This window comes from Phyllobates terribilis, unplaced genomic scaffold (genome assembly GCF_046119375.1).
Source record: "Phyllobates terribilis strain yellow unplaced genomic scaffold, ASM4611937v1 Scaffold_4__5_contigs__length_816908805, whole genome shotgun sequence".
Taxonomy (NCBI): Eukaryota; Metazoa; Chordata; class Amphibia; order Anura; family Dendrobatidae; genus Phyllobates; species Phyllobates terribilis.
The window spans coordinates 163,994,280-164,138,458 of record NW_027362764.1 but is presented as its reverse complement, the minus strand read 5'-3'; positions in this window follow the sequence as shown (position 1 = coordinate 164,138,458).

Sequence of the window (144,179 nt, the reverse complement as noted above, 5' to 3'; positions counted from 1 at the left end):
TCAATCTATCAAAATATAAAAATATCTAAACCATAAAGAAATGCCGTAAAAAGCAATCAATATGCCATATGTATCCCAAAATGATGTCAATTAAAACATCAGCTTAGGAAGAATAAAAAAAGCCCTCACACAGCACCAACAATGCAAAAAGAAAAAAGTTATAGATCTCAGAAAATGATGACACAAACCTAATTTTTTTTTTCTTTACAAGCTTCAGATTTTTTTTAGCATTAAAATCATAACAAACTGGACAAGTTTGGCATCGCCGTCATTGTAATGACTTGGAGAATCATGCTGCCAGGTAATTTTTACCACATAATAATAATCTTTTTATTTATATAGCGCCAACATATTCCACAGCGCTTTACAATTCAGACAGATTATCGGCACACACAAATTCATAAAAAACAAAACTCAAAAAATTATGTAGGAAATGTGCTTTTTACCACACTTGGAAGGTTTTTCCCAGTTTCCAGCATATTGTATGGAAAAATGAATGACATAATTCGGAACTACAACTTTCTTGCAAAAAACAAACTTAGGTTGATGGAAGAATAAAAAAGTTCTGGCTCTTGGAACAAGAAGAAGAAAAACGGAAAGAGGAAAAATTTACTTGTCCTTATGTGATTAAGAGGGAGGCAAAAACTTTGTAAAATGTCATATTAAAAAAATGGACTTCTTTCTTCTTTCAATCTAAAAATTATCAATTCAGATACATGTTAAGGAATAACTTCATTTTTAGGGAATAATCCTTTAAAGTAAACAAGTTTACCGGAAATAAATGACAACACTATTTTTTACATGGGCTTTATGTACAGTACAGACCAAAAGTTTGGACACACCTTCTCATTCAAATATTTTTCTGTATTTTCATGACTATGAAAATTGTACATTAACACTGACGGCATCAAAACTATGAATTAACACATGTGGAATTATATACTTAACAAAAAAGTGTGAAACAACTGAAAATATGTCTTATATTCTAGGTTCTTCGAAGTAGCCACCTTTTGCTTTGATGATTGCTTTGCACACTCTTGGCATTCTCTTGATGAGCTTCACGGTGGGAACCAGGCATGTAGAGTCCATCCGTTCACCTTTTCTGCGTCGCACGAAGACACGACTGTTGGAACCAAAGATCTCAAATTTGGACTCATCAGACCAAAGCACAGATTTCCACTGGTCTAATGTCCATTCCTTGTGTTCTTTAGCCCAAACAAGTCTCTTCTGCTTGTTGCCTGTCCTTAGCGGTGGTTTCCTAGCAGCTAATTTACCATGAAGGCCTGCTGCACAAAGTCTCCTCTTAACAGTTGTTGTAGAGATGTGTCTGCTGCTAGAACTCTGTGTGGCATTGACCTGGTCTCTAATCTGAGCTGCTGTTAACTTGCGATTTCTGAGGCTGGTGACTTGGATAAACTTATCCTCAGAAGCAGAGGTGACTCTTGGTCTTCCTTTCCTGGGGCGGTCCTCATGTGAGCCAGTTTCTTTGTAGCGCTTGATGGTTTTTGCAACTGCACTTGGGGACACTTTCAAAGTTTTCCCAATTTTTCGGACTGACTGACCTTCATTCCTTAAAGTAATGATGGCCACTCGTTTTTCTTTACTTAGCTACTTTTTTCTTGCCATAATACAAATTCCAAAAGTCTATTCAGTAGGACTATCAGTTGTGTATCCACCAGACTTCTGCACAACACAATTGATGGTCCCAACCCCATTTATAAGGCAAGAAATCCCACTTATTAAACCTGACAGGGCACACCTGTGAAGTGAAAACCATTTCAGGTGACTACCTCTTGAAGCTCATCAAGAGAATGCCAAGAATGTGCAAAGCAATCATCAAAGCAGAAGGTGGCTACTTTGAAGAACCTAGAATATAAGACATATTTTCAGTTGTTTCATACTTTTTTGTTAACTATATAATTCCACATGTGTTAATCATAGTTTTGATGCCTTCAGTGTGAATGTACAATTTTGATAGTCATGAAAATACAGAAAAATCTTTAAATGAGAAGGTTTGTCCAAACTTTTGATCTGTACTGTAGGTCAACAACAAGTTTATTAAAAAAGCAATCAGAGAAAAAGTTTTAACTACAGCGAAAACGCTGGAAGGCATCAAGAAGTCGTTTGGAAACCAAGCAGCTGTATTGAAGAGTTGCACGGATCGATAGGTGAGTATGTGCTGTTTTGATATCACACCCGTAACAGATATTAAAAAGGGTGAAAATCCCCTTTAATAAAAAAATATGCAGTACATATTAAGTTTGATTGTTTGCCTCATGTACAAAGTAAAAAAATAAAAGAACATTAGTACAACATAAAATGGGAGAAGGCAACAAAAAACTATCAGATAGTGGACTGGTTTCCTTCAGCTGATTAACAGGGGGTAAAGGCATGTTAAACAACAGCAGAAAGGGTGGTCAAACAAGTTTGCAAAGAACCAAGAGAAAGTTTTGATTTACATTTCATTTGCCAAAAAATGAATGAAAAGAATATGCTCTTCTGGATCAAAAGCGGCTTAATTATAGTATGATGAACAAAGAATAGGACGGAGGTTTTGCAGAAGATCATTTACTATCTAAGTAAAGGCATTTTGGGTAAATGAACTGTTTCAAACCACTCAGCAGATGGCCCATAACCGATAACAATTAAGATCATTGATGATGTGATAAAACAGTGCAACAGTGGTAAGGTAATGTCTATCACAAAGAAGATGAATTACTGTCAGTAAAGAAGTACAGAGATTCAATAAAGCCAAGTTAAAAGATATGAAGAAAATGTGCCACGAAACATTCTGCAGCAGCTTCCTTTCTAATACAATTTTAATAATCTTGTAACATGCATGTACATGTCTTATAACACTTTATATTGAAATTTAAATTTAAGTCAGTTTATACATAACTAATAAATTAATTAACAACGATAATAGGCAGCCTCTCTAAAATCTAAAACTGCAGGAACCACACTGTAACTGAAAACTGCAGCAGCCATGTATCGCTGCTGCTTTCCACTGTTTCCCTGCAGAATCGCTTAATCTCTTAGGGAAACAGCTGTTTCATGTGGAAGACCGCACAACCGATCATACTGAACCCATAGATTTTCGGAAGAAACAGCTGAGTTAAAGGGTTTTTTCTCAAAAAAAAAAGTTCATTTTAATCAATAGATCTTAGAATAATAATAATTTCCACAATTGTATGTGTTTAAATAAAATGTTCCTGTGCTGAGATAATCTTATAAATGTGCCCCTGCTGTGTACTGTGTAATGGCTGTGTCTGACTGTACAGGAACATGGTCTGATCATACCACAGCTCCTGGGCAGGGGGGACGCAAAAGAGTATACAGACATTACAGCATTGGGATCATAACCGATTCTTTCTGTGAGGTAAAACATTTCCCTGTCTATTTTCAAACAATGTTTTACTTCAAAGAAAAAAATATTTGCCGTCCCCTGCTATAATATCTGTATACTCTTTTGCATCCTCCCCTGCCCAGGAGATGTGGTATGATCAGACCATGTTCCTGCACGGTCAGACACAGCCATTACACAGTACACAGCAGGGGCACATTTATAAGATTATCTCAGCACAGGAACATTTTATTTAATAACATCCAATTGTGGAAATTATTATTATTTCAAGATCTATTGAGTAAAAGGAACTTTTGTTCATGGGAAAACCCCTTTAAGTCATTATGCAGGGAAACATTTGTAAGACCACAGCGGCGCAGGGCTGGTGAGGTTTTAAGCTTAAGTGTGACTGCAGTGTGTGAACGCAGCTTAAATGTTCTCACTAAGTACTACACAAATAGAAATGTGACTTTAGGAATTGGGGTTTAACAGGATTGTCTCATTAAAATAACCACTTTGTAAATGGAAACTGGCTCAATCAATCTTCATCTGATCGCCATAAGCCAGGTTCTAATATCCCAAGAGATCAGGATATATCCTCAGGGACAGCCAAATTGTGTTTACAGTGGATATATACTATGACGACAGTAAATCAAGTGAATAGCTCATCATGTTATATGCAGAGAAGTTAGGACTGCCAATACAAAAACTGTTCTTTTAAAGTGTCTGTTCTCTCTGCCTTATTTAGGAGGGAACCGAGTGAGGGAACACTTACTAGAAAGCAGTATGGAGCACGTCTTACAGCAGTACTGAGCAGTATAGCTGTGAATTCAGCACTGGCCTGAGATACATACTTCCTAGAAGAGAGGAAGGTAGAAGAGAAGATATAGAGAAAGAATTTGAGAAAGGAGCATATTTATTTAATCAGTTGTATTTCTTGTGTTTGCTTGTACTATTGATTTATGCAAAGTTTGTTGAAACGACAGTGACCATTTTTCTGTGAGATTGACTAAATTGGTGCATTTTAATGCTTAATGTTTTTTTTTTCCGGAAAATCCCTTTGCCCTGATTGTAATTTGTTTAAAAAAAATAATCTGCCTTTACTCACTCTTCCCAGGTACAGCATTCAGTCTCTGCTACTGCTCTTGGTGTTTGAAATTGTTTGCAGGACTGATGTCCTTTCGACAACGCTGCAGCTAATCAGAAAGCTCAACAGCACTGAGTGGCTTGTGTCATGAAATCAAGCAGTGCCGCTGAGCTCAGTTATTATCTACAGCGCTGTCGTGACGTCAAGGCTGCAGATAATAACAGACACAGATAGCAGGACCTTGGAAGGGTGAGAAAAACACAGTGGTCATTTTTAGAACAAACTGCAACCAGGGGAGAGGGCTTTTCCGAAACTGGACAACCTCTTTAAAGCAGGACATATTAACTTACTATGTACTTAACTCTAGAACTTGCACATAGCAAGTTTAAAGGATACTTGAATTAGGATAGGCCATCAATGTGTAATTGGTATGATGCTACCCCTGAGTTCCCCACTTATCTGCATAAAGTGAGTGCTGCAACCCCTTGATTGCACTGAGGTTGGCCCCCATTGATCCAACATTGATAGCCTATTCTAAGAGGACACAAAAACTGTTATTATAACCAGTTAGTTAACAGTTGTTCTTTGTGGTCATATCCTCCTATTCTATTATTAAATGAAGTCTGTTTCTATTGTACATCATACATTTCTACTTATAAATACAGTATGAATACAAACAGGGCCAGACTGGGACAAAAATTCAGCTCTGGAATTTGAGGGTACACAGGCTCATTTGTCACGTGGTGTAATATCTTTGTACACTTATAGGATACAAGAAGTGAGGTAAGTACAAGACTATGTGATTACAATGTGTTTTTTTCTGCTGAAAATCTGCTGCTAACTTTTCTCTGGCAATAAAACAGCTGCGTAAAAAACGCACGTATTGCGTGTCACTTCTTTCAGCGTTTTTCTAATCACTGAAAATACACAGCAAACTAAAAAGAAACAATTGAGAACAGTGAATTCTGTTTTTTCATACACTTTGCTGGTACTGCTAGACGCAGCTGAAAATTGACATAAAAATCTGTTGCAAAATACGCAGCAAACCACAATGTGTGTGTTACCCTAACACGACTATAAAACAGCTGCGTCCAGTATTACTGCTCAGTCCTACTTAGTGCTCTTAGTTGCAGGGCCTGGCAAAGTAGCTATTTTAGATACTGAGCCGGGTCTCATAGATAATGACGAGGATGCTGCGCTCTCCGTAGTGCTAGAGCCTCTTCATATAGCTGCTGGGCAGGAATGCAAAGAGTCAGATACCCACCGAACTGATATTGGTGACTGATTCTACAGATAGGCGATCAGTTTCAAGTCCTTGATCATCACTTTAAAGACCAGAGTAATTTAATAAAATAGAATGATTGAATGCATCTAAACCACCCCAGAAAACAATAAAATCTTTATTATATACAGTTATAAAAAAATGTTAAGTGCAATAAAAATTAAAGCACCACTCTAGTGTTTTTTTTTAAATTTTACCACTAGAGCGATCACAGTAATCTAAGCTCCTTCACCCTGGTCTTATGTTCACCAGCTGCCGTCTTCATCTGTTCTCAGCGCCGCTCCATTCGGTCTTTAGCAAATGGTGACCTGCTGGATCGCCACACTATTTGCTGGGTGAGCCGGAGGTCACTTCTCAATCTAAGTCTATGAGAGCCAGTACGAGGCCAGAATGAGGCCCTAATAGATTTACATTGAGAGTTTGTGATGACTCGCCCCCTGGGCCTAGTGTGGACGTGTGTGGGATACCCGGAGCCGGGTCTCTGGGGGTTGTAGAATCCGTGGCGGTGACCCGGTCCCGTGGCTCAGGGTGGTCAGGCCGATAGCGGTATTTTGTGGGGGTTTTAGGTTAATTGTCTGACTACACCACCCATGGATTGCGGTCAGCGAGGACCGCCGCTGCAAGGCAGACCGCTGGGGCTGATGGTGTGTGCAGCTGAGGTAGTGTGACTCCCCACGGGAAGAGTGGAGCCCCAGGGCAGTATAGTTGATGGTGAGGGTGATAGTGCACGGGAGTCCCAGCACTAGTAGTGCTGGTGCGGCGATGAAGCAGGAACGACTCAGAGTCTTTGCAGTGCAGTTCAGGGTCTTTACTGGTGATATTAAGGCAGACCCACCCGGGAGTACTGGCTAACATAAGGGGCCTGGTCAGTCTGCGAGCAAACCGGAGTTCCCCTGGCCAGGTGGAGTTGTAGGCCTCTCCGTCTATCTGCACTCTTTCTAGCTACCTTGCTGTAAGCGGGTAGAAGTAGCCCACGTCCCTGAGTATACCGTGTGGTGCTCACCTGTATGGCTGGTGACTTGGGGCCTTCTGTTAGCCTCTGCTCCTGGATGGCGGTGCTGGTCCCTTCCTTGTGACTGAGCCTCCGGGCTTCTATGGCCAGAGGACCTGGAATCCCCTGCCGGCTGGTTTCTGCTGCTGGGTGAATATCAGTCCCCACAGCCTCGGACTCCTGTGTCTGGTTCCTAGATTCTTCTGTCAGGGCGAGCTATATCTCTGCTTAGCTTCCAGCCCCTGGTCTTCTGCTCCTAGCTCCTACAGAGCTCCTGCTGTTTCTTTCCCTGTGTCTGGAACTGACTCCAGGCTCTGACTCTCTAATCCGGCCCCAGACCCAGTTTATAAGGGCAGATTCCTCCCCTCCCAGGTCTGGGCAGGAAGTGTTGCATGCTTAAGGGCTCCTGACCAGAGAAACCTCCCACTTGCTCTCAGACGTAATATTTCTATTACTGTGGTAACCAGACTCCTGAGGTGCCACATTCCCCCCTAGTAAATTTTAGTACTCCGGGACTAAACACATTTTTAAGAAAACACAAATACAGGGTATAACAATAATACAACAACATATGTACAAGAAGCTTTAGTCTTTAGAGGTCACGGCGTGTCTGTAACCGGGTGTCCATATCACCCAACAAGGTGAAGTCTTGGCACAGAGTAGGGGACCTGTCCAAAGCAAACCCCAAGCGTTGGCCCTGGGCGTGGCTGCAAGGCTGAGGCTAGCTACTTTGGGCCACAAGGAGGCCACGCCAGACAGGTTTTCTCTTCCGCGGCCATCTTCGCAAGAGGCACCGAGGTGCAACTATCTACAATGTAGTTCCGGTTACTCAGCGTCCATAACCTGTCAGTCCAAATAAACCTGAAGGGCAACTAGAGAAACATAATTAGTAACCAGGTAACAAAAACATAAACCTTTTTCAACATTGGCAATTTACAAGCAAATTCACATTACATTTTAGATTCTCCAGCGAGTGGGCATTTGTCCTCTAGTGCTCCTGGTGGACCTACGTAACCCACTATCTGGTTCTGCACTACAGGGTGTAGGAGGTGTTACGGGTAGGTCTGGCAACTTTCTGCGTACTCTTTGGCTTACTAGGGGCACGGTAGGCTCACTACTAGCAGAGGGTTGATTCTCCTGGGCTGCTGGTATGGATTCTTCTGCCTCCTGGGCCGGCTGCTCTTCTGACACTACCTGTTCTTCTGTAGGCCCTTGAGGGGCTGGCTGGAGAAAGGTGAGGATGGTTACACGACTGCGTTGTTGATTTGAGTCCAGGACCGGGGAAAGTCTCCGAGTACGGTACTGATCATTTCTTCCCTTTTCTCTGCGGGTTGAGGGTTCTCTTGATCTTCATCAGGGCTTTGCAGCTGCTCGGGACACTTTTTCAGGTGGTCTCTGGAAACAATGGCTGTGGTCTCTCCTCCATCCTTACTGATTATACAGACTTTGGGATTATCATGACTTGAAGGCAGTACGGTGTACGGGTCCTTCTCCCACTGGTCGTCCAACTTGTGGAGCCGCCTTTTTCTCTTCAAGACCTGCTCTCCAGGTACCAGGGGAACCGCGGGAGCATGCTGGTTATAAGTCTTCTCTTGCCTTTCTCTTGCTTGAGACAGACTCTGCTTGACGCTCTCCTGTACTTTCCGATACTGCTGCTGCCGTTCTGTATCCCAGTCTGCCTCTGGCGAGGTGTCCTCAGGTGTCAGGACTCCCATATCCAGGTCAATAGGCAGCTTACCAGGTCTTGCTCTCATTAGGTAAGCCGGGGTACAGTTGGTGGAACCTACGGGGATGTGATTATTCAAGTCCACCAGATCAGGCAGTTTTTTAGGCCACAGACTGCGTTCTTCCAGGGGCAACGTTTTTAGCAAGTCTATCACCACCTGGTTCATTTTCTCACATAGTCCGTTGGTCTGAGGGTGATAGGGCGTTGTTCTTATCTTCCTGCAGCCATACAGATTGCAGAACTCTTGGAAGACCTCCGCTTCGAAGGCTGGTCCTTGGTCCGTCAGCACTTGCTCCGGATACCCGTGTGGACGGCAGAAGTGCTGCTGGAAGGCTCTAGCTGCTGTTTGAGCCGTTAAGTCCTTGACAGGGACCACCACCAGGAACCGGGAGTAGTGATCTACGATGGTGAGGGCGTAGACGTACCCAGATTTGCTTGGAGCCAGTTTCACATGGTCCAGAGCTACCAGTTCCAGTGGCTGTCTGGTGATGATGGGCTGCAGGGGAGTCTTCTGGCTGGCACGGTCCTTCCTTCTTAGGTTGCATGGGCCACAGTCTCTGCACCACCTCTCGATGGCTCCTCTCATGCCTACCCAGTAGAACCGTCCACGCAACAGGAACTCCAGCTTCTTCCATCCGAAGTGTCCTGCTCCGTCATGGTATGCCTTTAGAACCATAGCCGCGTCTCGTCTTGGGACCACTACCTTCCAGGTCAGCTCATGTGTTCTAGAGTTGACCATTCTCCGGCACAGCTTCTCCTTGTAAAGAAACAGTCTACTTTTTTCCTTCCACAGTTGCTTGGTCTCCTCCGGAGCGTCTGGGTCAAGACAGACATCAGCCTGTGTCAGCATTTCCTTCACCAGACGGACTGCGGGATCACTGTCTTGTGTCTCTGCCCAGCTATAGTGGGATAAGGGACTGAACGTGGCAGAGCGCCTGTCCCTTACACGGTGGGAATACAGGGTAATCCCATGATGGTGGAACGCAGGAAGTTTGACTTCTTCCAGTTCTTCTGGATCTTCCCCTACGTCCGGTAAGTTTGGCATTCTGGACAGGGCATCCGCGTTGGCATTTGAGCGTCCCGCCCGGTATTTGATGGTGAATTCATAGTTGGACAGGCGGGCCATCCATCTCTGCTCCAGGGCACCAAGTCTTGTAGTGTCCAGGTGTGTCAGCGGGTTGTTATCCGTGTACACAGTGAACTTGGAAGAGGCAAGATAATGCTTGAAACGTTCGGTCACTGCCCACACCACTGCCAGGAACTCTAGCTTGAATGAGCTATAATTCTCAGGGTTTCTCTCTGTGGGCCTTAGTTTTCGGCTGGCATAAGCGATTACCCGTTCTTTCCCCTGCTGGATCTGGGACAGTACGGCTCCTTGCCCGATGTTGCTCACGTCCGTGTGGAGGATAAAGGGCTGGCTGTAGTCAGGATACGCCAGGATTTCATCCCCCATGAGGGCCATCTTCAGCTGGCAGAAGGACTCCTCTTCCAGCTTTTCCCACCTGAAGGGCGGCTTCTGGTTTTTGGCCTTCCTGGATTGACCTATCAGGAGGTCCTGCATAGGAGCTGCCATTTTGGTGAAACCGGAAATGAATCTTTGGTAGTAGCCTACCAACCTGAGAAACTGCCGCACTTCCTTTATGCTGGAGGGTCTTGGCCAGTCTTTAATCACGGTGATCTTATCGGGGTCGGGAGCCACTCCGTCAGCACTCACCACGTGTCCCAGGTACTGCACCTTTGGTTTCAGCAGGTGACACTTGGATGGTTTCACCTTTAGGCCGTAGCTTGCCAGGGCGTCAAACACTTCTGCCAGGTGTTTCAGATGGTCCTCGTAGGTTTTGGAATAAACGATGATATCGTCCAGGTATAACAGGACCGTCTCGAAATTCCGGTGTCCCAGACAGCATTCCATCAACCGCTGGAAGGTTCCTGGTGCGTTGCAGAGCCCGAACGGCATACAGTTGAATTCGCTGAGACCCATCGGGGTGGTGAATGCAGTCTTCTCCTTGTCTGCCTCTGCTACAGGAACCTGCCAGTACCCACTAGTAAGATCCAAAGTGGAGAAGAAGTTAGCAGATTTTAAAGCAGCAAAAGATTCTTCTATTCTAGGTAACGGGTACGCATCTTTGTGTTAGAACCTTGCTCTTAGGTTTTTTCCTTTGCTGGTCACATGACCTTGTTGGCCTATTTAATCCTGCTCCGCCCTTCTGGCTTTGCTGGACTTCATTGTATAACTACTTTCTAGCTAGCCTGTGCTCTGTATCTAACTCTGTTAGTTTGCTTGGTCTACGGACCTCTATGTTCTATGTATTTTGTTTGTTCGTCTGTCTGCTACTATTTCTGTTAGGAGGTGTCCCATTTTCCTCCCAGTCCTTAGTACTTGTAGGGATTCCTTCCCCACATCTATAGGTCTCCGTACAGACTAGCTTAGGACTTTAGCAGGTCTGATCGCAGGATTAGGTCCCCTGTTACATCGTAGGGATAAAGCTGAGTTCTATCGTAGGGACAGATCTCCTCTCTTTCCTTAGCTCTGGTAGCAGAACATAACAGTAACTCCAGCCTGCAAATTCTCTAAGGAAAGATTTTTCTGTTCCATCATGGTGTCGGTTCAGGATTTGGCTCATCGCCTGCAGGGACTCTCTCTGGAGGTGGCCGAGCTCCGTCAGCACGTGAGTAACTGTCCTGGAGCACATTTCTTGGAGCCTAAGGTATGTTTGCCTGATTTATTTTTTGGTGAACACCGAGAATTTTTTTCATTTAAAAATGCTTGCTTATTGTATTTTCGTTTGAGACCCAAGTCCTCTGGGGATGAATCCCAGCGCATAGGGTTCATAATGTCACTTTTGCGCAAAGAGCCTCAGGAGTGGGCCTTTTCTTTGCAACCTAGTGATACATGCTTCAGATCAGTGGATAGTTTTTTTTCTGCTTTGGGGCTATTATATGATGATCCTGACCGTGTCGCATCAGCTGAGACTGAGTTAAGACGTTTGAGACAGGGATCAGGTAATGTGGAAAAATATTGTACTCATTTCCGTCGATGGTCTACTCAAACAGGGTGGAACGATTCTGCTCTGAAAAGTCTATTTCTTGCTGGGCTCAATGAAAGGGTTAAAGACCTGCTAATTGCTTATCCTACACCTGAAGATTTGCAACAGGCTATGCAATTAGCTATACGGGTGGATAGGAGACTGCGTGCAAGGGTTAATGAGAGCAAATCCTCTGCTATGTCAGTTTCTGGTTATGAGAATGTGTGTACTAACAGTGGTGAACCGATGGAGATTGGATCGGTGGCACCTCGCTCTCAAGAAAAAGACCGTAGATTTTTTGAAGGCTTGTGTTTCTATTGCGGAAAATCTGGTCATTTGATTAAAGGCTGTGAGCTTCGTATGAAGAAAGAAAAAAAAATGGTCAGTCATGCCCGTATTGCCTGTTTAAATTCCAAGGGTGTATTTTTAGCTGCTTCCACGATTGCTCAGGAAAAATTAATGGAATTTCGGGTGTTTGTCGATTGTGGGTCTACTCTGAATGTAATTGATGGGGGATTCTTGGAAAGACTCAATTTAAAACCCGAACCTTTATCATCCCCCATTGCTGTGGTTTCTGTGGATGGTTCCCCTTTGAAGAATATTACTCTCAAGGTCTGTGAATTTCCTCTCACTATTAATGGAGAAATTGGATTTGGTAGTTTTGAATAACTTGCCTTCTCCAGTAATATTGGGATTGCCCTGGTTAAAATTTCACAATCCTGTACTGGATTGGTCTACCAGTGAAATTAAATCCTGGAGCCATAAATGTTATGACAAGTGTTGTAACGGGCGTATTGCAGCTTTGGATAGGGGAGAATTGCCTGTTCCTATTCAGGATTTTTGGAGAGTTTCTTCTGAGAAGGAATCGCAGGTTTTGCCTCCCCATAGAGACTATGATTGTTCTATTGAATTTGTCCCTGGAGCGACTCTTCCTAAAATTCGTTTATTTAACCTTACTATTCCTGAGAGGAAGGCTTTGGAGGAATACATACAGACAAGTTTGGCCGCCGGTCACATTAGGCCTTCTAAGTCTCCTGTGGCGGTTGGATTTTTTTTTGTAAAAAAAAAGGACGGCGGTTTACGTCCTTGTCTGGATTTTCGTGAGATTAACAAAATTACTGTACGCAATCCTTACCCACTGCCATTGATTCCTGATTTATTTAACCAGTTAATGGGGGCCAAGTGGTTCTCTAAAATTGACCTTAAGGGGGCATACAATCTGTTGCGCATGAAGGAGGGTGACGAATGGAAGACTGCTTTTAACACTCCTGTGGGTCATTTTGAGAATCTGGTTATGCTTTTTGGTCTTACTAATGCTCCTGCATTTTTTCAGAATCTTATTAATGACATCCTTAGACCTTTGATCGGCAAAAATGTGGTTGTGTATTTGGATGACATTTTGATTTATTCGCCGGATCTGGAGTCTCATTGGCGGAGCGTACGTGAGGTATTACAGTTGTTAATGGACAATTCGCTTTTTGCTAAGCTGGAGAAATGTGAGTTCGCTGTACAGAGAATTAGTTTTTTGGGTTACATTATCTCCAGCGAAGGTTTTGAGATGGACCCGGTTAAAGTTCAAGCTGTACAGGAATGGCCTAGGCCTATTGGTTTGAAATCGATACAGAGGTTTTTAGGTTTCGCCAATTATTACAGAAAATTCATAAAAAATTTTTCTAGTATTGTCAAACCTCTGACCGATCTCACCAGGAAAGGTGCTGATGCGGTTCAGTGGTCTTCTGAGGCTATTGAAGCTTTTGTGTATCTCAAGGAGAGGTTCACCTCTGCTCCCATCCTTATGCAGCCTGATGTGACTAAGCCGTTTTTGGTTGAGGTTGATGCTTCCTCTGTGGGGGTTGGCGCAGTATTGTCTCAGGATAACGGGGATGGATTAAATCCCTGTGCCTTTTTTTCAAAAAAAATTTCGGAGACTGAACTGAATTACGATATTGGTAATCGGGAATTATTGGCTATTAAACTCGCATTTGAGCACTGGCGCCACTTCTTGGAAGGTGCGGAATTTCCCGTTCAGGTTCTTACGGATCATAAAAATCTGATATATCTTGATGCTGCCAAGCGCCTGAATGCCCGTCAGGCTAGGTGGGCACTGTTTTTCTCGCGGTTTAATTTCTCCGTTACTTACATCCCTGGTACTAAGAATGTTAAGGCGGATGCCTTGTCTCGCAGTTTTTCTCCCATAGTCGGTGCTGAGAAAGAGGAGAACATTTTACAAGAAGGTGTTGTGATAGCTGCTTTGGACTCCGTTTTGGAAGATGAGATTCTTAAAGCACAGGAGAATGCCCCATCTAACACTCCTCATGGGAGGTTGTTTGTGCCTGGGACCTTTAGGAGAGATTTGTTTGTTGAGTGTCACGAATCTTGGTTGGCAGGTCATCCCGGAATCTCTGAGACCAAGAGACTGGTGGGTCGCAGTTTTTGGTGGCCTGGATGGCAGAAGAAAGTCATTAAGTGGGTGCGTCAATGTACTATATGTGCTAGATCTAAGTCCTCACATACTCCTGCTGCGGGGTTGCTTTGTCCTTTGGAGGTTCCCAGTGCTCCTTGGACACATTTGGCTATGGACTTTATAACTGACCTTCCCCCCTCTGAGGGTTTTACTGTCATCTGGGTGGTCGTGGACCGTTTTAGCAAGATGTGTCACTTGGTTCCCTTCGTCAAACTGCCCTGCGCTAAAACTCTCGCTAAGGCCTTTGTCAAGGAAATTGTCAGACTTCATGGCGTTCCTACTGACATTGTTTCTGATAGGGGTCCTCAGTTCGTGGCTCGTTTTTGGCGTGCCTTTTGTGACAGGTTGGGAGTTCATTTGTCGTTCTCATCCGGATATCATCCTGAATCTAATGGCCAGACAGAAAGGAAAAACCAGGATGTTGAGCAGTTCTTGCGTTGTTTTGTGGCAGACAATCAAGAGGGGTGGTCTGAGTTTCTGCCACTTGCTGAATTTGCTCTGAACAATCATACATCTTCTTCTGCTGGTTGTTCGCCTTTTTTTTGTTGTTCTGGGAGACATCCGTCGTTTGGGTCGTTCTCCAAGTTGGGATCTGCCGTGCCTGAGGAGGAGAATTTTTCCGGTGATTTGGAGAGAGTTTGGACGGATGTGCGTGGTAATCTTCAGGAGGCCAACAGAAAATCTAAAGACTACTTTGATAGGAAACGACAGGAGGTTTTGTTCGCTGTTGGTGACATGGTTTATTTGTCCTCTAGGAATCTGCAGTTGAGGATTCCTTCTAAGAAATTGGGTCCCAAGTTTGTAGGGCCCTTTAAGGTGCTTCAGGTTGTCAACCAATCTGCTGTTAGGTTGGAGGTTCCTACCTCCTGGAGAATTAATCCGGTATTTCATGTCTCTCTGTTAAAAAAAGCGGTTGTGTCGGATGGTGACGCCTCTGCCTCTGTTCCTCCGGTGGTGGAGGACGGGGAATATGAAATTTCTCGCATCCTTAACTCTAGACGGTATAGAGGTAGTTTGCAGTATCTTGTGGCCTGGAAAGGTTTCGGACCCGAGGATAACTCTTGGGTGAGGTCAGATGATGTTTCCGCGTCCAGACTTATCAGAGCGTTTCACAGGAGATTTCCTGATAAGCCTGGTCCTAGGGGATCCGGAGGATCCTCTTAGAAGGGGGGGTACTGTTAGAACCTTGCTCTTAGGTTTTTTCCTTTGCTGGTCACATGACCTTGTTGGCCTATTTAATCCTGCTCCGCCCTTCTGGCTTTGCTGGACTTCATTGTATAACTACTTTCTAGCTAGCCTGTGCTCTGTATCTAACTCTGTTAGTTTGCTTGGTCTACGGACCTCTATGTTCTATATATTTTGTTTGTTCGTCTGTCTGCTACTATTTCTGTTAGGAGGTGTCCCATTTTCCTCCCAGTCCTTAGTACTTGTAGGGATTCCTTCCCCACATCTATAGGTCTCCGTACAGACTAGCTTAGGACTTTAGCAGGTCTGATCGCAGGATCAGGTCCCCTGTTACATCGTAGGGATAAAGCTGAGTTCTATCGTAGGGACAGATCTCCTCTCTTTCCTTAGCTCTGGTAGCAGAACATAACACTTTGTGTGTGATACGGATGACCTTTCTGTAGTCTACACACATTCTCATTGTGTTGTCCTTCTTTTTCACTAGAACTAGTGGAGCTGCCCAGGGGCTACCGCTGTCCCTGATTACCCCAGCCTACTTCATGTCCCGCAACATCCCCTTTGCATGCTGATAGTGTGCAGGGGGTACAGGTCGGTATCTTTCCTTTATGGGTGGATGGTCTCCTGTGGGGATGTGATGCTCTACCTCCTTTACTCGCCCGAAGTCTAGCGGGTGTTTACTAAAGACTCTTTCGTACTCCTGAACCACCCGGTAGACTCCCTGTTTCTTGTGTGAGGGAGTGGAGTCAGTACCCAAATGCAGTTGCTGACACCAGTCCTCCATTTGTTTCTTAGAGCCGTTACCTTCCTCTGGTTGAGATGGAGGCAAGGGTTCTACGGCCTTTACAGAATTTTGGTTTATGGTAAACAATTTGGCTAGCGTGGCATACCAGGGCAGGTGTACTTCTCTCTCCCCGATATTTACGATGCGGACAGGTACCCTCCCATGGCGTACATCGACCACTCCCCGTGCTGTCAAAATGGTGGGCCTACTGTCTGATTAGACGGGCTCTACCATTGCTTGGTAGTCTCTACCTCTTAGACCAATAGCTGCCCGGCACCATATCATCATCTCACTTTTCGGGGGCATGGCAATAGGGAATGGGTCACACATTCTCACGCTACCAATCTCACCACCAGATAATTCCACCTGTTGCCGTTTCATCAGTGCCCAGATTTCTTTTTGGAGGACACGCTGCTGGCTGGAACTGGCGTTCTTGGCAACCTGCTGTAAAATGAGAATTTCCTCTGCAAGACAATTTTCAATCACGTTAGTTCCCAAGGTTATTCTAGGGTGACTCTCATGACTGTCAATGTCCACAATAATCAGTCCTTGTGCCGCCAGTTCGACCTTACCGACCTTAATGGTCACCTCTTTGAACCCCACCTGCGGCACGGGCTGACCATTGCTGGCAATGATACTCAGGTCGTCATCTGGGTAGCGGGTTATGTCCGAGTCATTCCAGTACCGCTTAAAGAGCACGTACGGGAAGGTAGTCACCTGTGACCCAGTGTCTAGTAGGGCATTCATAGGAATGCCATCCAGTACCACAGGCAAGACCGGACGCCCCCCTATGTATTTATCACGCCAGTTCGATGGGCCTGATGATCTTATGCCTGGGGGTTGGCCCTCTACCCCAGGTTGTGCCCGTTTAAATGACAGTACCTTGCCATATGTCCGGGTTGATTGCCGCAGCGGCAGATGGGTTGTCCGTCCTCATTGTATCTGTTGCTGGGTCTTCCTCTGGACGATGGGATCCTCCTCTGTCGGTGCCACAGGACATCCTCCGGACTGGTGGCCAGCTTGATCCTTCCTGGAGGAGAGACCTGTAAAGACTGCACAGTTCAGGTTAGCGCGGCTATGCTTTTAGTTAGCTCTTGGACCTGATGGTACAGGTCTGTAGCCGGGTTGTTGTCCAAAGCCTGCGCACCAGCTCCTACAGGCTCTGCAGACAAGGGCGCCGCCTCTTGATGATAGGTAATAGCAGGGCACCGGTGGGTTACAGCACTACCCGGTGCCGGTTCTCGGAGCACCCGGATGGCCCTGTCCTTGAACTTTGCAAAGTCTAAACCAGGGTTCTGCAAGGCCATTGCACGCAACTGGGTTCGGTGGGCGTTGGACAGCAGACCCTCAATGAATTGCTCAGTTAACAGTTCATCTGCATTCCGCACACTGTCAGGGTCTGCCTGTTTAATGGCTCCCAGGGCCTCTTGCAAATTCAAAGCATAGTCTCTTATACTGTCTTGGGCCCGCTGCTTGCACCCATAAAATCTCATTTTAATCTCGGCTGAGGTGCGGGTATCAAAAGTGTCTCTCAGACGGGTTAAGATCTCTTTTACAGTCTCCTTGTCCCTGACTGACCAGGACTTTACTTCACGTTGGGCTGCCCCGGTTAGCTGGCCTACCAATATGCTCACTTTTTGTCCCTCTGTCAGGGGGTACACCTTTAACAGGCTGTACAGTCTCTCTTTAAAGTTGCTTAGGGTATGCGACTCCCCTGAGTACTGGGGCAGCAAGGCCGCTCCGGGGATATAGGGCATTGTAAATGGCATTACTGCGGCAGCGGCCGCGCTGGTGGTTGAGGGTCCCTCCGTGTTCGTCATCTTCCTCCCCCCTAGTTAAGTGTGGCCTACCTTCTGTGGTTTCATCTCCGTAGGCCGCAGCTCCGCAGATGATCGTCAGGGTGGAGGACCTTGCGTCGCGCTCTGGTGATGTCAGCGTCGCTCCCTCTCCTTCCAGGACCTTGCGCAGCGTCGGTACGTGGGGCGGAGCTTCGGGTCTCGCGCGCTTTCGGCATCCACGCCCCCCTCTTCTTCCCGTGCGGCGTCCTGAAGATGGCGTCCGATGGCGGGAAAACGACTGCGGATGGCGGGAAAACAGCTGCGGATGGCGAGAAACTTCTGAAGATGGTGGGAGACGACTGAAGATGGCGGGAAACGGCTCCTGATGGCGGGATAACAGCTGCGGATGGCGGGAACCGACTGAAGATGGCGGGAAACGGCTCCGGATGGCGGGGATCTTCACCACGGCAGGTATGATAGTCTTTTGAAGGCGCGCAGTACCCGATGGTTGCAGGCACGAAATCCTGCCGACTACGCCAAAGCTGACTCGCCCCCTGGGCCTAGTGTGGACGTGTGTGGGATACCCGGAGCCGGGTCTCTGGGGGTTGTAGAATCCGTGGCGGTGACCCGGTCCCGTGGCTCAGGTGGTCAGGCTGATGGCGGTATTTTGTGGGGGTTTTAGGTTAATTGTCCGACTACGCCACCCGTGGATTGCGGTCAGCGCGGACCACCGCTGCAAGGCAGACCGCTGGGGCTGATGGTGTGTGCAGCTGAGGTAGTGTGACTCCCCACGGGAAGAGTGGAGCCCCAGGGCAGTGTAGTTGATGGTGAGGGTGATAGTGCACGGGAGTCCCAGCACTAGTAGTGCTGGTGCGGCGATGAAGCAGGAACGACTCAGAGTCTTTGCAGTGCAGTTCAGGGTCTTTACTGGTGATATTAAGGCAGACCCTCCCGGGAGTAGTGGCTAACATAAGGGGCCTGGTCAGTCTGCGAGCAAACAGGAGTTCCCCTGGCCAGGTGGAGTTGTAGGCCTCCCCGTCTATCTGCACTCTTTCTGGCTACCTTGCTGTAAGCGGGTAGAAGTAGCCCACGTCCCTGAGTATACCGTGTGGTGCTCACCCGTATGGCTGGTGACTTGGGGCCTTCTGTTAGCCTCCGCTCCTGGATGGCAGTGCTGGTCCCTTCCTTGTGACTGAGCCTCCGGGCTTCTATGGCCAGAGGACCTGGAATCCCCTGCCGGCTGGTTTCTGCTGCTGGGTGAATATCAGTCCCCACAGCCTCGGACTCCTGTGTCCGGTTCCTAGATTCTTCTGTCAGGGCGAGCTATATCTCTGCTTAGCTTCCAGCCCCTGGTCTTCTGCTCCTAGCTCCTACAGAGCTCCTGCTGTTTCTTTCCCTGTGTCTGGAACTGACTCCAGGCTCTGACTCTCTAATCCCGCCCCAGACCCAGTTTATAAGAGCAGATTCCTCCCCTCCCAGGTCTGGGCAGGAAGTGTTGCATGCTTAAGGGCTCCTGACCAGAGAAACCTCCCACTTGTTCTCAGACGTAATATTTCTATTACTGTGGTAACCAGACCCCTGGGGTGCCACAGTGACCACTATCTCTGACTTATGATCAGTCAAAAGTTGCGGTTACAAGAAGGCGCTGCAGGAACGGAGAGGTGCTGGAAAGAGCTGAAGATGGCGTCTGGTAAGTATAAGACTAAGAGCAGGGGACTTAGATTAGTGGCTCAATTCCAGCGCTGAAATAAAAGAAACAACAGAGAAGTGCTTTAATGCAGCTTACAAATATACACTGCTCAAAAAAATAAAGGGAACACTCAAATAACACATCCTAGATCTGAATGAAAGAAATATTCTCATTGAATACTTTGTTCCGTACAAAGTTGAATGTGCTGACAACAAAATCACACAAAAATCATCAATGAAAATCAAATTTATTAACCAATGGAGGCCTGGATTTGGAGTCACCCCCAAAATTAAAGTGGAAAAACACACTACAGGCTGATCCAACTTTGATGTAATGTCCTTAAAACAAGTCAAAATGAGGCTCAGTATTGTGTGTGGCCTCCACGTGCCTGTATGATCTCCCTACAACGCCTGGGCATGCTCCTGATGAGGTTGCGGATGGTCTCCTGTGGGTTCTCCTCCCAGATCTGGACTAAAGCATCCGCCAACTCCTGGACAGTCTGTGGTGCAACGTGACGTTGGTGGATGGAGCGAGACATGATGTCCCAGATGTGCTCAATCAGATTCAGGTCTTGGGATTGGGCGGGCCAGTCAATGCCTTCATCTTGCAGGAACTGCTGACACACTCCAGCCACATGAGGTCTGGCATTGTTCTGCATTAGGAGGAACCCAGGGCTAACCGCACCAGCATATGGTCTCACAAAGGGTCTGAGGATCTCAACTCGGTACCTAATGGCAGTCAGGCTACCTCTGGCGAGCACATGGAGGGCTGTGCGGTACTCCAAAGAAATGCCACCCCACACCATTACTGACCCACTGCCAAACCGGTCATGCTGAAGGATGTTGCAGGCAGCAAATCACTCTCCACGGTGTCTCCAGAGTCTGTCACGTCTGTCACATGTGACCAGTGTGAACCTGCTTTCATCTGTGAAGAGCACAGGGCACCAGTGGCGACTTTGCCAATCCTGGTGTTCTCTGGCAAATGCCAAGCGTCCTGCACAGTGTTGGGCTGTGAGTAGTGATGAGCGAGCATGCTCGCTACTGCTCGGTGCTCGTCCGAGCATCTCACTGCTCGAGATGCTCGGCGCTCGCCGAGTATTTCCGGGGTTGCTCGGTGGGAGCTCGGGTCCCCTCCCTGCATGTTTGGCCCTCTTCAGAGCGCCAATCAACATGCAGGGATTGCCTGCCACTCACTGTAATGCCATAGCCATGTTGGTTATGGCATTACAGTGATTGGCTGGCTGCACAGCGTCATCAGGTCTATATCAGACGTGGCGCCGCCATGTTCATCACAGTCACTCCGGAATCAGACAGTGTAGGGAGAGGTGCTGCTGCGTCAGGGAGAGATTTGCTTGTGTATTAAGTAGTGTAGGGAGAAAAACCGTACATTACACTTATCCATCTTAACAAACAGTCCTTTTGAGGACTAACTAATCCATCTGCAGAGATATCAGGCAGGCAGTGTAAATAGGCAGGCAGGGTATATAGCAGACTGCAGTGCATATAGCACAAGAGGCTCCATTCCAATTCTGCCTTCTGCTGCTGTTAGATATTTCTATACAAAGGCCCAGGTCTCAGGGGCCAGGAATACTTTTCTTTGGATCTTAATCCTCATTATTTGCTTAAAAAGCAATCCAGAGAACACTGCTTTTCTGCGCCATTTGCTTGTTGGCACTGCAGAATATAGCCAGGTCCTTTCCATATTACAGCGCTAGAAATCCAGCTATTTAAAACTGTGTTTTCTCCGTCAAACGGATCACATATACGTTGTCAGAAAATGCTGCCATTTCAGGCCTCCATTAAAAATTTCCTTTAGTGTGTCAGTGAAGCAATTCACCGCAGTTTGCTGTTCAAACTACTTACCTACAGGCCAGGTATTTAAAACTGTGTTTTCTCCGTCACACGGATCACATATACGTTGTCAGAAAATGCTGACATTTCTGGCCTCCATTAAAAATTTCCTTTAGTGTGTCAGTGAAGCAATTCACAGCAGTTTGCTGTTCAAACTACTTATCTGCAGGCCAGGTATTTAAAGCTCTGTTTTCTCCGTCACACGGATCACATATAAGTTCGCTCCAAACTCAGTCATTTGTAGTGAGCGTGGAAGATACTGTCCTCCGTTTAAAATGGGCAAGGCACGTGGCAAGGGATGGGGAACTGGACGTGATGGTAATGGTGCATGCAGAGGCCGAGGACAAGGCCGTGGGCAAGCTGAAATTGTGCCACAACAAACACCCACATCTTCTCGCCTGACCTTCCTGTCCCAATTCCTAGGGGACCGCAGCACACCACTATTGAGCCCAGAGCAGTGTCAAAAGGTTGTTGGTTGGATAGCGGATAATGCTACCAGTCACTTAGCCACCACCACCACCCTGTCTTCCACACGGTCAAGTCTCAGTAGCCGTGAGTCTGGACCACATATTCCTCACCCTGATCCTCCTTCCTCCCACCATGCCGAGTGCCCAGAGACAACTGATCCCAAACTTGGACACTCTGAAGAGCTGTTCACTTTTCCATTTATAGATTCGGGCCTCTCGCCCGGTCCACTTGAAGCGGGGCAAGAGGAGATCGCGTGTAGCGATGCCCAAATATTTGAGCAGCCACGGTCACACGAAGGCGACAGTGGGAAAGTGTCACAAGACGTGGACGATGATGATACACAATTGCCAGAAAGTCAGGAGGAGGAACAGGGTGCGGAGGTGGAAGACGAGTTGGTGGATGATATAGTAACTGACCCAACCTGGCAGGAGGACATGCAGAGCGAGGACAGCAGCACACAGGGGGAGGGAGGCAAAGCACCCCAACAGGCAGGAAGAAGCAGTGTGGTGGCCACAGACAGAAGGCAGGCAACCGTTCCCCGTAACACCAACATGAAGGAAGTTGCCAGTACAACTGTTAGGTCTTCCCGAGTCTGGTTGATTTTTAAAGACTCTGCCGATAACCCCAAAAAGGCTATTTGCACCACCTGCCAGGCCAGCATCAGCAGGGGTGGCAAAACGACTAGCCTAACCACCACCAGCAAGATCAGGCACATGGCAGCAAAGCACCCGACTTTGTGGGCTGAACCCCAGGGTCCAGGAACAGCGTCTGTAGATGGCACCATTGCTTCTTTAGCTCTTGTGCATGTGTAGCTACAGAGGTATTGCATCTCACCCAGAGGTGCGATATCTCACTTCCAGGTAAGGATGGAGTGTGGCTCAGGACCCGAACACCCACATGCACTACACTACATTTCCGGGGGGCAGGGCGACAATGCTCCCAAGAGTGAGCACAACTGTCCCTGTCCCTGGCTGTGGAGTGGGGGGAGGGAACACCTAGAAAGGGGGAACCCGGTAGTGTGTGTGTGGGGAGAGTAGATCCAGGGTGCACTGAAGGAGGAGTATATAAGGTGATCACCATCTTAGGAGTTCAGTTCAGTCAGAGAGAGATGAAGACAGGGAGCAGGGGCTCTGTATGAGCTCTGCTCCGCGGGCAGGCCAAGTCACAAGGCCTGGGCCTGGAGGAGAAGAAGAGAGAGGAGAGGAGCGGAGGAGGCTCCAGGAGTGGAGTGAAGGGACCCCAGGGGTGCGGACCGGCCAGTCGCCACCGTACGCCCGCCGCTACCAGAGTAGGGGGGTCAGGCCAAGAAAGGGAACCGGATCCCTCATCTAGTGGAGGAGAGCAACTACCCTCAGCTAGTAACCATAGGCTGTGGCATTGCACGTGTCACGGCCCCTCACTACACCCATTAGGAAGGCACCATATAGGGCCCAGGGAAACGGAACATACAATTGCCCGCCAAGGCCTGAGGCAGCTGGACAGAAACGTGGTCAATTGTGGGGTACTACGGGCCAGAGAAAGGACACACGAAGGGGGTCCTGAAAAGCATTCCAAAGGTACCTGGGAGTTGGCCAAGCCCCTCACCTGGTGAGTGCAGTATGACGTGGGCAGCCATTACCTGCAGAAGTGGCTTGGAGTGTAAAACTGTGAGTAAAGACCCTGGACTGCATTACTGGACTCTGAGTCATTACTGTTGCTCCCGCTCACCATCACCCCCATCATCTGCACTCACTGCCCTGAGGCTATACTCCTCCCGTGGGGAGTTATACTACCTTCTGCTGCGCACACAACATCAGCCTCAGTGGTCTGCCCCGCAGCGGCGGTTCTCAGTAACCGCCATCCACGGGTGGCGTAGTCAGACATTTAAACATTGAAAACCAAATAAACAGATCTGCCACTGGTTTGACCACCCTGAGCCACGGGACCGGGTCGCCACCACAGAGACTTCAACCCCCAGAATTACACAGAGATCCGGCTCCGGGTATTCCCCCACACACGGCCCAGGGGGCGCGTCACATGCAAGCCAATCCCCTGTTCATGGTGCATGCGAAGATGCCTCCTGCCCTGCACCTGTTGTTGCGCACTCTCAAGTAGCAGCATCAGGAAGCACGCCATGTCCTTGTCCCAGCGCAGCGTTCACTTGTCCATACCCCAGTCCTTAGAACGCAAGCGCAAATATGCAGCCAATGCCCCACAGGCCCACTACTAAATTCTCACATTTCACGACTGCTTGAGCTCGAAATGTTGCCTTTTAGGCTCGTGGAGACAGAAGCATTCCACAACCTGATGGCAGCGTCTGTCCCTCGGTACTCGGTCTCCAGCCGCCACAATTTCTCCCGGTGTGCCATCCCCGCATTACACAAGCACGTGTCCCAAAACATTAGCCGTGCCCTCAACAACGCAGTTACCGGGAAAGTCCACCTAACCACGGACCCGTGGACAAGTGCTTGTGGGCAGGGACGGTTCATCTCGCTAACGGCACACTGGGTTAACATAGTGGAAGTTGGACTCATTGCATACCCTGTGGCCACCTCACTGTGGCCCTGCTCTATGTGTCTTTAAATTCTTAGTGGGGTTTTTCCTAAAATTGGTCAGCCGTTGGACTCACTGCATACCCTTTAACTGTATAGCAGACACTCTCCTTTCTAATGGGAACATGTCGTACTTGTTACTGTGGCCCTGCTCTGTGTGTTTTTAAATTCTTCGTGGGGTTTTTCCTAAAATTGGTCAGCCGTTGGACTCACTGCATACCCTATAACTGTATAGCAGACCCTCTCCTTTCTAATGGGAACATGTCGTACTTGTTACTGTGGCCCTGCTCTATGTGTCTTTAAATTCTTAGTGTGGTTTTTCCTAAAATTGGTCAGCCGTTGGACTCACTGCATACCCTATAACTGAATAGCAGACACTCTCCTTTCTAAATGGAATTTGTCGTTACTGTGGCCCTGCTCTATGTGTCTTTAAATTCTTAGTGGGGTTTTATCCTAAAATTGGTCAGCCGTTGGACTCACTGTATACCTATAACTGTATAACAGACCCTCTCCTTTCTAATGGAAACATGTCATACTTGCTACTTTGGCCCTGCTCTGTGTGTCTTTAAATTCTAAGTGGGGTTTTTCCTAAAATTGGTCAGCTGTTGGACTCACTGCATACCCTATAACTGCATAGCAGACTCTCTCCTTTCCAAATGGAATTTGTCGTTACTGTGGCCCTGCTCTATGTGTCTTTAAATTCTTAGTGGGGTTTTTCCTAAAATTGGTCAGCCATTTGACTCACTGCATACCCTATAACTTTATAGCAGACTCTCTCCTTTCTAAATGGAATTTGTCATTACTGTGGCCCTACTCTATGTGTCTTTAAATTCTTAGTAGGGTTTTTCCTAAAATTGGTCAGCCGTTGGACTCACTGCATACCCTATAACTGTATAGCAGACCCTCTCCTTTCTAATGTGAATATGTCGTACTAGTTACTGTGGCCCTGCTCTGTGTGTCTTTAAATTCTTAGTGGGGTTTTTCCTAAAATTGGTCAGCCGTTGGACTCACTGCATACCCTATAACTGTATAGCAGACTCTCTCCTTTCTAAATGGAATTTGCCGTTATTGTGGCCCTGCTCTATGCATCTTTAAATTCTTAGTGGGGTTTTTCCTAAAATCGATTAGCCGTTGGACTCACTGCATACCCTATAACTGTATAGCAGACCCTCTCCTTTCTAATGTGAATATGTCGTATTTGTTACTTTGGCCCTGCTCTGTGTGTCTTTAAATTCTTAGTGGGTCTTTTCCTAAAATTGGTCAGCCGTTGGACTCACTGCATACCCTATAACTGTATAGCAGACCCTCTCCTTTCTAATGGGAACATGTCGTACTTGTTTCTGTGGCCCTGCTCTGTGTGTCTTTAAATTCTTAGTGGGTCTTTTCCTAAAATTGGTCAGCCGTTGGACTCACTGCATACCCTATAACTGTATAGCAGACTCTCTCCTTTCTAAATGGAATTTGTCGTTAATGTGGCCCTGCTCTATGTGTCTTTAAATTCTTCGTGGGGTTTATCCTAAAATTGGTCAGCCGTTGGACTCACTGCATACCTGTCGCGGGTGTGTCGCCACGAAGATCGTCACGAGTACACAGCCTGACTTCTCGCAGCTGACTTGTTGGTGCTTTGTGTTTTTCGGCAGTGAGGGAGTTAATTCTCTTTCTCTCTGTGCTAGACGAGGTCCAGCCTCGCCCAGCTGCAATCAATACTGCTGTAGTGAGACTCCTTCAAATGCCTGCTGGTCTGTTTGGGAAGTGTCGGTGAAAGCATTTCATTCAGACTAACAGAGCGGATCGTGGCGTTTGGAGTTTCTGAGATAAGTGTATTTGGAGTGTTTTTTCCCTTCCTCGCTTTATCATTTATCTCCTTTCCCGTTGGTGTTCCCTCTGTTGTAGTTGTGTAGTTGTTGTATGCAAGGTGGTTTTGGTTTTTCCCTTGTACTGTCTCGTTCGTCTAAGTACTGTGTGTGGGCATTTTATTACTTGTCCCCTTTTGTTGTGATCGGGGTCCTTCTCAGGACTAGATTACTTAGGTGCAGGGATCCTCAGGAGGTAGGGGTTACGCTGGCGGCCTGGACCTCTGTACCTTTAACAGTACCTCCAGGTTGAGGGACTAGTCAGGGCCCCAGCTTAGGGTCAGCTTAGGCCCCCTACCTCCAGTATACAGAGACAGCGTGACAATACCCTATAACTGTATAGCAGACTCTCTCCTTTCTAAATGGAATTTGTCGTTACTGTGGCCCTGCTCTCTGTGTCTTTAAATTCTAAGTTGGGTTTTTCCTAAAATTGGTCAGTCGTTGGTCTCACTGCATATCATATAACTGTATAGCAGACTCTCTCCTTTCTTATGGGAACATGTCATACCTTGTTACTGTGGCCCTACTCTATGTGTCTTTAAATTTTTAGTGGGGTTTTTCCTAAAATTGGTCAGCTGTTGGACTCACTGCATACCCTATAACTACATAGCAGACCCTCTCCTTTCCAAATGGAATTTGTCGTTACTGTGGCCCTGCTCTCTGTGTCTTTAAATTCTTAGTGGGGTTTTTCCTAAAATTGGTTAGCCGTTGGATTCACTGCATACCATATAACTGTATAGCAGACTCTCTCCTTTCTAAATGGAATTTGTCATTACTGTGGCCCTGCTCTGTGTCTTTAAATTCTTAGTGGGGTTTTTCCTAAAATTAGTCAGCCGTTGGACTCACTGCATACCCTATAACTGTATAGAAGACTCTCTCCTTTCTAAATGGAATTTATCATTACTGTGGCCCTGCTCTATGTGTCTTTAAATTCTTAGTGGGGTTTTTCCTAAAATTGGTCAGCCGTTGGACTCACTGCATACCCTATAACTGTATAGCAGACACTCTCCTTTCTAAATGGAATTTGTCTTTACTGTGGCCCTGCTCTATGTGTCTTTAAAATCTTAGAGGGGTTTTTCCTAAAATTGGTCAACCGTTGGACTCACTGCATACCCTATAACTGTATAGCAGACCCTCTCCTTTCTAATGGGAACATGTCGTACTTGTTACTGTGGTCCTGCTGTATGTGTCTTTAAATTCTTAGTGGGATTTTTCCTAAAATTGGTCAGCCGTTGGACTCACTGCTTACCCTATAACTGTATAGCAGACTCTCTCCTTTCTAAATGGAATTTGTCGTTACTGTGGCCCTGCTGTATGTGTCTTTAAATTCTTAGTGGGGTGTTTCCTAAAATTGGTCTGCCATTGGACTCACTGCATACCCTATAACTGTATAGCAGACTCTCTCCTTTCTAAATGGAATTTGTCATTACTGTGGCCCTGCTCTGTGTGTCTTTAAATTCTTAGTGGGGTTTTTCCTAAAATTGGTCAGCCGTTGGACTCACTGCATACCCTATAACTGTATAGCAGACTCTCTCCTTTCTAAATGGAATTTGTCGTTACTATGGCCCTGCTGTATGTGTCTTTAAATTCTTAGTGGGGTGTTTCCTAAAATTGGTCAGCCTTTGAACTCACTGCATACCCTATAACTGTATAGCAGACCCTCTCCTTTCTAATGGGAACATGTCGCACTGGTTACTGTGGCACTGCTCTGTGAGTCTTTAAATTCTTAGTGGGGTTTTTCCTAAAATTGGTCAGCCGTTGGATTCACTGCATACCCTGTAACTGTATAGCAGACTCTCTCCTTTCTAAATGGAATTTGTTGTTACTGTGGCCCTGCTCTATGTGTCTTTAAATTCTTAGTGGGGTTTTTCCTAAAATTGTTCAGCCTTTGGACTCACTGCATACCCTATAACTGTATAGCAGACCCTCTCCTTTCTAATGGGAACATGTCGTACTTGTTACTGTGGCACTGCTCTGTGTGTCTTTAAATTCTTAGTGGGGTTTTTCCTAAAATTGGTCAGTCGTTGGACTCACTGCATACCCTGTAACTCTATAGCAGACTCTCTCCTTTCTAAATGGAATTTGTCATTACTATCGCCCTGCTCTATGTGTCCTTAATTTCTTAGTGGGATTTTTCCTAAAATTAGTCAGTTGTTGGACTCACTGCATACCCTATAACTGTATAGCAGACTCTCTCCTTTCTAATGGGAACATATCATACCTTGTTACTGTGTCCCTGCTCTATGTGTATTTAAATTCTTAGTGGGGTTTTTCCTAAAATTGGTCAGCCGTTACACTCACTGCATACCCTACAACTGTATAGCAGACTCTCTCCTTTCTAAATGGAATTTGTCGTTACTGTGGCCCTGCTCTATGTGTCTTTAAATTCTTAGTGGGGTTTTTCCTAAAATTAGTCAGCCGTTGGACTCACTGCATACCCTATAACTGTATAGCAGACCCTCTCCTTTCTAATGGGAACATGTCGTACTTGTTACTGTGGCCCTGCTCTGTGTGTCTTTAAATTCTTAGTGGGGTTTTTCCTAAAATTGGTCAGCCGTTGGACTCACTGCATACCCTATAACTGTATAGCAGACTCTACTTTCTAAATGGAATTTGTCGTTACTGTGGGCCTGCTCTGTGTGTCTTTAAATTCTTAGTGGGGTTTTTCACAAATTTTGGCAGCCCTTGCAATCACAGCATGGGCATTACCACTATAGGAGACCCGCTTCATTATAATGGGAACATTTTTTTACTAAGACCCTCCTCTATGTCTCTTCAAAGGGGTATTGGGTTGCGTCCAAATTTTTGGCAGCCCTTGCAGTCACTGCATACGCCATAATAGTATAGGAGACCCACTTGTTAATAATGGGAACAACAAAGCATAGCCGGCTGATGGCTCTTTAACAATAGCGAGGGACGACTGCTGGCCTTTTAAGAATAGTAAGGGCCATCTGATGTCCCTATAAAAATAGGTTTTATGACTTTCAGAGTCCCTCCATCCTAAATAAAACAGGATGTGTCTGATGATGTGTCACGCACCACATTGCCAGATAAGGTTGTAAAGTGTTAAAATGACATTTCACGGTGAATGCATTTGTCTTAAAAAGTAACGTAAAAAAACAAAACAATAGGATCTTTCTTTAGTATAGACAACAGCGTCACCAATTTAACCTCATTGTAATCACATTGTTCAGCTCCTGCACCTCCTCCTCCATCTCTGAAATGACCACATCAGTCACAAGCTGACAGCACTGCAGCACTGCCTTGGCCAAGCGGCAACAGGCTGTGCTGAAGATAACATGCTTAATGCTTAATTGTCAAACCGCCCAGCGCTGCAGAGTTGTTGAAAGCTGTAACACAGCAGCCTGATCTGTGGCTCTCACCGCTGAACATACAGCCAGGCATGGTCGTGTGTGACAATGGGCGGAACCTGGTGACGGAGAAATAACAGCCGGAGTAGATACGGTTTCCCTCTATGCCAGTCCTTTCACCGAGCTAAATACAACTCTCAGCAAAAAAAGCTGTGTACTGGCTCCGTACCGTCCCTGGCCACATTCACCTGTCCACGTGCTTGTGGGTAGGCGGTCCTTCCCAGTAAGTGCACTGGGGAGGGCACAGGTAATGTTGCGGGACCCGTGCTTGTGGAAGGCGGAGACAATACCAGGAGAAATAGTAGTGGCTGGGGCCGAGTATGGACACCTGGCCGCCGCCGGCATGAGGTTGTGAAAAGCTTCTGCCTCCACAAGCCTAAAAGGCCATATTTCAAGTGCAAGCAGCTGCCCAGAAATCTGGCAGTTTAGTGTTGCGGCCTGTGGGTGGGTGGCTGGCTGCATTCTTGCGCTTGCATTCCAAGTAACAGAAAACTAAGCAGATGGTTGCCTCTATCATCATCATGGCCTCACCTCGGCACTATGTACTCTCCTTAAGGAGAAGCCAGGGCCCACCAGGGGAGTCTCCGGTTCTCTGGTGGGTCTGTCCAACCCTGCCGAGAAGCAGCCCTGGCTAAGAAAAGTGTGGGGGAAGGTTCCCGGACACTCTATGGCTGCTTTTTTAATGTGGATCGGACATGCTTATGCATGTTATTTCTTAAACCGCATTGCAGATCAGGCCATTGTCCAACTCTGTATTCATGAAATTAAATGCGCAAAGAAAGATGTTTGTGTGTCAAAGCACCACCGACAAGTGCGAGTTGATGTTGGACGGGCTGCCATTGCTTCTGCAACAAGCTGCATTAGAGGACTTCCTGGGAGAAATGACACCCAGGGTAGATACGGTTTCCCTCTATGCCAGTCCTTTCACCGAGCTAAATACAACTCTCAGCAAAAAAAAGCTGTGGACTGGCTCCGTACCGTCCCTGGCCACATTCACCTGTCCACAAGTTTGTGGTTAGGCGGTCCTTCCCAGTAAGTGCACTGGGGAGTGCAAGGGTAATGTTGTGGGACCTGTGCTTGTGTAAGGCGGAGTCGATACCGGGAAAAATAGTGGCAGCAGGGGACCAAGTTTGGACACCCGGCCGCCGCCGGCATGAGGTTTTGAAAAGCTTCCGCCTCCACGAGCCTAAAAGGCCACATTTCAAGTGCAAGCAGCTGTCAAAAATTTGGCAGTATAGTATTGCAGCCTGTGGGTGGGTGGGTGGCTGGCTGCATACTTGCGCTTGCATTCCATGCAATGGGGTAGGGAAAACTGAATGCTGCACTGGGACAAGGACGTGGACGGTGATTGTTGAAGTCTGCAATGACAGGTGCATGGCGGGAGGCATCTTCGCATGCGCCAAGGATCACTTATGATGGGCACACTTTTAGACAGTGACCTGGGAGTCAGAAATGCTTCCAGAGGTCTTCCCTATGCTGTTCCCGTGTCTTTTCAGCACTGTATGCATGTGTCTGATGATGTGTCACACACCACATGGCCAGATAAGGTTGTAAAATGTTAAAATGACATTTTCCAGTGAATGCATTTGTCTTTGTTGAAAGCAATGCAAAAGTGCAAAAACGCATCAAAAATAGTACGTTTGAACATAGCCCAAGGTGTGGAGGAGTATTTTTGGTTTTAGTTATTTATTTTGCCTTATATACAAGTCATTACCCTGGAAAGGATGTTCCTTAATATATTTCCCAGGAAAATCCATTTTGTTTTTGTTTTTGTATCTTTTATTGTGAATCCGTAAAAGTGGCGTAATACTCTGACAACGTTGTTGACAGCAGTGACCTGCCTCTATCGGCCCCGGCCTAGCGTGGAGCCCACTGCCCCACTGCAGCTCCCAGCCTATAGACTGTGCAGCGGACCCCCACACTGGCCTGCCACGACCCGGTGCCCCACAACTGCCCACACCGCAGCCAAGACCATCTGGTCCTTACTAGAGATGAGCGGTGTTCGACTAGAACTGTTCGCCAATCTCAAATTCGAGCTGTTTTGGGCGGTGTTCGAGTTGTTCGACGAACCCGAACGATTTGCAAAAAATTCGGCTGTTCGAGGTTATGTTCGATAACTGTTCGTGCACCAAAAGCGTGTCCTGCATGTCTGGCGCTATTTAGAGCACCAATCATGCAGGGATTGTCTGCCACTCACTGTAATGCCACAGCCATGGTGGTTGTGGCATTACAGTGATTGCCCAAATCGATGGGAACAGTGCCAACAGTGAAACATGAAAAGCCGGCAATTCAGCAGCGGCATACACCGGTACCCGACAATTTAGAACCGAAAGAATAGAGCTTCACACATAGATTAGATAGATATAAACATGTCAGCCACATATATACGAAGTACAGTGAAAGTGCTGCTTACTTTTCTTGTCATTTAGCGTAAAGGATTTATCAAAAAAAATAATAGTGTTTTCATGCACCGTCTCTTTAAAAAAGCCGGCCGGCAATTCAGCAGCGGTACCCGACAATTTATAACAGACAGAATAGAGCTTCACACATAGATTAGATAGATAGAAACATGTCAGCCACATATATACGAAGTACAGTGACAGTGTTGCTTACTGTACTTGTCATTTAGCGTAAAGGATTTATCAAAAAAAATAATAGTGTTTTCATGCACCGTCTCTTTAAAAAAGCCGGCCGGCAATTCAGCAGCGGTACCCGACAATTTCTAACAGACAGAATAGAGCTTCACACATAGATTAGATAGATAGAAACATGTCAGTCACATATATATGAAGTACAGTGATAGTGTTGGTTACTGTACTTGTCATTTAGTATTAAAATAAAGGATTTATTATTAAAAAAATTGGCGTGGGGTTCCCCTTAATTTTAGGCTCTAGCGGAGGTTAAGCAGACGGCTGGGGCAGATGTTTGAAGCCTGGGAAGGGGGTAATACCCACGGAGCTTCCCAGGCTACTAATATCAGCCCCCAGCTGAATACATAGCCTTTACTAGCTATTAAAATGGGGGACCCCCCAAAAAAAATGACGTGGGGTCCCCCCTAATTTAATAGCTAGCAAAGGCTAGGCAGACAGCTGGGGGCTGATATTAATAGCCCAGGAAGGGAGCCATGAATATTGGCCCCCTCCCAGGCTAGAAACACCAGCCGTCAGCCGCCCCAGAAATGGCGCATTCATAGGATGCGCCAATTCTGGCACTTAGCCTCGCTCTTCCACGCTGCCCTGGTGCGGTGGCAGGGGGTAATAGGGTTGGGGTTGATGTCAGCTTATAATGCCAGCTGACATCAAGCCCAGGTTAGTAATGGAGAGGCGTCTATAAGACACCCCCATTACTAACCCCATAGTCAAAGTTAAAAAAAACACAAACACCCAGAATAAAGTACTTTAATTGAAATAAAGACACAATCCTTTATTGTTCTAAATTAAACCATACTTACCGTCACGCCCATTCCAGCTGAAGCCAGCGATCTCCTGCAATAAAAGAAAAATAACAAAGCAACCTCATCCTTACCTTTCCATGGTTCCCACGACAGCTTCAGCTCTGCTACATCGAGATGACAGGCTGGACCGCAGCAGAACGCTGCCATCCAGCCTCTCATCCCGCAGACACTGAGAAGCGCAGGCTTGCTTGCGCTGCTCAGCGTCTCTCTGTGACGACATACAGATGAGCCGAGTTCATGTCCAATGAACTCGGCTCACCTCATGCACGTCACTGACAGCGTGGGAAAATTCTCACGCTGAAGCGGTGAGTGCAGGAGAATTCTCCCACGCTGTCAGTGACGTGCATAAGGTGAGCTCATGTCCAATGAACTCAGCTCACCTCCTGCACGTCACTGACAGCGTGGGAGAATTCTCCTGCACTCAGCGCTTCAGCGTGAGAATTCTCCCACGCTGAAGCGCTGAGTGCAGGAGAATTTTCCCACGCTGTCAGTGACGTGCATAAGGTGAGCTCATGTCCAATGAACTCAGCTCACCTCCTGCACGTCACTGACAGCGTGGGAGAATTCTCCTGCACTCAGCGCTTCAGTGTGAGAATTCTCCCACGCTGAAGCGCTGAGTGCAGGAGAATTTTCCCACGCTGTCAGTGACGTGCATGAGGTGAGCCGAGTTCATTGGACATTAACTCGGCTCATCTGGATGCCCTCACAGAGAGACACTGTGGAGCGCAAGCAAGCCTGCGCTTCTCAGTGTCTGCGGGATGACAGGCTGGATGGCAGCGTTCTGCTGCGGTCCAGCCTGTCATCTCGATGTAGCAGAGCTGAAGCTGTCATGGGAACCATGGAAAGGTAAGGATGATGTTGCTTTATTATTTTTCTTTTATTTCAGGAGATCGTTGGCTTCAGCTGGAATGGGCGTGATGGTAAGTATGGTTTAATTTAGAACAATAAAGAATTGTGTGTTTATTTCAATTAAAGGACTTTTTTCTGGGTGTTGTGTTTTTTTTAAATACTTTACTAGAAATTCATGGTGGTCATGTCTAATATTGGCGTGACCCCATGAATTTCGGGCTTAGGGCCAGCTGATAATGCCAAGCTGGCCCTAACCCCTTTATTACCCAGTGAGCCACCGCATCAGGGCCCTGGATGAGTTGGGTACAGCGCCAGAAGATGGCGCTTCTATGAACGCGCCATTTTCCGGGGTGGCTGCGGACTGCAATTTGCAGCGGGGGTGGCCCAGAAAGCTTGGGCCTCCCTGCGCTGCGGATTCCAGCCCCCAGCTGCCTAGTTGTACCTGGCTGGACACAAAAACAGGGCGAAGCCCCACGTCAATTTTCTTTAAATTATTTCATGAAATAATTAAGAAAAAAAGGGCTTCCCTATATTGTTGTGTCCGGCCAGGTACAAATAGGCAGCTGGTGGTTGGGGGCAGCCCGTTCCTGCCTGCTGTACCTGGCTGGACACAAATATAGTGCGAAGCCCCACGTCAATTTTTTTTAAATTATTTCATGAATTTCCTGAAATAATTTAAAAAAATTGAAGTGGGGCTTCGCACTATATTTGTGTCCAGCCAGGTACAGCAGGCAGGAACGGGCTGCCCCCATCCACCAGCTGCCTATTTGTACCTGGCCGGACACAACAATATAGGGAAGCCCTTTTTTTCTTAATTATTTCATGAATTTCATGAAATAATTAAAAAAAATTGAAGTGGGGCTTCGCACTATATTTGTGTCCAGCCAGGTACAGCAGGCAGGAACGGGCTGCCCCCATCCACCAGCTGCCTATTTGTACCTGGCCGGACACAACAATATAGGGAAGCCCTTTTTTTCTTAATTATTTCATGAATTTCATGAAATAATTAAAAAAAATTGAAGTGGGGCTTCGCACTATATTTGTGTCCAGCCAGGTACAGCAGGCAGGAACGGGCTGCCCCCAACCACCAGCTGCCTATTTGTACCTGGCCGGACACAACAATATAGGGAAGGCCTTTTTATCTTAATTATTTCATGAATTTCATGAAATAATTAAAAAAAAAGTACGTGGGGCTTCGCCCTATTTTTGTGTCCAGCCAGGTACAACTAGGCAGCTGGGGGCTGGAATCTGCAGCGCAGGGAGGCCCAAGCTTTCTGGGCCCCCCCCGCTACAAATTGCAGTCCGCAGCCACCCCGGAAAATGGCGCGTTCATAGAAGCGCCATCTTCTGGCGCTGTACCCAACTCATCCAGGGCCCTGGTGCGGTGGCTCACTGGGTAATAAAGGGGTTAGGGCCAGCTTGGTATTATCAGCTGGCCCCAAGCCCAAAATTCATGGGGTCACGCCAGTATTAGACATGACCGCCATGAATTTCTAGTAAAGTATTTAAAAAAAACACAACACCCAGAATAAAGTCCTTTAATTGAAATAAAGACACAATTCTTTATTGTTCTAAATTAAACCATACTTACCATCACACCCATTCCAGCTGAAGCCAACGATCTCCTGCAATAAAAGAAAAATAATAAACCAACCTCATCCTTACCTTTCCATGGTTCCCACGACAGCTTCAGCTCTGCTACATCGAGATGACTGGCTGGACCGCAGCAGAACGCTGCCATCCAGTCTGTCATCCCGCAGACACTGAGAAGCGCAGGCATGCTTGCGCTCCTCACTGTCTCGCTGTGACGGCATCCAGATGAGCCGAGGTCATGTCCAATGAACTCGGCTCACCTCATGCACGTCACTGACAGCGTGGGAAAATTCTCACGCTGAAGTGCTGAGTGCAGGAGAATTCTCCCACGCTGTCAGTGATGTGCATGAGGTGAGCTCATGTCCAATGAACTCAGCTCACCTCCTGCACGTCACTGACAGCGTGGGAAAATTCTCCTGCAATCAGCGCTTCAGCGTGAGAATTTTCCCACGCTGTCAGTGACGTGCATGAGGTGAGCCAAGTTCATTGGACATGAACTCGGCTCATCTGGATGTCGTCACAGAGAGACGCTGAGCAGCGCAAGCAAGCCTGCGCTTCTCAGTGTCTGCGGGATGACAGGCTGGATGGCAGCGTTCTGCTGCGGTCCAGCCTGTCATCTCGATGTAGCAGAGCTGAAGCTGTCGTGGGAACCATGGAAAGGTAAGGATGAGGTTGCTTTATTGTTTTTCTTTTATTGCAGGAGATCGTTGGCTTCAGCTGGAATGGGCGTGATGGTAAGTATGGTTTAATTTAGAACAATAAAGGATTGTGTCTTTATTTCAATTAAAGGACTTTATTCTGGGTGTTTGTGTTTTTTTTAACTTTGACTATGGGGTTAGTAATGGGGGTGTCTTATAGACGCCTCTCCATTACTAACCTGGGCTTGATGTCAGCTGGCATTATAAGCTGACATCAACCCCAACCCTATTACCCCCTGCCACCGCACCAGGGCAGCGTGGAAGAGCGAGGCTAAGTGCCAGAATTGGCGCATCCTATGAATGCGCCATTTCTGGGGCGGCTGACGGCTGGTGTTTCTAGCCTGGGAGGGGGCCAATATTCATGGCTCCCTTCCTGGGCTATTAATATCAGCCCCCAGCTGTCTGCCTAGCCTTTGCTAGCTATTAAATTAGGGGGGACCCCACGTCATTTTTTTTGGGGGGCCCCCATTTTAATAGCTAGTAAAGGCTATGTATTCAGCTGGGGGCTGATATTAGTAGCCTGGGAAGCTCCGTGGGTATTACCCCCTTCCCATGCTTCAAACATCTGCCCCAGCCGTCTGCTTAACCTCCGCTAGAGCCTAAAATTAAGGGGAACCCCACGCCAATTTTTTTAATAATAAATCCTTTAATTTAATACTAAATGACAAGTACAGTAACCAACACTATCACTGTACTTCATATATATGTGACTGACATGTTTCTATCTATCTAATCTATGTGTGATGCTCTATCTTTCTGTTCTAAATTGTCGGGTACCGCTGCTGAATTGCCGGCCGGCTTTTTTAAAGAGACAGTGCATGAAAACACTATTATTTTTTTAAATAAATCCTTTACACTAAATGACAAGTACAGTAAGCAACACTCTCACTGTACTTATTATATATGTGACTGACATGTTTCTATCTATCTAATCTATGTGTGAAGCTCTATTCTTTCTGTTCTAAATTGTCGGGTACAGATGCTGAATTGCCGGCCGGCTTTTTTAAAGAGACGGTGCATGAAAACACTAATATTTTTTTAATAAATCCTTTACACTAAATGACAAGTGCAGTAACCAACACTGTCACTGTGCTTCTTATATGTGTGACTGACATGTTTCTATCTATCTAATTTATGTGTGATGCTCTATTCCTTCTTGTCTAAATTGTCGGGTACCGGTGTATGCCGCTGCTGAATTTGCCGGCCGGCTTTTTTAAAGAGAGTGTCTTCTGAGCAGTTTGTCAGCTTTTGGACACCTTTGCAGGTGTTTTCTATGTGTTTCTATGTGTTTTTGTTTGCCTGCCATTGGTTTTAACGGTGTTCGACGGTGTTCTAAGGTGTTCGACGAACAGTTCGACGAACAGTTCCTCGAACATCCCGGTGTTCGACGAACCGAACCGAACCCGAACACTATGGGGGTGGCTCAACACTAGTCCTTACCCCAGGCAGCACCGGGCCCTCAGCCACACCAGGCCGTACCTGTCTATGCCGGCCCTGACTGCACCGTACCCCAGGCTATATTGGGCCCCTGCTACACCTGGCCCCTGGCTACACCTGCTTGCGCTGGCCCTGACCGCATCATGCCCCCCGACCGCGCTGGGCCCTCAGCTACACCTGGCCCATCTGCAGGCTCAGGCCCTTATCTGCAACGAGCCTCTGAATGAACTGGGCCCTCAGCTTCGCAGGACCTGACCGCACCTGACTCCCCACCGCACCCGGCCCCCTGGCCGCCTCTGACCCTGCTGGCCGCCTCTGACCCTCCTGGCCGCCTCTGACCCTCCTGGCCGCCTCTGACCCTGCTGGTCGCCTCTGACCCTGCTGGCTGCCTCTCATCCTGCCTCCCACCCTGCTGCCTGCCCCTGACCCTGCCAGCCACTTCTGAGCCCCTGGCTGCATCATCCTGCTCCCGGCTGCATCATCCTATCCTTGGCTGCATCACCTGCATCATCCGATACTCAGCTGCATCATCCCATCCTCGGCTGCACCATCCCATCCTCGGCTGCATCATCCCATCCTCGGCTGCATTATCCCATCCTTGGCTGCATCATCCCATCCTTGGCTGCACCATCCCATCCTTGGCTGCATCATCCCATCCTTGGCTGCATCATCCCATCCTTAGCTGCATCATCCCATCCTCGGCTGCATCATCCCATCCTTGGCTGCATCATCCCATCCTCGGCTGCATCATCCCATCCTCGGCTGCATCATCTCATCCTCGGCTGCCTCATCCCATCCTCGGCCGCCTCATCTCATCCTCGGCAGCATCATCCCTCCCTCGGCTGCATCATCCCATCCTCGGCTGCATCATCCCATCCTTGGTTGCATTTTCCAATCCTCGGCCGAATCTTCCCATCCTCAGCTGCATCTTCACATCATCGGCTGCTTCACTTTATCCTCGGCGGCCTCCTCTCATCTCGGCTGCATCACCTCACCCCGGCTACATCACCTCATCTCTGACTGCATCATCTCACCCCTACTGCATCACCTCATCTCCAGCTGCTTCATCTCATCCCTGCTGCATCACCTCATCTCCGGCTGCTTCATCTCATCCCTGCCGCATCACCCCATCCCTGCCGTATCATCCTATCCCCAGCCGCACCCTCTCATCCAGGCTCCATAACCTCGTCCACGGCTGCTGCATCTCCCCCCAGCTACTTCACCTTCATCTCTACCCCAGCTGTTTGTACCTCTCCCCCGGACTGCAACTCATCCCTGAACTGCTCCCCATCCCTGATCGCATTCTATCCCCCAGTAGCACCTCACATGTGGCCACCTGTCCCCCACTAGGACTCACCCCACCTACATCGCTCCCGGGCTGCCTCCTACCCCTGTCACCTCTCGCCCACTACTCACCCCCGCAATGTTCCTGCTTCTTCTCACCCTCACTCCCATCTTTCTCCACTTCCTACTACCCCCACTCATCACTCCTCCCAGTAATGAAATGCTCATCTCTCCCTCCTTCCTACCTACTCACCTCACCCTCTCCTCTGAACTGTTCCTCCACTTTCAACCCTCCATCTCCAAACAAACACGCCCGCCACGCAAGCTCTCCTGCCCGCACCTTCTCACCCTCTCCCTGCTCCTCCTAATTGCGGGTGACATCTCCCCTAAGCCTGGCCCACCCCACCACACCCCCCCACTCCCACGACATATAACCAACCCCCGTAACCTCAACAACCTCAGACCCATCCCTCCCGCCCCTGCTTCCCCAGTCTCCCTACCGGGCACCCTCTGGAATGCCCGCTCGGTCTGCAATAAACTTCCATACATCCACGACCTCTTCATCTCCAAAAAACTCTCCTTCCTCGGCATCACGGAAACAAGGCTCACCCCCTCTGACACAACCTCCCCGGCCGCCCTCTCCTATGGGGGACTTACATTTTCCCACACCCCCCGCCCCAACAACACCCGCTGTGGAGGCGTCGGCCTACTCCTGGCCAACACGTGCTCCTTCCCTGCGCATCTTCTCCCCTTGCAACCTCCAATTGGCAGTTATCTACCGTCCCCCAGAATCCCCCTCCTCTTTCTTTGACCACTTCACAACCTGGCTCCTCCACCTCCTCTCCTTTGACATCCCCACCATCATCATGGGTGACTTCAATATCCCCGTTGACACCCCCTACACAGCCGCCTCTAGACTCCTATCCCTAACCTCCTCCCTCGGTCTCTCCCTATGGACCTCATCCGTCACACACACCAATGGTCACACACTGGACCTTGTCTTCACCCGCCTCTGTTCCCTCGCCGACCTCGAAAACTCACCTCTCCCCCTATCTGACCACAACCTACTGACCTTCTCCTCCCTCTCCCCCCCTCTCTGATCGCCCCTCCCCACACACTCCCCCACCCCTGTAGAAACCTCTAACTCATCGACTTCCACTCACTCTCCGAGTCCCTCCTCCCTCTCTCCGGCCTAGCTTCTTCTCAGGACGCCGACGCCGCCGCCACCCTCTACAACACCACCCTCACCACAGCCCTCGACCCAGCTGCCCCGCTCTCACACGTCACAACACGTGCACACAGACAACCCTGGCTAACGCCCCTCACGAAAAAACTTCGGCAGACGTCTAGAGTGGCTGAGCGGAAATGGAAGAGATCCCACTCCGCTGAACACCTCACCCTGTTCAAACAGTCCCTCACCGCCTTCAAGACTGCTCTCACGAATGCAAAACAAGACTACTTCTCTTCCCTAATAACCGCCCTTTCCTGCAACCACAAGCAACTTTTCAGTACCTTCAACTCTCTACTCCGTCCCCCTGCACCCCCCCCTTGCCCCACATCTCAGCAGACGACTTTGCCACCTTCTTCAAGGACAAGATTGACAAAGTCAGACAAAGGTTCGATCTACAAGCCGCTCGGCCCCCCACCCCCACCGCCCAACCCCCCTCACCCAAATGTAGTTTCTCCCCCATGACAGAAGACCTCCTCTCCTCTCTGCTAGCTCACTCACACCTCACCACCTGTGCCCTCGACCCCCTCCCCTCCCACCTCATCCCTAACCTCACCACTGTCCTCATCCCCGCCCTAACCCATCTTTTCAACCTTTCACTTAAATCCGGCACTTTCCCATCATCCTTCAAGAATGCCACAATCACATCCATCCTCAAAAAACCCTCCCTTGACCCTGCAATAGTCTCCAACTACCGCCCGATATCTCTCCTCCCTTTTGCCTCAAAATTACTTGAACAGCACGTTCATGCCGAGCTGTCATCCCACCTCTCCTCCTCCTCCCTCTTTGACCGCCTTCAATCCGGTTTCCGACCTCACCACTCCACCGAAACAGCCCTAACTAAAGTCACCAACGACCTACTGACCGCCAAGAGCAAGCGACACTACTCCGTCCTCCTTCTTCTCGACCTCTCCGCCGCCTTCGACACAGTCGACCACCCCATCCTACTCCACAACCTAGAATCCCTTGGTATCACTGACCTAGCCCTCTCATGGATCTCCTCCTACCTAACGGACCGGACTTTCAGCATCACCCACTCCCACACCTCATCCTCGCCCCACCCCCTTTCTGTTGGAATTCCCCAAGGCTCAGCCCTGGGACCACTACTCTTCTCCGCATATACCCTCGGCCTGGGGAAACTCATCAAATCCCACGGCCTCCAATACCACCTCTTCGCTGACGACACCCAGCTCTACCTGTCTGGCCCCGACATTTCCGCCCTACTATCCAAAATTCCCCAATGCCTATCCGCCATCCCATCCTTCTTCTCCGCCTGATTCCTCAAACTCAACATGGACAAGACCGAGATAATCATCTTTCCCCCCAACCGCTCTCCCCAGCTCCACAACTTATCCATCACAATCAACGACTGCACCCTCTCACCCGTCTCCCACGCCAAGTGCCTCGGGGTAATCCTCGACTCCTCCCTCTCCTTCAAGCCCCACATGGAAGCCCTCGCCACCGCCTGCCGACTCCAGCTGAGGAACATTGCCCGAATCCGCTCGTTCCTTGACCAGGACTCGGCAAAAATGCTTATCCACGCCCTCATCATCTCCCGTCTCGACTACTGCAACCCCCTGCTCACTGGCCTCCCAGCTTCCTCCCTCGCACCTCTCCGCACCATCCTCAATTCTGCTGCCCGACTCATCCACCTATCTCCCCGTTTCACCCCCGCCTCCCCCCTCTGCCAAGCCCTTCACTGGCTCCCCATTGCCCTGAGATCACGGTTCAAAACCCTAACCCTAACATACAAGGCCATACATAACCTGTCCCCTCCCTACATCCCCGACCTGGTTTCCAGATATGTCCCCCCGCGCGATCTTCGCTCCTCTCAAGAACTTCTCTTCTCCCCTCTCATTTCCTCCTCCCACAACCGCCTACAAGACTTCTCTCGTGCATCCGCCATACTCTGGAACTCTCTCCCCCATCACATCCGATACTCCCCTACCCTGGGAACCTTCAAGAAACCTAAAGACCCACCTCTTCCTTCAGGCCTACAGCCCACACTGAGACCCATCCGCTACACAATCTCACCCTCTCCTCTCCCCTTCCTCCTGTCTCCCCACCCACCCTCTATAGACTGTGAGCCCTCGTGGACAGGACCCCCCTGCCCTACTGTACCAGTGCGCCTCGTTTGATGTTTCATGTTCGTGTCCTTGTCTGCCCCCACACTTGTAAAGCGCCATGGAACCTAATGGTGCTATATAAATATTTAATAATAATAATAATAATAATAATATTCAATGAGAATATTTCATTCTTTCAGGTCTAGGATGTGTTATTTGAGTGTTCCCTTTATTTTTTTGAGCGGTGTATATAACTGACATGTTATCTTTAATCGGCCAATACAATACCAAATGTATATACTATGTTTATTATGTACATTTTTTTTATAAAATATTTTTCCTCACCAATTTCTGAGATCCATAACTTTTTTTTTTGGAATGGGTTGAATGGAGTAGGGAAGCTGTTGTTTTCACTGGTGCTAATTTTAAATATGTGCAAATGACATTTTTTGGGGGCAGATCCCACTATGGAAACCACTATGAAAAATACTCAAATGAATGAACATATGTGTGGCACCCCAGGGGGTCTGGTTGCCACAGTGGTAGAAATACCATGTCTGAGAGCGAGCATGGGTTTTCCTGGTCAGGAGCACTGTTGCATGCAACACCTCCTGCCCCAGTCCAGGGAGGGGAGGAACCTGCCCTTTATAAACTGGATCTGGGTTAGAGGAGTCGAGTCTAGTCAGAGCAAGGAGCTCTGGAGGCAACACAGTAGCAGAGAGCCAGAGATTGGGTGCTGATAGAGCTCATCCTGGCAGAAGACGCAAAGAACCGGACACCGGAGTCCGAGGCTGTGAGGATATCCACATCCAGCAGCAGAAACCACCTGGCAGGGGATTTCAGGTCCTCTGGCCATAGAAAGCCCGGAGGCTCAGTCACACGCAAGGGACCAGCACCGCCATCGAGGAGCGGAAGGTACCAAAGGCCCCAAGTCACCAGCCATATGGGTGAGCACCACACGGTACACTCGGGGACGTGGGCTACTACACGACTACAGCAAGGTAGCCAGGAAGAGTGCAGTCAGACGGGAAGGCCTACACCTCCACCTGGCCAGGGGGACTCTTGTTCGCTCACAGACTGACCAGGCCTCTAATGTTAGCCAGTACTCCCCGCAGGGCCTTCTTCATTACCAACAGTAAAGACCCTGAACTGCACTGCACGGACTCTGAGTCATTTCTGCTGCGCCCATGCACCACAACCCTCACCATCTACACACGCTGTCCTGAGGCTATACTCCTCCCGTGGGGAGTTATACTACCCTCTGCTGCGCACCCAACATCAGCCTCAGCGGTCTGCTCTGCAGCGGCGGTTCTCAGTGACCGCAATCCACGGGTGGCGTAGTCGGACATTTAAACATTAAAAACCAAATAAACAGATCCGCCACTGGTTTGACCACCCTGGGCCACGGGACCGGGTCGCCGCCACGGAGACTACAAACCCCCAGCATTACACAGAGACCCGGCTCCGGGTATTCCCCCACACACGGCCCAGGGGGCGCGTCATATGCATTTACATAAAAAAACAAAATCGACTTGCTGTGCACATGTTTAGACTTTTAGCATCTTTTAACCACTTCAGGTTTCTAAAAACACCAAGAGGTTAAAAGAAGTGACCGGTCTATTCTTCTAGTGATTCCACTCGTAAGACGCTCTGTAATTTACAATGCAAGTCAATAAGAAGGCTCGGAAGACGCCTGAATGACTTTTGTAGTATTTTACCATCACTTTTGCTTAAAAACACAAGCGGTTTCTTCATTATTCAATGGAGAGAAAAAAAACACACGGAAAATGACAGTAAAATAGACGTGACAAAAACAATGGGAAAATGCTAAAAATAAAAATAAAAAATGGAAAGTGTCCAAAACCATAGGAAAAATATCCAGGAAAAGATTGTAAAACTACACAGAAGATGGTTCAGGAAAAAAACGCCATGGTTTTCAGCATCTTCTGCTTGAAAAACTTGGCGGTTTTGCTTGAGTTTAAAATACCTTGTGTGCACACTGCACATGCTGTTAAAGTGGTTTTACGATTTTGGAAATCCATTCCCTAAAACTGTTCTTTACTCACTCTCCCCAGGTCTTTATTTTTTTCAGCGCTGATGTCACATCTGAATGACAGAGCTACAACCAATTAAGAATTCAGCAGCTAACTGATTGGCTACAGCACTCTTGACGTGATGTTATAGATGCAGATAATTACAGACACCAGGGAAACAGCAGTTTGTAATTTTTATAACAAAAGCGACGTATCAGACATCAACAGCATGTGAGCAGCTAGCCTCATGTAAGGGGTAGTAACATGAATGCATCACCAGAACCAGTACATCAGTACATTAATACATCACTAGAACCAAATTTTGAGCATTTGAGGAAGATTTGGAGAGATTCTGCTCAATTTCTGCTCCACAAAAAATAAGTATGAATATACGCTAATTTACACTGAGTTTTTGGAGCAGAAACAGCAGAATCTTGCAAAATTCTCCTCATAATCTCAAAACTCTTAAGTTTTGAGGATTTGTAAGTTTTAACATAGCCATGAAGCACGTTTTGGATTGCTAAATGTGTACAAGATCAGAACCACCATCAGTACATGAATTCAGCACCAGAACCACTGTCAGTACATGAATGACGTGCCAGAACCACCGTCAGTAAATCAATGCAGTGCCAGACCTATCGTCAGCACATAAATGCGAGTGCCAGAACCACCATCAGTACATGAATGCAGCGCTAGAACCACTATCAGTACATGAATTCAGCACCAGAACCTCCATCAGTTCATGAATGCAGCACCAAAACCAACGTCAGTACATGAATTCAGCGTCAAACCCACTGTCAGTACATGAATGCTGCATCAGACCCATCATCAGTACATGAAGAAATTGCCAAGCTTAGCCCCATGTACTGTTGTATTGCATGAACCTACAACACCAAGTATGTATTTAACAATGGTAAGGAGATACTGGGAGTTGTTAACAATCATCATCAGACTGTGGACCATAAAGGAACCACAATACTGATGTGACGCAGTATCACAAATAAATATTTACATCCAGGTACATAATAGATGACATCTTCTCTGATTGGAGCCATTCTCATCCCTTTTGTCTCCATGAAATACAGACATGATGAGATTTCATGCCCAGAGCTCATCTCTGCAGACTTCCCTCTTCTTCTTCAGCTGCACTTCCCAACACGGTTCCCTTAAAAATAAAAGTATTATTATATTGCTCGATAATTATAAATATCTCCCATGCCACGCCCCTGAATACATAATTGCTGTGCTTCTTTCACAAAATATCCCCACCCACAGACACTGCCCTTCTCCAAAATATCCCCCCATACTGCCCCTCTGCAAAATATCCTCACCTCACACTGCTCCTCTGCAAAAAATCCCCCCACACTGCCCCCTCAATAATATTCCCCCACACTGCCCTTCTCCATAATATTCCCCCCACACTGTCCCTCTCCATGGTATTCCCCCATTCTGTCTCTCTCCATAATGTCCTGCGACACAGGTACTTTAGATGCAATGACACAGAAACACAGAGCAGCCAGTACAGGGTTAATAAACAGGGTCAATCTCCACGCAGGGAGTAACAGGGGAAATATGGGGACAACAAGGGAAGTAGCAGGTAACAGGCTATAATCGACAATTCACAGTTTGGCTAGATGTAGCAGAGTCGAAACGGTTGTAATCTGCAGTTTTACACTTAGCTGACTCTTGTTCCCCACAAGACAGTTGCCGGCTGATGCCGATGTTGTTTTCTTCTGGCTTCCCCGCCTAAACAATGCTCCGTCTTCTGGCGGCAGCGGGCGGTCTCCGGTTTGACCCGCTGAGCCCCTAGTCCATAACACTGCACCTCACTTGCTCGGTTCCATGGACCCTGCCTTTCTTCTCCCTCTAGTCGGGCTGGACTCCAACTGTCAACTGCCTGCTTTCCTGTGCGAACCTGCTTTTTCTCCCTCTTCCTAGATACGCCCCCATCTTCCCGGTCACTTGACTCCTGTGCTCGCAGTCTGTCTTCCCCCTGCAACCAGAGGCACAGCCCCTGCAGTTCCGGATCCCTTGTTCTGAAAGTACTTACACCCCGGTCTTCCCCCTTACACTCCCGCTCTCCTTTAACTCGCCATTCCACAGGCGAGAGTTCCTTCACCAAACGTTCACATTCTTGGACTTTCTGGACGATACATTGCCATATAAATTGATCTTGTAACGGTGAGGAGGCACTCCTGCTATTGTCCGTTCTGACCTGCGTAACTCAGTTTGACCGATGGGGGGTGCAGGGTCAGGCTTCAACTGATGGTGTTCCCTCGCCGCCTGCACTGGGGACTGCAGGTAATCGAGTGCTGGGGCTCGGAAGTAGAATCAACAATTCTTTATCATCCACATTGTGGCTTGGTGCAACTGTGACAAGACCCTCTCTAGAAGCAGGTGATCCTTCTTCATCCTCATCATCTTTAGACAGACAGGGCCACAGCATACTACGATGAACCAGTCTGGTAGGGGCTCCTTCAGCCCCCTCGGGTTGAACTTCATACACAGGTCCTTCAGAGCCAACCCTGTGCTTCACTCGGTGCGGGGTCCGTTCCCACCGCCTACTCAATTTGCCCCGGGCCGCCTATCTCGCACCAACACCCGCACCCCGGGCCTCAGAGCTGTCCCTCGAAGAGGCAATGTCTCATGATGTTTGAGCTCCCGAAACTTTTGTTGTACCAACCGTCGGAGGGTCTGCAGTCGAGATCCCGGACACAGGAAGACATCCCCGTCCGTGGGTAGTCCTCCTCGGGGTCCAGCTCTAACTCGGTAATCTCTCGCCCCTTTCGCCCGAACAGTAAGGTATAAGGAGTGAACCCCATCGTACTATTCACTCAGTTGTTGTAGACCCACACCAGCTCGGCCACAAACTCAGGCCATCGTACCTTTCAATCTTTCTCCAACGTGCGGAGCATTTGGATCAGTGTCTGATTAAAGCGTTCACAGGCCCCATTTCCTTGAGGGTGGTAAGGAGTAGTCCGTGACTTCTCAATCAGTGCAGCTCTTACATCACCCAGCCCTGGAAGCAGGCGCCTTGATCGGAATGGATCCTCTTTGGGAAGCCGTACACCCAAATGAAGTCTCGGCAGATGGCCTGCGCATCTGATGCGGCGGTCTGGTCTCTGGTCGGGGTCACCACCGCAAACTTTGTGAAGTGGTCTGTCATTACCAGGCAATGTTCATACCCGAGATGCACTAGTCCAACAGTCAAATAGTCGATCATCAGCACCTCCAAGGGGGCAGAAGTCCCAATAGTTTGTATGGGGACCCGCTGCTCCGGGGGCTTAACCAGCTCACAGCTCCGACATCTTCGACAAGTGTCTTCTATTGTTGCTCGCAGTCGGGGGTGATACAAAAGCCTCTGCAACCACTGAAATGTCTTCTCTGGTCCGAAGTGAGCCCCTCATTCATGAGCCTCCTTATCCACTACTCCGACCAAATTCTCTGGGATCACCACTTGCTAGGTGATCCCGAACTCTCTCAGTAGCTGTACCCGTCGGTACAGCAGCCCGTCTCGCAAACAAAGTCTCTCTCATTGTCCCAGCATTTTCAGCGCCCTGGGGACAGGGTACTCCTCTCCTCTCGACTGGTGACCTGTCTCAAAGCCACCCATTGACGTAATTGGGCAACTTCTCTGTCAGTCTGTTGAAGTCGGACCCAGTCATCTCTTGGCTGCCCTAGCACTTGTTCTTCTGACGTCTCTCCGATCTGTCCCTGCGCCGTGACCAGCGGTCCCACAAAACTTTGGAAGCTAGGGACCTCATCCGCCTCTAAATATTCATCGCGGTCATGATCGGGCCATTCATATGTCACTCTGGAGAGGGCGCCGGCGTGAGTATTCTCTGCCTTAGACCGGTAGGCGATCTTATACCGGTACCTGTCCATGCGGGCCACTCACCGCTGCTCCAAGGCCCCCAATTTCGCATTCTCAAGGTGAGCCAGCGGGTTGTTATCTGTTCTCACCAGTACTTCAGACCCGGACAAATACTCTGCAAACTTTTCGGTCATTGCCTAAACCAGAGCCAGCAACTCTAATTTGAAAGAGCTATAATTATCTGGGTTCCTCTCAGAGTCGTGAAGGGAGCGGCTGCCGTACGCAATCACGCGCTCTTTCTCCTCCTGTACTTGGGATAACATGGCTCCCAGACCATATAGGCTCCCATCAGTGGGGAGTATGAATGGTTGGGAGAAATCCGCATAGGCAAGTATTGGGGCCTCGGTCCGGGCCATTTTTAGGGCACGGAAGGCCTCTTTCTGGCTGCTTCCCCATCGAATCGCCCGATTCTTGGAGCCCGTCTGCACTCCCTTAAGTAGCTCCAGCAATGGGTTGGCTATGCGGGTGAAGTTCTTCACAAATCTTCGGTACTACCCGACAAGTCCCAGGAAGGCCCGAACGTTCTTCACTGTCTTCGAGGTAGGCCACTCCTGTACGGCGGCCACCTTTTCCCTGGGGAGCCTGACTCCTTCACCGGACACAGTATGACCGAGATATTCAATCTGTTTGCGGAACAGGTGGGACTTCTGGGGCTTCACCTTTAGGCCATGACTCTGTAGGCGACTCAGTACTTGCTCTAGTCGCTGGAGGTGCTCCTCGAAGGTGGCGGCATAGCCAATTATGTTGTCAAGATAAATCAGTGTCGCCTCAAAGTTCAAATTGCCCAGGCACCTCTCCATCAGACGCTTGAACGTCCCGGGGGTGTTAGTCAGGCCGAAGGGCATCCGATTGAACTCGATCAGTCCCATGAGTAATATGAATGCCATCTTCGCACGGTCATGTTCGGCAACGGGCACTTGCCAATACCCGCTGGCCAGATCAGAGGAGGAGAAGTATCTTGCCTTCCCTAAGGCCAACAGGGACTCTTCGATTCGGGGTAGTGGGTAAGAGTCTCGTACTGTACAGGCATTCAGTCGTCTATAGTCCACACAGAACCGCAGGGTCCCATCTGTCTTCTGGACCAGGACAATCGGGGCTGCCCACGGACTCTGACTCTCCCATATCACACCATTCTGTAACATACAGTGGTGGCCAAAAGTATTGGCACCCCTGTAATTCTGTCAGATAATATTCAGTTTCTTCCTGAAAATGATTGCAATCACAAATTCTTTGGTATTATTATCTTCATTTAATTTGCTTGCAAGGAAAAAACACAAAAGAGAATGAAGCAAAAATCAAATCATTGATCATTTCACACAAAACTCCAAAAATGGGCCAGACAAAAGTATTGGCACCCTCAGCCTAACACTTGGTTGCACAACCTTTAGCCAAAATAACTGCGAACAACTGCTTCCGGTAACCATCAATGAGTTTCTTACAATGCTCTGCTGGAATTGTAGACCATTCTTCTTTGGCAAACTGCTCCAGGTCCCTGATATTTGAAGGGTGCCTTCTCCAAACTGCCATTTTGAGATCTCTCCACAGGTGTTCTATGGGATTCAGGTCTGGACTCATTGCTGGCCACCTTAGAAGTCTCCAGTGCTTTCTCTCAAACCATTTTATAGTGCTTTTGGAAGTGTGTTTTGGGCCATTGTCCTGCTGGAAGACCCATGACCTCTGAGGGAGACCCAGCTTTCTCACACTGGGCCCTACATTATGCTGCAAAATTTGTTGGTAGTCTTCAGACTTCATAATGCCATACACACGGTCAAGCAGTCCAGTGCCAGAGGCAGCAAAGTAACCCCAAAACATCAGGGAACCTCCGCCATGTTTGACTGTAGGGACCGTGTTCTTTTCTTTGAATGCCTCTTTTTTTTTCCAGTACACTCTATGTTGATGCTTTTTCCCAAAAAGCTCTACTTTTGTCTCATCTGACCAGAGAACATTCTTCCAAAACGTTTTTGGCTTTCTCAGGTAAGTTTTTTATGTCTCGGGGTAAGAAGTGGGGTCTTCCTGGGTATCCTACCATACAGTCCCTTTTCATTCAGACGCCGACGGATAGTACGGGTTGATACTGCTGTACCCTCAGACTGCAGGGCAGCTTGAACTTGTTTGGATGTTAGTCGAGGTTCTTTATCCATCATCCGCACAATCTTGCGTTGAAATCTCTCGTCAATTTTTCTTTTCCGTCCACATCTAGGGAGGTTAGCCACAGTGCCATGGGCTTTAAACTTCTTGATGACACTGCGCACGGAAGACACAGGAACATTCAGGTCTTTGGAGATGGACTTGTAGCCTTGAGATTGCTCATGCTTCCTCACAATTTGGTTTCTCAAGTCCTCAGACAGTTCTTTGGTCTTCTTTCTTTTCTCCATGCTCAATGTGGTATACACAAGGACACAGGACAGAGGTTGAATCAACTTTAATCCATGTTAACTGGCTGCAATTGTGATTTAGTTATTGCCAACACCTGTTAGGTGCCACAGGTAAGTTACAGGTGCTGTTAATTACACGAATTAGAGAAGCATCACATGATTTTTCAAACAGTGCCAATACTTTTGTCCACACCCTTTTTTAGGTTTGGTGTGGAATTGTATCCAATTTGGCTTTAGGACAATTCTTTTTGTGTTTTTTCATTGAAGACAAATTAAATGAAGATAATACTACCAAAGAATTTGTGATTGCAATCATTTTCAGGAAGAAACTGAATATTATCTGACAGAATTGCTGGGGTGCCAATACTTTTGGCCACCACTGTATGGGCTAGCATCTTCTTAACCTCTTTATACATCTGGGGAGGTATCTGCCGGTATCTCTCCTGCACTGGGGCAGCGCTCCCCGTGGGAATCTCGTGGGTAATGGCTTCGGTGCAACCAAAATCATCCTCATGGGAGCAAAGACTTCCTGGTACCGCTCCAGTACCTCCTCAACCTGCTGTACCTGTTGAGGTGAAAGTCCCGTCAATTCAGCCCACATTTGTTCTAGGATTCTTCGTCCCACCTTTGCACTAGCACAGTGGGATTCCGGCAGCATGGTGACCGCCAGAGTCCAGGGGTCTCCTCGTACAGAGGACAGCTGTACCACATCAGGTCGCACCAACTTCTCTGGCATTCCCAGAATCTCGGCTATTTCCGCCCTGGGAGGGAGTATGAGATCACCTTCGCCCAGATTAATGCACCGCACTATAAAATTGCCACCCTGGGCGGTGGCCAGTGTCTGAGCCACCAGGAGTCTGAACTTTGACCCCCTCAAGAGGTGTGGAGGCCCATGCGGGTAACGTGAGTACTGTTTGTCCTGGAGGTAAGGTGAGCGCCGTAGCTGCTGGTACAATTATTTTCCCCAGGACCTTCCCTTCACTCAACGTCTCCTGAGCCTGGGCGGCTCCGATTAATTGTTGAAAAACCCTCCTTTGGGGGGATCATGGGTCGCACCAGTCTAGAGGAATCTCCTTCGGCTCACTAATCAGGATTTCCCCGATCTCTTTCAGCACATTCATTCCGAGGGTCACCGGGCGTCCACTTTCGGTTCCCCCTGCGACCAAGACGACCCCTTTTTTTCCCACATCTTTTCCACACACTCGGATCTTCATCCATACCACCCCTGAGACCGGGATGAATAATTGATTAGATGCCGTGAGTCTAATTACTGGTCCCAATTCAGGCCGCGCTGTCTCTGGAAATTGCTGTTGAAAGTAGGCTTCTGTCATCATAGTCACCTGGGATCCCATGTCAATCAGGCAATGAACATCCCAACCGCTTATTTCGGCCCAAACAGTCGGGCTGGTGGAAACTAGGTCCTTGGGACTTCCTCTTTTTCTTTTCTCTTCCTTAGGCTCCAGGCTGTGTCCCCCAAACACGGAGCCCGTTAGTTTAACGGCTGCCGCGACAGGGGCCGCCCTCGGCTAGCACAGCCCCTGGCGTAATGTCCTGCGCCTCCGCACTTCCAGCATGTTTCTGTCTGTGTAGGGCTGTCTCACTCCTCTACGGAACTCTCCTGCAGGGCGGGGCCTGAATTCAATTCTTTCCCTAACTGGAGCAATCGATCCAGGTATCTCTGGTGTCGGTGCAGGAGTCTTCTTGATACTGAACCATTCACCCTGCATCTCCTGTATCTCCTTTCGCATCTCTCGAGCCCATTCCGGTTCAGCTGCAGGCGGGGTGGGTACCTTGTTACTCCTGACAATCCCTGCCAGGGCCATCACCCCCATCTCCTGCTCTCTCACACGTGCCTCTGCCCCCACTTCTAGAAAAGTCATACGTGGGTTAGCGCACAGGCGCTCCCGCAAGGCCTGCTTCAACTTCACATCCCTGAGGCCTGCCACAAATTGGTCCTTTAAGATCACGTCAGGGGAGCCCATTCCCAAATTCCCCATGTCGTCTTTCTAGTGATATAGGCATGCACCCTCTGTAATGCATTAACATACTGCGTCACAGTCTCACCCTCCAGCTGCACTTAGTGAAACAGCCGTATCCTCAGCTCTCCTACATTGGTGGGATCCCCATGCATCTCCTCCAATATCCGCACCACTTTTTCTACAGTATCCCGGTCATGGGGAGGGCAGTACATCACGGAGTGCCAGGCCTCGCCGTCCAGGGCCAGTAAGGCTATTTCGGCTTGCATAGCTGGGGTCATCGGATGCATACATAACATACTCCTAACTCTCTCAACCCAGTCCCACAGCATCATATTTTCCTCAGTAAACTTTGGGAGATTGCTGAGCATGGCCCCCAGGCCTGGGGCTCCCAGGATGGACTGATCTGCAGTGTCTGTGTCTAAAGACTGCATCCTGCCGACTACACCAAATGCGACACAGGTACTTTAGATGCAGTGACAGAGAAACACAGAGCAGAGAGGACAGGGTTAATAAACAGGGGGGATTTATTGTAACAGGGTCAATCTCCACGCAGGGAGTAACAAGGGAAATATGGGGACAACAAGGGAAGTAGCAGGTAGGCTATAACCGACAATCCACAGTTTGGCTAGATGTAGCAGAGTGGAAACGGTTATAATCGGCAGTTTTACACTTAGCTGACTCTTGTTCCCCACAAAGCAGTTGCCAGCTGATGCCGGTGTTGTTTTCTTCTGGCTTCCCCGCCTAAACAATGCTCCGTCTTCTGGTGGCAGCAAGCGGTCTCCGGTTTGACCCACTGAGTCCCTAGTCCATAACACTGCACCTCACTTTGCTCGGCTCCATGGACCCTGCGTCTCTTCTCCCTCTAGTCGGGCTGGACTCCAACTGTCAACTGCCTGCTTTCCTGCACAAACCTCCTTTTTCTCCCTCTTTCTAGACACGCCCTCAGCTTCCCAGTCACCTGATTCCTGTGCTCGCAGTCTGTCTTCCCCCTGCAACCAGAGGCACGGCCCCGGCAGTTCAGGATCCCTTGTTCTGAAAGTACTTGCACCCCGGTCTTCCCCCCTACAGTCCCCCCACACTGCCCCTTTCCATATTATTCCCCTCACTCTGCCTCTCTGCAAAATATTCCCCCTTATGCTGCCCCTCTCCAAAATATCCCCCCCACACTGCCCCTCTGCAAAATATCTCCCCCTCACACACTCACACACACTCACACACACACACTACCCCTCTGAATAAAGTACTCCACTCTACTGCCTCTCACAAAATGGTGCCCCCTTTGACAATTGTTCCCATATTAAGTGCCCTAGTGTGGCGCTCTGCTACGCACAGGTGCCACAGAACCCAGTAGGGTGCATGGATGGACTTCTCCACAAGAGGCCCTCGCTACATACAAACACCTCCACCCTCCCACCTGGGACCACCAGAGGGAGCCCCATTAGGGATATATATATATGGAGGGTGGGCCAGGCAGTGCAGTTAAGTTTGAGAGAGTGTGCTGGCACTTAGACCAGTGAAGAAGCAGCACGTGAGCTGCTGCTGTAGTGAGGGCCCTGAGTGTGGCCGAAGGAGAGAGGAGAGAAGAAGTAACTAGGGGGCAGAGGAGCGTACCAGGCTCACCCCGTACTATACACCGGACACCGGGTCCGCGCCTACTGGGTCCCTTTATACACAGTAGGGACCATCGGATACCTGGAGGACTACAAGTCCCAGGTCGACCAACGCTGACTACTGTACCAGGGCTAGGAGTCACGGAGGCCCCAGCGTCCAGGGAGAGTGATCTCCAAGAGAAGGCCCTACCACCAGGTCAGCAGGTGCAGGAGAGAGAGACAGTATTTAAACCAGGCCTAGCTCCAGGCAGGTCAGAAGCTTAGCAAGTGAAAGCAATGGATCAGGAGGCCCGATACCCGCTCACTGGGGAGAGTCCAGAAGTGCACCCTTCGTACCGAGTACCCTGGACCATACCTGCATCTACACCAGTAAAGGTACCGAAGCGAACCCCCGTGTGAGTGTCTGTCATTTCTCCCTGAACCGTCCTGGCCGTCTCTCACCTGTACCACCCTCCATTTCCTTACACTGCCCTGGAGCTAGCTCTTCCTGTGGAGAGCCACACCATCCCTGCTGTAGTAACATCAGCTTCAGACGACTGCTCCGCAGCGGCGACTCCCTTTGGCCGCATTCCACTGGTGGTGTCATGAACTTTACAAATCCCCTATAAATAATTCCCCTTTTTGTTGACCGCCCTGGGCCACGGACCGGGCCAGCCACCATGATATCCCCACCAGCATCCATAGGCCCGGCTGCCGAGTACCCCCACGGCTCTGGGGGCGCGTCAACTCTGGCGTCACGAACAGGATTCTGTGCCCGTTGCCACCGGGTACTGTGTGCCTTAAAAGACTGTAACACTGTGGTGAAGATTTCCCGCCATTTCCGAGGTTTCCCGCCAATATCCTCCATTTTCCTGTCTCCGCGCGGGAAGAAGAGCGGCGTAACCGCGGGAACCCGAGGGGCGTGACTGTGAAAGCGTGAGAAGCCCAGGACACGCCCCACCCTCGACGTCGAACCAGGAAGCGTTAGGTCCTAGAAGGAGACCGTTGTCAAGCGCACGCTCTGACGTCAGCCGTGAGGGAGACGCAAGGTCCTGGAAGGAGACCGTCGCCTGTGGAGCTGCGGCCTACACGATCCAAGTAAAGAAGGTAGGCTACGGTTTACTAGGGGGGCGCAACCGTGACCGACGACCAGCAAGCCGCCGCAGCACCGGTTAATGCTCCTGATGCCCAACTTGCCCCCGGCGCTGCACAGGCCGGAGCGGTCGCCCCACCAGCAGGGGTCGTGTCTCCGTTGATACCCATGGCCCTGCCGTATATCCCTGGAGTGAAATGGCTTCCCCAGTATGATGGCAAACCCGACACCCTGTCTGGGTTCAAGAGAAAAATATGCGGTTTACTGGATATGTATTCAATGACTGGTAAACAGAGAGTCGCTGTTGTGCTGGGACAATTGACTGGTGCCGCAGAGCGGGAAGTTGAAACTTGGCCAGCCGCAGACCAGGAATCAGTATCCATTATCTTTAAGAGACTGCAAACTGTGTTTGAAAACCACACTGAGACAGATCTTCGGATTAGGTTCTACTACGGTACCCAGAAACCTGAGGACAGTATCCGGGACTATGCCTGGTGCTTACAGGAAGCCCTGCGGGCCCTGAAACAGGTTAGTCCGGCCAGCATACAAGATGAGAATAATATGCTGACGCAACAGTTCATCCGGGGGTTGAGGTCCCAGGAGGAGAGCAGAACTGTACGGTGGTGGGCTTTAGATCATCCAAATGCCACCTTTGACACCCTGAAGGACATGGCTATTAAGGGTCTACAGCCCCTGGAAACATCAGGGACTGCTATCCAGCGTTACCAGGGTGGGACACCTCAGTGCCCACAGCACCCACTGCTCTTTCATTAACGGCTGAAACAAAAATGCAAGCAGTGCCCCCTAGCGAGCTGGACAGCCTGCGCTCTGAAGTGCGTCAGCTAAGTAAAACCCTGACCACTGTCCTGAGCACCTTGCAGCTACAGACGGAGCCTGAGCCGGAAGGAAGGATCCTACTCACCGACAGGCCAGAGGATGTCCCCTGGATGAGAAGAAGAAGGAGGACAACGCCACCCCGTAGGAGGACAACGCCACCCCGGAGGATGACAACGCCACCCCGTGGGAGGACCAACGACCAACGTTGCCCTCCAGGAGACTTCATCTGCTACCGCTGCCACAAGGCAGGCCACACAGCGCGGAACTGTCCTTTAAACGGGCAAACCCTGGGGCCGAGGGCCAACATCCAGGAGTAAATCAACCAGGCTCATCAAGCTGGTACCACCGGTTCGTAGGAGGAAGGCCTTTCCTGTCCATCATGCTGGACGGCATAGTAACACCTGCATTACTGGACACCGGCTCACAGGTAACCATCATACCTGATGTCCTCTACAAAAGGTACTGGTCCGTAGATGAACTCCACCCGCCAGCCCCGAACCTCTCTGTGTATGCCTCTAACGGCCCTCCTCTTAACCTAGTAGGGGTTAAGGACGTGACAGTGAAGGTGGGGAGAGTGGAACTAAAGGACCAAGGACTAATTGTCATAGAATCTAACTCTGGTGATACAGACTTGTATATGATACTTGGTACAAATATTGTTGGTAACTGTTTGGGAGAAGTGCTGTTTTTGCTCCAACAGATTGCTGACACTGCCAAACCAGGGCAGAGGAAGGTGCTCCAGAAAGAGATTAGAGCCCTCCTGTACCAGCAACAGGTAAAGCTAACAGGTGGTGAGATTGGTAATGTACGGGTGACAGACCCAATACCCATTGTGATTCCCCCAATGAGTGAGATGCTGATTTGGTGTAGGGCAGCAATAGGTCTCAAGGGACAGAACTACCAGGCGGTAGTGGAGCCCATTAGCTCAGAGCACAGACCTACACTCTTAACTGCTAGAGGGGTAGTTGATGTACGCAATGGGAGGGTACCCATACGTCTCCTAAATTGTGGGGAGGAGAAGGTCAAATTGCTAAGGTATGCCACTGTTGCCAGATTGTATACTGTGAATAATGACGCCATATACACAATAGAGTATTTAACCTCATCAAACACAGTGGAGGGTAATGACTCAAAAACCCAGGTGGGGGATTGGTGTCAACAGCTCCATGTTGGGACTGACGCCACTCTTGTCCATCAAAAACAAGGTGTACACAGGGTGGTCCAGGAATACGAACAGGTATTCAGCAAACACCCACTTGATTTTGGGAGGATTAAAGGGGTACAACACCATATACCCACAGGTGACCATCCACCCATCAAAGAACGTTACAGGCCCATACCACCAGCACACTACCAGAAAGCGAAGGAAATGTTGCATGACATGAAGAAAGCAGGGGTAGCTGTAGTCCCTGGGCAGCTCCCCTGGTCCTGGTCAGGAAAAAGGATGGAAGCATGAGGATGTGTGTAGATTACAGACAGGTAAATCGCATAACACATAAAGATGCATACCCTTTGTCCCGTATAGAGGAATCCCTGGCAGCACTAAGGTCTGCAAATTACTTCTCTATCCTTGACCTCACTAGTGGGTACTGGCCAGTAGCAGTTGCTGAGGAGGACCGGGAGAAGACGGCCTTCACTACCCCGATGGGACTCTGCGAGTTCAACAGTATGCCGTTCGGACTCTGCAATGCCCCTGGAACGTTCCAGAGATTGATGGAGTGCTGTTTGGGACACCGTAACTTCGAGACCGTGCTGCTATACCTGGATGACGTGATAGTGTACTCCAAGACGTATGAGGACCATTTGAAGCACCTGGCGGAGGTATTTGAGTTGCTGTCCCGGTATGGGATGAAATTGAAGCCTTCCAAGTGCCACCTGCTCAAACAGAAGGTTCAGTACCTGGGGCACATCGTCAGTCAAGAAGGAGTAGCACCAGACCCGGAGAAGGTCACTGCCATCCAGAAATGGATGAATCTCAAGGAGGTACGTCAGTTCCTGGGACTGGTCGGGTATTACCGGAGATTTGTATAGGACTACACCAAGAAGGCAGCGCCTTTGCAAAATCTCCTGGTAGGACAGTCCAACAGAGGCAAAAACCCCCCATTCCAGTGGGGTAAAGAGCAGGCTGAGTCCTTTGCAGTGATGAAAGAGATCCTGACTGGTGAAGAAATCCTGGCCTACCCTGACTACAGCCAACCTTTCCTGCTGTACACTGATGCCAGCAACGAGGGACTAGGAGCTATGTTGAGCCAGAAACAGTATGGCAAAGAGAAGGTGATTGCCTATGCCAGCAGGAAGCTTCGCCCTAACGAGAGGAATCCAGAAAACTATAGCTCCTTCAAGTTGGAGTTCCTGGCCTTGGTCTGGACCATCACTGAACGATTCAAGCACTACCTAGCCTCCACTAAGTTCACGGCCTATACTGACAACAACCCCTTGACACATCTAGAGACAGCCAAGTTGGGAGCCATGGAACAGCGTTGGATGGCCTGACTGTCAAACTATCAGTTCACCATCAAGTAACGGGCAGGCCACAAGAACGCCAACGCCGATGCCCTATCCAGAATGCCTCACCAGTCGGACACTGAAGAAGAAGTGGATGACCTGGAGGAGATTGAGCTACCTGCCTTCCACAGAAATGGGATGGTCCACGAGCAGCGCACCTCCAGGAGGTATCATGGTAAGACACTAAACCCTTTACCTCATCACAGTTGGAAGGAGACCCAGGACAGCGACCCAGTTGTCAGCCGTATCAAAGAACTGATAACCCAGGAAGGTTCCTCCCTAGAGAAGGACGCTCCTCCTCAAGCCAAGCAACTGTGGAATGAGAGAAGCCGGCTGTTCATCTATAGAGAGAAGCTGTGCCGAAGGTATGTCAACCCTAGGACCCATGAGATGGTATGGCAGATCGTAGTGCCCAGGACAGACATCCAGATGGTATTGGAAGCCTACCACGATCAAGCAGGTCACTTTGGCTGGAAGAAGCTGGAAACCCTGCTGAAGGACCGGTTCTACTGGGTTGGAATGCGGAGCTCCATAGAGAGGTGGTGCTGGAATTGTGGGCCCTGTAGCCTCAGAATAAAAGACTACGGCAGCCAGAAAGCACCCTTGCAGTCCATCAAGACAACCCAGCCCCTGGAGATCATCGCTCTGGATGACGTCAAGCTGTCACCCAGCAGGTCAGGCTACTCCTATGCCCTGACCATTGTGGATCACTACTCCCGGTTCCTGGTGGTAGCCCCCATCAAGGATCTGACGGCATAAACTGCAGCAAGGACGTTTCAAGCATACTTCTGCAGGCCCCATGGATACCCGAATAAGGTGCTGACGGCCCTGCCTTTGAAGCCGAGCTGTACAAAGAGTTTTGCCATCTGTACGGGTGTAAGAAGATTCGGACTACACCGTACCACCCTCAAACCAATGGTCTATGTGAAAAGATGAACAATATCGTCATAGACCTGCTGAAGACCTTACCTCTAGAAGAAAGGAATCAGTGGCCAGACAAACTACCTGACCTGGTAGATCTGTACAATCACATACCTGTGAGTTCCACCAATTGCACTCCAGCGTACCTCATGATAGCAAGACCCGGAAAGTTGCCCATGGACTTGGAGCTTGGAGTGGTAGAGCCAGAAGCAGATATGTCCACTGAAGGCTGGGATACGACTCGACAGGAGCAGTACAAGAGAGTACAGGCCTCTGTCGAAGAGAGTCTAAATAGGGTGAGAGATAAGCAGGAAGCACAGTACAAGAGTGCACCAGCAGAACCCTTAACACCTGGAGAAGTTGTGCTGAAGCGAAAGAGAAGAAACCACAAGCTTGACGACCAGTGGGAAATAGAACCTTACACTGTGTTGGATTCCAGGTTCGAAAAACCTGTCTAATCAGTAAAGATGGAGGTAAGACAACTGCAACAGTTTCAAGAGACCACTTGAAGTTGTGCCCAGGTCTGTTGAAGCCACAGGAAGAAGTACCTCTTATAGTGACTGAAGAACCCAAAGAAGATGTACTCCATACTGTCTTAGGAGATTTCCCGGCAGATTGGCCTCAACTGGATGGAGCTGTAATAATACCTGTGATACACTTCTACCAACAGCCAGAAGACCCTCCACTGCAAATAAGACCTGTAAGTGCCCCAGAAGAGCCTGCTCAGGAAGAATCCCCGGAAGAAGGATCAGAGGTAGAAGCAGAGCCAGAAGGCCCAGTAAACAGTGTACTTGCCAGTCCCATCGAGAGGTTAAGACAGTTCTACAATTTACCCACACGTAGATCTGACAGGGTAGCAGGCAGTGCTAACACAGACATCAACAACACCCCAATACTACGTAGGTCAACACGCAGTACAAAAGGCCAGATCCCTGCCAGGTATAAGGAATAAGTTAGAAATACCTGCAGTGTAAATAGTTACCCAGTTGGGTATTGCATATTGTTTATTATGTGAACTGGACAATATAAGTGCATTTAGTTACCCGTAAGGGTATAAAGACTTGTAGGCTGAGGACTGTGAGCAGCCGAAAAACTGTTCCTATAAATAGTTTGCACTTATCAAAGTGCCCCTTAAGACCACAGAACAAAAACCCGTTTGGCGTGGCTGAAGACGTGGTCCAGCACCTGGATCACTTAAGCCCTGTAGCCACGCCCAGGGCCTACGTTGAGGGTTTTCAAGCGGGTCCCTCATGTTCTTTCTTCGGTGAAATGGACACCTGGTTACGGAACTTACTGTAACTTTATTAATGTTATCATACTTGTTGTTATTATAATTATTGTTATTATTGTCGTAACCTGTTTAAAAAAAAAAAAAAAATACTTCAGTCCAGGAGTACTGAATTGTACTAGGGGGGAATGTGGCGCCCTGCTACGCACAGGTGCCACAGAACCCAGTAGGGTGCATGGATGGACTTCTCCACAAGAGGCCCTCGCTACATACAAACGCCTCCACCCTCCCACCTGGGACCACCAGAGGGAGCCCCATTAGGGATATATATATATGGAGGGTGGAGCCAGGCAGTGCAGTTAAGTTTGAGAGAGTGTGCTGGCACTTAGACCAGTGAAGAAGCAGCACGTGAGCTGCTGCTGTAGTGAGGGCCCTGAGTGTGGCCGAAGGAGAGAGGAGAGAAGTAACTAGGGGGCAGAGGAGCGTACCAGGCTCACCCCGAACTATACACCCGGTCCGCGCCTACCAGGTCCCTTTATACCCAGTAGGGACCACCGGATACCTGGAGGACTACAAGTCCCAGGTCGACCAACGCTGACTACTGTACCAGGGCTAGGAGTCACGGAGGCCCCAGCGTCCAGGGAGAGTGATCTCCAAGAGAAGGCCCTACCACCAGGTCAGCAGGTGCAAGAGAGAGAGACAGTAATTAAGCCAGGCCTAGCTCCAGGCAGGTCAGAAGCTTAGCAAGTGAAAGCAATGGATCAGGAGGCCCTATACCCGCTCACTGGGGAGAGTCCAGAAGTGAACCCTTCGCACCGAGTACCCTGGACTATACCTGCATCTACACGAGTAAAGGTACCGAAGCGAAACCCCGTGTGAGTGTCTGTCATTTCTCCCTGAACCGTCCTGGCCGTCTCTCACCTGTACCACCCTCCATTTCCTTACACTGCCCTGGAGCTAGCTCTTCCTGTGGAGAGCCACACCATCCCTGCTGCAGTAACATCAGCTTCAGACGACTGCTCCGCAGCGGCGGCTCCCTTTGGCCGCATTCCACAGGTGGCGTCACGAAGTTAACAAATCCCCTATAAATAATTCCCCTTTTTGTTGACCGCCCTGGGCCACGGACCGGGCCAGCCACTGTGATATCCCCCACCAGCATCCATAGGCCCGGCTGCCGAGTACCCCCACGGCTCTGGGGGCGTGTCACTAGCCCTCTCACTCATCCACATTGATAAAACATTTCATCTTCCTCTCCTTGATGGAGCACTTACCCGTGCCCGACGTGTCTCTGTGGTGCCAGCAGCAGTGTGATGACGTCAGTAGCATGCCAACCTCATTATGCTGCTGCACGTCGGGGCCGTGGCTGACTAGTGCTCCTCTGCCACAGCCCTGGCGCAACACTGTTCAAATGTATTCACATCTGGAAGATGCGAATACATTTGATTATAGGAAGGAGGGAGCGGTGTGGCCCGGACATCTCCGCAGGCCTAATATAGAGGCTCGATCTATCGTCACCTCCAGTCTCTTCAGCGCCCTGCACGCCAGGCAGTATTAGCTTGCCTTTCTTGCACGATTGCGCTGCACAACTGAAATCGGCAGGGCCAAGGGGCGGCACAGAACAGCACAGCGCGCTGCTCCAAGGTCCTGCTGGTTTCAGCTGTGCAGCATGATCGTGTGCGCATGGCAAGTCCGGTCCTTAATGCAAACGATTATAATTCAGCTATATTGTACAAGCTGCCAGGGTTGATGTGTTAACACTTTAGCTTAACATCCAGAATTCTGCGTTGTTAGACGTTATAATTAAATGCTGCTTATCCTAGTATAAATGACACATATAATACTTTATAATAATCAAAAATAGATCATATGAAGAGAAGGAACTACGCCATCCACCTGGGAATCGGGAGCACAACTTAACAAGTCCAGTGGGGAAAGTGGGCCATTATTTTGCATTGATAAATGGCTGTTTTGCTGGGAGAGCATTAAACTGTAATATTATGTAACCCTTATGTATTGATTTGTGGTTATCTTTAGACTTATTCTATGCTATCTGTGTCAAGCAGAGACCTTTCATGTAGATGTCTGATACTGAGGTTGGTTTTCTTGTTTTTAAGTTGATTAAATCGGAAATGAATCATGTTGCATTGTTAAGATTTATGACTTACCATTTGATACCTTTTCTTTGACAGATGAAATGTTAAACTGTATGCATTAGTTTCATAGAATTTGAGATTTTTTTTAAATCTAATTGTTAATATATATGATAATCTGAATTTTCTCGGCTTATCCAATAAAAATTCATATTGTCTGAGACACATGCAATAATAGATCATATATTTCCAAGATGGTCTGGACTAGGGGCATGTACCATTGCTAATTACATTGCAAAATAAATATTACAGATGCTAAATAACATGCACTTTTACTAAAAATGAGGTACTAATAGTTGATGTTGTTCTATAGGACTATAATAAAAAAAAAAAAAATTCCCTTCCTATGCACATGTTTTGAAAGCATAAAACCAATTCATCACCATATTTTTACTTTTCAACACCAGGGCCTCAACTATGCTTTCGTAACATTTAAAGAGTAACTACATTTTTGGAGATTTTTTTTTATATTTTGTAGACCCTGTAATTCTGTGGAAATTGGTGGGAGTTCGGGTCCTGAGAATCCTACTGATTACTTAAAGGGAATCTGTCACCAGGCTTTTGCTACTGAATCTGCGAGCAGCATGATGTAGGGGCAGATACCCTGATTCCAATGCTATATCACTGACTGGGCTGCTTGCTGTCGATTTGATAACATCCTTGTTTTATCTGCTGCAGATCTACCAATTCTCTGGATATTGAGCTCTATATTGCCCTGCCCACACAAATGAATGGCAGCTTTCTGTGTACACTGTGCATAGGCAGAAAGGTGCCAATCAATGGTAGGGCGTGGTTATATCAAGCTCACGAATATGGAGGACTACCTGGCAGCAGGTTTCTAGTTCTCTAATGATAATCTCCTGCTGATAAAACAGTGATTTTATCAAAACTAGCAGCCCTGTAGGTGATACATCGCTGGAATCAGGATCTCTGTCTCTATATTATGCTGCTCTCAGATTAGAAAGCAAAAACCTAGTGTCAGATTCCCTTTAAAAGACTTTTTAGAAGTGTTCAGCTGCCTGAGGATGAACACAGATCAGGAAGTTATCCCATGAAAAACTTTTCTGTCCTATCCACTAGATAAAGGGTTAAGTGTATGATTCCTCAGGGTCTGACCACTGGGACTTCGTCTGATCATGAGTAAGTGGATCCCATGCCCCTGTAACTGAATCACCTCTTTGTTCACTTTTATAGGTTACTGGAAGCTGTAGTGTGCATGGATAGACAGCTAAGACTGAATCAGTCGTATGCAGCAGTCATACACGCCGTGGTCAAACATGCACAGCATCATTCCATCCACATGGGGGCGCTGGATATATGTGGGTCTCAGCGACTAGATCACCAGCAATCATACATTTATTACCAATCCTAAGAATAAGGGATCAAGCATGTTAAAATCCAAGATGGTGAAATCTTTTTAGTTTTTTGTTCTGAATTCTGCCAATTGAACTCTGACCATCTAATACACTTTAAATGGTCAATTATTCCTATAGAAATTGGCAGCTGGAGCTGATGTTCATCTCATATGTATGGCCATGTGGAGAATGAACAGACCCGTTGTTAGTCTATGTGGTAGTTCACATGGGCTATTTTTCACAAAGACCTCAATTCCATGCGAAAAAAAATCACAGCATGCACATGTCTGCAGTGAGTTATGGCCCACACTGGTGCATGTAAATAACTGGCTCGTCCTGCACCCATCTGCACATCCGATGTGGACGTGGAGCCCCACATGAAGCCAGTCAGGTTCACAATTTGCAGACATGACTGGTTTGATAATCCATATGATCCATATGGACCATATGAATTTAGACTAAGGTCACGTTCACATGTTCAGTATTTGGTCAGTATTTTACATCAGTATTTGTAAGTAGTGTTGAGCCACCCCCGTAGTGTTCGAGTTCGGTTCGGTTCGTCGAACACCCGTGTGTTCGCCGAACTGTTCGTCGAACTGTTCGTCGAACACCTTCGAACACCGTTAAAACCAATGGCAGGCAAACAAAAACACATAGAAACACATAGAAAACACCTTCAAAGGTGTCCAAAAGCTGACAAACTGCTCAGAAGACACAACTAACACATGGAAAAGTGACAAGTACATATAGTCATGCGAAAAGAAAAGAGGTGGAGGAGTAAAAGGAGGGGGAGACACAGATATAGGCATGTCATGCCCTTCTAAAATCCAAAAAGTGAGAAGCCGAGACGGCCAGTCCGCTCCTGCCCGTGCCACCTCCGTGTCGCCGGGTTTGTGCCAGAGCCGCGGTGAACCCTGACGGCCAGCCCCCCTCTCCCAATACTGGTGCCTGTCCGCTGGTGGGTCGAGAGAGCCCCCCTGTGGTGGAGGCAGCTCTAAGCTTTTTAATTTAAATTGTCCCTCTAATTTGAATGAATACACTTTAAATCCATTTACAAGGATCTATTGGAGGGCAAGTCTCATGCCAGCAGCCGCGTAATTCCAGCTCCAGTAGCGTCCACTAAAGCTGCTGCAGTTAAAAAGCTTTTATAAGGATCGAGCTCGGCTGTCCACCGCAAGGCATCCTAGTGCCAGTCCCAGCCCCTATGCCTTGGGGTGCCTCCTGATGCTCTTCACTAAGTATCCCGTGGTCCCGAAGCATTTCCTTTGAAAAAATTAAGTGTCCAAACTACAGGTGGTGTAGCTTGCTTAACAGCCGGGATAATCCGCTGACTAGCAGACACTGCTACTAGGCACAAAGTATTTCCTGGGCTAGATGCAGTTAAAAATTTGTAAGTAGATACTCTCGTTGGATGCTGAGAAAGCATTCCATAGAGTCTCCTGGCACGCCATATATGATTCTCTTAAAAAGCTTGGGGTAGGGGTCTAGGGGACCCTTTTATAGCCAAAATCACGGCCCTGTATCACAATACGTCACCTAGGCTGAAGATAAATGGAACTGTAGCACCGAGGGCTCGGTTGCTACAGACGTATTGCACCTCACCCAGAGGTGTGATATCTCACTCTCAGATAAGGATGGAGTGTGGATCAGGACCCGACACCTGCATGCATTACACCACATTGCCGTGGGGCAGGGCGACCAATATGCCCCTGAGATGGGCACGACAGTCCCTGTCCCTGGCTGGAGTGGGGGGAGGGAACACTGAGGAAGGGGAACCCTGCAGTGCAGGAGCAGGGAGGAAGCAGTTCCTGGGTGCATTGAGAAGGGAGTATAAAAGGTGGGCACCATCTTAGTTCAGTGCAGAGAAGTCTGAGCAGAAGTGGCAGGGAGCAGGGGCTCTGCATGAGCTCTGCTCCGGAGGCGGGCCTAGTAACAGAGGCCCAGGCCTGCAAGAGGGAGAAGGAAGGAAGAGGAGCGGAGAAGGCTCCAGGAACGAGGAATGAAGGGATCCCAGGGGTGCGGACGGGCGAGTCGCCACCGCACGCCCGAATCCACCTGCGTGGAGGGGTCAGGCCAAAGGGGGAGACCGGTCCCCAAACTAGTGGAGGCAGGAAACGACCCTCAGCTAGAAACCGGAGGCTCTGACATTTTATGTGGCGCAGCCCCTTGCTCCACCCGCTAGGAAGGCACCACATAGGGTCAGGGAAACTGGCGCCAAGTTTACCAAGAGGAGGCCCGAGGCAGCCGGACAGAAGTGTTGGTAAGAAAGGCCAGACAAAGGACACACAAAGGGGGTCCTGTGAAGCGCTCCAAAGTTATCTGGGAGTTGTCTGAGCCCCTCACCTGGTGAGCACAGTACGACGTGGGCAGCCGTTACCTGCAGACGTGGTCTGGATAATAAGAACTGTGAGTAAAGGCCCTGAACTGCATCACTGACTCCGTGTCGTTACTGCTGCTGCCCTGCACCATCACCCCCATCCTCCGCATACACTGCCCTGAGGCTATACTCCTCCCGTGGGGAGTTATGCTACGCTCTGCTGCACCCACAACACCAGCCTTAGCGGTCTGCCCTGTAGCGGCGGTTCACTCTGACCGCAATCCACGGGTGGCGTAGTCGGACATTTAAACATCAAAACCACATAAATAGTTCCGCCACTGGTTTGACCGCCCTGAGCCACGGAACCGGATCGCCGCCACGAAGACTACAACCACCAGCATCCACCAAAAAGGGTCCGGCTCCGGGTGTCCCAAGGCCCAGGGGGTGCGTCAGAACATTTTCATCACCTTTCACAATCACCAATGGGACAAGGCAGGGATGTCCTCTGTCCCCTCTCTTATACATCCTAGTGACGGAGCACCTGCTCTCATCAATTCGCCATAACCCCAATATTAGGTGGATTGAGGTGGGAGGCACCGAGTACAAGTGCTCTCTATTTGCTGATGATGTCCTAGTATATATCACTCAATCACATATATCCATCCCTGCTGTTATGGCTGAAATAGATCACTTTGTTACATGGTAAAATTTTAAAATCAATGCAGCGAAGTCTGAGGCCCTCGATGTCTCCCTCCCTAAATCCATATAGGATTCCATCCAGTCCAACTTTCCCTTTGCCTGGCCCTCACAGGGTATCAAATACTTAGGAATTCCTATTCATAGAGACCTCTCCCATCTATGTTATCTTAATTTTGGGCCCTTTATTGAACAATTCCATACAGACCACGGTTGGCAAGTTGGAACTGTGAGATTCACTATGTGCACCACTGGTATTTTGTGGAAAAGCACATGTAAGATTCTGCAACAGTCTCTGCTGATACTCCTGCATGCGTGCATCCCTTTCTATGGCAGGAATAATTTCTGCAAATTTACTTTTGTACCGGGGATCTAACAGTGTGGCAACCCAGTAGTCAGGATTATTTCTAATTCTCACAATTCGAGGGTCATGTTGCAGGTAGTGCAGCAAGAAGGCACTCATGTGTGTTGCGCATCCAGGAGCACCAAGTCCCTGTTGTGTTGGTGGCGAGGTAACAATCATGCTTCCTTCCTCTGTCCTCTCCCCCCAACCTCGCACAACAGAAATGTGATCAAGGTCTCCCTCATCTGATGAGTCTTCCATCAGTTCGTCCTCCACTTCTTCCTGGGCTCCTGCACCTTCCTCACTAGTTTGGCTGCTACCATGCGCCCTGGTAAAATCATCTCCCCCACCCTCACATGCCTGCCGCCCTGGTGCTGCCGACCGTCTGGACCTTGCAGATGTTAGCCCTTCCGCATACAACTCCTCCTCCTCTACTTCCTCCACCTCCTCTTGTGCCACCACCTGACTCCGAATTCTGTTTAACATGTGCTCCAGCATGTAAATCACCGGAATAGTCATGCTGATAATGGCATCGTCAGCACTAAACATCTTCGTCGCCATTTCAAAACTGTGCAGAAGGGTGCATAGGTCCCTGATCTGAGACCACTCCTCCAGCGTGATTTGCCCCACCTCTGAATCTCGTTGGCCCAGGCTATACGTCAGAACGTATTGCACCAGGGCTTGTCGGTGCTGCCACAGTCGCTGCAACATGTGCAGAGTTGAATTCCACCGGGTAGGCACATCGCATTTTAGCCGGTGAAGTGGCAGGCCCAACGACTTCTGTAGAGATGTAAGTCGCTGAGCTGCGGGATGCGAACGGCGGAAGTGAGCACACAGCCACCGTGCCCTCTGCAGAAGGCCATCTAGTCTGGGATAGTGGGCTAAAAATTGCTGGACAACCAGGTTCAACACGTGAGCCATACAAGGCACATGTGTGACATTGCCCCGGCGAAGGGCCGCACCCAGGTTTGCAGCATTGTCGCACACGGCCTTCCCTGGTTTCAGGTCCAGTGGAGACAACCATTCATGAAATTGGTTCTCCAGAGCTGACCACAACTCCTCAGCTGTGTGACTCACATTTCCCAGACATTTCAATGTAAAAACCGCCTGATGACGTTGAGCCCTACTGCCAGCATAGTAAGGAGGTGTGCAGGATCCCTTCTGCGCAGTTAGAAAGCTTGTGGCATGACCAGACAGGCTTTGGGTGCAGGTGGAAGACCGAGAGGAGGTTGAGGAGGCAGAAGCAGTGGAGGAAAAATGACATAAAGAGGATTGACGCACAACTCGTGGGGACGGCAAGACTTGGACAGCAGCCCCTTGTCCTGCTGTCACCATAGTTACCCAGTGCCCAGTCAGCGACATGTAACGCCCCTGTCCATGCCTACTCGTCCAAGTGTCTGTGGTGAAATGCACCCTGTCACACACAGAGTTTCTCAAAGAAGCGGTGATGTTGTGTGCGACATGCTGGTGGAGCGCAGGCACACCTTTCTTTGAGAAGTAGTGCCGACTGGGCATCTGGTACTGGGGCACTGCGACGGACATAAGGTCTCGAAAATCCTCTGTGTCCACCAGGCGGAAAGGCAGCATTTCTGTAGCCAAGAGCTTGCAGATGGTGAAATTCAACCTCTTAGCTTTCTCATGGCTAGGAGGAAATGGTCTTTTACTTGTCCACATCTGAGGGACCGAGGGCTGGCTATTGTGCTTAGACGGGGTTGATAAGGGTGTCCCCGGCAAACTGCCGGTCTGTGAGGAAGATGCAGGCGGACATGTTAGGTTGCCTTGATCCAAAGGTGGTGCTATCGATGTCGGACAGCGCTCAAGACCAGCTGGTGTTACCACCTCCAAAGAAAATGATGACCTGCCAATCACGCTGGCTGTTGCGGGTAAAGAGTTGGCAGGTCTGCGCCCCAAAACAGGTGTGACTGCTGTCCCCCCAGTCACAGAGGATGAAGAGGCCGCGGATGCACAAGATATGGCAGACGGTGGTTGGCCCGGCCGGCTAGACCGCATTGTAGCACACTGAGCTTCCCACTGCAACTTATGCTTCATGTCCATGTGCCGGTTCATGCATGAAGTACTCAAACTATGTATTTTTTGGCCTCTACTTAGCTTTTGCTGACAAATGTTACAGATAACACGAGTTGGGTCATCTTTATCGATCTGAAAAAATGCCCAGGCTATGCAAGGCTTAGCACCCATGCGACCTGAAGAGCCACCACGACTTGTGGTGAGAGGCAGAGTTGTGTTTGAGGATGCAGTTGTTGACGTGCTTCCAGTACTACGTCTCTGTCCAGGAAGGCGCAACCTGACCTCGTCGTCACTAGCATCTTCCTCCACCTCCTCTGCTGACCTCATCTCTTGGCTGACTGTGGGTTGACAGTAAGTGGGATCTCCGACCTCATCATCATCACCCTGTGCGTTATCACACCCGTCGTCCTCAGAGCCAACCTGTTCCTGCCCTGACAAAAAACTAAAGTGGTCGCTCCAATCAGGTATTTGAGTCTTATCATCGTCTTCCTCATTGTCTCCACCAACAGGAGTTACAGTTTGGGAATGAGGGTCTACATTATGGTCAGAACCTTCTGCGTCTGGTCCTGGATCCGACTCATAAAGATTCTGGGCATCAGTGCAGATCATTTCCTCGTCTGGATTCACAGAAGCGCTGGAGTCGACCTCTGATTCCCAGGCTATAGTATGAGTAAACAGCTCTGCAGACTCAACCATCTGTTCTACCTCATACTCAGACGGGCAGCTGGAGATTTGGGAGCTGTGAGGAAGCAAGTGCGATTTGGGTGACACCTTTGAGGACTGGAGTATTTGTGATGTTGAAGTTGATGTGGAGGAGAGCCCACTTAAAGGAGCACTTGATATCCGTTGAAGCACCTGCTGTTTTTGTGCCTCATCTGGAATTTGTAGCGATTGGCGTGGCCGTAAGAAAGGGATCTTATCACATTGTCCGCTAAAAGAAGTAGACATTTTAGTTTGGCTGGAAGATGGTCTTTCTTCTGCACCTACCCCACGGACACAACCTTTTTTCCCCTTCCCAACACGCCTATTCCCCTTTCCACCAGCAGCAGGCCTTTTTCCACTCATTTTGGTGGTTAACTAATTCACAACTCTGGAGTTGTTTGCACAAAAAAACAATGGATGGTAACCGAGCAGAGCTGAGTGGCCAAACTGTGGTATTAGGCCAAAACTATTGGCTGGGTTAGATGCAGAAAAAAAATTATTTTTAATTTGCAACCTGATGGAGGTCAGTATAGATGGACTAATAGACCAAGTCCCACACACCGCTAGAAGCCCAAATATTTTTTCAGAGCTAGATGCAGAAATTTTTTTTATTCAATTTGCAACCTGATGGAGGTCAGTATAGATGGACTAATAGACCAAGTCCCACACACTGCTAGAAGCCCAAATATTTTTTCAGAGCTAGATGCAGAAAAAAATTATTTTTAATTTGCAACCTGATGGAGGTCAGTATAGATGGACTAATAGACCAAGTCCCACACACTGCTAGAAGCCCAAATATTTTTTCAGAGCTAGATGCAGAAAATTTTTTTATTCAATTTGCAACCTGATGGAGGTCAGTATAGATGGACTAATAGACCAAGTCCCACACACTGCTAGAAGCCCAAATATTTTTTCAGAGCTAGATGCAGAAAAAAATTATTTTTAATTTGCAACCTGATGGAGGTCAGTATAGATGGACTAATAGACCAAGTCCCACACACTGCTAGAAGCCCAAATATTTTTTCAGAGCTAGATGCAGAAAAAAATTATTTTTAATTTGCAACCTGATGGAGGTCAGTATAGATGGACTAATAGAACAAGTCCCACACGCTGCTAGAAGCCCAAATATTTTTTCAGAGATAAATGAAGAAAAAAATTATTTTTAATTTGCAACCTGATGGAGGTCAGTATAGATGGACTAATAGAACAAGTCCCACACACTGCTAGAAGCCCAAATATTTTTTCAGAGCTAGATGCAGAAAAAAATTATTTTTAATTTGCAACCTGATGGAGGTCAGTATAGATGGACTAATAGACCAAGTCCCACACACCGCTAGAAGCCCAAATATTTTTTCAGAGCTAGATGCAGAAAAAAATTATATTCAATTTGCAACCTGCTGGAGGTCAGTATAGAAGGACTAATAGAACAAGTCCCACACACTGCTAGAAGCCCAAATATTTTTTCAGAGCTAAATGAAGAAAAAAATTATTTTTAATTTGCAACCTGATGGAGGTCAGTATAGATGGACTAATAGACCAAGTCCCACACACTGCTAGAAGCCCAAATATTTTTTCAGAGCTAGATGCAGAAAAAAATTATATTCAGTTTGCAACCTGATGGAGGTCAGTATAGATGGACTAATAGAATGATGCTATGCCCAAAAGATTTTACTTCACTAGGTGCAGTAAAAAAATTGGTATTCTATACACAGGTGGTATATCTTGCAACACAGATAGGCTACTCCACTGACTAACACACTCTGCAATAGGCCAAAAAGGATTAGCTTTGCTAGATTCAGCCAAATGCTGTGAAAAAAACTTGCACAGCACTGGCACAGACCTGCCTGGCAAAAACTGATAGGAACTGATGTAACCTAGTCCTGAAAAGGACTCCAATTACAATTAGTCTTTACTCCCACAATCTATCTATTTAAGAGCACAGACCTGCCTGATAAAAGTCGTAGGAAATGCTGTAACCTAGTCCTTAAAAGGACTGCAATCACAACTATTCCCTACTCCCAAGCTATCTGTATATTTGTGCGAAAATTGGCTTGAAATTAACAAGGTATAGCGCACACAGCAACAGCGGTGCCGTCTAACACGCAGCTGCAGCAGTGAGAAAATGGTGGCGACGGGGAAAATGGCTTGGTCTTATAGGGCAAGGACATGTGACATACACTGCCAATCACACATGCCCTTGCTTGTGTGAAAAAAAGCACTTCGCTCCGTGTGTGCGCTGCTGATAGGCTGACAGATTGCACCTCCCCACTGCAAATGCGGGAAAGAGAAAAAAAAATGGAGATCTTCATTGTTCCTGCAGAGATCCATCCCCTGCCCCTCCCCCCGCCCCGCTGTACACTCAAACTGCGTATTAACATTAATTTTCATCATTACTGAGAAAAAATCCAGTTATGATTTTGGTGCACGAACAGTTATCGAACATAACCTCGAACAGCCGAATTTTTCTCAAATTGTTCGTGTTCGCCGACCGGCTCGAACACCGCCCAAAACAGCTCGAATTTGAGATTGGCGAACAGTTCGAGTAGAACAACGCTCATCTCTATTTGTAAGCCAAAATCAGGAATGGGTGATAAATACAGAAGTGGTGACGTGTTTCTATTATACTTTTCCTCTGATTGTTCCTATCCTGATTTTGGCTTACAAATACTGATGTAAAATACTGACCAAATACTGAACGTGTGAATGTGGACTAAATGCAGAGTAAGTCAGAATTGTAAGAATAAAAAGTCAGAATTGTGAGACAAAAATTCATTCATTACCAATGTTAGAAGGGAAACAATTAGAAATTCATCATGGATTTAGTAAAAGTTAATTTATAAAATATCTTTTTAATTTAAACAACACAGCAAAAGACTAAACATATTTCACTGGCAATGTGTTTCCTAATGTTCCATACCAAGTTGTGTGTTACATCATCAAAGAGTTGTGATTTTTTAAATCAGAATTATTCTGAAATATTCAGTTCCAGGGCTCTGCCATAGATTGAAAACTCTTATTGTTTGCCTTGAAAATGAGTTCTTGGCCATATGATGGACCCACAGGTACATGGCTTGTTACAGTTAGGCCGGGTTTAGATGGGCATATTTCACAATCTGTATACAGACCATAATGCCCAGAGTGACTGCAAGTATCCTGATGCCAACTTACAGCCTCGTAGATCCCGATCAGTCCGGGCCTTGTGGTCGTGTACTGATTGTGATGATTGTACGTACTGTAATATGCCTTGAATTTCTATCTTCCCCTTCTGTAGATGGCTGCTTCTGAAAATAAATATTTTCTCATTAAAGTGTGTGCTTTTATTGTACTGTCAGTTGTAATAGAACAAAACTTCTTAAATAATCCAAAAGGGCACTCTGTGTTCTTTTCTCAACAAAGATTATTCTCAGTGCTATTGTTTCAGATAATACCTGAATGATGATTGTGAAGCATTAACCTTAACTCTAGGACATTCGCAAAGGCAGTCAATTATCATTTCTCATGAGAGATATCATTTGTTCTCCAGCTGGTTCTTAAAATTGTAATATAATTCACCCTGATCTAAGTGGACTAATGGCTGCAGACAAATCAGTTGAGTAATTCAACTTCAAAATTATTAACAAGGAATCAAATGTACTAATCTTTTTTTTTTTATAAAGCTTGACAGGACAGAAGATGGGGGCTTTTTCTTGCTGGTCATTTGATTCCACTTATGATATGGTTGAACTAGCTTCAAATGGCTGGAGCTAGATTTCATGTTTCAGTCATCCACAACCATCCAAAAAGGTGACATCTAATCAGCATTAAAGGATACAATCCAAGTAAACTTGAAAGGGTTGATGATCTGGGCCTCTCTCGTTGGTATGTACGCAGTGTACCAACCCTTGAATGCCGTGGACTACACTTAAATTACATTTCAGCCTTCTTTGCTGTTCCCGTCAGGAGCTTAAAGAGAACCTGTCATGTTAAAAAATGTTATTAATCTACATATATGTGGTTAATCTGCAGGTTAATAGCAATCTGAAGCACCCGCACTGAAAGCCCCACTGCTAGGAGGAAATGAACTTTATTTCTCCCGACAGCCTTGGGTTTTCAGTCATACAGGTGCGGCCGGTGTCGCTTTAGTTCCTTCTCAATGTATAGTGAGCAGCAGTTGTTACCGCGGCCTGGCACGGACTGACAGCCAGTTCAGCAGAAGTCCCCGTGATGACTGAAACTGTGCTGGCCACATCCCTGTGACTGAAAGCCCAAGGCTGCCCGGAGGAATAAAGTTCATAAATCAAATGGGTGTGAAACTTACCTTAAATGTTGAGAGTACACACAAATGAAAGATGATTATTATAAGAATAGGTTGGGATTACATAATCTATAAGAAAATGGGGAAATTACATTTTATATGATGGGGATTTAAAATAATTGCTGATCATCTATTGCATAAATAGGCTGGGACTGCAAGGATGGGAGCAGATCATTGTTCTGACTTATAAGTGCATTTACTTATAAGAGTTATTGAAACAGACAGCAGATAAAACAATGTCACCCAAGTCTACTATTTACAGCAATTGAATTTCAACAGTCTTGAACAGCCAATATTAAACATTTTCACAAATATGAAAGATGGGAGATATGTTTTTAAACAACCGTATGCAGATACAGTTTGCAATCATTGTCCCACAGTAAGCACTGCAAAAGAAAAATGTTGTACCCATCATAGGATAGTTGGTGATTTACTAATCCCTGGGTGTCTGACAGCTTGAACCCTTAGCAATCTCAAGAATGGTGATCTGCAAAGCATACATGTCACATTTCCGCATCTCCACTCCATTCAGTCACTATCTAACTGCTGGAATAAAGTAGTCAGCTAACTCCAGAAGTCCTGCGGACAATGAATGGGGCAGAGGTTTATTCAGAGAGGATTCTACCGAGGATTCTTCTTGAGATCGCTTTGGGTACTGGCAATCAGACTACAGTGATCAGTGAGTTTTCTTAAATCCTGTTGATATTGAAAAGGGATAACTTACAATTTTAGGAAAATCACTTTACTATATCAGGTACATGAGAAATTAAAGTTATACAACAGATTGAGCATCTACTAAAACCTTATGAAAATTTCCAAATTATTTGAGCAGTACAAATAAAGCATTATGCAAAACATTCATAACAAACATTGTCATCACAGTGCATTGTCCAATACTGATCCAGACAGTATGATATAAAAGACACATCATTTGAGACAAATTTCTATTGATGGCTGATGTCTCCTCATATTTCCATTTTTAAGTATACTAATAGTAGCAAGAAAGTGTTTTAAAATCATTTGAAATCATAATACCAATTAGGGTTAGACTATTACAACGACACCAATAACCAACAGGAATGCTCTACATTTGGCAAGTTCATCCATGTGATGTTTCCAATACTTTTAATTATTAAAAATGTGCTTATTATTATTATTATTTTTTATTTATATTGCACCATTGATTCCATGGTGCTGTATATAAGTAGGGGTTACATACCAGATACAGGCATCACTTACAGTAAACAGGCTAACAATGATAGACTGGTACAGAGAGAAGAGGACCCTGCCCTTGCGGGCTTACATTCTACAGGAATGGGGAAGGAGACAGTCGGTTGGGGGGATTGCAGTAGCTCCGGTGTTGTTGAGGTGGCAGCAAGAAAAGGTCATGGCAGGCCGTAAGTTTGTTTAAAGAGATGGGTTTTCAGGTTCCGTCTGAAGGATATAAATGTGAAGGCTAATCGGACGTGTTGAGGCACAGAATTCCATTTTATTTCCCAGTTTGACTCATATCTGATTAGAAGGGTCCTGTGATTGTCGTTGCCATTGTCAACTGGTGCACTTTTTGGAACAGTACATAACGTTTGACTGATATGATAAATCCTTCTCTGTAAGATTGCCAATGTTTTCTTCCTGTTTACTGTTGGTATAATTTCAGCTATAAGCCGCAAGATGATATGTGTTTTAAGCAGGATTTTTTTAATGAAAGATGAAAACTGTTGAACTGACCCTAAAGAGATTTTCCCATCTTCTACAGAACCAAGAAATGTTTTTTTTTTGCGCTTTTTCCTCACCTTCTTCCAAGAGCCATAACTTTTTAAATTTTCCTTCTACATATACAGTGGTATGACAAAGTGTTTGCCCCCTTCCTGATATCTTATTCTTTTGCAAGTTTGTCACACTTACATGTTTCAGATCACAAAAAATATTATACAAAGATAACATAACTAAACACAAAAATGCAGTTTTTAAATGAAGGTATTTATTATTAAGAAGAAAATAAATCCAAACCTACAGGGCCCTGTGTGAAAAATTGATTGCCCCATCCTCCTTAAAAATAAATTAACTGTAGTTTATCACATCTTTGGGAGGCTGAGTTCAATTTCCCTAGCCACACACAGGTCTGATTACTGCCACACCTGTTCTCATTCAAGAAATCACTTAAATAGGGCCTGCCTGACAAAGTGAAGTAGACCAAAAGATCCTCAAAAGCTAGACATAATGCTGCAATCCAAAGAAATTCAGGAACAAATGAAAAACAAAGTAATTGAGACCTATGTCTGGAAAAGGTTATAAAACCATTTCTAAAGTTTTGGGACTCCAGCGAACCACAGTGAGAGCCATTATCCACAAATAGTGAGAACATGGAACAGTGGTGAACCTTCCCAGGAGTGGCCGGCTGACCAAAATTACCCCAGGATCACAGTGACGACTCATCCAAGAGGTCCCAAAGACCCCACAACAAGATTCAAAGAAATGCAGGCCTCACTTGCCTCAGTTAAGGTCAGTGTTCATGACTCCACCATAAGAAAGAGACTGGGCAAAAATGGCATGCATGGCAGAGTTCCAAGACGAAAACCATTGCTGAGCTAAATGAACATAAAGGCTCATCTCAGTTTTGCCAGAAAACATCTTGATTATCACCAAGACTTTTGGGATGATACTCAGTGGACTGAAGAAACAAAAATTGAACTTTTTGGAAGGTGTATGTCCCATTACATCTGGCGTAGAAGTAACACAGTATTTCAGAAAAGAAACATCATACCAACAGTAAAATATGGTGGTGGTAGTGTGATGGTCTGGGGCTGTTTTTCTGCTTCAGGACCTGGAAGACTTGCTGTGGTAAATTTAACTATGAATACTGCTGTCTACCAAAAAATCCAGAAGGAGAATGTCCGGCCATCTGTTCATGACCTCAAGTTGAAGCGCACTTGGGTTATGCAGCAGGACAATGATCCAAAGCAGCCCAGAAAATCCACCTCTGAATTGCTTAAGAAAAGCAAAATTAAGACTTTGGAGTGGCCTAGTCAAAGTCCTGACCTTAATCTGATTGAGATGCTGTGGCATGACCTTAAAAAGGTGGTTCATGCTCAGAAACCCTCCAATATGACTGAATTACAACAATTTTGCAAAGATGAGTTGGCCAAAATTCCTCCAGAGTGTTGTAAAAGACTCATTGACAGTTATCACAAACACTTGATAACAGATGTTACTGCTAAGGGTGGCCCAACCAGTTATTAGGTTTAGGAGGCAATCATTTTTGCACACAGGGACCTGTAGGTTTGGATTTCTTTTTCCTTTAATAATAAAGACCTTCATTTAAAAACTGCATTTTATGTTTACTTGTGTTATCTTTGTCTAATATTTAAATTTGTTTTGTGATCTGAAACATTTAAGTGTGACAAACATGCAAAAGAATAATAAATCTTGGAGGGGCAACACTTTTTCACATCACTGTATGTATGCAGGCTTGTTTTTTGCAAGACAAGCTGTAGTTTTGAATAACACCATTCAACCATGCAATCTACTGAAGAAAATTCCAAGTGGGATAAAATGCTGAAAAAAATGCAATTCTAACATTGTTTTTTGGGTTTTGGTTTTAGTGCAGTAAAAATAATCTAGAAACATGATTGTCCAGATTTTTTGAATAGTGTAAAAAAAAATGTTTGCTTTGTGTAGTCATTTTCAAAGACTTGTAAAATTTTTCATTTTCTGTTGATGGGCCTGAATGAGGGCTATTTTTACAAATTTTGTGCATGTATGATGCTTTCATTTAAATTTTTTTAGGCAGCTGAGGTGACCAAAGACATGCAATTCTGACATGTTTTTTTCTCTCTTTTTATGGTATTTACCATATGGGTTAACTAATTCCATATTTTGATAGCTCATATTTTTTTACATAAACACTCCTATTTCAAATAGATTTATTTTTAACCTTTTTCTTGTCCTTATTTATAACAGCAGAAAAGGGTTGGATTTGAATTTGTTTATATTTTTTACATTTTTAAAACTTTTTTTTGGGGGGTTATTTTTTAGTTCCCTTAGAGGGCTTCAACCTGTGATCATTTGGTCATCTGTAATATATACTGTAATACCACAGAATAGCAGTATATAGTGAAAATCCTGGTTACCTATGGAGGTCAGCCTATGGCTGAGCCTCACAAGAGTATTTTATTACATTATTTCTTAGAAGTACGGTCAATAGAAAAAATCATTAGCTATCCTAAAGGGTTATTCTCATCTTTTGCATCTGTGTCCTAACATGTGCAAGTCTCACCTCTAAGACCCTCTCTTGTCTTGAGAACAAGAACATTGTGACTTTCATTCACCAATTCTTTCTTCATATACTTTATCGCAGAGATAACCGCTTTTGTTCTCACTCTTCTTCAAGTCAATGGGAGTTATAAAAAGAGCTGAGTGAATAAATGCAGAACTGATGACTTTTCTTTTGGGCTTATGAAGGAAACAAAAATATAATTAGTGGGTATTAAACCTTTAATGTTCTCAATCTGTTTCCTAAAAACAAAACGTCATCTGTAAAATACTCCAACACTTACATTTATTTGCCAAGTTTGCCCATAAAACCTTGTTAACTGATAACTTAGCAGACTCGAATAAACCACTTAACAGTTTCACTTGTTAAGCTCTTAAAAATACACTTATAAAACATACTTTATTAAAGCAAAAAGGCCCATTTCTATTTTTCTTCCCCCTTTTACTAGTTTTGCATGTAGTATTTCATACCAATATTCCATCACAATGATGTCATTATTTTTTTACTTTGCTTTCTTAAGCCTGTGCAATATAATTTTGACTTTTTCACAAAATTGAAGGCAAACATTAGTGTTTGATGAAAGCTCAATCGTTTCTCTCCTCCCCTGGTAGCTGTTTGTTAAAAAGTCTGCCATGCAGAAGCAGTCAAACTAGGAAAGTGATGTTATTTCAGCAAAGCCAGAGACCGTCTTTTCCTGTAAATATTAGTACATCCTGCTAGCACTGTTAAGAATTGCCAGCCATCCTGTCATGTGAACAGAGCCAGCTCCTACTGTAGCCAACATTCTGTCAGGTGCTCGATGCATTACATCAGAAGCCTGCTCTGGCTTAAGCACGGGGTTTAACTTTTCGTTTTTTTTTTTTAACCATCTCCCTTTGTGTCAACATATTTTATGGGCACTGGCTTCTGTCACACTCCAAAATAATTAGGGACTAAACAAACATTTGATTTAATGTTTTAGAGAAATTTGTATTTGTAACTAGGTGCCATCGAGGAGGAAAACAGTTTGCAAGCTGACATCATTGAAATTGTCGCAGAGCAACAACACATTAACATATGGGTGGGCAACAGAAAATATTCATCACAGCCTCGAAAATCTGGGCAAGCTTCAGTCTGGAAATGTGTTTTAGACAGGAGTTCCCAAAGCTCCTTTCAGAGAAACCAGGTAATGGTGAAATCATGCAGGGGGACTTGTCACTTTACCAATTACTCATGTGCAATGACATACATTTGGACTAGACTATGAATAATCATAACATTGTTATGCATTAAACAAAAACAAAAGTGTAAGAATTATGTTTTTGACAGTAATAAGCACTAACATGCATGAGATTGTCTGCTAGTAATTGTTCATTGATGATCACATAATACTTATGATGATTTACAATATCAATGGTAGTCAAGCAATCCATTATTTTTCTATTAGATTGCAGCTTTGAAATAATAGATTGTCACTTTCTTACACTACAATTACTTTTTTATTACCTTAAAGGGGCTGTATGAGATTAGAAATAGGGATTCACTTTTTTCCCCCAAAAACAATACCACTCTCATGAGTATTATCTGGCATTGAAATAGCCGGATTGCAGTACCAGATATAACCTATAGACAAGTGTGTACTGTTCCTGTTTATCTCTTCCATAATAACTCTGCTTTTCATCACCTGTCTTACCTATTGCATTTTTTGTGTGTCTTATTGTGTATAAATATGTGACTCTTCAGATTTTGTGGTATACTATGCCTGATGAAGAGACCTGAGTAGTCTCGAAAGCTTGCAATTTGTTACCATCTTTTCGGTTAGCCATTAAAAGGTATCAACCACTGAGGACTCTCAAATCTAAATATTTTTCTATCTACTGGCTAACACGGTACAAGAATATATATTTTCCCTATACTGTTCCTGGAAAATCCCAGGCCCTTCTTTTTAATCTCAGACAGACTCTTTAATGATACAAGGGTAAAAGGCCTAAAATGGTTTAACATTTTACCTTCACCTAAATAGTAAATAAATACTTTAGACTCTAACAAAATAATAATAATAATAATAATAATAATAATAATAGTTTTTATTTTTATAAGCGGCAACATATTCCGCAGCACTTTACAAATTTTAGGGGGGACATATACAGACAATACAGAATAAGCGTATCTCATATCGAAAGGAGTGAGTACCCTGCTCGCGAGCTTACAGTCTATGAGGAAGTGGGGGAGACACAAAAGGTAAAAAGTACATATTTTGTATAATGCAGCCTTGATATACTGAATAGGATAAATAATACATGGACTGGTTGCAGCCAGTATGTGTACCGTCCTGACCGAGGCTATTATGTGCATGGTTGGTATGAACCCGAAGTTGAAGAAGATTTTAATATGGGGGAAAATTGGGACGGACAGAGTGTGTTTAGGCGATACGCCAGTCTAAAGAAATGTGTTTTTAGGGTTCGCTTGAAACTGTGGGTATTGGGAATTAATCGAACTGTCCTGGGTAGTGCATTCCAAAGAATTGGCGCAGCACGCGAGAAATCTTGGAGACGGGAGTGGGAAGTTCGGATTATGGAGGATTTTAGTTTTAAGTCATTTGCAGAACGGAGGGCACGTGTAGGGTGGTAGACTGAGACAAGGGAGGAGATGTAGGGGGGTACTGAAGCATGGAGCGCTTTGTGGGTAAGCGTGATAAGTTTAAAATGAACTCTATATTGGATGGGCAACCAATGCAATGACTGGCACAGGGAAGAGGCATCGGAGTAGCGGTTGGCAAGGAATATGATCCTGGCTGCTGCGTTCAGGACGGATTGGAGAGGGGAGAGTTTAGTAAGAGGGAGACCGATTAGTAGAGCGTTGCAATAGTCAAGACGAGAATGAATAAGAGCTACAGTAAGAGTTTTTGCTGAGTCAAAGGTGAGAAAAGTCCTGATTCTTGAGATGTTTTTGAGGTGTAAATGACATGAACGAGCGAGTGATTTGATGTGAGGAGTGAAGGAAAGATCTGAATCAAAAATGACCCCAAGACAGCGGGCTTGTTGCTGGGGAGTAATGGTTGAGCCACAAACGGAAATGGTAATATCGGGCACAGGTAGGTTAGTGGAGGGAGGAAAGACGAGTAGTTCAGTTTTTGACAGATTCAGTTTTAGGCAGAGGGAGGACATGATGTTAGACACAGCAGAAAGACAATCACTGGTCTTTTGTAGTAATGCAGGGGTGATGTCTGGAGCAGAGGTGTATAATTGGGTGTCATCAGCATAGAGATGGTACTGAAAACCGAATCTACTGATTGTTTGTCCAATAGGAGCAGTGTATAAGGAGAAAAGAAGGGGGCCTAGGACTGATCCTTGAGGAACCCCGACAGTAAGAGGAAGTAGGGAGGAGGAGGAGCCGGCAAAAGACACAGAGAAGGAGCGGTCAGAGAGATAGGAGGAGAACCAGGAGAGAACAGTGTCCTTGAGGCCAATAGTGTGGAGCATAGTGAGGAGGAGCTGGTGATCCACACTGTCGAATGCTGCAGAGAGATCCAGGAGAATCAGCAGGGAGTAGTGACTATTAGATTTAGCTGTTAGTAAATCATTAGAGACTTTAGTGAGGGCAGTTTCAGTAGAATGTAAAGAGCGGAAACCAGATTGTAAAGGGTCAAGAAGAGAGTTGTCTGAGAGATAGCGGATTAGACGGAAATGGACCAGGCGTTCCAGGAGTTTAGAGATAAAGGGAAGATTGGAAACAGGTCTGTAGTTGGCCGTGCAGTTCTGGTCGAGGGATGGTTTTTTAAGTAATGGTTGTATGCTGGCGTGTTTAAAAGAAGAGGGAAAGATACCAGATGAGAGGGAAAGGTTGAAAATTTTAGTTAGGTGAGTGGTGACAGCTGGAGCAAGGGACTGAAGGAGATGTGAGGGAATAGGGTCACTGGTGCAGGTGGTAGGGCGAGAAGATGCAAGGAGCCTGATCACTTCATCTTCCGTGACTGGTTCGAAGTCAGAAAATGAGCAAGATACAATGTGGCGGGGGAGAGCATGCATAACATTTGGGGATTGGGAGAAAATTTCCTCTCGGATATGGTAAATTTTTTCTTTGAAATAATTGGCCAGATCGTCAGCGCTGAGGTAGGTGGTCGGGGCCTGTGTTGTTTGATTGAGGAGAGAATGAAACGTGTCAAAGAGTCGTTTAGGATTATTGGAAAGTGAGATTATGAGGTTGTTAAAGTAGGTTTATTTGTAGAGGTGAAGGGCAGAGTTATATGTTTTCAGCATAAATTTATAGTGGAGGAAATTTTGGACAGATTTGATTTTCTCCACAGCCGTTCAGCGCACCTGGAGTACCTCTGGAGAAGACGTGTTTGAGGCGTGTGCCAGGGTTGTCGCCGTCTATGCCGAATTTTTCTTTGTGTAGGAGGTGCGGCTTCATCCAGGGCACATAGCATTATTTTGTTATAATGCTTCAATGCAGAGTCGGGACATGAGAGGGAGGAGATTGGGGCCAATGATGATTGCAACCTTTTTATAAATTTCTGGGTGTTAATGGCGCATAAATTTCTATAAGTGTGGACGGTGGGAGTGTCTTGAGTACAGTCACAGTTCTTGACAGAGAATGAAAGAAGATTATGGTCAGAGAGTGGAAGGGGAGAGTTAGTAAAGTCATGTACTGAGCAAAGCTGGGAGAAGATCAGGTCCAATGTGTTCCCGTCCTCATGTGTAGGAGAATTAGCAAGCTGTGAAAGGCCGAAGGAGGAGGTTAGTGATAAAAGATGCGTGGCAGATGGGGAAAGAGGATCGCCAATTGGGATGTTAAAGTCTCCCATGATTATCGTGGGGATGTCGCAGGATAGAAAATTTGGAAGCCAGGCAGCAAAGTGATCCAGGAATTGACGGGGGGGACCTGGAGGGCGATAGACAACCGCCACTCGCAGGGAGAAGGGCCGGTAGAGTCTGACTGTGTGGGCCTCAAAAGACGGGAAGATAAGGGAGGGTACAGGGGGGATAACCTGAAAAGTACATTTTGTTGAAAGAAGCAGACCAACACCTCCCGCTGATCTGTTGTCAGGTCGCGGGGTATGAGAGAAATGTAGGCCACCATAGGAGAGAGCAGCAGCGGCGGTGGTGTCCAACTGCTGGATCCAGGTTTCAGTGAGAGCCAGAAGGTTGAGGGAATTAGAGAGGAAAAAGTCATGGATGTAAGAGAGTTTATTACATGCTGAGCGTGCATTCCAAAGGGCACAGTTGAATGAGACAGAAGATATGCAGGGAATATTAATGAGATTAGCAGGGTTTCTGAATGTAACAGGGAAAGAGTTAGTGTTATTATTACTGGAGGGTCCTGGGTTGGGAGAAATATCACCTGCGACTAATAGAAGGAAGATACAGAGAGTGAGCAGATGATTGAGTGATTTGTGAGAGCGTTTCCTGCATTGTATGGTGGGAATGAATGGATCTGCGTGGTATAACATTGTGAAGAGAGCATGACAACTGTACATAGGAGAAGAGAGGAGTGAGGGATTAATATGGATGAAGTGTGCCGCATTTGTGCGAGATCGGTGAATGTGGATGATTGTAGCAACCAGAGTATAAATGGCACAGATACAAATGGTGAATACTGTTTGTCAAAAACATGACCTGGAAGCAAGTTTGTTTGTTTGTCTTGCATGTCTTACCTGTCTCCTGCCCTGTCCAACTGCCATTTTCTAACTGCCAGGGCACTTTGATAAATTATGGCACTTCGATAAAGTATGCATAAATGCTATATGCACAAATGCCCTCGCATAAATCAAAACAAGATTGTATAAATTCTTAGCTAAATCTTTTAATTTCTATCCTATTTTTGAAATATTTAAAATTTCATAATGTGTATTTTTGAATAAATATCATGAAATTTTCTGTCAAAAATAGCTAAAAAGTTGCTCATATTCTTTTGTTATATAACAGCTACAGATTTTCCTAATAGTTTTTATTTTTGTAGCTGCGACATGCATATAGTAAAATGCCAAGGTAATTGCTGTAATGTGCTCTGCTTCTTCAGCGTTCCAGTTTTTTTGTGAAATAGACAGAATGTATTACTAATCAACTTAGCATTTGAGATCACATAAAATATGTTTGCATATGTGGAGCCATTTTAGACCCGATTGCTGTACCCCTACACTGCAAATAGAAATGATATCTAAGCAGGAAATGTTTTTTGGATGGATACATTTCAGCAATGTCATTTGCTTACAAAGACAACAATCAGTAATGACCTAGATAAATTTGGCCACCAGCATACTGAGAAACCATGTGACACAATCTCTGTAAAGCAGTGTGGAATATGTTGGTGTTATATATGCAAAAATAATAAATAATTATATTAACAAAATAACTGTAGGAACATTTATATGGGCACTGTATGCAGTATCCATCTGCATATTGCACATAACATTTATCTTGACTCCTTGACTATGATTTTTTTTTATGCTCTAGGACACTACAGTATGAATGCTGTATGCTCAATGTGCACTCTGCATGCCCAATTTATCTGTAGATTGTTCCTTTAAAATGCAATTAATTTGTCCTTGTATAATTCGACTGTAACTTGAAAATGATGAACAATGAAACCATAAGGTCATATAAATGATTGGTGCAGAAGCACCTAAAATCCAAACTCCAAATAATACTGAGTTAAGATAAAAAATAAATTTACTAGTGAAATTCACAAGATTATAACCTTACTTGCACCACTACTTTAGGCACCACTACAACTTTTTTTTCATTGCAGCACTGGAGTGTTGCTACTAATGTAAGGTCTCTGCATCTAATATTATGCTCATCAGTTTTCAGCTCATCCTGGCGCCACTCTGGTCCCTCACCACCATCTTGTGACTGCAACTTCTGACTGACCGGAAGTCAGAGATAACGGTCACTAGCTCTCAATACAAGTCTATGAGAGCCTCCTTCTGGCCTTGTTCTGGCTCTCACAGACTTTAATTGCGTTGTGGCTTCTGGGTCGTTGCAACAAACACTGGAGCCATCCAGCAGGTCACAAACTGCTGGAGACCAACCGGAGCTGTGCATATAAAAGATGAAGACAGCGACTGGTAAGTATTAAACTAGAGGCAGGGAACTTCCATTACTAGGACCACTAAAGCACTTCAATAAAAAAAATTGCTGGAATGGTGCTTTAACACTGTCTTAACTGTGTAATTTGAATGTGGATAAAGTTTCAGTGGTTTAGTACTTTGTATGACCATGTTGGGGAGGTTACAGTTAGTGATGAGCGAGTATGTTCGGTTAACCCTTTCGGCGAGTATGCTCGGGCGAGTACCGAGTATCTTCACCAAACTCGGTGATATGTTTGAATCACTCCCGTGTGCATGATTTAATACATGTGAGGAATGCTTGTTTCTTTCGCATTCCTCACATGTATTACAGCTGTCAAACAGTCGCAAATCATGCACACGGGAGTGATTCAAACATATCACCGAGTACGGTGAAGATACTTGGTACTCGCCCGAGCATACTCACCGAAAGGAGTAACCGAACATACTCCCTCCTCATTAGTTACAGTGTTTCAATAGTGCCCACCCTCAATTATTTTATCCATAATTTTAAAACTATTATTTGAACCACAAGACATTTTTTCAATAATGCACTACTATTATTTGGATCTTAATACATGACAATTACATTTTCACATTGTAAAATTATAGATTTTACTGTACTACAGGTTATCAATCTTGGAGTTCTTTTAGATGTTTGGTTTTTGACACTAGGTAAAAGGGGATCTAGGGGAAAGGCATCAATTATCTCTGTGATTTAGTACAGCTTCAGACAGCCGTACTAAAACTCAAGACATTCATGTCCACACTTTCCCTGTCTGTATGCATCTCCGTGTGCATAGCAGATAAGTGCAGGAGTTGCCTGCTATTGATACACTAGTACAGAGGTCCCCAACCGCCGGTCCGCGGACCAGGACCGGGCCGTTGGGGTTTTTCAGCGGGTCCGCGGCACCGCCACAGACAATCACTAAACATTGACAGTGTGCTCTGGTCTGCGGTGGCTCAGAGCACACTGTGTGGGGTGGATGCTGCCCGCTGTTCTAGACTCCCGCAGGGTAGACCTGTAGAGGACCTGTGATGACATCAAGGTACATAACTGTGATGTCACCACAGGTCCTGAAGCAGGATGAAGCAGGGGCGGAACTACCGCCCGTGCAGCCGGTTCATTGAACGGGGGCACCGAGGGAGAGGGGGCCCCTCCAGCCTCCAGCAGGGCCGCCATCAGGGCATGACTGCCCTGACTCCAGTATGGGGCCCGGCCGGTAGGAGCCCCCTCGGAGCCCCCCTCTTGTGCGTCTCTCTCCTCATGGGGCCCCCGGCCCCATGCAAAGCGCCGGGTCCAGGACATCTCATAATTCCTCTGACTTCCGGTCATGTGACGGCGCCGTCACATGACCGGAAGGCAGGAGAACCTGGTGTCAGCGATTTGGACGAGCGCCAGGATTCTGCAGGGATCGCATGGGGGTAAGTATAACAAGTTTTATTTTTTTTTAAATACAATTAACTAGGAGTGGGGGGAATGGGAGATGCACATGGGGGGAGGGGAGAGATGAGAGATGCACATGGGGGAGGGGAGAGATGAGAGATCCACATGGGGGGGAGGGGAGAGATGAGAGATGCACATGGGGGGGAGGGGAGAGATGAGAGATGAGAGATGCACATGGGGGGAGAGGAGAGATGAGAGATGCACATGGGGGGGAGAGATGAGAGATGCACATGGGGGAGGGGAGAGATGAGAGATGCACATGGGGGAGGGGAGAGATGAGAGATGCACATGGGGGGGAGGGGAGAGATGAGAGATGCACATGGGGGGAGGGGAGAGATGAGAGATGCACATGGGGGGCAGGGGAGAGATGAGAGATGCACATGGGGGGAGGAGAGAGATGAGAGATGCACATGGGGGGGAGGGGAGAGATGCACGGGGGGGTGAGAGATGCACGGGGGGATGAGAGATGCACGGGGGGGATGAGAGATGCACGGGGGGTGGATGAGAGATGCACGGGGGGGGTGAGAGATGCACGGAGGGGGATGAGAGATGCACGGGGGGTGAGCTGCACATGGGGGGGTGAGAGATGCACATGGGGGGGTTATGTTTACATAACTTTGTTGCCTTATGAAGGGCGGGGGGGGCCCCCAAAAATTTCTTGCACAGGGGCCCACTACAGTCTGTGTCCGCCCCTGGGATGAAGTAAATGCAGCTGAACAGCAGCTGTCAGGACAGCTGCCCTGTCCTGCTGCAGGGCGTGATGGGGCCTCAGTGATGCGGCTCCTGGCACAGCACATTATGTGGGGCTCCTGGCATAGCTCCTGGCGGGGACCTGGTCTACACTATATGATAAGTATGCACTAAACTCCAAATCCCTCCATTACCCCGCCCCCATATGACCAAAGCCCCGCCCACCCCACCCCCTCCTTGCTGGGCCATGGAAAAATGATCTTGCTTCAAGCCGGTCCCTGGTGCAAAAAAGGTTGGGGACCACTGCACTAGTATATTCCTTAAAAGGACCAGACTGGTGCATTCTGTGATTTTTTTCATATGGACTATTGATCTGTGTAAAAAAATTACTGGTGTGCTCAGGCACAAAGGTTGTTATTGAATGAGTGTGCTGTTTATTGAGAATATGGACTGCACACTGACCAAAAATACAACCATTTTAACCCGACCTTAACCTCCAGCAATTGCAATTGCTTGGAAAATATATGTAGAAAAGAGAACCCAGCTGACCATAAGAGCTTACACTCTACAGGAGAGAGAGGACCGTGTTGATCATAAGAGCTTACACTTTACGGAGGAGAGAGGGAGGAGAGAGAGAAAAACCTCACTGACCATAAGAGCTTACACTCAACAGGGGTGAGAGAAAGGACCCAGCTGATTATAAGAGCTTACACTCTACAGGAGAGAGAGAAAAAAAAACCTCACCAACCATAAGAGCTTAGACTCAGAGCTTACACTCTATGGGAGAGAGAGGACCATGTTGACCATAAGAACACACACACAATAGGTGAGAGAGGATCCCGCTGACCATAAGAGCTTACACTCTACAGGAGAGAGAGGACCCCAATGACCATAAGAGCCTACACTCTGCAGGAGAGAGAGGACTGTGTTGACCATAAGAGCTTACACTCTACGGAGGAGAGAGAGAGGACCCCGCTGACAGCAAGAGCTTACACTCTATAAGTGAAAGGGGATCGTTTTGATCATAAGAGTCTACACCCTACAGAATACAGAGATAGTGGACTATGCTGACCATAAGAACTTACACTTTATGAGAGAGAGAGCCCTGCTAAGCATAAGAGCTAATGACTTGACCCCTGGGCCGTGGGGTACCCGGAACCGGGCCTTCTGTACGATGCTGGGGGTAGTAGTGGCAACCCGATCCCGTGGCTCAGGGTGGTCAAACCAAATGGCGGCAGTCTATTTATATGGTTTGCAATGTCCGACTACGCCACCCGTGGATTGCGGTCAGAGTGGTCAGAGTGAACCGCCGCTGCAGAGCAGACCGCTGAGGCTGGTGTTGTGGGTGCAGCAGTGAATAGTATAACTCCCCAAGGGAGGAGTGTAGCCTCAGGGCAGTGAGCGTAGATGGTGGGGGTTGTGGTGCAGGGCGTCCCAGTACTGTTAGTGCTGGCGCGGTAAGAAACACAATGACAACGTGTTGCAGTCCAGGGTCTTTTACTCACAGTTCGTATACTCCAAGCCACTTCTGTACAGGTAATGACTGCCCAAGCCGTGCTGCGTCCACCAGGTGAGGGGCTCGGTCAACCCTCAGGCAATTCAGGAGTATGGCACAGGACTCCCTTCTGTCCTCTCTCTGGCTCATGCCCCACCAGTGACCAAACTTCTGTCCAGCTGCCGCGGATCTATGCGGGCAAACGTGGGCCCCGTTTCCCGCTATCCTATATGGTGCCTTCCTAGCAGGTTTGGTGGGGGGTCGCATCAATGAATGATCACGACCTCCGGTTCTTGGCTGAGGGATGATTTACCTCCACCAATTTGGGATCCGGTACCCTTATTCTGCCTGACCCTTCACCCGATATCTCGTGGGTTCTTAGGGTCTCTTCTGCCTTCTTTTTTCTGAGCCTTTCTACTTCTCTGTCTCTTCTCCTTCTTTCTTGTTCCTTCTTCTCCTCCTTCCCTCGGCCTCTTCTCTAGGCCTACACCTCCTTCCTTCCATCCTCTCTGGCCCCGGCCTTTTCTCTAGGCCTGCCTCTGAGCAGAGCTCCTACAGAGCCTCTGCTCCCCGTCACTTCTCCACTGAACTTCTCTTCTTCTCTCTCAGAACTAAGATGGTGCCCTCCTTATATACCTCCTCCTCTGTGTGTGAGCTCAGGTGACCAGCACCCAATGAGCTCCTACCTATGCTCAGAACCCAACCCCTATCTGCTCCTACACCACTGGGTTTTCCTCCCCCCTCCCCACTCCAGCCAGGGACATAGTCAGATGTGCCTGCATAAATATATAAATGGGAGCACCGTAGAGCTGTCCCCGGGAAATGGGGTGTGTGTGGTGTATGCAGCTAACTGAGCCCTGGTCCATACTCCATCCTTACCTGGGAGTGGAATATCACACCTCTGGTTGAGGTGCAATACTCCTGTAGCAACCGAACCCTCGGGGCGCTACACTAACATACTACAGAAGAGAGCGAGAACCCCGCTGACCATATGAGCTTACACTCTACAGGAGAGATAGACTTACCCATTGACTCTGGAAATGGAAAATGACTCAGAAAATACATAAGACCACTGTCTTATGCTTCAGCAGTGTGATAAATGGTGTCAGTAATGTTTTTTTTCAATTTTGCAAACTGTGCATCTGTGGCACCCCAGGGGTCTGGTTTCCACAGTAACAGCAATGTTATGTCTGAGAGCAGGTGGGAGGTCTCTTGGTCAGGGATCCTATGCATGCCACACCTCCTGCCCAGTCCTGGGAGGGGAAGAACTTCCCCTATATAAACCTAGGGCTGAGGCAGTGTTAGTGTGTAGAGAAGAAGTAGAGACAGAGAAGAGCAGCAGATATAGGAAAAGAACATCAGGAGCTCTGTGGGAGCAGTGCTATAAGGAGTCAGGGGCTGGCAGCTGCAGAGCTCGCCCTGACTGAGAAGCTATCACCGGACCCGGAGTCCGAGGCTGTGGGGACTAATCTTTACCCAGCAGCAGAAACCGCCCGGCAGGGGATTTCAGGTCCTCTGGCCAAGAAACCCGAAGGCACGGTCACACGCGTGGGACCAGCACCGCCGTCGTGGAGCGGACGCCACTAGAAGGCCCCGAGTCACCGGCCATACGGGTGAGCACCACACGGTACACTCAGGGACGTGGGCTACTTATACCCGCCTCTAGCAAGGTAGCCAGAAGAGTACAGTCAGTTTGGGAGGCCTACAACTCCGCCTGGCCAGGGGAGATTCCATCTGCTCAAGGACTGACCAGGCCCTGATCGCTAGCCAGTACTCCGGGAGGGTCTATCTTTATCACCAGTAAAGACCCTGAACTACACCACATCGTCTCTGAGTGATTCCTGCTACCCCCATCATCCACGTCGGCTGCCCTGAGGCCATACCCCTCCCGTTGGGGGTGATACTATCACGCTGCACAATCCTACCACCGGCCTCAGCGGTCTGCCCTGCAGCGGCAGCTCCTTCGCTGCATTCAACGGGTGGCGTAGTCGTCCAACATCTACCGCTAATACAACGCCACTTAGTCTGACTCCCTGGGCACGGACCGGGTCACCGCCACGAGACTACAACCCTCAACAGATCCGGCTCCGGGTAAGCTCCTGCATGCGCAACGCTGTGCGACACAGGCCCAGGGGTGCGTCAACTTTGGCGTAGTGGGCAGGATCTTTACCAACCCGCCACAAGCGGGTATTGCGTGCCTGAAGAAAATTGTACATATACCTGGAAAAGAAGTCTCCCGCCATTTCCAGAAGTTTCCCGTTGTCCGGAGTCGTTTCCCGCCATCCGGAGCCGATTCCCGCCATCAGACGCCATCTTGGGTCGTTTCCCGCCATCGGACGCCATCTTGGGTTGTTTCCCGCCATCCGCAGCCGCTTCCCGCCATCGGACGCCATTTTCAGGACGCCGCGCGGGAAGAAGAGGGGCGTGGACGCCGAAAGCGCGCGAGATCCGAAGCTCCGCCCCACGCACTGACGCTGCGTAAGGTCCTGGAAGGGAGAGGGAGCGACGCTGACGTCACAGGAGCGCGACGCAAAGTCCTCAACCCCGACGATCGACTGGAACGGAGAGCAAGATGGCAGTACGGCAGCAGACTAAGCTGCCCAGCATCGGCAGTGCCCCAGCCGTCGCGGGCCCCGACCAGCGCCAGGAGAAGAAGCGTGATGCAGGAGCGGTCGCGGGAGCAGGTAAGAGGAGTCTCCCTGTACCGGACGCTGCCAGCGTCAGCCTGCTCCCGGGCCCCCTGGTGGAGCCGTCGATCCCGGGCGCTGCAAACACCGACCTGCTCCAGACCCCGCAACAAGCCCTGCTGCCGAGCCCTCCAGCCCTGGTCACTGCCGCCACCAGCCCGCGCCCAGGCCCAAAGTCGCACCCTCTGACCCCGGGCGTCATCAACGGCGGCCCTCTCCAGGCCCGGTCGCAAGGCCTGAACCCCCCAGGAACGAAAGGACTGTACGCCCTCCACGTTCACCGGCTCACGGAGGAGGAGCTGCAGTACGAGCAGTACGAGGAAAGCCAAGAGGACCCGGACGGGTCTGAAGATTAAGAGGAAGGAGCATCAGGAGGACACCGTTATTGAATGAACGGTAAATGGAACTGTGTATAGTTACCCGTCAGGGTATGAGAACTGTTGCTGAAACTGTTGCTGAGTGGAGTGTGGTCCCCGTTGGGACTAGTGTGGAACGGTTAAAGGACTGTTATCTGTGTGCCCCTAATTCCTAACCAGGCTGAGGACTATGAGAAGCCATTCCCCTATCCCCACTGGCCGAAGACTGAGAGCGGCCACCCTTGTATATAGTTGCGCTTCTTAAAGCGCACCCTCCTGGTTTTATATGAAACTGCAACGTCTACCTCGGAATCAAATGGACTGTTGCACCTTAAGAAGGAGGAGCAACCAGTCGCAAGTTGCACGGCGGCCGGTATCCAAGAATATGCTTTGAAAATGTTTTACTTGAAAATGCCTTAATGTGAGAAGTTTAATATGCTGCTAAAATAGTAATGCCAAAGTTTTATATGGTGTTTTTGCAAAAAGAGTTCCGGTGGCATTAGCAAAAGTGTTTTATAATGATTATGCCAGTAACGTTCTAAGAAAAGAGTATCTCCCATAAAGGGATGAGTTTTTGGTTAATGTCTTATATGCGAGTGCACTTTAAAAATTTGTATGTTTAAATTGTTTTTGCTCTTTTCCAGCCCGAGGACGTGCTGTGATTTACCAGGGGGGAATGTAGCACCCCGAGGGCTCGGCTGCTACAGGGGTATTGCACCTCAAACCAGAGGTGTGATATTCCACTCCCGGGTAAGGATGGAGTGTGGACCAGGACTCGTTTAGCTGCATGCACCACACACACCCCATTTCCGAGGGACAGCTCAACGGTGCTCCCACAGAAGTGCAGGCACGACATCTTCTGTCCCTGGCTGGAGTGGGGCGGGGAAAGGAAAACCCAGTGGTGTAGGAGCAGATAGGGGTGGGTCTCTGGGCATAGGCAGGAGCCCATTGGTTGCTAGTCACCTGGGCTCGGGTGTCAGAAGGAGGTATAAAAGGTGGGCACCATCTTAGAACAGGGTTCAGTCCAGTTCAGTTCAGTCAGGAGGAGAAGAGGAGAGGAGTTCAGCCAGAGAGGGCTGACAGGGAGCTGTGGCTCAGTCTGGGCCCAGCTCCAGAGGCAGGCCTGGAGTGGAGGCCAGAAACAGCAGAAAGAGTGAGGAGAAGGAACGGAAAGGAAAGTAAGAAAAACTGGAACAGAGGAGAAAGGAAGCAAAGAACACAGAGAAAGGCCCAGAGACACGAAGGCAGAAGGAACCCCATATGCCCAGGAGATACAGGGTGAAGGGTTGGCAGAGCAGGGTACCGGAACCCAAATTGGTGGAGGCGACTAATCCTCAGCCAAAACCGGAGGTTGTGACCACATCTTAGTGCGACCCCTCACTACATCCACCAGGAAAGCATACCACATAGGGTCAGGGAAATCGGAGAGAGGTTTCGCCAACAGAAGGCCCGAGGAAGCTGGACAAAGGTGGGTCACTGGTGGGGACGGCCAGAGAAGGGAAGAGAAGGGAGTTCTGTGCCACACTCTGGAATTGCCTGGGAGTTGACCGAGTCCCTCACCTGGTGGACGCAGCATGACTCGGGCGGTCCTACCTGCGCAAAAGTGACCTGATAACGAACTGTGAGTAAAGCATTGAAAACTGCAACCACACGTCTCTGTGTTTCATCGCCGCACCAGCACCATTAGTACTGGGACGCTCACACCATCACCACCATCATCTACTCTAGCTGCCCTGAGGCAATACTTCTCCCGTGGGGAGTTATCCCATTCTTGGCTGCGCATATAACATCAGCCTCAGCAGTCTGCAGCGCAGCGGCGGTCCCCACTGACCGCAATCCACGGGTGGCGTAGTCGGACAATTACAATACAAATAGACTGCCACTGGTTTGACCACCCTGGGCACGGACCGGGTCACCGCCACACGGAGACTACAATCTCCAGCATCCTACAACAGGCCCGGTTCCGGGTTCCCCTGCACAGCACAGGCCCAGGGGGCGTGTCACATCGAATCTCAATGTGTTTGAATTTACGTGGAACAGCAAATCTCAGGAAATTCGACTCAAATGCAATTCTCCATGGATAGAGCCGATCATCTCTAATTGCAACACTCAGTGGAGGGCTGTGGAGGCAATTCTGATTGTCTTCCTAACACAAAACAACCACACTTTCTGGGCACTGTTTGGCTCTCTGTGGGAGATATACAGTGGGTACGGAAATTATTCAGACCCCTTTAAATTTTTCACTCTTTTTTTCATTGCAGCCATTTGGTAAATTCTAAAAAGTTAATTTTTTTCTCACTAAAGTACACTCTGCACCCCATCTTGACTGAATAAAACCCAAAAATGTAGAAATTTTTGCAAATTTATTAAAAAAGAAAAACTGATATATCACATGGTCATAAGTATTCACACCCTTTGCTCAGACGCTCATATTTAAGTCACATGCTGTCCATTTCCTTGTGATCCTCCTTGAGATGGTTCTACTCCTTCATTGGAGTCCAGTTATGTTTAATTAAACTGATAGGACTTGATTTGGAAAGGCACACACCTGTCTATATAAGACCTCACAGCTCACAGTGCATGTCAGACCAAATGAGAATTATGAGCTCAAAGGAACTGCCCAAGGAGCTAAGAGACAGAATTGTGGGAAGGCACAGATCTGTCCAAGGTTATAAAAGAATTTCTGCATTACTCACGGTTCCTAAGAGCACAGTGGCCTCCATAATCCTTAAATGGAAGAAGTTTGGGACCACCAGAAGTCTTCCTACACCTGGCCGTCCAGCCAAACTGAGCAATCATGGGAGAAGAGCCTTGGTGAGAGAGGTAAAGAAAAACCCAAGATCACTGTGGCTGAGCTCCAGAGATGCAGTAGGGAGATGGGAGAAAGTTCCACAAAGTCAACTATCACTGCAGCCCTCCACCAGTCGGGCCTTTATGGCAGAGTGGCCCGACGGAAGCCTCGCCTCAGTGCAAGACATATGAAAGCTCGCATAGAGTTTGCTCAAAAACACATGAAGGACTCCCAGACTATGAGAAATAAGATTCTCTGGTCTGATGAGATGAAGATAGAACTTTTTGGTGATAATTTTAAGCGGTATGTGTGTAGAAAACCAGGCACTACTCATCACCTGCCCAATACAATCCAAACAGTGAAACATGGTGGTGACAGCATCATGCTATGGGGGTGTTTTTCAGCTGCAGGGACAGGACCACTGGTTGCAATTGAAGGAAACATGAAAGCGGTCAAGTACAGAGATATCCTGGATGAAAACCTCTTCCAGAGTGCTCTGGACCTCAGACTTGGCGGAAGGTTCACCTTCCAACAAAACAATGACCCTAAGTTCACAGCTAAAATAACAAAGGAGAGGCTTCAGAACAACCCTGTGACCATTCTTGACTGGCCCAGCCAGAGCCCTGACCTAAACCCATTTGAGCATCTCTGGAAAGACCTGAAAATGTCTGTCCACCAACGTTCACCATCCAACCTGATGGAACTGGAGAGGATCTGCAAGGAAGAATGGCAGAGGATCCCCAAATCCAGGTGTGAAAAACTTGTTGCATCATTCACAAGAAGACTCGTGGCTGTACTAGCTCAAAAGGGTGCTTCTACTCAATACTGAGCAAAGGGTCTGAATACTTATGACCATGTGATATTTCAGTTTTTCTTTTCTAATAAATTTGCAAAATTTTCTACATTTCTGTTTTTTTTCAGTCAAGATGGGGTGCAGAGTGTACTTTAATGAGAAAAAAAATGAACTTTTTAGAATTTACCAAATTGCTGCAATGGAACAAAGAGTGAAAAAATTAAAGGGGTATGAATACTTTCCGTACCCACTGCATATGTGCCCACAGTAAAGCATTGTGGGGAAACTGTGTGTGTCTTACAACTTTTTATGCCTGGCACTAAAATATACATAGAACATTCACCTCAGAATAGGGCTCATAAACTGATTTGACTTATATGAGTGTTGCTAATACAGTTTCAATTTGCAATACTTTAATCAAATAGTGAATTTGCTAAGTCTATATGTTAAAATTAGTACACAAGAAATTGGTATTGGCCTATTTTTTGGGAGGAGGAGGAGGGGATGCTTTGCTAGGAATTTCCTTCTCTACATCTAGATCTGAGAATTAAGCCAAAAGTGGCACTGTGCACGGAAATGATTGAAGGGGCCACGGAACTAAATAAAAACTGCAACTCCTTCATTCTCAGGATTGAAGGGGGGGAGGGGTTTGACCCTGACTAATAATATAGAAATCCTTTAGAAAATGCAATGACTGCCCAGGCGCTATAAGAGAGCTGTACATTCATAGTAGGACTAAGAGAGTTGTCCCTGGGGAGTAGAGCTAAGAGAGCTATCCCTGGGTAGTAGACTATAAGAGAGTTGTCCCTGTTTTGTAGAGCTAATAGAGCTGTCCCTGGGTAGAAAAGCTAAGAGAGCTGTCCCTGGGTAGTAGGCTATAAGAGAGCTGTCCCTGGGTAGTAGGCTATAAGAGTCGTCCCTGAGTAGTAGAGCTAAGGGAGCTGTCCCTGGCTAGTAGGCTATAAGAGAGCTGTCTCTGAGTAGTAGGGCTATAAGAGAGTTGTACCTGCATAATAAGGCTAAGAGAGCTGTCCTTGGGTAGTAGGGCTATGAGCGCTGTTCCTGGGAAGCAGGACTAAGAAAGCTGTCCCTGAGTAGAAAGGCAAAGGGCGCTGACCCTGGGTAGTAGGGTAAAGAGAGCTGTCCCTGGCTAGTAGGGCTAAGAAAGCTGTCCCTGGCTAGTAGGGCTTAGAGAGCTGTCTCTGAGTAGTTGGGCTATAAGAGATTACCCTGGGTAGTAGGGCTAAGAGAGCTGTCCATGGGTAGTAGGGCCAAGAGAGCTGTTTCTGGGTAATGGGGCTAAGGGAGCTGTGCCAGACCACAGAGTCCAAGATGGACTACTCCCTATTCAAGTACTGGCTGTGTCTGCTTTGATTCAAAGATGGCACCACACAAACATTCTGGCTGACTGCGTTCACGTTGTTCACTGTTTGTGCTGGCTGTCTGCGTTTACTGTTTGTGATGGCTGACTGCGTTCATGGTGTTCACTCTTTGTTCTGGCTGACTGTGTTTACCGTTTGTGTAGGCTGACTGCTATCACTGCGTTCACTGTTTGTGCAGGCTGATTGCTATCACTGCATACACCGATTGTGCAGGCTGACTGCTATCACTGCATACACCGATTGTGCAGGCTGACTGCTATTTTTATTTATTTATTTTACTGACTTATATAGCGCCATTAATTCCACAGCGCTTCACAGACAATATTGGCACTGTCCCCATTGGGGCTCACAATCTAAATTCCCTATCAGTATGTGACTCGCCCCCTGGGCCGTGGGGCACTTGGGACCGGTCTTCAGGGCAATGCTGGGAGTAGTGGTGGCGACCCGGTCCCGTGGCTCAGGGTGGTCAGACTAGTGGTAGTCTATGATGTGCTGTAGGTAATGTCCGACTACGCCACCCGTGGATTGCGGTCAGGGCTATCCGCCGCTGCAGTGCAGACCGCTGAGGCTGATGGTGTTTGCAGCTGAGGCAGTGTTACTCCCCACGGGAAGAGTGCAGCCCCAGGGCAGTGTAGTGGATGGTGGGGGGTGATGGTGTAGAGAGTCCCAGTGCCGTTAGTGCTGGAGGAGCAAGGAGTACACAGACAACGTACTGCAGTCCAATGTCTTTTACTCACAGTTCATATGTTCCGGGTCACTTCAGCGCCAGCAGTGACCTCCCAAGCCGTGCAGTTGTGGCACCCCAAAGGTCTGGTTTCCACAGTAACAGCAATGTTATGTCTGAGAGCAGGTGGGAGGTCTCTTGGTCAGGAATCCTATGCATGCCACACCTCCTGCCCAGTCCTGGGAGGGGAAGAACTTCCCCTATATAAACCTGGGGCTGAGGCAGGGTTAGAGAGTTCAGAGGGAGAGTTCAGCCAGGAGGGCTGACAGGGAGCTGTGGCTCCGGCTGGGCCCAGCTCCTGGGCTATGCCAGAAGTAGAGACAGAGAAGAGAAGCAGCTATGGGAAGAAACAACAGGAGTTCTGTGGGAGCAGTGCTACAAGGAGTCAGGGGCTGGCAGCTGCAGAGCTCGCCCTGACTGAGAAGATTTCTTACCGGACCCGGAGTCCGAGGCTGTGGGGACTAACTCCTACCCAGCAGCAGAAACCGACCGGCAGGGGATTGCAGGTCCTCTGGCCCAGAAACCCGAAGGCACGGTCACACGCGTGGGACCAGCACCGCCGTCGTGGAGCGGAAGCTACTAGAAGGCCCCGAGTCACCGGCCATACGGGTGAGCACCACACGGTACACTCAGGGACGTGGGCTACTTATACCCGCCTCTAGCAAGGTAGCCAGAAGAGTACAGTTAGTTTGGGAGGCCTACAACTACGCCTGGCCAGGGGAGATCCCATCTGCTCAAGGACTGACCAGGCCCCAATCGCTAGCCAGTACTCCGGGAGGGTCTATCTTTGTCACCAGTAAAGACCCTGAACTACACCGTACCGTCTCCGAGTGGTTCCTGCTACCCCCATCATCCACGTCGGCTGCCCTGAGGCCATACCCCTCCCGTTGGGGGTGATACTATCACGCTGCACAATCCTACCACCGGCCTCAGCGGTCTGCTCTGCAGCGGCAGCTCCTTCGCTGCATTCAACGGGTGGCGTAGTCGTCCAACATCTACCGCTAATACAGCGCCACTTAGTCTGACTCCCTGGGCACGGACCGGGTCACCGCCACGAGACTACAACCCTCAACAGATCCGGCTCCGGGTAAGCTCCCGCGTGCGCAACGCTGCGCGACACAGGCCCAGGGGTGAGTCAACTTTTGGCGTAGTCGGCAGGATCTCGTGCCCGCAACCACCAGGTACTGCGTGCCTGAAAAAGACTGTTCAAACTTACCTGTGGTGAAGATTCCCGCCATCGGCGCCATCTTCCGCTTCCTTCCCGCCATCGGTGGAGTTTTCCCGCCATCCGGCGCCATCTTCAGCCTTCTTCCCGCCATACGTGGAGTTTTCCCGCCATTGGACGCCATCTTGAGGACGCCGCGCGGGAAGAAGAGGGGCGTGGACTCCGAAAGCGCGCGAGAACTGAAGCCCCGCCTCACGTCCGGACGTTGCGTAAGGTCCTGGAAGGAGCCCAGCAGACGCCGACGTCACAGGAGCGCGACGGAAGGTCCTCAACCCTGACGATCCACTGCGGAGCCGCGGCCTACGGAAGAGGATCATCGCAAGGTAGGCCACGGTCCACTAGGGGGGAGAAGGATGCCGGATACGGAGGAGAGCTTCACCGCTTCAACCCCCGCCAGCGCCACCGCTGTTGCGGTCATGCCTTTCACCATGCCCTATATCCCGGGGGCAGCCTGGCTACCCCAGTACTCAGGGGAGTCACATACCCTGCATGACTTTAGAGAAAAGCTGGATAGCCTCTTCCAGGTGTACCCCCTCACAGAGGAGCAAAAAGTGAGCATCCTGGTGGCCCAATTAACCGGGGCAGCCCAAAGGGAGGTAAAGTCCTGGCCACCTGGGAGGAGGACTGTCGCAGAGATACTAACCCAGCTAACCGAGGAGGAGCTGCAGTACTACCAATACGAGGAAAGCCAAGAGGACCCGGACGGGTCTGAGGACTACCCTCAGGAGGGAGCACAAAGAGGACATAGCTACTGAAGGGAAGTAGCGTGAATAAAGAGCTGTAAATAGTTTCCCGTAAGGGTACAAGGACTGCTGCTAATTAAAATATGGTCCCCGTTGGGACTAGTGAATTGTTCCCCATGTGCCCCTATCTTAAACCAGGCTGAGGACTGTGAGCAGCCATTCCTTATCCCCACTGGCCGAGGACTGAGAGCGGCCATATCCTGTAAATAATTATGTGTTTCTAGTAATTTATGGGAGTCTTTGGTGGATTTACCGGGAATCCTTTGTACATGGTTGGAGCGTAACCCAGGAATGGACTAAAGACTGTTAAGGACTCGGGGCAGGACAGACCCCTACCTGGTTACGTCTCCCTGTTTTGGTGAAATGGACACCTTGCTTTTCTTCAAAAACTGCACCCGGTTGCGGACACGCCGTGACCATTCTAATATGTTTTTTTTTTTTCTATTGTACCGTTTCTGTTTGTATTGGTTATGTTTTTCTAAAATATGTTTAGTCCCGGAGTGCTAAATTTCACTAGGCGGGAATGTGGCACCCCAGGGGTCTGGTTTCCACAGTAACAGCAATGTTATGTCTGAGAGCAGGTGGGAGGTCTCTTGGTCAGGAATCCTATGCATGCCACACCTCCTGCCCAGTCCTGGGAGGGGAAGAACTTCCCCTATATAAACCTGGGTCTGAGGCAGGGTTAGAGAGTTCAGAGGGAGAGTTCAGCCAGGAGGGCTGACAGGGAGCTGTGGCTCCGGCTGGGCCCAGCTCCTGGGCTATGCCAGAAGTAGAGACAGAGAAGAGAAGCAGCTATGGGAAGAAACAACAGGAGCTCTGTGGGAGCAGTGCTACAAGGAGTCAGGGGCTGGCAGCTGCAGAGCTCGCCCTGACTGAGAAGATTTCTTACCGGACCCGGAGTCCGAGGCTGTGGGGACTAACTCCTACCCAGCAGCAGAAACCGACCGGCAGGGGATTGCAGGTCCTCTGGCCCAGAAACCCGAAGGCACGGTCACACGCGTGGGACCAGCACCGCCGTCGTGGAGCGGAAGCTACTAGAAGGCCCCGAGTCACCGGCCATACGGGTGAGCACCACACGGTACACTCAGGGACGTGGGCTACTTATACCCGCCTCTAGCAAGGTAGCCAGAAGAGTACAGTTAGTTTGGGAGGCCTACAACTCCGCCTGGCCAGGGGAGATCCCATCTGCTCAAGGACTGACCAGGCCCCAATCGCTAGCCAGTACTCCGGGAGGGTCAATCTTTGTCACCAGTAAAGACCCTGAACTACACCGTACCGTCTCCGAGTGGTTCCTGCTACCCCCATCATCCACGTCGGCTGCCCTGAGGCCATACCCCTCCCATTGGGGGTGATACTATCACGCTGCACAATCCCACCACCGGCCTCAGCGGTCTGCTCTGCAGCGGCAGCTCCTTCGCTGCATTCAACGGGTGGCGTAGTCGTCCAACATCTACCGCTAATACAGCGCCACTTAGTCTGACTCCCTGGGCACGGACCGGGTCACCGCCACGAGACTACAACCCTCAACAGATCCGGCTCCGGGTAAGCTCCCGCGTGCGCAACGCTGCGCGACACAGGCCCAGGGGTGCGTCACAGTATCCACCAGGTGAGGGACTCGGTCAACCCCCAGGCACTTCAGGAGTATGGTTCAGAGCTCCTTCCTATCCTTCCTTCGGCTCATGCCCCGCCAGTGACCAAGCTTTTGTCCAGCTCCCGCGGGTCTATGCCGACAAACGTGGGCCCCGTTTCCCGCTACCCTATATGGTATGCCTTCCTAGCAAGGTTTAGCAAGGGGTCGCACCAAGTGATGGTCGCAACCTCCGGTTCTTGGCTGAAGATTATTAGCTTCCACCAAATCGGGATCCGGTACCCTCTTCTTGCCTGACCCGTCACCCGATTCACGTTGGTCCTTAGGGTCCCTTCCACCTTCTTGTTCCTGAGCCCTTCTGTTTCTTGGCCACTTCTTTCCCTTTCCTGTTCCTTCTCTTCTCCTCTGTTCCTTCTCCTCTCAGGCCCCGGCCTTTTCTCTAGGCCTGCCTCTGAGCAGAGCTCCTACAGAGCCTCTGCTCCCTCTCACCTCTCCACTGTACTTCTCTCTGACTGAACTGACCCTTGATCTAAGATGGTGCCCACCTTTCTTACTTCCCTCTAGAACATGAGCCCAGGTGACCAGCAACCAATGAGCTCCTACCCACGCTCAGGAACCGTCCCCTCCTGCTCCTACATCACCGGGTTTTCCTCCCCACTCCCCACTCCAGCCAGGGACATAGTCTGTCGTGCCTGCATTACTGTCTAATGGGAGCACCGTTGAGCTGTCCCCCAGAAATAGGGTGTGTGTGCTGCATGCAGCTACCTGAGCCCTGGTCCATACTCCATCCTTACCCGGGAGTGGAATATCACACCTCTGGGTGAGGTGCAATACCTCTGTAGCGACCGAGCCCTCGGGGCACTACATTCCCCTCCGGTAAAGCACAGCACGTCCTCGGGCTGGAACAGAGCAAAAACAATTATGTACAGGACATGCAAAACTTTTTCAAACTTTTCACATTAGAAAACGGACGACAGTTCAATTCCCTTTATGGGAAACACTTTCCTCACTTGTTACACTATTATAAAACACTTTGCTAATGCCTCCGGAACTCTTTTGTCATATAAACATTATAGAAAACTTTCACATTATTATTTAGCAGCCTATAAAACTTTTTCTACATAAAACATTTGCAAGAAAAACATTTTTAAAACACATTCTTGAACTCTGGCCGCCGGGCAACTTGTGACCAGGTGTTCAATCTTCTTTTAAGTGCAAAACTTCAGTAAACTTTTAAACGTGAGGGACTCTCTGTCCCGAGGTAGACGTTACAGTCTTGTTATAAAACCAGTAGGGGGCGCTTTAGGAAGCGCAACTATTTACAGGGAATTGGTCGTTCCCAGTCCTCGGCTGGTTGGAAAGGGGGAATGGCTGCTCTCAGTCCTCAGCCAGGTAAGGGAAGAGGGATGGCTGTTCTCAGTCCCCAGCCAGATAAGGCATAAGGGGCAACTTTCACACAGGTAACAGTCTCATAACAGTTCCTTTACCCTGACGGGTAACTATTTAGATTTGTGCGCTGCCACTTTTCAATAGCGGTGTCCTCCTTGCGCACCTTCCTCAGGATAGTCTTCAGACCCGTCCGGGTCCTCTTGGCTCTCCTCGTAGCCGTAGTGCCGCAGTTCCTCTTCGGTAAGCCGGTGGACATGGAGGGCGTACGGTCTTTGGCGCCCTTGTGCCGGGTATAGGTGACCACATCACCAGGGTATAGGTCACGTCCACGGTGTCCCTCTGGCAGATGGCTTTCAACGTTCCTATGGGTCACAAAGACGTCACCGGCGGTTTCCGGGTCCCTTATAAAGCCCCAGCCATTCTTCATCTGGAACTTTATCACGGTCCCGGTGGCTCGGGGACCGCAGGCGGCTCGGGGGTCTTGACGGGCCTTGCGTTTCTGCTCGGCACTCTGGGCCTGAAGCCGCTCCTCCCTAACGCGCCTCTCTCGCCGTTCCCGCTCAAAGGTCACCAGCTGCTGACGACAGGACTCCAGACGGCGGGCTGCGTCTGCCCGGGTCTACTGAGTGAACCCATTAGGTTTTCGCCAGTGGGGTCCCACTCAAATTGGGCGTCCTCTAGTGGGGGCAAGGTGACTTCTACGGGCTCCGGAGCAGGTATCAGGGGCTTGCGCGGGGGCTGGGTCTTCCATGGTCGACCGCTGACCAGCTCGGCCGGCCACACCAACGGCAGTCCATCCGGACCGGTGTGCTGGGCAAACAGGTCTGCGCCCAGCGGTGGTATAGCGGAAGGCCCCGGTTTGGGAGTAGCGCCTGGGGGCACTCGGCCTTGCGACCAGGCCGGGGCTCTTCCGGTTGTGCCCGGTGACGGCCCGTTCCAGGAGGGGGGCGCTGGTGGGGTAACGGCACCTGGGTTCACTAGGCCTTGCCACCCGGCCGGTGACGCCTCCTTCTTCACCGCGTCCGAAGTCGGGGGGCATGGCACAGGGCGGGGCGTGGCCGCGGCTCCTGCCGCTTGAGGCTTAGCCGGGAGTAGTGACGGCGCGGCAACAGGTACGGTGAGTGGGGCTTCAGGCTCTGCGACTGGAGGCTGGGGCAGGCTTGCAGCTGCTGGGCCTGGGGTGGTAACGTCCCCTTTACCTGCCTCGGTCCTCGTGGCTCCCTCCGCGGCGTCGTCTCCGGCCTTCACTCCTCCTTCACCGTCCTCAGAGGCAGGCGTACTCCGGGGTGCAGGTGATGCCTGCCGCTGGCGGGTTCCAGTCTGCCGGGCCAGTTCTTCTCTCCACCCGGCGAGCGCATCCCGCTGCGCCCGGACCATCCTCCGATCCAGGTCCTCCAGTGCAGCTTGCGCACGCTCTGGATCTCTGGGGAGCTGCGCCAGGATCTCTGCCAGGCTGCATGGTGGTTCAGCCTGCAGCAGGCTCCGGGTCAAGGTATTGGTGCTGCTGAATGCTTCCTCCATTCCCGGGTGCGGTCTGTCTAGACTGATCCAGACCGCGCCCTGTCCCACAGTTTTCTTCCTTTCCCGCCCCCATTGGGGGTGGTCCTGGGGCAACTTGGTGACAATCACTTTCAGGGGCAGCCCCCCCACGTTGATGGACATCTCCACACCCGCACTCATGGCTGGAAGGGGCGGGCTCCTTCCTTGGCGCCATTCTGGGACCTAGCCCACGATGGGAGGTGGCCTCCTGTTGTCATTTGGCGTGCACATTATGGCGTCCGTTCTGCTGGGGCGGGCGCCATCTTTCAACACAGTCAATTTGATAAAACAGTCTCTTTTCAGGCGCGCAATACCCGTTTGTGGCGGGTTGGTCACAATCCTGCCGACTACGCCAAAGCTGACTCGCCCCCTGGACCGTGGGGCACTTGGAACCGGTCTTCAGGGCAATGCTTGGAGTAGTGGTGGCAACCCGGTCCCGTGGCTCAGGGTGGTCAGACCAGTGGTAGTCTATGATGTGCTGTAGGTAATGTCCGACTACGCCACCCGTGGATTGCGGTCAGGGCTAACCGCTGCTGCAGTGCAGACCGCTGAGGCTGATGGTGTTTGCAGCTGAGGTAGTGTTACTCCCCACGAGAAGAGTGCAGCCCCAGGGCAGTGTAGAGGATGGTGGGGGGTGATGGTGTAGAGAGTCCCAGTGCCATTAGTGCTGGAGGAGCAAGGAGTACACAGACAACGTACTGCAGTCCAATGTCTTTTACTCACAGTTCATATGCTCCGGGTCACTTCAGCGCCAGCAGTGACCTCTCAAGCCGTGGTGTCCACCAGGTGAGGGACTCGGTCAACCCCCAGGCACTTCAGGAGTATGGTTCAGAGCTCCTTCCTATCCTTCCTTCGGCTCATGCCCCGCCAGTGACCAAGCTTTTGTCCAGCTCCCGCGGGTCTATGCGGGCAAACGTGGGCCCCGTTTCCCGCTACTCTATATGGTATGCCTTCCTAGCAAGGTTTAGCAAGAGGTCGCACCAAGTGATGGTCGCGACCTCCGGTTCTTGGCTGAAGATTATTAGCTTCCACCAAATCGGGATCCGGTACCCTCTTCTTGCCTGTCCCGTCACCCGATTCACGTTGGTCCTTAGGGTCCCTTCCACCTTCTTGTTCCTGAGCCCTTCTGTTTCTTTGCCACTTCTTTCCCTTTCCTGTTCCTTCTCTTCTCCTCTGTTCCTTCTCCTCTCAGGCCCCGGCCTTTTCTCTAGGTCTGCCTCTGAGCAGAGGTCCTACAGAGCCTCTGCTCCCTCTCACCTCTCCACTGTACTTCTCTCTGACTGAACTGACCCTTGATCTAAGATGGTGCCCACCTTTCTTACTTCCCTCTAGAACATGAGCCCAGGTGACCAGGAACCAATGAGCTCCTACCCACGCTCAGGAACAGTCCCCTCCTGCTCCTACATCACCGGGTTTTCCTCCCCACTCCCCACTCCAGCCAGGGACATAGTCTGTCGTGCCTGCATTACTGTCTAATGGGAGCACCGTTGAGCTGTCCCCCGGAAATAGGGTGTGTGTGCTGAATGCAGCTACCTGAGCCCTGGTCCATACTCCATCCTTACACGGGAGTGGAATATCACACCTCTGGGTGAGGTACAATACCTCTGTAGCGACCGAGCCCTCGGGGCGCTACATATATCTTTGGAATGTGGGAGTAAACTGGAGAAACCGGAGGAAGCCCATGCAAATATGGGGAGAGCATACAAACTCCTTGCAGATGTTGTTGACGGGCCCTCAGGTCCGTGGGATACTCGGCAGCCGGGCCTATGGATGCTGGTGAGGGATATCACGGTGGCTGGCACGGTCCGTGGCCCAGGGCGGTCAACGAAAAGGGGAAATATTATTCGTAAGGGGTTTGTAGTTTTAGGAAGTGTTCGTGACGCCACCTGTGGAATGCGGCCAAAGGGAGCCGCCGCTGCGGAGCAGTCCTCTGAAGCTGATGTTACTGCAGCAGGGATGGTGTGGCTCTCCACAGGAAGAGCTAGCTCCAGGGCAGTGTAGGTGTTGTTGGTTGCGCCGGGCATTGTATTGCAGGGAGGGAAAGATGGCGCAGCTGAAATAATGGACGGAGGCAGTGCGGTGCAGTCATCCGAGTCTTTACTCACAGTTCTTATGTAAGTTCCACAGGTGCATTGTACGGGTGTCAGCCTCCCACGTCGCGCTGCGTTCACCAGACCGGGGGTTCAGCTCTTCCTCAGGTAGGTTAGGAGCACCTGACGGAACCCCGCTTTCTTGTGTTCCTCTCTAGACCGTCTTCACGCTGGGTTTTCTCCCTCCTGCCCTGCGCTTCCCCACTCTCAGTCCCACTCGGGTGCTCTGAAGTCCCTCCTGTCTAACTGGAGTTCCCGGACCTGCTTGACCCTCACAGAGATTAGAATGAGGCTTTGGCAATTGGACTATAAAAGCCAGAAGCCTCCGGTTTTTCCAGCCGAGACCTGGAGTAACACGGCTGGTCCAGGGGCCGGTCCCCTTCTTGCGGCCTACAATCCCTCTGTCTTCTGACAGATTCGGGGCGCACGGGTGCCGTCCTGCACTCGCTGTACCCCCTGGGATCCCTTCAATACAATGGAGCCTACTCCTCTGCTCCCCTCCTGGGCCTCTAGCACTGGGCCCTACTTGTGGAGCAACTCTCTCATCTATTCAACTCTTCTCCTGCCACCCTAAGATGGCTTCCCTTTTTATACCTCACTCTATGGTGCTCCCCTAAACTGCTTCCTCCACCCACACCCACTACTGGTTCCCCCCTACCTTTGGGTTCCCCCCACTCCTGCCGGGGACAGGGCTCAGCACTGTGCACGTGCATCTTGCCCTTCCAGCTGGACTGGAGCAGTGTAGTGTTGAATGTGGGTGTTGGGGTTCCGGGCAGCACTCCCTCCTTACCTGAGAGAAGGAGACACCACACAACTGGGTGAGGTGCAGTACCTCTGTGGTGACTGAACCCTCGGGGGTGCCACATTGTCCTTGAAGGGATTTCAACCCAGGACCCCAGTGCTGCAAGGCTGCAGTGCTAACCACTGACTGCTATCACTGCATTCACCATTTGTGCAGGCTGACTGAGAAAACTGCATTCACCATTTCTGCAGGCTGACTGCTATCACTGCATGCATTCTTCACTCACAAAGGTGGCACCCACTCCTTGTGCTGGTGCCAGCCCCTCTTTTTACCGCTCACTGCATCATATCAGATTTCAAGATAGCATCAGCTACCTGTGCCGGCTCTACTCCCTTTGTTAAGCGCTGGCTGTGTCAGCATAGAAGGCAGCCAGTACTTAGTAGAGGGGGCGGAGCTGGCACGGGGGGGTGCCATCTTAGATTTTGAACTATGGCACAAACTTCAACACTTTAACACTTCTCCGACCGACTCTCTGTACGGGGAAAAGTGGAGAGCCGGTCCTTCTGTGTTCTGACCTTGCGGGACTTGAGTTTGACACCCCTGCTTTAGTGCTTATGTGGATTGTGGAAACCATTAGGCCATTTAATTTTCTTCACCTGCGTTTAAGTAGAGTGCAGCCACTGCCCACTGAGTGGTTGATTTCCCTTTAGTCTAGAGTCTTTAGTGAGCGTTACTGACTCTGGATGAGTACTCGGTTAAATTTAACTTTAAAAACTGTACAAGCTAACTTGAACAGAAACACTCTAATAGCACAATACTGACCAGGCTGTGAAGGGAGGGTGTAACCAGTCCTAATACAATGCTGTGCTGGTAATATATTCACCAGCCCCTATAGATCTCTCTTTCTTGAGTTGTCCCTCTAAGAACGTCTAGTCTCCAGGACCCACCTTGCTCTCTGTCTCCGGTCCACATGGCAGTACTAGATCAGGCTCCACTCTTTCTTAGGCTTCAGTCACTCTTTGCGTCTTACTTGGACCACTGACGTTCACCTCAGTAGTTGATTATGACCAGACCTGCACTCTCTCTGTCTACTATTCAAGCGGATTACTCAACCAAGGCACCAAAGACAGACATTTTTAAGAGTACACCTAAACTTCACCTACAGACATTGCTCTGCATCACAACATCCACTGTCAAGTCAGCACAGGACACCAACAGAATGGCCCCCGCCAACTGACTTCTCTTCCTGGATGATATCCAGGAACACCACTCCTGATGACTCTAACTAGCACAGAAAAGTGCTACATGGTTGAGATGACAAAAGACATGCAAATGAAGCACACAATACTTCAGCTTTGCGTTGCATTTAAATATATTAAAACACAATAACCATTGAAATTTTTTTTATGTAACTATGGCATATTCGCCACATGAGTAGAGCTGTCCATAAACGAACAATGTCCAGATATCAGAAAGAGAAAAAAGTCAGCAATAGTGATGAGCGAGCATGCTCGCTAGTGCTCGGTGCTCGCCCGAGCATCTCACTGCTCGAGATGCTTGGCGCTTGCCGAGTGTAGCGCTGGCGTCCCTGCCCTCTGCTAGGCAGGGACGCTGCTCCCCTCACCGCTCTGCTGTCAGCGCGCGCTCCGTCCCGGCGCCCTCTCCCCGCTCTGCTGTCAGCGCGCGCTCCGTCCCGGCGTCCTCCTCCTGCTCTGCTCTCAGCGCGCGCTCCTTCCCGGCCCCTGTGCTTAGGGCGCGCGCGCGCTTCCCTCCTCTTAAAGGGGCCGCGCGCGCCGCCCTAAAGAGTCCCCGGCCAATGGCCGGAGGACTTCATCATATATAAGGCACCTCCTCCAAAATGGAGGTGCCCGAGCAATGTTGTTTGCACCTGTGTCTCACCTGTGCTTCAGCCCTCAGGTCCCGTTGCCAGTTACCTGCCAGTTTCCTGCCAGTTTCCTGCTAGTTACCTGCCAGTACCTGCCAGTTACCTGCCTGATTCCTGCCTGAATACTTGTTACCTGTCTGCCAGTCTGAGGTCCGACGGTCTGCCTTACTACTCCTGTCAGTCTGTCTAAAGGACCAGCCTGCCCGCTCACCTGGGAGCGCATATCAGCTACCTGCCTGCTTGCCTGAGGTCCGACGGTCTGCCTTACTACTCCGGTCAGTCTGTCTATGGACCAGCTTGCCCGCTCACCTGGGAGCGCTTCTCCGTTATCTGCCTGCTTGCCAGCCCGGAGGCTCCGTTGTCACGTGCTGTGACCACCAGCTACTCCAGACTCTTGCCCGCTCACCTGGGAGCGCATCTCCGTTACCTGCCTGCTTGCCAGCCCGGAGGTCCCGTTGTCACGTGCGGTGACCATCAGCTATTCCAGAGACTCTTGCCCGCTCACCTGGGAGCGCTTCTCCGTTACCTACCTGCCTGCCAGCCCGGAGGTTCCGCCGTCACGTGCCGTGACCACCTGCTATTCCAGAGACTCTCGCTTGCTCACCTGGGAGCACACATCTACCACCTGCCTGCTAGCCTACCCGGAGGCTCTGCCATCACAGGTCGTACCTACCCCTTACCCAGAGACTGCCCTGATCACTTGCCGTAACTCCCTGTCCGTTCACCCAGAGACTGCCACCCGCTCCCTTACAAGGGCCGCCCCCTTGTATAGTAGCTCAGAGGTTCCGCCTCCCGGACCCGTTACAGTCCGCCTCCCGGACCCGTTACAGTTTGCTCGGGCCATGGAACCCGGTGGCACCCAAGCTCCCTCGCTCTCGGACCTCTGTCTTGAACTGTCCCGTCAGAGGTCCCAACAGGAGTCCATCCTGGGTCACCTGCGGAATGTCAAAACTCGCCTGGATACTCTGACAACACCACCTGCAACTACGGCCAGTACCATGGTATCCTTTTCCGGACCCCGGCTCTCTGCACCTCCTCGCTTCGGAGGCGACTCCGTCCTGGCTCGGGGCTTCATAAATCAGTGCACCCTGCATTTTGAACTATTGTCCCACCAGTTTAACTCCGACCGAGCCAAAATTGCATTCATCATGTCCCATCTCACCGGGGAGGCTCTGGCCTGGCTAAATCCTCTATGGGAGAGAGGAGACCCCCTGGTGTCCGACTTGCCTGCCTTTCTCACGGCTTTCCGGAAAGCCTTCGACGAACCCGGACGGAGGACCTCATCCGCATCATCTCTGCTACGCCTCCGTCAGGGAAGCCTCACCGTGGGTCAATATGCCATACGGTTCCGTACCCTTGCCTCGGAGCTGGCCTGGGATAACGAAGCTCTGGTATCCGTCTTCTGGGAGGGTCTGTCCGGCCGTATTAAAGATGAACTTGCTGGTCGGGACATTCCTACCACTCTCGATGACCTAATAACTCTTGCCACCCGGATTGACCTACGGTTCCAGGAACGTGCCAAAGAGGTCACCCGTGAAAAGGGGCTTCCACGTCTGGTTCCTACTTTTCTGAAACCCGTCACTCCTTCCGTTTCTCCCCAGGTACACTCTCCTGAGCCTATGCAGGTCGACCAGACCAAGATGGTCAAATCCCGTCAGGACTTTCGCCGTGCCGAGGGGAGCTGCTTCTACTGTGGCAGTAAGGAGCATCGGATCCGTGCCTGCCCGGAGAGGTCGGGAGAACGCCTGTGTCTAGGTTCGCTCAGAGGACTTGATCTAGACAAAAATAAATCCTCTCCATCCCTGCTGCTGTCTGTCTCAATCATCTGCGGGGAGAATCGTTATTCCGAACTAGCCCAACTTGACTCTGGAGCAGCCGGAAATCTTATTTCACTGTCCCTGGTGGAGAAATACCGCATCCCCACCAAACCTCTGGCTGTACCCTTGTCTGTTGTTGCCGTGGATGGGGGCCTCTTATCTCGCCCCATCCAATTCATCACCGAATCCATTACTCTGCAAGTGGGTATGCTGCATTCAGAGAGTATCTCCCTTCACGTTCTGCCTGGACTCTCTCACGCCCTCTTGCTAGGTCTGCCTTGGCTCCAGAGACATGCACCCGTGCTTGACTGGCAAACCGGAGAAGTCCTTCGCTGGGGACAAGACTGTCATAAAACCTGTCTGGTTCCCGTCCATTCCGTCCGTCCCTCTCCTATCCCAGCTAATCTACCTGGACTTCCGATTCCTTATTGGTCTTGTGCTGATGTCTTTGATATGGAGGAGGCAGAGACATTACCACCTCATAGACCATGTGACTGCCCCATCGATCCCGCCAGAGTAATGCAGGTGGCTCCCGTGAGTCTAAATTGTCTCCCTCCTGGTAAGACGTTCGTATCGGTACCTAATCGGGGGAGGATCCTACACTGGGGTCATTCGTCTAAACTAGCTGGCCACGCCGGTCAGAAAAAGACCCTCCAGCTTATTACCCGGCACTACTGGTGGCCTAACCTGCACAAGGATGTTATGGACTTTGTTTCTGCCTGTGTGTCCTGCGCCCGCAACAAGGTTCCGAGACACCTGTCGGCCGGCCGCCTTCTTCCTCTGCCAGCACCTGCTGCCCCCTGGCAGCATATAGCGATGGACTTCGTAACTGATCTGCCCGTCTCTGCCGGTTGTACGGTCATTTGGGTGGTCGCTGACCGCTTTTCCAAGATGGCTCACTTCATTCCCCTGCCAGGTCTTCCGTCTGCACCCGAGCTGGCTAGAGTCTTTATCCGCCACATCTTCCGTCTTCATGGCCTGCCCCGTCACATCGTGTCGGATCGAGGAGTACAGTTCACTTCTCGTTTCTGGAGAGCCACTTGTAAATTGCTAGACGTCACTCGGGACTTCTCCTCCGCTTACCACCCACAGTCTAATGGTCAAGTGGAGCGGATCAATCAGAACCTGACCAGTTACCTCCGGCACTTCGTTAATGCTCACCATTCTGACTGGGTGGATCTCCTGCCATGGGCCGAATTCTCGTACAACAATCACGAGAGCGAGTCTTCCTCCATATGGGAGAGTACCCGGTCCGCACTCCTTCTGTCATCCGAGCGTATGAAAAGGCACGCTGACAAAGGACGTCTGGATCCTCCTCAATTCCGTCCTGGGGATAAAGTCTGGCTCTCGTCCAAATATGTCCGGCTCAAGATCCCTTCCTATAAGTTGGGGCCTCGGTTCATCGGCCCACTGGAGGTTATCAGTCAGATCAACCCGGTGGCCTATAAATTGAAACTCCCGGTCAACTTACGGATCCCTAACTCCTTCCATGTATCTCTCCTCAAACCTGTGGTACTTAACTCTTTTCCTAAGTCTACAGGTACGCCTCTTGCTCCGGTTTCTGCTGAGGACGAGTTTGAGATAGAGAACATTCTTGCCACCAAAAGGGTAAGAGGAAAGACCTTTTTCTTGGTAGATTGGAGGGGGTTTGGTCCTGAGGAGAGAACGTGGGAGCCCCGGGAGAATATCCATGCCCCTCTCATCCTAGCTAAATTTCTGTCTGGCCTAAAAAAGGGGGGGCCTAAAGGGGGGGGTACTGTAGCGCTGGCGTCCCTGCCCTCTGCTAGGCAGGGACGCTGCTCCCCTCACCGCTCTGCTGTCAGCGTGCGCTCCGTCCCGGCGTCCTCTCCCCGCTCTGCTGTCAGCGCGCGCTCCGTCCCGGCGCCCTCTCCCCGCTCTGCTGTCAGCGCGCGCTCCGTCCCGGCGTCCTCCTCCTGCTCTGCTCTCAGCGCGCGCTCCTTCCCGGCCCCTGTGCTTAGGGCGCGCGCGCGCTTCCCTCCTCTTAAAGGGGCCGCGCGCGCCGCCCTAAAGAGTCCCCGGCCAATGGCCGGAGGACTTCATCATATATAAGGCACCTCCTCCAAAATGGAGGTGCCCGAGCAATGTTGTTTGCACCTGTGTCTCACCTGTGCTTCAGCCCTCAGGTCCCGTTGCCAGTTACCTGCCAGTTTCCTGCCAGTTTCCTGCTAGTTACCTGCCAGTACCTGCCAGTTACCTGCCTGATTCCTGCCTGAATACTTGTTACCTGTCTGCCAGTCTGAGGTCCGACGGTCTGCCTTACTACTCCTGTCAGTCTGTCTAAAGGACCAGCCTGCCCGCTCACCTGGGAGCGCATATCAGCTACCTGCCTGCTTGCCTGAGGTCCGACGGTCTGCCTTACTACTCCGGTCAGTCTGTCTATGGACCAGCTTGCCCGCTCACCTGGGAGCGCTTCTCCGTTATCTGCCTGCTTGCCAGCCCGGAGGCTCCGTTGTCACGTGCTGTGACCACCAGCTACTCCAGACTCTTGCCCGCTCACCTGGGAGCGCATCTCCGTTACCTGCCTGCTTGCCAGCCCGGAGGTCCCGTTGTCACGTGCGGTGACCATCAGCTATTCCAGAGACTCTTGCCCGCTCACCTGGGAGCGCTTCTCCGTTACCTACCTGCCTGCCAGCCCGGAGGTTCCGCCGTCACGTGCCGTGACCACCTGCTATTCCAGAGACTCTCGCTTGCTCACCTGGGAGCACACATCTACCACCTGCCTGCTAGCCTACCCGGAGGCTCTGCCATCACAGGTCGTACCTACCCCTTACCCAGAGACTGCCCTGATCACTTGCCGTAACTCCCTGTCCGTTCACCCAGAGACTGCCACCCGCTCCCTTACAAGGGCCGCCCCCTTGTATAGTAGCTCAGAGGTTCCGCCTCCCGGACCCGTTACAGTCCGCCTCCCGGACCCGTTACACCGAGCATTTCCGGGGTTGCTCGACGGGAGTTCGGGTCCCCTCACTGCATGTTTGGCACTTTTTACAGAGCCAATGAACATGCAGGGATTGTCTGCCACTCACTGTAATGCCGCAGCCATGTTGGTTGTGGCATTAAAATGATTGACTGGCCGCACAGCGTCATCAGGTCTATATCAGACCTGGCGCCACCATGCTCATCACAGTCAGTCTAATCAGACAGTGTAGGGAGAGGTGCTGCTGAGCTAGGGAGAGATTTGCTTGTTTCTAGTTAGTGTAGGTATACCAAACTATATTAGAGACACATATCCATCTCAACAAACAGTCCTTCTGAGGACTAATCCATCTGCAGAGATATCAGGCAGGCAGTGTATATAGGCAGGCAGGCAGTGTATATAGTAGACCTCAGTGCATATAGCACAAGAGGCTCCATTCCAGTTTTGTCTGCTGCTGCTGTAAGATATTTCTAGACATAGGCCCAGGTCTCAGGGGCCAGGAATAATTTTTTTTTAGTTCTTAATCCTCATTATTTGCTTAAAAAGCAATCCAGAGAACACTGTTATTCTGTGTCATTTACTTGTTGGCATTGCAGAATATAGCCAGGTCCTTTCCATATTACAGCGCTAAAAATCCAGCAATTTAAAACTGTGGTTTGTCCGTCACACGGATCACATATACGTTTTCAGAAAATACTGCCATTTCTGACCTCCACTAAAAATTTGTTTAATTGTGTCAGTGAAGTTATTGACACCAGTTTGCTGTTCAAAATAGTTACCTACAGGCCAGGTATTTAAAACTGTGTTTTCTCCGTCACACGGATCGCATATACGTTTTCAGAAAACACTGCCATTTCTGGCCTCCATTAAAAATTTGTTTCAGTGTGTCAATGAAGCTATTGACACAAGTTTGCTGTTAAAAATAGTTACCTACAGGCCAGGTATTTAAAACTGTGATTTTTCTGTCACACGGATCGCATATAAGTTCGCTCCAAATTCAGCCATTTGTAGTGAGCGTGAACGATATTGTCCTCCATTTAAAATTGGCAAGGCACGTGGCAAGGGACAGGGAACTGTACGTGATGGTGATGGTGCATGCAGAGGCTGAGGCCGTGGGCAAGCTGAAATTGTGCCACAACAAACACCCACATCTTCTTGCTCAACCTTCCTGTCCCAATTCCTAGGTGACCGCAGAACACCACTATTGAACACAGAGCAGTATGAAAAGGTTATTGGTTGGATAGCAGATAATGCTTCCAGTCACTTAGCCACCACCACCCTGTCTTCCACATGGTCAAGTCTCAGTAGCCGTGAGTCTGGACCGCATATTCCTCACCCTGAACCTCCTTCCTCCCACCATGCCGAGTGCCCAGAGACAACTGATCCCACACTTGGACACTTCGAAGAGCTGTTCACTTTTCCATTTATAGATTCATGTCTCTCGCCCAGTCCACTTGAAGTGGGGCAAGAGGAGATCGCATGTAGCAATGCCCAAATTTTTGAGCAGCCACGGTCACACGAAGGCGATGGTGGGAAAGTGTCACAAGAGGTGGATGATGATGAGACACAATTGCCAGAAAGTCAGGAGGAGGACCAGGGTGGAAAAGTGGAAGACGAGGTGGTGGATGATATAGTAACTAGTGTTGAGCGAGCACTAAAATGCTCGGGTGCTCGAAGCTCGGGCCGAGCTCGCCGTGATACTCGGGTGCTCGACCCGAGCAACGAGCCCAATGTTAGTCTATGGCAGACTCGAGCATTTTTGCGGTGGCACCCCCGGCAGTCTTTTAAAAGCCTAACAAGTGCCCAAAACGATAATGACAGTGCTCAAATGACATGGGGACAGCATGGGGATCGCCCCAGGAAGCATTTCTGACCCCCAGGTCACTGCTGTCAACAACGTGGTCAGAGGTATTAAGCCACTTTTACAGGCTCACAATAAAACGTTCAAAAACGAAAGTGAAACTTTTTTCCTGTGAAATATGTTAAGGAACATCCTTTCCAGGGTAAAGACTTGTGTATAAGTTAAAATAAATGACCAAAAACAAAAATACTCCTCCACACCTTCGGCTATGTTCACAAGTAGCATTTTTTATGCGTTTTTGCACTTTTGTATTGCTTTCAACTATGACAAATGCATTCACCGTGAAATGTCATTTTAACATTTTACAACCTTATCTGGCCATGTGCTGTGTGACACATGCATAAAGTGCTGAAAAGACAAGGGAACAGCTTGGGGAAGACCCCTGGAAGCATCTCTGACTCCCAGGTCACTGTCTAAAAGTGTGCCCATCATAAGTGATCCTTACCGCATCAGAAGATGCAGACTTGCAACTATCCCCATGCAAGTTCTAGTCCCAGGGCAGTGTTCAATTGTACCTCCCCCATTCCTTGCAATACAAGCTCAAGTATGCAGCCTGCCACACACCCACCACCAGGCTGCAATACCATACTGCTTGCTTGAACTTGAAATTGGGCCTTTTAGGCATGTGGAGGCGGAATCTGGCCACCACGTCATGGCTGTGTTGGTGGCCTGGAATCCATATTCAGTCCCCAGCCGCCCGGCGGCCGGGTGTCCATACTCGGTCCCCAGCCGCCCCGCGGCCGGGTGTCCACACACGGTCCCCAGCTGCCTGGGGGCAGCCGGGTGTCCATAAACGGTCCCCAGCCACCCCTATTTCTCCTTGGAACATCCCCCCACACACTTTTCTTAGCCCGGCCTGCTTTAGGCAGCATTGGACGAGCCCACCAGAGAACCAGACTCCTCCGGTGGGCCCTGACTTCTCCATCGGTGGAGTTGAGAGTGCCGAGGTGAGGAGCATGATGATGATGACAGAAGTTAGTATCTGCTGTTTTCTTTTAATGCAAGTGTAAGTGTGCAGCCTGCCACCCACCCATCCCCAGACTGCAATTCCATACTGCTAGCTTGCACTTGAAATGGGGCCTTTTATTTTGAAGGAGGCCGAAGCTGGCCACTACCTCATGGCTGCTTCGGCAGCGAGGTATCCATACTCAGTCCCCAGCCGCCCATATTTGTCCTGGTGTGCCTTATACATAAGATTAAGCGCGTATACCAAAACATTACCTGTGCCCTCCCCAGTGCATTTAGTGGGAAGGAGAGCCTATTCCGCTGTAGTGTGTGCATGCCAAACCCCTGTTCATGGTACATGCGAAGATGCCTCCCACCTTGCACCTGTTGTTGCAGACTTGCAACTAACCCCATTCAAGTCCTTGTCCCAGGGCAGTGTTCAATTGTACCTCTCCCATTCCTTGCAATGCAAGCGCAAGTATGCAGCCTGCCACCCACCCACCCCCAGGCTGCAATACCATACTGCTTGCTTGCACTTTAAATTGGGCCTTTTAGGCATGTGGAGGCGGAATCTGGCCACCATGCCATGGCTGTGTCGGCGGCCTGGTATCCATACTCAGTCCCCAGCCGCCTGGTGGCCGGGTGTCCCCGCTTGCTCCTCAGCCTCCAGGGGGTGGCCGGGTGTCCATACTCGGTCCCCAGCCACCCCTATTTGTCCCGGTAACCTTTCCCACACTTTTCTTAGCCTGGCCTGCTTTAGGGCAGCATTTGCCGAGCCCACCGGACTATCAGACTCCTCCGGTGGGCCCTGGCTTCTCCATCAGGGGAGTTGAGAGTGCCAAGGTGAGGAGCATGATGAGGATGATAGAAGTTAGCATCTGCTTTGTTTTGTTGTAATGCAAGCGCATGTATGTAGTAGCGGCTAGGCCTGAGGTGGTCAGCGTTTTGGCGCATATCCTACTTCCTCCGAGGATTGCTGGATGTTTTTCTGCTACTATCCAAGTTCTATGACTCCCGTTAAAACAAAGCTTCAGGTGATAAATGATGGATGAGGTAGTGGCAAAGGAGAAAGAGCAGGAGGAACAGGGACCATTCACATCAATATCAGGCCAGTCAACCAGATATGTCTTGTAGGATATGTTTCTGTAACAAAAGGAGCGGTTCGGCTACACAGTTATAGGGCATACAGTGAGTGCAATGCCTACCAAAAATTTCGAGCCACTCCAATGCCCCTTGGAAATGACATGGAGGTCAGAGGGCCTTAGCTAAACCTTTTTTTCCATTTATAGCAACTGGGTTTCCCGTGCACTGTTGGCCTAAGCGTTGAATGGAAGGCTTTCCAAAAATTATGAGGAACTGCAATGCCCCTTACAAGAGCCATGTGTGGCACCCCAGGGGTCTGGTCACCACATTAATAGAGATATTACGTCGGAGAGCAAGTGGGAGGTTTCCTGGTCAGGATCCCTTAAACATGCAACATCCTCCTGCCCCAATCCTGGGAGGGGAGAATTCTGCCCTTATAAACTGGATCTGGGGTGGGGTTGAGTGAGTCAGAGAACAGTCAGAGTCAGAGTGAGAGCAAGGGAAAGTAACAGCAAGGAGCTCTGTAGGAGCTAGGAGCTAAAGACCAGGGGCTGGAAGCTGAGCAGAGCTCGCCCTGGCAGAAGACAATAGGAACCGGACACAGGAGTTCGAAGCTGTGAGGACTTATATATCCAGCAGCAGAAACCAGCAGGCAGGCGATTTCAGGTCCTCTGGCCATAGAAGCCCGGAGGCTCAGTCACAAGCAAGGGACCAGCACCGCCGTCGTGGAGCGGAGGCTAACAGAAGGCCCCAAGTCACCAGCCATATGGGTGAGCACTACACGGTACACTCAGGGACGTGGGCTACTTCTACCCACTTACAGCAAGGTAGCCAGGAAGAGTGCAGACAGACGGGGAGGCCTACAACACCACCTGGCCAGGGGAACTCCTGCTTGCTCACAGACGGACCATGTCTCTTATGCTAGCCAGTACTCCCGGGAGGGTCTACCTTATAATCATCAGTAAAGACCCTGAACTGCACTGCAAAGACTCTGAGTCATTCCTGCTGCGCTCGTGCACCATCACCCCCATCATCCACACTCACTGCCCTGAGGCTATACTCCTCCCGAGGGGAGTTATCCCATTCTATGCTGCGCACACAACACCAGCCTCAGCGGTCTGCCTCGCAGCGGTGGTACTCCCTGACCGCAATCCACGGGTGGCGCAGTCGGACAATTAACCTCAAAACCTAAGAAAGACTGCCACTGGTTTGACCAGCCTGAGCCACGGGACCGGGTCATCGCCACGGAGACTACAGACCCCAGAGACCCGGCACCGGGTATCCCACACACGTGTACACACGGCCCAGGGGGTGCGTCACATGCAGTGCAGCATATTACAAACATAAGTCCCATTATTGGGGAGTGGGTGTCCCATAGTATTTGCTTATGCTTTCCCAGCAAAAGCTGCCAAAAATTAGGACGGAGCAACTTGCAATGCCCCTTACAAGAGCCATGCAGTACAGCATATTACAAACATAAGTCCCATTATTGGGGAGTGGGTGTCCCATAGTATTTGCTTATGCTTTCCAAGCAAAAGCTGCCAAAAATTAGGACGGAGCAACTTGCAATGCCCCTTACAAGAGCCATGCAGTACAGCATATTACAAACATAAGTCCCATTATTGGGGAGTGGGTGTCCCATAGTATTTGCTTATGCTTTCCAAGCAAAGCTGCCAAAAATTAGGACGGAGCAACTTGCAATGCCCCTTACAAGAGCCATGCAGTACAGCATATTACAAACATAAGTCCCATTATTGGGGAGTGGGTGTCCCATAGTATTTGCTTATGCTTTCCCAGCAAAAGCTGCCAAAAATTAGGACGGAGCAACTTGCAATGCCCCTTACAAGAGCCATGCAGTACAGCATATTACAAACATAAGTCCCATTATTGGGGAGTGGGTGTCCCATAGTATTTGCTTATGCTTTCCCAGCAAAAGCTGCCAAAAATTAGGACGGAGCAACTTGCAATGCCCCTTACAAGAGCCATGCAGTACAGCATATTACAAACATAAGTCCCATTATTGTGGAGTGGGTGTCCCATAGTATTTGCTTATGCTTTCCCAGCAAAAGCTGCCAAAAATTAGGACTGAGCAACTTGCAATGCCCCTTACAAGAGCCATGCAGTACAGCATATTACAAACATAAGTCCCATTATTGGGGAGAGGGTGTCCCATAGTATTTGCTTATGCTTTCCCAGCAAAAGCTGCCAAAAATTAGGACGGAGCAACTTGCAATGCCCCTTACAAGAGCCATGCAGTACAGCATATTACAAACATAAGTCCCATTATTGGGGAGTGGGTGTCCCATTGTATTTGCTTATGCTTTCCCAGCAAAAGCTGCCAAAAATTAGGACGGAGCAACTTGCAATGCCCCTTACAAGAGCAATGCAGTACAGCATATTACAAACATAAGTCCCATTATTGGGGAGTGGGTGTCCCATAGTATTTGCTTATGCTTTCCCAGCAAAAGCTGCCAAAAATTAGGACGGAGCAACTTGCAATGCCCCTTACAAGAGCCTTGCAGTACAGCATATTACAAACATAAGTCCCATTATTGGGGAGTGGGTGTCCCATAGTATTTGCTTATGCTTTCCCAGCAAAAGCTGCCAAAAATTAGGATGGAGAAACTTGCAATGCCCCTTACAAGAGCCATGCAGTACAGCATATTACAAACATAAGTCCCATTATTGGGGAGTGGGTGTCCCATAGTATTTGCTTATGCTTTCCCAGCAAAAGCTGCCAAAAATTAGGACAGAGCAACTTGCAATGCCCCTTACAAGAGCAATGCAGTACAGCATATTACAAACATAAGTCCCATTATTGGGGAGTGGGTGTCCCATAGTATTTGCTTATGCCTTGCAAGCAAAAGCTGCCAAAAATAAGGACGGAGGAACTTGCAATGCTGGCACCCTGGTGGTATAGTGGTGGTGGAGGCTGAGGATAAGGAGAAGAAGATTAAACAGCCGAAACGAGGAAGCGTATACCCATGTGTGGGTGTGAAGCGGTGCATGTGAATACACCTCCCGAAATAACACAGTGGATTTGACTTTATGTTACTCTGCTGTCATTTGGTGGTGATGAGAAGTCTGGCCCAATCCAGCCCTTGTTCATTTTGATAAGGGTCAGCTTGTCAGCATTGTCAGTAGACAGGCGAGTGCGCTTATCAGTTATAATTCCCCCAGCGGCACTAAAAACATGCTCCGATAACACGCTAGCGGCAGGGCAGGCCAGGACCTCCAAGGCGTACAGAGCGAGTTCATTCCAACTGTCCAGCTTGGATACCCAATAATTAAAAGACACAGAGGAATCACGGAGGAAGCTGGTACGATCGGCAAGGTACTCCCTCACCATCTTTTGAAACTTTCCACTCCTTGTGAGAGTACCCCGCGCCTCAGGGCCTGTAAGCTGGGCGGGTGTCAGAAAACTGTCCCAGAACGTTGACAGTGTTCCCCTGCCTCTGCTGGATTGGAGTTGCATCTCTCTCGCCTGTACGCCTTGGTTGGGCAACGAACTGTGACCTCTGCCGCTAGCGTGTTCAGATGGGAATTTTTTTAAGAGTTCTGCAGCAAGGGCCTTCTGGTATTGCCCCATTTTTGTAGACCTCTCCACCTCAGGAATAAGAGAGTGAAAGTTCTCCTTGTAGCGGGGGTCTACAAGTGTCACCAACCAGTAATGACTGTCACCCAACATTTTGACAACGCGAGGGTCACGGTTAAGGCAGCGTAACATAAAGTCAGCCATGCGTGCCAGACTGGTAACGGGCAAGATTTCCGTGTCCTCACCAAGATGACGACTGACCATGCTCTCCTCCTCCTCCTCCTCTTCCTCCTCCCCCCTGTCCTCAGGCCACCCACGCTGAACCGACGGTATGACACTTGTACAGGTACTACCGTCTACAATGCATGATAGCAGCTCCTGTTCTTCCTCCTCCTCCTCCTCCTCCTTTCCCTCATTGTCCCCCAATGCACGTTGGGATGAGATGAGGCTGGGCTGTGTGTAATCGCCCTCTACGGCTTCTTGATCCATCTCATCATACTCTGGCTGCAATGCCTCCTCTTTAATTCTCTGCAGAGAGCGTTGCAAAAGACAGACAAGTGGGATGCTGACACTAATGATGGCGTCATCGCCACTCACCATCTTGGTGGCCTCCTCAAAGTTTGTCAGGATTGTACATATGTCAGACATCCAGGTCCACTCCTGAGGTCTTATGTGTGGAGTCTGACCTGAATATCGACGGCCTTGTTGCAGCTGGTACTCCACAACTGCTCTCTTCTGCTCACAAATCCTTTGCAACATGTGGAGGGTAGAGTTCCAACGTGTGGGGACATCACACACCAGTCGGTGTGCCGGAAGCTGCAAACGCTGCTGCAACACAGCAATGGCGGCGGAAGCTGTAGCCGACTTGCGAAAATGAGCTGACAGGCGGCATACTTTCACGAGTAGATCTGGCAACTCGGGGTACGATTTAAGAAACCGCTGAACCACGAGGTTAAGCACATGAGCCAGGCATGGTACGTGTGTGATCTCACCTCGCCTCAGAGCCGCCACCAGGTTACGGCCATTGTCACACAAGACCATGCCGGGATGTAGGTTCAGCGGTCTCAGCCACAGATCTGCCTGCTCTTTCACAGCTGTCCACAACTCACAAGCAGTGTGAGGTTTATCACCTAAGCTTATGAGTTTCAGCACAGCCTGTTGCCGCTTGGCGGAGGCTGTACTGCAATGCTTCCAGCTTGTAACTGATGTGGTGATATCTGAGATGGAGGCTGATCATGAGGAGGAGGAGGAGGATGCGCAGGAGCTGTACACTGTGGGGGCAACTCTGACTGACATAGGGCCCGCAATCCACGGTGTGGGGGGGATGTGTTCGGTCCCAAGGTCCGACTGGGTCCCGGCTTCCACTATGTTTACCCAGTGTGCCGTCAGAGAGATGTACCGTCCCTGGCCACAAGCACTTGTCCACGTGTCCGTTGTCAGGTGGACTCTCCCAGTAACTGCGTTGTTGAGGGCATGGCAGATGCTTTGGGACACGTGCTTGTGTAGTGCGGGGGATGGCACACCGGGCAAAATAGTGTCGGCTGGGGACCGAGTACCGAGGGACGGCCACCGCCATAAGATTGCGGAAGGATTCTGTCTCCACCAGCCTAAAAGGCAGCATTTCTAATGCAAGCAGTCGTGAAATGTGCGAATTTAGGACTGTGGCCTGTGGGGCATTAGCTGAGAATTTCCGCTTTCGTTCAAAGGTCTGGGATATGGACAATTGAACGCTGCGGTGGGACGTGGACGTGGACGTTGATGCTGTTTCTTGAGAAACTGCCATAACAACTGAAGACTGAGAGGAGGGGGCATCTTTACATGCAGTATGGACAGTGGATTGCCTTGCACACACAACAGGGGGTTCTATTGCACGCACAACAGTGGAAGAAGCAGTGGTGACACCCGCTGACACTGGTCGTGGACCCTGGGTTTCGCCCCACATGTCGGGTGCTTTGCTGCCATGTGCCTGATCATGCTGGTGGTGGTCAGGCTGGTAGTTTTGTCACCCCTGCTGATGCTGGCATGGCAGGTGGAACATATGGCCTTTTTGGGGTTATCAGCAGAGTCTTTAAAAAAATTCCAGACTCTGGAAGACCTACCGCTTGTACTGGCAACGTCACTCGTGTTGGTGTTACGGGGAACGGTTGCCTGCCTTCTGTCTGCGGCCACCACACTGCTTCTTCCTGCCTGTTGGGGTACTCTGCCTCCCTCCCCCTGTGTGCTGCTGGCCTCACTCTGCATGTCCTCCTTCCACGTTGGGTCAGTTACTAGATCATCAACCACCTCCTCCTCTTCCACTTGCGCACCACGATCCTCCTCCTCACTTCCTGGCAATTGTGTCTCGTCATCGTCCACCTCTTGTGACAGATTGCCAACGTCGACTTCCTGTGGCCGTGGCTGTTCAAATATTTGGGCATCGCAACATGGGATCTCCTCTTCCACCACTTCAAGCGTATCAGGCGAGGGGCCCAAATATGGAAATGGACCAGTGAACAGCTCTTCAGAGTGTCCAAGTGTGGGATCACTTGCTGTCTGACGACACTCGGCATGGTGGGAGGAAGGAGCATCAGGGTGAGGAGGAGTATGCGGTCGAGACTCACGGCTACTAAGAGTTGACCGTGTGGAAGACAGACCGGAGGTGGTGATGCCCAGGTAACTGGAAGTGTAGCACCCTGAGGATTCGGCTGCTACAGGGGTATTGCACCTCAACCCAGAGGTGTGATATTCCACTCCCGGGTAAGGATGGAGTGTGGACCTGAGCTCGGTAGGCTGCATGCACTACACACATCCCATTTCCGAGGAGCAGACCGACGGTACTCCCACTTAGAAATGTGCAGGTACGACCGAGTCTGTTCCTGGCTGGAGTGGGAGGGGGGTGGAACATCCCAAGTAGTGTAGGGGCAGATAGGGGGAGCAGCCTGGGTAAAGATAGGAGCTCATTGGGTGCTGGTCACCTGAGCTCGCACATAGAGGGTGTATATAAGGTGGGCACCATCAAAGAACAGGGTCAGTCAGTCAGTCTTTGCAGAGAAGTAAGAAGCAGAGGAGCAGAGCAGCCCCAGAGAGAGAGAGAGGAGAAAGCAAGAAAGACCCAGAGGGGGAAACAGAAGAGAGGACTCTGAGACCCCAAATCCAATCCACGGGTGAAGAGTCGGCATCAGGGTACCGGAACCCAAGCTGGTGGGGGCAAAAACACACCCCAGCCAGAGACCGGAGGCCGTGGGCAGCGTCTGCCACGGCCACCCACCACATCCACCCCGAAGGCATACCACGTGGAGGGTCAGGGAACCCAAGGCCAAGGGTCTTCCAACAGAAGGCCCGAGGGAGCTGGACCTGGGTGGATCACTAGTGGGGACGGCCAGAGAAAGGACAGAAGGAGAGCTCAGGGTCACGCTCCGGACTCGCTTGGGGGTTGGCTGGATCCAGGACCTGGTGGACGCAGCACGGCTCGGGTGGTCACTTGAAGCTGGAGTGACCGGAACATCAGCAGTGAGTAAACACCCTAAACTGCACAACCCGACTCTGTCTTCATTTAACACCTATGCTGCACCACCACAACCCCCATCCTCTGCACCTGACCCCCTGAGGCTATACCCCACCCGTTGGGGGTTATACCATCACAAGCTGCACCTACACCATCAGCCTCAGCGGACCCTGCTGCAGCGGCGGCCATAGTGACCGCAATACAACGGGTGGCGTAGTCGACATTAAGAACTTAATAACATCTGTAGGACTGCCACATACAACTGAGTTTGACACCCTGGGCACGGACCGGGTCACAGCCGCTCGGAAGACTACAACCCCCATCTGATCCGGCTCTGGATATTCCCCCTAAAAGAATATGGCCCAGGGGGTGCGTCAGAAGTATTATCTGCTATCCAATTAATAACCTGTTCACACTGATATGTTCTCAATACTGGTGTTGTTCTGTGCTTCCCTAGTAATTCGGTCAAGAAGTGGGAGCGAGAAGATGTGGCTGTTGGTTGTGGCACATTTTCACCTTGGCCACGGCCCCGTCCTCTGCACGAACCATCACCAGAACGTCCACTTCCACGTCCCTTGCCACGCGCCTTGTCCATTGTAAATGAAGTAAAATAGCTTACACTTGCACTATCAATGGAAAAAGGGTAATAAAGAGTAGATTAGAACCGTGGAAGAGGAAAACCACAGTTATTGTTTACTGGGGTATACCACACTTTTTTAAATAGAGATATTTGCGGCTGAACAGTGAGCGACACACTCAAACTGCTTTTTTTTTAGATACCAAAGGCCCAAAACTGGATAGTACAGCTATTTGACCCGTGGAACTGCGAAACCACACTGGGATGTCGGGCCTACACAAGACTATTTTCAACAGATATACTTTTGTGTCACAACAGTCAGGAGACACTACTGTTTTTCTTTACGGAAAAAACTACCAAAACCTGAATAATGGAGATTTTTTACCGTGGGATGGCAAAACCACAGTTATTGTTTACTGGGGTATACCACACTTTTTTAAATAGAGATATTTGCGGCTGAACAGTGAACGACACACTCAAACTGCTTTTTTTTTAGATACCAAAGGCCCAAAACTGGATAGTACAGCGATTTGACCCGTGGAACTGCGAAACCACACTGGGATGTCGGGCCTACACAAGACTATTTTCAACAGATATATTTTTGTGTCACAACAGTCAGGAGACACTACTATTTTTCTTTACGGAAAAAACTACCAAAAGCTGAATAATAGAGATTTTTTTAACGTGGGATGGCAAAACCACAGATATTGTTTACTGGGGTATACCACACTTTTTTAAATAGAGATATTTGTGGCTGAACAGTGAGCGACACACTCAAACTGCTTTTTTTTTAGATACCAAAGGCCCAAAACTGGATAGTACAGCGATTTGACCCGTGGAACTGCGAAACCACACTGGGATGTCGGGCCTACACAAGACTATTTTCAACAGATATATTTTTGTGTCACAACAGTCAGGAGACACTACTATTTTTCTTTACGGAAAAAACTACCAAAAGCTGAATAATAGAGATTTTTTACCATGGGATGGCAAAACCACAGTTATTGTTTACTGGGGTATACCACACTTTTTTAAATAGAGATATTTGTGGCTGAACAGTGAGCGACACACTCAAACTGCTTTTTTTTTAGATACCAAAGGCCCAAAACTGGATAGTACAGCGATTTGACCCATGGAACTGCGAAACCACACTGGGATGTCGGGCCTACACAAGACTATTTTCAACAGATATATTTTTGTGTCACAACAGTCAGGAGACACTACTGTTTATCTTTACGGAAAAAACTACCAAAAGCTGAATAATAGAGATTTTTTACCGTGGGATGGCAAAACCTCAGTTATTGTTTACTGGGGTATACCACACTTTTTTAAATAGAGATATTTGGAGCTGAACAGTGAGCGCCACACTCAAACTGCTTTTTTTTTAGATACCAAAGGCCCAAAACTGGATAGTACAGCGATTTGACCCGTGGAACTGCGAAACCACACTGGGATGTCGGGCCTACACAAGACTATTTTCAACAGATATATTTTGTGTCACAACAGTCTGGAGACACTACTGTTTTTCTTTACGGAAAAAACTACCAAAACCTGAATAATAGAGATTTTTTACCGTGGGATGGCAAAACCACAGTTATTGTTTACTGGGGTATACCACACTTTTTTAAATAGAGATATTTGCGGCTGAACAGTGAGCGACACACTCAAACTGCTTTTTTTTTAGATACCAAAGGCCCAAAACTGGATAGTACAGCGATTTGACCCGTGGAACTGCGAAACCACACTGGGATGTCGGGCCTACACAAGACTATTTTCAACAGATATATTTTTGTGTCACAACAGTCAGGAGACACTACTGTTTTTCTTTACGGAAAAAACTACCAAAACCTGAATAATAGAGATTTTTTACCATGGGATGGCAAAACCACAGTTATTGTTTACTGGGGTATACCACAATTTTTTAAATAGAGATATTTGCGGCTGAACAGTGAGCGACACACTCAAACTGCTTTTTTTTTTTTAGATACAAATGGCCCAAAATGGATAATACAGAGGTTTGAACCGTGGAAGTGCAAAACAACACTTCTGTTTCTCTAGCCTACACCAGACTATTTTCAACAGTTATATTTGTGTCTGAAAAATCAGAGACATGCTTTTTTTTTGGGGGGGGGGGGGACACACCAAAAGGTTAATAAGATGGGTATTTGTACAGTGTGAAGGAGGTAAAAAAAAGAGGAGGATTTAGATGAAAAAAAAAGGATTTTTCCTGGCCCCCGACACCTGGTGCTAAGTCCAGCAATTTCAGCAACAGGAGCACGCAGGACTGTAATGCAGCGTTTGCTGGTATAACCACTGTGTCTCCTATACAGCCTGCCTGCCTGGTATCTGGGATGGATATTAGTCCTGAAAAGGACTGTTTGTTTGTTCTGGCAGCCTTTACAGACCCTACACTAACTATTTCGCAGTTTATATCTCTCCCTAAATCAGCAGCGCTGTCCCTACACTGTCTAATCCGGAGCGACTGTGTCCAAGATGGCGGCGCCCGGTTTTAAATACTCGAGGTGACGCTGTGCGGCCAGCCAATCACTGTAATGCCCACAACCAACATGGCTGCAGCATTACAATGACTGGCTGGCAATCCCTGCATGTTCATTGGCACTGTAAAGAGCGCCAAACATGCAGGGCGGAGACCCGAGCTCCCGCCCGAGTAACCCGGAAATGCTCGGTGCTCGCCGAACATCCCGAGTAGCGTGATGCTCGGGCGAGTACCGAGCAGTGTCGATCATGTTCGCTCAACACTAATAGTAACTGATCCAACCTGGCAGGAGGACATGCAGAGCGAGGACAGCAGCACACAGGGGGAGGGAGGCAGAGCACCCCAACAGGCAGGAAGAAGCAGTGTGGTGGCCGCAGACAGAAACCAGGCAACCGTTCCCCGCAACACCAACACGAAGGAAGTTACCAGTACAACTGTTAAGTCTCCCCGAGTCTGGTTGTTTTTTAAAGACTCTGCCGATAACCTCAAAAGGCCATTTGCACCACCTGCCAGGCCAGCATCAGCAGGGGTGGCAAAACTAGCAGCCTGGCCACCACCAGCACGATCAGGCACATGGCAGCAAAGCACCCGACTTTGTGGGCCGAACCCCAGGGTCCAGGAACAGTGTCTGCGGGTGGCACCACTGCTTCTTCCGCTGTTGTGCATGCAAGCCAATCCCCTGTCCATGGTGCATGTGAAGATGCCTCCTGCCCTGCACCGGTCATTGCACACTCTCAAGTAGCAGCAACAGGAAGCACGTCCACGTCCTCGTCCCAGCGCAGCGTCCATACCCCAGTCCTTGGAACGCAAGCGCAAATACATAGCCAACGCCCCACAGGCTACACTACTAAATTCCCACATTTCGTGACTGCTTGCGCTCGAAATGTTGCCTTTAAGGCTCGTGGAGACATAAGCATTCCGCAACCTGATGGCGGCGGCCATCCCTCAGTACCCGTTCCCAAGCCGCCACTATTTCTCCCGGTGTGCCATCCCCACATTACACGTGTCCCAAAACATTAGCCATGCCCTCAACAACGCAGTTACCGGTAAAGTCCACTTAACCACCGACACGTGGACAAGTGCTTGTGGGCAGGGATGGTACATCTCGCTGATGGCACACTGGGTTAACATAGTGGAAGCTGGGACCCAGTCGAACCTTGGGACGGAACACGTCCTCCCGACGTCAAGGATTGCGGGCACTAGGTCAATCAGGGTTTCCCCCACAGTCTACAGCTCCTGCACCTCATCCTCCTCAGCCTCCTCCTCCTCTTCAGCCTCCATCTCCGAAATGACCGCATCAGTCACAAGCTGGAAGCACTGCAGCACTGCATCGGCTAAGCAGCAACAGGCTGTGCTGAAGCTAATGTGCTTAGGTGACAAGCTGCACAATGCTGAAGAGTTGTGGACAGCTCTGAAAGAGCAGGCAGATCTGTGGCTCACACCGCTGAACCTACAGCCAGGCATGGTTGGGTGTGACAATGACCGGAACCTGGTGGCGGCTCTGAGGCGAGGCGAGCTCACACATGTACCATACCTGGCCCATGTGCTTAACCTCGTGGTTCAGTGGTTTCTCAAATCCTACCCGAAGCTGCCGGATCTGCTTGTTAAAGTACGCCGCCTGTGTGCCCATTTTAGAAAGTCACCTACAGCTTCTACCGCCCTTGCCGTGTTTCAGCTCACAGACTGGTGTGTGATGTCCCCACGCGTTGGAACTCTATGTTGGGAAGGATTTGTAAGAAGAAGAGGACAGTTGTTGAGTACCAGTATCAACAAGGCTGTCGTTATTCAGTTCAGACTCCACAAATAAGACCTCAAGAGTGGACATGGATGTCAGACATATGTACCATCCTCCAAAACTTTAAGGACTCCACTAAGATGGTAAGCGGCGATGACGTCATAATTAGCATCACCATCCAGCTTCTCTGTCTTCTGAAACGCTCTCTGCTCACAATCAAAGAGGATGCATTGCAGGTGGAGCACGATGAGATGGAGCAAGGAACCATACAGGGTGATTACACACAGCCCAGCCTCATCTCATCTCAACGTGGATTGGGTGACAATGAGGAAGAGGAGGAAGAGGAGGAAGAACAGGAGCTAGTTTCATGCACTATAGATGGTACTACCTGCACAACTGTCATACCGTCTGTTCAGTGTGGATCGCCTGAGGACAGAGAGTAGGAGGAGGAGGAGGAGAGCATGGTCACTTGTCCTCTTGGTGAGGACACGGAAGTTTTGCCTGTTAGCAGTCTGGCACGCATGGCTGAGTTTATGTTACGCTGCCTTTCCCATGACCATCGCGTTCTCAAAATGCTGGGTGACAGTCATTACTGGTTGGTGACACTTCTAGACCCACGCTACAAGGAGAACTTTATATCTCTTATTCCTGGGGCGGACAAGTCTACAAAAATGGGGCAGTACCAGAAGGCCCTTGTTGCAGAACTATTAAAAAAATTCCCATCTGAAAAATCTGGCGGCAGAAGTTACAGTTTGTTGGGCAACCAAGGAGTACAGGTGAGAGAGACACAACTCCAATCCAGCAGAGGCAGGGGAACACTGTCAAAGTTCTGGCAGAATTGTCTCTGCCCCTCCCATCGCACAGGCCCTGAGGCGCAGGGTACTCTCACAAAGAGTGCAAAGTTTGGGAAGATGCTGAGGGAGTACCTTGCCGACCGTACCAACGTCCTCCGTGATTCCTCTGTGCCTTATAATTATTGGGTATCCAAGCTGGATACGTGGAATGAACTGGCTCTCTACACCTTGGAGGTCCTGGCCTGCCCTGCCGCTAGCGTTTATCAGAGCGGGTTTTTAGTGCCGCTGGTGGAATTATAACTGATAAGCGCTTCCGCCTGTCAACTGAAAATTCTGACAGGCTGACTCTTATAAAAATGAACAAGGGCTGGTTTGGACCAGACTTCTCAACACCACCAAATGATAGCAGCGTAACATAAACTCAAATGCAGTGTCTTTTTTTTTGGAGGTGTATTCCCATGCACCTTTTCACACCCACACATGGGTATACGCTTCCTGATTTTGGCTATTTGCTCTTGTCCTCCTCCTTCTCCTCATCCTCATCCTCTACCACCATATCACCTGGGTGACCGTGGTCCGTGATGCAACACCCACGTAATTTTTTTAAAGGGTGTTTATGATGCCTGTAAAAAATTTGTTTTATACAGTATGTTCATGTGCCCCCCAGGGATAAATGTTTGTTAGTCCATACACTTAGTGCATGGGCATTACAAGTATAGGAGATCCGCTCCTTTCCAATGGGAACATTTTTTTATGAGGCCCCCCTCCACATCTCATCCAAGGGGCATTGGAGTGCCTCCCAATTTTTGGTAGCACTTGCATTGACTGCATAGGCCAACACTATGGGAGACCCACTTCCTAATAATGGGAACTTTTTTTCATGAGGCCCTCTACGTCTCTTCCAAGGGGCATTGGAGTGCCTCCAAATTTTTGGCAACCATTTCATTCACTGCATAGGCAAACACAATGGGAAACCCACTTCCTAATAATGGGAGCATTGTTTTCAGGAGGCCCTCTGACCTCCTCGTATCTTTCAAGGGGCATTGGAGTGCCTCCAAATTTTTGGCAACCCTTGCATTCACTGCATAGGCAAACACAATGGAGACCCACTTCCTAATAATGGGAACATTTTTTTTCAGGAGGCCCTCCTCTACGTCTCTTCCAAGAGGCATTGGAGTAGTAGTATATAAGGTTGTGGGGAGAATTTCTCTACGCAAACTTACCAATTTGTTGTTGATGAGGTGGCAGACCGTCAGCTTACATTCTACACACTATGCACTGCTTGCTGTGGGTATAAAATATTATACATTGAAATACAGTTTTCACCTCTTCCCCACCACCATTTTCTGTTTTTTTTTTTGTTTTAATTTTTTCCTCTACTTCTTCCAAAAGCTATAACTTTTTTATTTTTCCATCAATATAGCCATATGATGGCTTGTGTTTTGCGAGGCGAGTCGTACTTTTGAATGACACCATTAATTTAATCATATAGTGTACTGGAAAATGGGAAAAAAAATTGCAAAAGAGTACAATTCCACAATTGTTGAGGGTTTTTTATGTACCATGTTCACTATTTGGTAAAACGGACCAGCTTGTATCATTTTTCAGGTCAATACATGCATGCAGATACCAAATATGTATATATATTTTTTTATTTATATGGTGAAAAAAAAATTGGAAATTTGCATGGGATTTTGTCACCATTTTTCGAGGCCTGTAACGTTTCTGTTTTTGGGATCTGGGGCTGTTTGAGGGCTCATAATTTGCGCCCTGAGCTGATGTTTTTACTGATGCCATTTTGGGGTACATACGATGTTTTGATTGCCTCTTATTGCATTTTATTACAATGTTGCGTGGCCAAAAAAACGTAATTCTGGCGTTTTTGATTTTTTCTCATTTCACTGTTTATCGATCAGATTAATTTATTTTAGAATTTTATATTTTGATAGAACTGACATTTCTGAATGCAGCAATACCAAAAATGTGTATTTTTTTATTTTTTTTAATTGTTTTTTAAAGGGGGTGATTTGGAATTAGTATTAGAATTCCCCCCAAAATTTAAGTATTAACACAGGGCAGCTAAACACTGCTGCCCTTTTTTGCTGTGTTAATACTTGAATGTTTGGGAGAATTCTAATTTCTCATACTGTGGCTTTGTTTTTAATTTTAGTGTAGGGACTCGCAAGTATGAGGACCCTTGACGCGAGTTGCGAGCTTCTGTATTTTGGCCAAAATATCGACCAATAACTCATATATATTATCTATATTTTTTGCCCGTTAATTATTATTCAGGGGGCTGCCAGGCCCACAAATGTTGACTGGGATGTCTGTCCTCATGGGGTGCACTTATATAGTACTGGGCAGCCCGCCTAATGTAATAGTATGGGCGTCACTAATAGGCTGTAAGCCAGACACTGAGTACTACCTATGTGTGATCAGCACCCTATACAAGCTTTTTTTTTTTCAGAGTGTGAATGGGTCATGTTTGTCTTTATAATTTCAATAGATGGCAAAAAATACACAGTGACATTTAATTACTATAGTAGCTAATCACAAATCTTAACAACTCACATAAAACTGGATCTTTGCATTAACATAAACTTATCATCTTACAGAGCCTGAAATTAAATAATTAATTAAAGCCGCTATTTAATCCTATGACCTATGCCCACATGCTGTTGACAGGAATGTGTTTTGTAATGCATATTATGGCAATGAGTGGCCAACTACCATATGGCAAAATTGTCCTGTGGGTAAGTTTGTTATTAACAGCTCACAGCTGGAGTTCTAACAGCAGCTCTCTGACATGTTAGTAATTGACCAGGACACCCATCACAACAGTACAGGATGTGGTAAGTGGCCTCTGCAAATTGCTTAAGGAACAAATGCAAAACTGGTTAAAAACAGCAGTTTCACACTTGATCCTGTTGTGTAGATGCAGATAATAAGGAAATAAAGTCAACCTTATACATTATGAATTGAAAGACTTTTAGTATGATTCTGAAAATATAATTTTAAGACAGAATTACAAGCCCACAAAAGAGACAAGGGTATAATATTCTCATTTTAATTATTACGACAAATCAATAAAAATATCTACATTTCTGAATCCTGAGTTGTCCCAGTTTTGCTCAAAATATATTGCTTGTAGTGATGAGCGAGCACTAAAATTCTCGGGTGCTCGAAGCTAGGGTCAAGCACATTGGAATACTCGGGTGCGGGACCCGAGCAAAGAGCCCAATGTAAGTCTATGGGAAACTCGAGCATTTTTCTAGTGGTCCCCCCCGGCGGTCTGCTGAAGGTCAAAAATTGCCCAAATCGATGGGAACAGTGCTCAATTAAATATCAGGCAGGCAGAATATATAGGCAGACAGGCAGGCAGGGTATATAGGAGGGTGCATGAAAAACATAGCAGGGCACTTGGAACACACTAGTGCCCTCCAATTTTCATGCACCCGTCTCTTTAAAAAAGCCGGCCGGCAATTCATCAGCGGCATACACCCGTACCCGACAATTTATAACAGAAAGAATAGAGCATCACACATAGATTAGATAGATAGAAACATGTCAGTCACATATATAATAAGTACAGTGACAGTGTTGATTACTGTACTTGTTATTTAGTGTTAAAATAAAGGATTTATTAAAAAAAAATAATAGTGTTTTTGTCTCTTTAAAAAAGCTGGCCAGCAATTCATCAGCAGCATACACCGGTACCAGACAATTTAGAACAGAAAGAATAGAGCATCACACATAGATTAGATAGATAGAAACATGTCAGTCACATACAGTACAGACCAAAAGTTTGGACACACCTTCTCATTTAAAGATTTTTCTGTATTTTCATGACTATGAAAATTGTACATTCACACTGAAGGCATCAAAACTATGAATTAACACATGTGGAATTATATACTTAACAAAAAAGTGTGAAACAACTGAAAATATGCCTTGTATTCTAGGTTCTTCAAAGTAGCCACTGTTTGCTTTGATGACTGCTTTGCACACTCTTGCCATTCTCTTGATGAGCTTCAAGAGGTAGTCACCGGAAATGGTTTTCACTTCACAGGTGAGCCCTGTCAGGTTTAATAAGTGGGATTTCTTGCCTTATAAATGGGGTTGGGAACATCAGTTGTGTTGTGCTGAAGTCTGGTGGATACACAGCTGATAGTCCTACTGAATAGACTGTTAGAATTTGTATTATGGCAATAAAAAAGCAGCTGAGTAAAGAAAAACGAGTGGCCATCATTACTTTAAGAAATGAAGGTCAGTCAGTCCGAAAAATTGGGAAAACTTTGAAAGTGTCCCTAAGTGCAGTTGCAAAAACCATCAAGCGCTACATAAAAACTGGCTCACATGAGGACCGCCCCAGGAAAGGAAGACCAAGAGTCACCTCTGCTTCTGAGGATAAGTTTATCCGAGTCACCAGCCTTAGAAATCGCACGTTAACAGCAGCTCAGATTAGAGACCAGGTCAATGCCACACAGAGTTCTTGCAGCAGACACATCTCTTCAACAACTGTTAAGAGGAGACTTTGTGCAGCAGGCCTTCATGGTAAAATAGCTGCTAAGAAACCACTGCTAAGGACAGGAAACAAGCAGAAGAGACTTGTTTGGGCTAAAGAACACAAGGAATCGACATTAGACCAGTAGAAATCTGTGCTTTGGTCTGATGAGCCCAAATTTGAGATCTTTGGTTCCAACCACCGTGTCTTTGTGCGACGCAGAAAAGGTGAACAGATGGACTCTATATGCCTGGTTCCCACCGTGAAGCATGGAGGAGGAGGTGTGATGGTGTGGGGGTGCTTTGCTGGTGACACTGTTGGGGATTTATTCAAAATTGAAGGCATACTGAACCAGCATTGCTACCACAGCATCTTGCAGCGGCATGCTATTCCACCCGGTTTGCGTTTAGTTGGACCATCATTTATTTTTCAACAGGACAATGACCCCAAACACACCTCCAGGCTGTGTAAGGTCTATTTGACCAAGAAGGAGAGTGATGGGGTGCTACGCCAGGTGACCTGGCCTCCACAGTCACCAGACCTGAACCCAATCGAGATGGTTTAGGGTGAGCTGGACCGCAGAGTGAAGGCAAAAGGGCCAACAAGTGCTAAGCATCTCTGGGAACTCCTTCAAGATTGTTGGAAGACCATTTCCGGTGACTACCTCTTGAAGCTCATCAAGAGAATGCCAAGAGTGTGCAAAGCAGTCATCAAAGCAAACGGTGGCTACTTTGAAGAACCTAGAATACAAGGCATATTTTCAGTTGTTTCACACTTTTTTGTTAAGTATATAATTCCACATGTGTTAATTCATAGTTTTGATGCCTTCAGTGTGAATGTACAATTTTCATAGTCATGAAAATACAGAAAAATCTTTAAATGAGAAGGTGTGTCCAAACTTTTGGTCTGTACTGTATGTGACTGACATGTTTCTATCTATCTAATCTATGTGTGATGCTCTATTCTTTCTGTTCTAAATTGTCTGGTACTGGTGTATGCTGCTGATGAATTGCTGGCCAGCTTTTTTAAAGAGACAAAAACACTATTATTTTTTTTTAATAAATCCTTTATTTTAACACTAAATAACAAGTACAGTAACCAACACTGTCACTGTACTTATTACACATTGGAATACTTGGGTGCAGGACCCGAGCAACGAGCCCAATGTAAGTCTATGGGAAACTCAAGCATTTTTCTAGTGGTCCCCCCGGCAGTCTGCAGAAGGTCAAAAATTGCCCAAATCGATGGGAACAGTGCTCAATTAAATGTCAGGCAGGCAGAATATATAGGCAGACAAGCAGGCAGGGTATATAGGAGGGTGCATGAAAAACATAGCAGGGCACTTGGAACACACTAGTGCCCTCCAATTTTCATGCACCCGTCTCTTTAAAAAAGCCGGCCGGCAATTCATCAGCGGCATACACCGGTACCCGACAATTTATAACAGAAAGAATAGAGCATCACACATAGATTAGATAGATAGAAACATGTCAGTCACATATATAATAAGTACAGTGACAGTGTTGATTACTGTACTTGTTATTTAGTGTTAAAATAAAGGATTTATTAAAAAAAAATAATAGTGTTTTTGTCTCTTTAAAAAAGCTGGCCAGCAATTCATCAGCAGCATACACCGGTACCAGACAATTTAGAACAGAAAGAATAGAGCATCACACATAGATTAGATAGATAGAAACATGTCAGTCACATATGTAATAAGTACAGTGACAGTGTTGGTTACTGTACTTGTAATTTAGCGTTAAAATAAAGGATTTATTAAAAAAAAAAATTGGTGTGTGGTTCCCCGTAATTTTAGTCTCTAGCGGAGGTTAAGCAGACGGCTGGGGCAGATGTTTGAAGCCTGGGAAGGGGGTAATACCCACGCAGCTTCCCAGGCTACTAATATCAGCCCCCAGCTGAATACCTAGCCTTTACCAGCTACATTCACATGACAGGCTGGATCGCAGCCGAAAGCTGCCATCCAGCTTGCCATGCTGCAGACACTGAGAAGCGCAGGCATGCTTGCGCTCCTCAGTGTCTGGCTGTGATGGCATCCAGATGAGCCGAGTTCATGTCCAATGAACTCAGCTCACCTCATGCACGTCACTGACAGCGTGGGAAAATTCTCCTGTGCTTGCAGTGAGCGCAAGTCTAGGTATTCAGCTGGGGGCTGATATTAGTAGCCTGGGAAGCTCCGTGGGTATTACCCCCTTCCCAGGCTTCAAACATCTGCCCCAGCCGTCTGCTTAACCACCGCTAGAGACTAAAATTACGGGGAACACCACGCCAATTTTTTTTTTTATAAATCCTTTATTTTAACACTAAATGACAAGTATAGTAACCAACACTGTCACTGTACTTATTATATATGTAACTGACATGTTTCTATCTATCTAATCTATGTGTGATGCTCTATTCTTTCTGTTCTAAATTGTCGGTACCGGTGTATGCCGCTGATGAATTGCCGGCTTTTCATGTTTCACTGTGAGCACTGTTCCCATCGATTTGGGCAATCACTGTAATGTCACAACCACCATGACTGTGACATTACAGTGAGTGGCAGGCAATCCCTGCATGATTGGTGCTCTAAATAGAGCTAAACATGCAGGACGGGGACTCGAGCTCCCGCCCGAGCATCGCGCAAGTACTCGGCGAGCTCCGAGCATCTCGAGTACTGAGATGCTCGTGCGAGTACCGAGCAGTGGCGAGCATGCTCGCTCATCACTAATTGCTTGTTAACTCTCCCTGTATTCCTAATGTTGGCTAATAAAATAGGCATTAAGACACAGTGTATCTGGTAGACTATGGTCATATGGCAATTGCCCTTCAAATACTTAAAGGGGTTGTCCAACAAAGTACATTTTAATAAATAGATCTTGTAATATTAATAATTTTGACAATTGGATGTGTTAAAAAAAATGTTCCTGTGCTGAGATAATCTTATAAATGTGCCCCTGCTAAGTAATGCTATTTGCTGTTTTCGACCATGCAGCTCCTAGTCATGGTAGGCACTTACCACAGCTCCTGCTCAGAGGGGAAGCATAAGTCAGTTATGATAAATCAGTATACAAACGACACAGCAGGGGCTCACAGCTGCTACTTTCTGAGATAACACAAGTCCCTGTAGCGCCGGCGTCCCTGCCCTCTGCTAGGCAGGGACGCTGTTCCCCTCACCCCTCTACTCCGAGCCCGGCGTCCTCCTCCTGCTCTGCTAGCAGCGCGCGCTCCTTCCCGGCCACTGTGCTTAGGGCGCGCGCGCGCGCTCCCTCCCTCTTAAAGGGGCTGCGCGCGCCGTCCTAAGGAGTCCCGGGCCAATGGCCGGAGGACTTCACCATATATAAGGCACCTGCTCCAAAATGTAGGTGCCCGAGCAATGTTGTTGCACTGTTCACTACTCTGCTTCAGCCCTCAGGTCCCGTTGCCAGTTACCTGCCAGATTCCTGCCAGTTTGCTGTCTGATTCCTGCCTGATATTCTGCTTACCTGCCTGCTAGCCTGAGGTCCGACGGTCTGCCTACCGACTCCTGTCAGTCTGTCTAAGGACCAGCTTGCCCGCTCACCTGGGAGCGCTCCTCTGCTACCTGCCTGCTAGCCTGAGGTCCGACGGTCTGCCCTCCAACTCCTGTCAGTCTGTCTATGGACCAGCTTGCCCGCTCACCTGGGAGCGCACACCTGTTACCTGCCTGCTAGCCTACCTGGAGGCTCCGCCGTCACGTGCTGTGACCACCTGCCATTCCAGAGACTCCTGCCCGCTCACCTGGGAGCGCACACCTGTTACCTGCCTGCTAGCCTACCTGGAGGCTCCGCCGTCACGTGCTGTGACCACCTGCCATTCCAGAGACTCCTGCCCGCTCACCTGGGAGCGCACACCTGTTACCTGCCTGCTAGCCTACCTGGAGGCTCCGCCATCACGTGCTGTGACCACCTGCCATTCCAGAGACTCTCGCTTGCTCACCTGGGAGCACACATCAACCATCTGCCTGCTAGCCTACCTGGAGGCTCTGCCATCACAGGTCGTACCTACCCTTTACCCAGAGACTGCCCCGGTCACTTGCCGTGACCTCCTGCCCGTTCATCCAGAGACTGCCCCGGTCACTTGCCGTGACCTCCTGCCCGTTCATCCAGAGACTGCCCCGGTCACTTGCCGTGATCTCCTGCCCGTTCATCCAGAGACTGCCCCGGTCACTTGCCGTGACCTCCAGCCCGTTCACTCAGAGACTGTCCCGGTCACCTGCTGTGACTGCCTACCCGTCTTCCCTGGTCGCCACCCGCTCCCTTACAAGGACCGCCCCCTTGTATAGTAGCTCAGAGGTTCCGCCTCCCAGACCCGTTACAGTTTGCTCGGGCCATGGAACCCGGTGGCACCCAAGCTCCCTCACTCTCGGACCTGTGTCATGAACTGTCCCGTCAGAGGTCCCAACAGGAGTCCATCCTGGGTCACCTGCGGAATGTCAATACTCGCCTGGACACTCTGACTGCTCCACCAGCAGCCACCGCCAGAGCCATGACTCACAATCCGGCAGCTCCGCTGCCCACCAATACTATGGTATCCTACCCCGGACCCCGGCTTTCCCTCCTCGCTTCGGAGGCGACTCCGCTCAGGCTCGGGGCTTTATAAATCAGTGCACCCTGCACTTTGAACTCCTGTCTCACCAGTTTAACTCCGACCGGGCCAAAATTGCCTTCATCATGTCCCATCTCACCGGGGAGGCCCTGGCCTGGCTAAATCCTCTATGGGAGAGAGGAGACCCCCTGGTGTCCGTCTTGCCTGCCTTTCTCACGGCTTTCCGGAAAGTCTTTGACGAACCTGGACGGAAGACCTCATCCGCATCATCTCTGCTACGCCTCCGTCAGGGAAGTCTCACCGTGGGCCAATATGCCATACGGTTCCGTACCCTTGCCTCGGAGCTGGCCTGGGATAACGACGCTCTGGTATCTGTCTTCTGGGAGGGTCTGTCCGGCCGTATTAAAGATGAACTTGCCGGTCGAGACATTCCTACCACTCTCGATGACCTAATAACTCTTGCCACCCGGATTGACCTACGGTTCCAGGAGCGTGCCAAAGAAGTCACCCGTGAGAGGAGGTTTCCACGTCTAGCTCCTACTTTTCAGAAATCCGTCACTCCCTCCGTTTCTCCCCAGGTACACTCTCCTGAGCCTATGCAGGTCGACCAGACCAAGATGGTCAAAACCCGTCAGGACTTACGCCGTGCCGAGGGGAGCTGCTTCTACTGTGGCAGTAAGGAGCACCGGATCCGTACCTGCCCGGAGAGGTCGGGAAACGCCTGTGTCTAGGTTCGCTCAGAGAGGTCGACCTGGACAAGAATAAATCCTCTCCATCTCTGCTGCTGTCAGTCTCAATTATCTGCGGGGAGAATCGTTATTTCGAACTAGCCCAACTTGACTCTGGAGCGGCCGGGAATCTTATTTCACAGGCCCTGGTAGAAAAATACCGCATTCCCTCCAAACCTCTGGCTATACCATTATCTGTCGCTGCTGTGGATTGGGGCCTCTTACCACGTCCCATCCAACTCATCACCGAATCCGTAACTCTGCAGGTGGGAATGCTGCATTCTGAGAGCATCTCTTTTCATGTTCTGCCTGGACTCTCTCACGCCCTCTTACTAGGTCTACCTTGGCTCCAGAGACATGCACCCGTGCTTGACTGGCAGACCGGAGAAGTCCTTCGCTGGGGACAGGACTGTCATAAGACTTGTTTGGTTCCTGTTCATCCCGCCCGTCCTTCTCCTACCCCAACTAATCTACCTGGACTTCCGATTCCCTATTGGTCATTTGCTGATGTCTTTAATAAAAAGGAGGCAGAGACATTACCCCCTCATAGACCATACGACTGTCCTATCGACTTGTTACCCGGTACTACGCCTCCCCGTGGGCGTATTTACCCATTGTCCGCTGCTGAGACCCGGTCGATGTCCGAATATATTAAGGAGAATTTGGCCAGGGGATTCATCCGGAAATCTACCTCCCTGGCGGGAGCAGGCTTCTTTTTCGTAAAAAAGAAGGACGGCTCTCTCCGTCCCTGTATAGACTATAGAGGCCTTAACCAGATCACGGTGAAGAATAAGTACCCCCTTCCGCTCATTCCAGAATTATTTGATCGTCTGAGGGGGGCTAGAATCTTCACCAAACTGGACCTCCGTGGGGCGTACAACCTGGTCCGTATCCGTCAAGGGGATGAATGGAAGATTGCATTCAACACCCGGGACGGCCACTATGAATATCTGGTAATGCCCTTTGGTCTCTGTAACGCTCCTGCCGTCTTTCAAGAGTTGGTCAATGACATCTTCCGGGACCTTCTCTACTCCTGCGTAGTGGTGTACCTGGACGACATCTTGTTCTTCTCTCCGGATCTCCAGACTCACCGGAGAGACGTTCGTCAGGTCCTGCTCAGGCTCAGGCAGAATCACCTCTTCGCTAAATATGAGAAGTGCCTCTTTGAGCAGACCTCGCTTCCGTTTTTGGGCTACATTATTTCTCAGACCGGCCTTCGAATGGATCCAGAGAAACTGTCTGCCATCGAAAAATGGCCCCGACCGGAGGGGTTGAAGGCCATTCAGCGGTTCCTGGGCTTCGCCAACTACTACCGCCTCTTCATTCCGCACTTCTCTTCCCGGACTGCCCCAATTTCCGCGCTCACCCGTAAGGGCACTAATCCCAGAGAGTGGCCGCCCGAAGCAGAGGAGGCCTTTCTTTCCTTAAAACAGGCCTTCTCTTCCGCCCCGGTGCTGCATCGCCCAGATGGCAACAAGCAGTTCTTCCTGGAGGTTGACGCCTCCTCCTCTGGAGCCGGAGCGGTACTTACCCAAAAATCATCTTCCGGGAGAATGGTAACTTGTGGCTTCTTCTCCAAACTCTTCTCCTCTTCTGAGCGCAACTATTCCATAGGAGATCGAGAGTTATTGGCCATCAAGCTGGCATTGGAGGAGTGGCGTTACCTGCTCGAAGGGGCTCTTCACCCGGTAATAATTTACACTGACCACAAGAACTTGGCTTACCTCCAGCATGCCCAGAGACTTAACCCGCGCCAAGCTCGGTGGTCCTTGTTTTTTGCTCGCTTTGATTTTATTCTTCATTTTCGCCCGGCTGACAAAAACATCAAGGCGGACGCCTTGTCCCGATCCTTTCTGGTGTCTGATCTCGAGGAGGAACCGAAACACATCATCGATCCCGCCAGAGTAATGCAGGTGGCTCCCGTGAGTCTAAATCGTCTCCCTCCCGGTAAGACGTTCGTATCAGTACCTGATCGGGAGAAGATCCTACACTGGGGTCACTCGTCTAAACTAGCTGGCCACGCCGGTCAGAAAAAGACCCTCCAGCTTATTACCCGGCACTACTGGTGGCCTACCCTGCACAAGGACGTAATAGACTTTGTTTCTGCCTGTGTGTCCTGCGCCCGCAACAAGGTTCCGAGACATCTACCAGCCGGTCGCCTCCTTCCGCTCCCAGTACCTGCTGCCCCCTGGCAGCATATAGCAATGGACTTTATAACTGATCTTCCCGTCTCTGCCGGTTGTACGGTCATTTGGGAGGTCGCTGACCGCTTTTCCAAGATGGCTCATTTCGTTCCCCTGCCAGGCCTCCCATCTGCACCCGAGCTGGCTAAAGACTTTATCCGCCACATCTTCCGTCTTCATGGCCTGCCCCTCCACATCGTGTCGGATCGTGGGGTACAGTTCACTTCACGCTTCTGGAGAGCCACTTGTAAACTGCTAGACGTCACCCTGGACTTCTCCTCCGCTTACCACCCACAGTCTAATGGTCAAGTGGAGCGGATCAATCAGAACCTGACCAGTTACCTCCGGCACTTCGTTAATGCCCACCATTCAGACTGGGTGGATCTCCTGCCATGGGCCGAATTTTCTTACAACAATCACGAGAGCGAATCTTCCTCCAAATCCCCGTTTTTTGTTGTCTTCGGTCAGCATCCTCGGATCCCATTTCCCGTCTCCACCTCGGTGGACAATCCGGCTGCGGAATCTCTTGTTAACAAATTTTCCTCCATATGGGAGAGTACCCGATCCGCACTCCTTCTGTCATCCGAGCGTATGAAAAGACATGCTGACAAAAAACGTCTGGATCCTCCTCAATTCCGTCCAGGGGATAAGGTCTGGCTCTCGTCCAAGTATGTCCGGCTCAAGATTCCTTCCTATAAGTTAGGGCCTCGGTTCATCGGTCCTCTGGAGGTCATCAGTCAGATCAACCCGGTGGCCTATAAATTGAAACTCCCGGCCAACTTGCGGATCCCTAACTCCTTCCATGTATCTCTCCTCAAACCTGTGGTACTTAACTCTTTTTCCAAGTCTACAGGTACGCCTCCTGCTCCGGTTTCCGCTGAAAACGAATTTGAGGTAGAGAACATTCTGGCCACCAAAAGGGTAAGAGGGAAGACCTTTTTTCTAGTAGATTGGAAGGGGTTTGGTCCTGAAGAGAGAACGTGGGAGCCCCGGGAGAACATCCATGCCCCTCTCATCCTAGCTAAATTTCTCTCTGGCCTAAAAAAGGGGGGGCCTAAAGGGGGGGTACTGTAGCGCCGGCGTCCCTGCCCTCTGCTAGGCAGGGACGCTGTTCCCCTCACCCCTCTGCTCCGAGCCCGGCGTCCTCCTCCCGCTCTGCTGGCAGCGCGCTCTCCTTCCCGGCCACTGTGCTTAGGGCGCGCGCGCGCTCCCTCCCTCTTAAAGGGGCCGCGCGCGCCGTCCTAAGGAGTCCCCGGCCAATGGCCGGAGGACTTCACCATATATAAGGCACCTCCTCCAAAATGGAGGTGCCCGAGCAATGTTGTTGCACTGTTCACTACTCTGCTTCAGCCCTCAGGTCCCGTTGCCAGTTACCTGCCAGATTCCTGCCAGTTTGCTGTCTGACTCCTGCCTGATATTCTGCTTACCTGCCTGCTAGCCTGAGGTCCGACGGTCTGCCTACCGACTCCTGTCAGTCTGTCTAAGGACCAGCTTGCCCGCTCACCTGGGAGCGCTCCTCTGCTACCTGCCTGCTAGCCTGAGGTCCGACGGTCTGCCCTCCAACTCCTGTCAGTCTGTCTATGGACCAGCTTTTCCGCTCACCTGGGAGCGCACACCTGTTACCTGCCTGCTAGCCTACCTGGAGGCTCCGCCGTCACGTGCTGTGACCACCTGCCATTCCAGAGACTCCTGCCCGC